At 42.2% G+C, this 144,179-nt stretch overlaps 1 protein-coding gene across 9 annotated transcripts; it reads left to right on the plus strand.

The window, feature by feature from the left end:
• The first annotated feature begins 4,710 nt into the window (after nt 1-4,710).
• Nucleotides 4,711-68,795, plus strand: GPAM (glycerol-3-phosphate acyltransferase, mitochondrial). Of its 9 annotated transcripts, none has more exons than XM_037903789.2 (22): nt 4,711-4,850; nt 10,248-10,396; nt 26,330-26,458; nt 28,395-28,517; nt 32,553-32,626; nt 35,635-35,748; nt 37,104-37,247; nt 37,875-37,971; nt 45,041-45,177; nt 46,108-46,207; nt 48,709-48,921; nt 49,331-49,444; nt 51,270-51,355; nt 52,486-52,601; nt 53,530-53,600; nt 55,219-55,483; nt 56,147-56,289; nt 57,822-57,899; nt 62,992-63,132; nt 64,136-64,325; nt 64,467-64,525; nt 66,424-68,795. In XM_037903789.2, exons 3-22 carry the CDS (start codon nt 26,333-26,335, stop codon nt 66,538-66,540), a joined length of 2,508 nt encoding a protein of 835 aa, XP_037759717.1. In that variant the 5' UTR covers nt 4,711-4,850; nt 10,248-10,396; nt 26,330-26,332; the 3' UTR covers nt 66,541-68,795. The 9 variants fall into 9 exon arrangements, with proteins under 9 accessions (XP_037759717.1, XP_043407198.1, XP_037759714.1 ...); XM_037903785.2 differs by lacking the exons at nt 4,711-4,850; nt 10,248-10,396 and adding exons at nt 23,593-23,657; nt 24,458-24,666; XM_043551263.1 differs by lacking the exon at nt 10,248-10,396 and having other exon boundaries at nt 4,829-4,850.
• Nucleotides 68,796-144,179: the final 75,384 nt, after the last annotated feature.

The raw sequence follows: 144,179 nt of genomic DNA on the forward strand, positions 1-144,179 counted from the left end.
CCCCAGCCCCTTAATCATTTTTGTTGCACTCTGCTGGACTCTTTCTAATTTGTCCACATGCTTTCTGTAATGGGGGAGGGAGGGACAGAACTGGACGCAATACTCCAGATGTGGCTTCACCAGTGGTGAATAGCGGGAAATAAGCACTTCCCTTGATCTGCTGGCAATGCTCCTGCTAAAATGCAGCCCAATATGCCGTTAGCCTTCTTGGCAACAAGGTCACACTGTTCACTCATATCCAGCTTCTCGTCCACTGTAATCCCCAGGTCCTTTTGTGCAGAACTGCTGCTTAGCCAGTCGGTCCCCAGCCTGTAGCAGTGCATGGGATTCTTCCGTCCTACACGCACTTGTCCTTGTTGAACCGCCAATTTCTTTTGGCCCAATCCTCCAATTTGTCTAGGTCACTCTGTGTTAGATCAGGCCTAACCTGTGGCAAAACCCCCATTTAGGAAAGCCCCCCCATCCAGTAAAAGCATGTGTTTAAGTGCTATATCCCACAGATATCAATAGATCTACAAGTGTGTTTAAGTCTGGGTGGATGTAGATGCCCAATTCAATGGGTGCACTACACTAAACTGCTGAAGGGGCACTGATCATTGGCAGCAGTGCCCTCCATTGCAACACTAAAACCTTAATTCCAACCTGGTGTGAAAAAGGGTGTTGCTGAAGAGTAAGTCGGCCCGGTACTCACCCCACAATGGTTGTTCCTTACTCCTGGGGCCAGGCCTGGATCCATGCTCCAGGCATTGCAGCCTGGCACACAGGGTCTCAGTGCCATTCAAACCAACCTGATAGCTTTCTTTGACAGGGTAACAAGCCTTGTGGATAGGGGGGAAGTGATAGATGTGGTATGTCTTGACTTTAGTCAAGCTTTTGATACTGTCCCACATGACCTTCTCGTAAACAAACTAGGGAAATGCAACCTAGATGGAGCTACTGTAAGGTAGGTGAAAAACTGGTTGGAAAACCGTTCCCAGAGAGCAGTTATCAGTTCCCAGAGAGCACGTTCACAGTCATGCAGGAAGGGCATAACGAGTGGGGTCCCGCAGGGATTAATTCTGGGTCCGGTTCTGTTCAATATCTTCATCTATGGTTTAGATAATGGCAGAGAGAGTACACTTCTAAAGTTTGCGGACAATAGCAAGCTAGGAGGGGTTGCAAGTGCTTTGGAGGATAGGATTAAAATTCGAAATAGTCTGAAGTAAATAGGATGAAATTCAATAAGGACAAATGCAAAGTACTCCATTTAGGAAGTAACAATCAGTTGCACACATACAAAATGGGAAATGACTGCCTAGGAAGGAGAACTGCGGAAAGCGATCTGGGGGTCATCATGGATCACAAGCTAAATATGAGTCAACAGTGTAACGCTGGTGAAAAAAAGCAAATATCCTTCTGGGATGTATTAGCAGGAATGTTGTAAGCAAGACAAGAGAAGTAATTCTTCTGCTCTACTCTGCACTGATTAGGCCCCAACTGGAGTATTGTGTCCAGTTCTGGACACCACATTTCAGGAAAGATGTGGACAAATTGGAGAGAGTCCAGATAAGAGCAACAAAAATGATTAAAAGTCTAGAAAACATGACCTATGAGGGAAGATTGAAGAAATTGGGTTTGTTTAGTCTGGAAAAGAGAACACTGAGAGGGGACATGATAACAGTTTTCAAGTATGTAAAAGTTTGTTACAAGGAGGAGGAAGAAAAATTGTTTTTCTTAACCTCTGAGGACAGGACAAGAAGCAATGGGCTTAAATTGCATCAAGGGCGGTTTAGGTTGGACATTAGGAAAAACTTCCTGTCAGGGTGGTTAAGCACTGGAATAAATTGCCTAGGGAGGCTGTGGAATCTCCATCATCAGATATTTTCAAGAGCAGGTTAGACAAACACCTGTCAGGGATGGTCTAGATAATACTTAGTCCTGCCATGAGTGCAGGGGACTGGACTAGATGACCTCTCGAGGTCCCTTCCAGTCCTATGATTCTGCAATTCTATGCTTGTCCTGGATGCAGGACAGGATCTGCCACTGCAGGGTGAATGAGAACGGGGCTTGTTCTCTACTCTCTGCCCTCCAGGGTCTCCTTCCCTACCAGGCTGGAAGAAGTGTATGTTTGCCTGGTTTTGCACCCTTTGTTTCCTGATTTCTGTGGAAGCCGTGAATCCAGGTACAAAAGCTGCCCCTAGTTTAAGTGCTTTCCTGAATTGAGGCCTAGATGCCAAATAAAACTTTAAAAAAGGTTAAGTAATGAATAGAATAATGCTTTTAAATTAAAGATGCCTGTGCACATCCTTAAAAAAAAATTCAGCCAGAGTTAATCTAGGAGTTTAAAACACATATGGTGTAGCACAGAATATTTTGACTACTTTAGTTAATGTCATATTCTCATCACTTATGAATAAGGCATATATAACGTGAAAAACTGCATGATCATATAAAGAGCCTATTTTTCGAAGTGTAGATTTGTGCTGTGTCTATTCTTTTTGGGATTTGAAACATCCATCACCACAAAGAATATTCTCCCTCAAACACAAAAACAAAAAAACCCACCACCACCCACCGTACAATTAAATTATGTAACCCAACACTGATCTTTGCAAGGTGAGCTTTCCTTATTATGTAAAAAAATGTAGGGTTGCCCAATAGGGTATGACTCTTAGGGTGTCTTGTAAGCTATGGTGATTACCATTTTGATGAAAAGAGACTTGCCTTTTTATCAGTTTCTTTTAAAGCATTAGTATGAGTATGTGTATAAAGCTATTTGCTCTGTTGGACAGGCTATGTGCAAGCAAGCCAGTGACATTGACTCCTCAATGCACTAGTTATGGGAGGTCTGAGAACTGGGCATAAGGAACAGAAGTGGAATACTTTTAAATGACAGCAATATTCACTCTTGCTTGATATTTTTTTCACCTTCGGAGAATAGAGCAATTGGGACATTTCATGATCAGCTTGTTATCTGGGAGGGAAGGAGGACAGAGCAGGAATGCTTTTTCTGTCTCTTGAGAGGGGGAAAAATGGGTGATTTGGGAGGGGTCAAGTTTTAAGGTAATTCTTAAAACTTATCTTTGTTTTGCTTAGGATCTTTTTAGTGATTTGATGGGTCTACTAAATCAGTGACTCAAGTGACTTCAGTGACTGAAGCTTGGGGGAGAGAAAGATTTCCTAAACATAGACAAGAGGATTAGAAGCAAAGTTGGATAGTCAGACTCTGATCAGGCTGTGAAAAAATCAGAGGCTTTCCTTTCCCAGTACTGCTGTTGCCTTGAAAAGGAGTGCAATGATTTGAAATAGCCACATTTGTCTTTGTACAGAATTTTGTTGCATTCCAAGCTTTTCTGCCTGCTTTCTTTCATCTAATACTACAACTTTGGCAGCTATTCTGGCTGTCACCCTTGCAATGGAATTGCCTCTAATATGTCTGAGTAAAAGAAAAGCTCTTTCCCAAAGAAGAAAAAATAATTTGATTTATTTTAAAATATGTTGTGTGACTTGAAAAAGCATAAATATAATTAAATGCTCACCAACCTGGTGTATTAACTGTGATGTTGAAATAATTGTCTCTCTTCTAAATGTGGTATATGATCTAACTGTAGTAATCTGAGCAACCTTCCAAAAGAAATACTTGTCTTATCCTGTATGGTGCAATATGTGATGTTAGACTTGAGTGTTTTTTCTTTTAAAGGCTGGAGGGCCAGGTTTTGATCTCACACACCTATAAACTTGAAATGATTCCATTGAAATCAGTGGAGCCATTCCAATTTATACTAGTATAAATGAGATCAGAATCTGACCCATAAAAACTATGTCACTGTGCAGTGTTTATAAATGATACAGACTTTTTTGAGAGGTATCTTATGTTACCCCATTTCATGTAAAATGAGTATTGTTTCTCTAGAAAAGAGGCCAAAATTTTCACTACTTTGAAGTTAATGGGAAATCTGAGTTTTCAACATCTCTGAAAATTAGGCCACTTTTTAAGGTCTATCCACATGGATATAGGTGCCTAAATTTAGGCACACAGATCTACGTTAATATTTGTGTTGGATGTAATGAATGAGTTAAGTTATAATTAATGACAATTTTTATCATTTCTTTAGTAATACCCAGTAAAGGGTGTCACGGGGCAAGGCCAGATGGCTGTAGAAAAGTAGTGGGAGATAGATATATTAGCTCCAGGCTAAACAAATCCCTGGTACCAGGATAAGTGAAATGGCAGCTGCTCCAGGTCAATTAAGACACCTGGGGCCAATTAAGAACTTTCCAGAAAGCAGGGAGAAGACTAGGTTGATTGGGACATCTGAAGCAAATCAGGGGCTGGCTGAAACTAGTTAAAAGCCTCCCAGTTAGTCAGGTGGGTGTGCGTGTCAGGAGCTGTGGGAGGAAGTTGCGCTGTTGGAGAGGCTGAGTAGTACACACCATATCAGGCACAAGGAAGGAGGCCATGAGGTAAGGGTGAAGTGGAGCTTGAGGAAGTGAGGGCTGCTGTAGGGGAAGTAGCCCAGGGAATTGTACATGTAATGTTTCTAAAAGGTCAGCTACCATAGCTGATACTATTAGGGTCCCTGGGCTGGAGCCTGGAGTAGAGGGTGGGCCCGGGCTTCCCCCATCCCCACCTTTGCCCCCTGATTAATCACTGAGACTGGGAGACAACAGAGACTGTGCAAGGAAGGATAACTTCTCCTCATCTCCCTCGCTGGCTTATGATGAAAATGGCTCAGTAGACTCTGACCCTTGTCTCTAGAGAAAGAAGGGTTACATGCATGGTCATGGTGAGCCTCTGAGGCTAGCAAAATCCGCCAGGAAACGCGGGACCCACGGAGGCAAGGACAGAGCTCTTTCACAAGGGATATAAGGTAAGTGAATTTTCCTGAGCTTTCCCTTCAGAGTAATAAAATACTTTATAAGTTCATATTAGTTTCAAGAAAGTTGCAATCCAAGACCCTAATCCTGTAAACACTTACACAATTGCATAATTTAAGAATGTAAGTATAGCAGGATTAGGTGTTAAATATACTTGTGTATCATGGATATTTATCTGAGTGTTAATGGTGATTATGTTTTAGATCAAAAGGTTGGAATTAGTCAGTACAGATATGCTGATGTATTGTGCATGTATGTTTTAGTAAAAAGTGTAATATCAAAATGCTGTTCAGGTCATAAAGTTTAAAATAAAAAGCTTCTGTCTGGGAGACTGTTTAATATTTTTGATCAAACTGAAAAGAGAATATGAAAGGGACTGATAGAGAAATTGTGTCATTGTAAATTTAATGGAGGAGGAGGATTTGCAAATTAAGAATTGTAAGGAGATAAGTTTCTCCTGCCAGTTTATGCATGTTCTCATTGAGGCATTGTCTCTGATAAGAAATATTTATTAATTTTGGAAGGATCAATCTGCACTGGCGTGATCGTCTATGGTACCACTGGCTGAAATCTGGAGCGTATCATAAAAGACATTTAGCACAAAACACCTTTTCTGTTTCTTGGTATTTGAAAGTCACTTCTTGCCAGGGGTGCTGATGATAGAAACCATATATTTGGTGTATGTTGTTACTACTTCAAGCCACAGGGTACGGCAGCACCCCTAGTTCCAGCACCACTGCTTGTTGTTGCTCCTTGCAGCTGTTACTCAAGATCCTGTCTAGTGGCTTGACTTTTCTGTTCATAGCAGAGTTTGTGTGATCTTGCGTATTTGATTCTTTATCCTGAATATCTATTACATAATGTTACATACTGCAGTTTCTTTGAGTTACCTTGTCCAGGTTACAAATGATAAATGGTTTATGTAATGACTTTAATTAAATACATTATATAAGACAAATGTTGCATAGCTATTAATTGAGAATAGATGTATGAATTCAAAATTGATCACAGAGGATTTATAGCTATTAGATTATCACTTATACATAGCCATTGAGGTTTATGGTGCTTTGCAGATGAATAAAACACCAAGGGTGAAATCTTGGCTCCATTGAAGTCAATGGGAGTTTTGCTATTGACTTTAATGGAGCCAGGATTTCATCCCACTGTTCTTAGCTTCGACTGGATAAAACCTGACAAGAACACAGGAGGAGATGATAAAATGAGAATAAGATTTGCACAGTAGAAGGTCATGCGGTTATTGGTTTTTGTACAGCACCCACAGTGCTAGCCTTCTTTGTAACATTTATTCTACATTCATTTTAAGTATGTTGGCATTGGAGCAGGATCAGTGCTGGGGGAGAGAGTCAAAGGATGGCCTGGAATTGGCTTTGAACGCAAGCTGTGATAGTCAGAGAGTATTTGAAGGTAGCAGGAGTATCTCTTTAAAGCCCCAGTCCAGAAAAACACTTACTGTACTGTAGCAGGTTTCAGCTGGAGGCCAGCAGGCCTAGTGGGCAGGCCGCAGCTCGACAGATCATCCACTCCTGAAAGTCCTGGGATGGGCTTGCCTGGCAGTCAGCAGGCCTAGTGGTCTGTCGTTCCCTGCTTCTCCAGAGTTCTCCCAGCTGCACCAGAGCTGGGGGGAGAGGATAGAAGAAAGTTGGGGGAACTGTGCCCTTTCTCTCCACTGGGTCCCAAGGGGGAGAGACATGGAGTGTCCCAGTCACCTCTTCCTGGTGCACCTGATCAGCCTCCTCTGGGACGCTTCCCACCTTCCCACTCTCTTCAGTTTGGGGGATGGTCACAGCCCCCATCCACCCCTAGCAGAGAGTTTCCAGTCACTCGTAGCAGCTCAGTTGGTCAAATAAGTATTCCCCAGCTCTCTTCCCAGTGTTCAGTTATTCTCCCTCAACAGGGAGTGGGGAAGGGAAAAGAGTCAGTCCCCTAGCCTGCCAGATGGCATCTTACCCACAGTCTAGACCCTTCTCCTGTGGATTGCTCTGTCCCCAGAATCTTCAAACTGACTTCCTCCCTTCAGACAGATTCTCCTCTATTCTTTCTCCAGGTTGGCTATCAAAGTCCCCTTTTGAGCAGATGCTCTGTTTGGAGCATGCACTGTAGCTGCTGAGAGGCAGAGCCCTCTTGGCCTACTACTGCTCCTTTACTCCTTTAGTCTCTGTCTGGGGACTGTAAGCCCCATCACACTTACCTAGGAACTTAACTTTAGGAACATGAGAAGTCACAATGAGCAGGACTGGGGACCAGAGTAATATAGAGACATACTTAGGAGAGTTCAAATGAAGTGTGACACTCAGATTGAAACCAAAATAGGAATAAAGGAAATATTTTAGGATAGCAAAACATTGCCGTTGTTGCTGAATGGGGCTGATTGTCAGAGAATCATTCTGAGATTAAAGGAACTTGTAACGGTTCCATTTAGTCCAACTCTCTTCATGAATATCAGAGTGATCTCAACCCCACGTCATTCCTAATAAGTGGGAGGCAAATCTAGTTTTGTATATCTCCAGTGAAATTAACTTCGCAATTTATTCCCTAAATATCTTTTCCTTTCCCTGACTACACTCGAGGACTTATAATTGTGTCTGAAAACATTTCTAACTGCTGTTGTAACAATAAGAACAAAGGAATCTTCATGCTGAATCAGAGCTGTGGTCTGTCTCTATTCCAGTACCCTGCCTCTGGTGGTGGCTGGTGCTTCAGAGGATAGTGCAAGGAAGCTTGAAATACACAGTTATAAAAAATCTGCCCATAGGGGAAGTTTCTTCCTAGCCCTCATTACCAACTTCCAGTTTCTACCGCTCTTACTAACATTGATTAGTACTTTATAGGAGTCTTATTGACTTCAATGGGGACCACATGTGGAATAAGGTACTTTTCAATGCAAGGATGCTACAATTTGGTTCTTAGTTGGTTGGCTAATGCCCTGGTACATCAGGGTTTATAGCCTTTCTTTAAAAAAAGCCTCGGTCATGTAATTGTGGATGTTTTCGTCATACAGATAAATATCTAATCCTTTTTTGAATTTTAAAATTCCTTTTCTCAGTTTTCAAGTTGTCATGGACTTTCAGTGATTGCCCTCTTGATTTCTGTACTGATAGCACCCAATTTACCTTTTCTTTTCTATTCATAGCTTTGTGTTTATATTTCAGTCAGTTCAAGGCATTAGCACTTGGCCTCTGCCACCCACTCAGTTAGGATCCATTAGCTGTTCTTACCTGTGACTCACTTCATAGACTCAAAGAGGCTGGTCTTGTGAATAAGGCACCCATGGGCTTGTCTACATTTGACATTTGTTGCAAGTTGAATGATTTTGCATTAAAATAACCTGTATCCACAAACACATTTTTTGTTGCAAATATTAACTCACTTTGAAAAAGGGCTTACTGAGCCTCAGGAGCTCTGAGTTCAATTCCTGGTTCTGCCACACACTTCTTGTGTGATCTTGGGCAAGTCACATAGCCTGCCCCACTTGCCCATGTGTAAAATGCTTCCCTTACTGACACAGGAGTTGAGCATAAATTCATTAATGTTCAAGTTGCTTAGATTCTATGGTAACTATTATCATATTGTGGTAGTCTCTAGGATCCCAAGCTACGAACCAGAACCCCATTGTGCTAGACGCTGTACAAACAGAACGAAAAGACAGTCCCTGCCCCCAAAGAGTTTATAATGGGGGCAACATATGTATCTAGGTAGAAAGGGACTACTTTAAAGAGTTTTCGTTGTTTACAAAAAGGACTAATTCAGAGTTTAAATTTATTAACTGCTCTTAACTCATCAGTTACTGACCTAGAAATTAGTTAATACCTTTCTGACTATGGTTGAAATATTAAAAATAACTGCTCAAATGAGGTGTAAAAGGTTAATACTAATGAAAAAACACTCACACACTGGAATTCCTTACGTCACATGAGTCATCTCTCTAGCACTATGGACAAATTCATTGTTCCTATTGAGTCTGTTCTAATTAGTCATCAACTGTGTTTCAGGCCTGGTCTACGCCGGGGGAGGAGCTGGATCTAAGTTACGCAACTTCAGCTACGTCAATAACATAGCTGAAGTCGACGTACTTGGGTCTACTTCACTGTGGTAAGTTGACAGCTGACGCTCCCCTGTCGACTCCGCCTGCGCCTCTCGCTCCGGTGGAGTACCGGAGTCGATGGGAGAGTGCTCGGCGGTCGATTTATCATGTCTAGACTAAACATGATAAATCAACCCCCGCTGGATCGATCGCTACCCATCAATCCAGCGGGTAATGTAGACAAGCCCTTAGTATTTCCCAAAAGAGCTGACTTAGAGGAACAGTTTCATTTTAGGGTCCAGCTGATTCCCCTCCTGCAGGGGAAAAAGTGTTTATAAATTCTCCATGCATTTAAATGCACATAGAATCCAATGCATTCTCCCCTCTGTGGGGAGGGTTTAGTATAGGAAGGGAAGGGAAGATTGAGTCAGGAGAGGCAAAGAGTGTGTGGTCCTCCTGTATTAGTCTAGATCAGTGGTTCCCAAACATGTTCCGCCGCTTGTGCAGGGAAAGCCAGTACGTCCCTTGGCCTGCGCTGCTTCCAGCAGCTCCCATTGGCCTGGAGCAGTGAATCGCAGCCACTGGGAGCCGCGATCGGCTGAACCTGCGGACGCGGCAGGTAAACAAACTGGCCTGGCCCGGCAGGGCTTTCCCTGCACAAGCCGCAGAACAAGTTTGAGAACCACTGGTCTAGATCTCAATGATCCATGCAGAAATCCAATTCCAACCACAAAGTTCTTAGGGCGCCCATGTGATGCACCTAGTTAACATTTTAAACTCTTTGTATCCCTTGGCTTTTGCAGGTGTCTCATGTCCTTTACACTACAGCACAGAAGATACAATATGGGATTGAGCAATTTGGGGGTTATAGCGCTCTGACTGGGACAGCTGAGGATTATAAAATGTAGAGTGGTCTGTGCAAGAATGATTATTCCTGAATCAGATCATTCAGCCTGCCTGAAGTTTTCATAAGTTTTACCAAATATTTCAAAAAAGCTAACCATCTCCTTTCGGAAAATTGACCACCAAAGCACCAGCAAGCAGACCCTAACTTTCAGGCGGCAGGCAATACTGTTTGAGTTATTGCAAAACACCAAACAAGAAAAGCAATCCCACATTAGCACAACACTGGAGAAGTAGAAAGCCCCCCTCACATTTGCTGAATGACTTGTTGAGTGTGTCTCTGTAACCAGGGGTTGTGCTATCCCACGCCATATGTTGAAATCAGTTGTAGATGAGGCCTGGCAAATTCTGATAAAATTTGTGACTCATCTGTGATTTTTTTGTTTCCAGAATGATCTGCACAGCTTCCATGTCTCATGCTTCCTCCTCTTCTGTTCCCAATAAGGGTATCCCCAGAGGGACGGAAAGCAGCTCTTCATTTCTTGGCAGGAGGCCAGGCAATTGGAACAGGAAGAAATGGATCTTTGTACTTCCCCCTGCAGGGGGCTTGGCAGCAAGTAGTAGGCAAGGGGCCCTGAAAACGAAAACAAAGAAGTAAGTGGAACCTGAGACATCTGTGAAAACTGACACAAACCCAGTTTTATCCATAATACACTACAGCCTCCTAATACATACTACTCTTTAACTGATTTACAAATTGACATATAAGGGAACAATGAACATGATTCTTTACCAACCCAAAGCTATCCAATGGCCAGTATGCAAGGAGTTAGTGTTCTGAGCTCACTCTCTTTTAAACAGTTTTTCAGATTTTTAAAAAAAAGTCACAAGTAACACTGACATCTTCTCTGGTGGTTTCAGCAAAGAAGGCCCAGGGCTGAATTAAATATACTAAATGCCCCCCTTCTTGCCCCTAGTAAGTTGCCTCTCCCGATCAGGGCAAAGGCATGAGGCAGGGAGGTTTTTTTTAGGGAATTTTGCATGTTTGCACTCAGTGCTCCATCTCGTCTGTTGGCTAGAAGAATGTTGTTTTAAGTGTTTTAAGATCACTGGCACTCATTTAAAACATACTAAGAAATTCATATGGAAAATGGAGGCATTTTAAATGCTTTTGCTGTAATTGCTTAATGTACAAATGATGCTGTGGTTGCAAGTTTAACAGCTTGTAATACTGTCATATCAGTTCTACTGGTTTTAATCCAGTAATGCTTTCGATTAGAACAAAAGCCTTATTGTGCTAAAGTAAAGTGAGTAACAAATAAAAGGGAAAAGCTAGAAGTAGATTTGATGGCTAAAATGACCTTTATTGTTTCAAGATTACAGTAACAAAGATGATAGCTGGAAGGGCAAAAAACCCACAGGAGAGAGTCACTGTACTTGCACTACATTTTGTATTAGTTTTCAGGATATGGGAGGTGACATAGATGCAAGGGAATATTCTGTCTTAAAATGAGACATAGGGGTAGCTGAACCATTACTGCCTACAGCCTTATCTGTCAATTTCATGGCCTCTTGACATCTTCAAATGTTCCTCATACATTATATACAAAAAGTAATAACATTGGCATGGAAGCTTCCCACTGCCAAATTGCATCTCCTTTATTGTTCATAGTCCTGTCAGGTCAAGTTGAGTCACTGAAAACAATGGCTCTTTGTATGTATCTTTACTCCCTAATCACACAGCTTTTGGTTTCCAAATTTTTGTAGCACTCCCTGGTTGGAAAGTATCTGTTTAAACAGGATACTTTCACTCTTTTGTAAACATGTTTCCGTTAGTGAAAGCGACATCATGGGAACTGGTAAAAGCCAGTCAGGAGCAGATAATGCGTATAGACTTTAAGAAAACAGTATTTCTCTCTCAATAAGATGATGTTTTGGAAGTTTTAATGCTCAATGTAATCTTAAAATTGTAAATTGGGGACTAATCAAAAATTGTTAAAAGGATTTAAAAATATACCCATCTTGCCAGCTTTAGTCTCCTTTGAAAACTGCTGTGTAACAAAGCATCTTGCAAAATATAGTATTCACATAAAGCAAGGGGATTGCCAGTTTGTCATCATATGTAAATTATCTCCCTGGACTCAGTGGCATAGAAAATACATTCATTTAAGAAGAAAAAAATTTGGCAAACCTTAGGCTTGCTCCTGCTCCCATTGAAATCAATGGCAAGACCGCCATTGATTTCAATAGAAGTGGGATAGAGTCTCTGTTTTATGGTGTCAAAAGACAACTGTATTTGAATTTTTGGAACTGATGCAGCCCTGAAAGTCCATGCCTTTAAGGGCATTCCAAGCCTTTCCGCATTTGTTCGAGACCCATAGCAACAACACATAAATGGCAAGTGTTGAATACTGAAGAGAGTTTACTATTCAGAAAATTGAGATTTTAAACAAGTGTATTCTGTTGTACAAAAAGTTTTTGCTCAGGCTTAATTTTTCCAAAGGACTGGTTCCAGCACCCTTTCAGATGAGTGACTGGATCACCTTTGGATTCCTTTTACAATGAACATATAATGCAGTAATGTTATCAAAAGTAGGAGAAATAGTTTTAAAATCATACCACAAATGCACCTTGAGTCTCTCTTTGGAATAAGAGCTATTGCACCGAATAAACTACACTTGAGTATTTTTTTTAAAAAAATTTCTGAGGCCCTGAAGCAAAGTTTCCATTTACTGTTCCTTCCAAATGGAACAATATAGATTAGCCATTTCCCCCATAAACTAGAATGTGAACACACACTAAATGGGGCATAAAAATGATGACAAAGCCACTAAAGCTGAGAGGACTGTGGTCCTGATTCTCCTGTAACTTATATTGTTGTAAATCAGGTGTAATTTTTTGAAGTCAGAGGAGTTCTACCTGGTCTAAAACATGTAAGCAAGAGAAGAATCATCTCCAGGGTCCAATGCATGATAGTTCTTCATATAAAAAACATTAATGTAATGCAAATTAGCACATTTGTAACACTTCATGAGTGAGATTGCAATCTCCAAGTAAATTTAGAATGACACTATTGAAGGCTATAAAGTTTCTCCAGGTTTACATGAGTGAAACTGAAAGCAGTCTCTGGCCTCATGTCATGTCAGCAAATGCTGTGTGAAATGAAAATAATAAGAAGAAAAGCAGTTATGTACTTGTAACTGGTGGAACTGTGTACTAAACTAAGAGTATGTCTACACTATGAAATTAGGTCAATTTTATAGAAGTCGATTTTTAGAAACTGATTTTATACAGTCGATTGCATATGTCCACACTAAGCGCATTAAGTTGGTGGAGTGCGTCCTCACTACCGTGGCTAGCATCGAGTTACAGAGCGGTGCACTGTGGGTAGCTATCCCACAGTTCCTGCAGTCTCTGCTGCCCATTGGAATTCTGGGTTAAGCTCCCAATGCCTGATGGGGCAAAAACATTGTCACGAGTGGTTTTGGGTACATGTCGTCAGAGCCCTCTCCCTCCCTCCCTCTGTGAAAGCAACGGCAGACAATTGTTTTGCACCTTTTTTCCTGGGTTTCCTGTGCAGACGCCATACCATGGCAAACATGGAACCCACTCAGCTCACCGTCACCGTACGTCTCCTGGGTGCTGCTGGCAGACGCGGTACTGCATTGCTACACAGCAGCAGCTCCTTGCCTTTGCGGCAGATGGTGCAGTAGGACTGATAGCCATCATACGTCTCCTGGGTGCTCCTGGCAGACCTCAGTGAGGTCCATCAGGAGCGCCTGGACAGACATGGCTGTTCTCCTCTTAGAGCACCGAATGGGAGCCAGAGACTTCAGGTCATTCTCTTCTTTAAGTTTTGTCTCATGGAGATTCAGTCCTGCCTGGAATATCATGTGAGCTGGAGGCTTCTGCCTCAGGCTGCTCTCCCAGCCGGCAGCACCGTGCGGTCGCACCTACCCTAGCCTACCCCTTGCTCCCATGGCCCATGAAGCCTAGACAGTAGTAAGGAGCAGTTCAACTATGGGCTGAGCAAGTGCAGAATGGTAGTAGAATGTGCCTTTGGACGTTTAAAAGCTCGCTGGCACTGTTTGCTGACTAGGTCAGAACTCAGTGCAACCAACATTCCCCTTGTTATTGCTGCTTGCTGTGTGCTCCATAATATCTGTGAGAGTAAGGGGGAGATGTTTATGGCGGGGTGGGAGGTTGAGACAAATCACCTGGCATCTGATTTTGAGCAGCCAGACACCAGGGCAATTAGAAGAGCACAGCAAGGCGCGCTGCGCATCAGAGAAGCTTTGAAAACCAGTTTCATGACTGGCCAGGCTTCAGTGTGACAGTTGTGTGTGACAGTTCTCCTTGATGCAAACCCACCCCCTTTGTTGATTTTAATTCCCTGTAAGCCAACCACCCTCCCCCCTTTGAAATAAAGTAATTATTGTTTTGAAACCATGCATTCTTTCTTTATTAATTAAAAAAAGAGGAGATAATTGACAAGGTAGCCTGGGTGGGGTGGGGGAGAAGGGAAGGATAAGGGAAGGCCACATTGCTTATTGTAGCCACACTACAAATCAAACTGTTTGAATGACAGCCTTCTGTTGCTTGGGCCATCCTCTGGAGTGGAGTGGCTGGGTGCCCGGAGCCTCCCCCTCCACGTTCTTGGGCATCTTGGTGAGGAGGCTATGGAACATGGGGAGGAGGGTAGGCAGTTATACAGTGGATGCAGCGAGGATTTGTGCTCTTGTTGGCTTTCCTCCAACAGATGCTTCATTATGTCCATTTGCTCCCCCCAACAGATGCTTCATCATGTCTGTTAGCCTCAGCATCGTGTCCTGCCTCCGCTCTTTGCGCTCACTTAATTCTTTCCTGGCCTTTGCCACTGAATGCCTCCATGCATTAAGCTGTGCCCTATCAGTGTGGAAGGCCAGCATGAGCTCGGAAAATATGTCATCGCGAGTGCGTTTTTTTCGCCTTCTAATCTGCAATAACCTCAGGGATGGAGATGATAGGGGGAGCATAGAAACATTCTACGATTCTCGGGGGACTGCATGGGCACTTGTGCTGCTGAGTTCTCTATGCTGACCAAACAGGAAATGAAATTCAAAAGTTCCTGGGGCTTTTCCTGTGTTCCTGGCTAGTGCATCGGAGTTCAAAGTGCTGTCCAGAGCAGTCACAATGGAGCACTCTGGGATAGCTCCTGGAGGCCAATACTGTTGATTTGTGTCTGCACTATCCCAAATTCGACCCAACAAGGTCGATTTTAGCACTACTGCCCTCGTCAGGGAGGAGTACAGAAGTTGATTTTAAGAGCCCTTTAGGTCAACGGAATGGGGTTGGTTGTGTGGACGCAGTCATTTTTAAATCAACATAATGCAGCTAAATTCGACCTAACCCCATAGTGTAGACCAGGCCTAAATTAAGACTGTTAGCTAGTGTAATCTACATACCAAGAAATTACAGTTAAAACACTTAAATGCTATGAAGTTTGGAAATGCTTAGGTAAGTTAATGTGGATAAAAAAATTAATTCCCTTACACGTACACATTTTCTTAGAAAATAGGATATTCAACTAGCTTAGATATTCAGAAATAAGATAAACTCTGATTCCTGCTTATTTGTTTCAACATAATCCAGTTGTTGAGCCATTTTTTTCTAACTCCCCTCTGATTTAGAGACCTATTCTGCTAGCTTTAGTCACATTTATGGATTCCCCACTCTGCATATAGTTCCATTAAAATCAGCAAGATTACTCGAGAAGCAAGTTACTATTCAACATGAGGAAAAGTGACAGAATAGGGCCCTTAGATTGTAAACTCTTTGAGGAGAGACCTTGGATGTCTGTACCTCCAACTATGTAAACTAAGGGCATTGTAGAAATAAATGATATAATGTGAGATGTCAGTCTTAGGAATTCTAAGTACAAGTTCTGCCCATTGGTTGCAGACAACTCCAATTGATTACAATGTGTCTTGCACGTATGTATGAGTTTGTCCCAATACGTCAGCCTTTTATAATTCTGGATTATTTTGCCAGAATCTCAATCTCTCTCTTTTTTTCCCCTTTACAATACCTGTATAGGTATCAATTCAGTCAGGCTATTTTTGACTAATACAGTACTACCTCTGAAACCTTTATTTGTATTCTTCCCTGGTTACTGCAAATACTAGCATTAAATAAAAGCAGTTTTAATTACAGCATTGTAATTTAAGACAGGTTGTAACTAATTAAAAATGATGATTGATTTCTGGCATTGGTTTAACAGAATTTAATTCTCCTGTTGTATTTCTCCTGCAATATCTGGTCACCACTAGGAAGAGCAAACTTCTATCTGTGTTTATCATTAAAATAAGGATTTAGGTATGAACATCACCTGGTCCTTATAAGAAGCCAGATAGTGAGAGGAGTCCAAGGGAATCTACGCTGGTGTAATTTACATGTCAAAGGGTTGGCAGAAAGGTGTGCAGCAGGAAAGTGGGGTGACCTTATTTCATAATCTACATTCTTAAAGTCCTCCCAGATATGTTGCTCTTCCTGCTACGCCCTCTCATCTAGCGTCTCAGTATATAAATTACAATTTAGACACCCTTGGAATTAGCCTTACTGGTCCAAATTCAAAGGTGATGTGTAAATTGGTAAATGCATGTGTGTATGTTAATCTAAAGGATTAGTTAGCATAGTCTGAATCTAGGAGAGATTAAGGGAGTTTAAAGTAGTGGAATACATTTTGGGTGCGCAGGGAGATGCTGCACATTACAGAATCATAAACTCCTTTAGATTCACTAAAACTCACCTCTGAATATGGCCCACAGAATCAAAGGGGAAATTCTTCTCTCACTTACCGTATGGCCTGTGCCATTCCACAGAAGTCAAGGAGGATGTAGTCGTATAAGGGTAACCTGGAGGACATTAACTTGTCTATGTAGCAATCAAAATCAAAACCAGAGTTTCTCATAATTAAGAGGGCCATATGGGCTAGATTCTGTTAGTTATATAAATGTAAGTCCATAGTAGTTTCATTCTTCTTAGCATATGCACAACGTACCTCAGGTGACATGTGATCAGGATTCATCACGGAATTTTGACTTAAGTGGTTATAAGTGAAAGCAAATTCAATCCATTGCCCCATTTTTGCTGAAATCCTCCCATCGAAAAGTTAGTATACAGCCAAGTTCAGTAGTCTTACGGGCCTGCATTTGCAAAGTGACTAATGATTTTGGGTGCCCTGATTTTTGGATGCCCAACTTTTGAACTATCTTCTAGGAACCTGGGCTTTATAGAGTGAGTGCTCAGCACTTCCTGAAAATTAGCTCCTTCAGAGTGTCTCAAGTGGGTCACCCAAAAACAGAGACACCCCAAATCACTAGTCACTCTTGAAAATATTGGCAGTTTGATAATGGAAGAACTGGCTGTAGGGGTAGATGGGGAAAAAAAATTCAATATGCTAATTCACTATGGGAAACATGAGTATCCTAATTAGGGCCGAGGAACTTCCACTCTCCATAATATTATTTTGATCTCTTCAAGGTCATAAACATGTCCTCCTACAGACTTATCCTTGGCTGAGATCCCATGTTTTTATGGACACAGACATTTTTTAATGTAACAAGTTTTGCCAGATTATGTCTTCATATTATGTATTTGCAACTTGAAAAACAGGTTTTCTTTTGCTTCAGTCTTCTGCATATACAACATTGCGATAGCATGAAAAAAACCCTCTGCTTGCTGAGCCTTAAATTAAGGGAAACTTGGATCCAAAAGTAGCATCTTTGTCACCTGAGCTAAAGGAGATTCTCCATTAGATATAAACTGTAACACAACACTGATATTCTCCAGCAGGCTTCCAGCTGTTGGAAGGCAAGGCTATTCAAGTATGCAGGTGCTGATATTATCCGTGGATATTTTTGCTAAAGTAAATCTGACAGAAATTTAGGACTATTTTTGGAAGCTATCAGAAACAACCAGGGTCTGGTTTTCTTGCACCGTGTAGTTTTTTAAATCTGTGCAAAGTGGGCGAAAAACACTGTTGTTCTGATTTGGTAGCACTTTATACCCATTTTTCACAGTGCAAGGCAGTGGAGACTCCGCCCTTCAGATGGTAATGTAGTAGCAATCCCATCCATGGATACTTAGCTCAGACTAGGACAAAGAGAGGCTGTCTCTCTAATCCAGGACCTACAAATCCAGGAAGAATTACCGGCACAGGGTCTATTTGTGCCTAGCAACCTCGATAAACATTCACCTGAGTTCTTTCTCCTTGCTGCCATTTGTCTTGAATTTCATGTGATTGTTCCATTTTCAGTATAAATCTAGCTTTCGGGACTATTAAGTCATTATACACAAATATAAACATCATACCACATACCTTTTCCATGCAATTCTGACTTGGAAGCAAAATTTCCATAAACCAGCCAATGTTTCAGCAATATTTGCTTTAGGGATTAAACAATTATATCACTGCCTCAAGTAAAAATTTATGATTAAAATTAGCACATGGGTGATATCACCCATCCAGGTGATGCCAGATTTCTCATGGTTCCACAAAAACATAAATGCATCAGTAAGCAGTTATGCCATTCTATTAAAAATATGACCATTCGCAGTGCATTTTTCTCTAAAATAATGAACACACTAAATGATTATTTTTAATTTGTTACCTCATCAATAATTGTCTATTATAGCTGGTGTGTCATGAATGGCCTTATTTTCAGAAGTGTTAAGCAAATCAGTGGGAGCTCTGCGTGCTCAACATCTGTGAAAATTGGGCTATAAATTGTCTCTTGCTATATATTTGTAACAAAACCAAGCATGATGAAGCTGGCCCTGATCTTGGTTAGACCTCAAACCAGTACTGTTCAACCACTAATAATAAACATACACTATTTATTTCTTGACTGCCATTAAATTTCTGTTTCCTTTTGGAAATCGCCTATTGACGAATCAGATATGGATTTAGTCTGGAAAAGAGAAGACTGAGGGGTCATGATAACAGTTTTCAAGTACACAGAAGGTTGTTACAAGGAGGAGAGAGAAAAAATGTTCTTCTTAACCTCTGAGGATAGGACAAGAAGCAATGGGTTTAAATTGCAGCAAGGGAGGTTTAGTTTGGATATTAGGAAAAACTTCCTAACTGTCAGGGTGGTTAAGCACTGGAATAAATTGCCTAGGGAGGTTGTGGAATCTCCATCATTAGAAGTTTTTAATACCAGGTTAGACAAACACCTGTCAGGGATGGTCTAATACTTAGTCCTGCCATGAGTGCAGGGGACAGGACTAGATGACCTCTCGAGGTCCCTTCCAGTCCTATGATCCTATGATTTCTAAGAAAGGGGGAATTGAAGTGGGGTGGGAGAAGCTACCTTATTTGGAAAGGACACACAAAAAACCATGTTCCAGTTTGGTGGTGTCTACTGTATATATGGTTAGTTACTGTAAATTAGGAGTGTTATTTTACATATACTGTAGAGCACAATGAAGAAACAGCTGACCATTTTGGAGCCAGCAATATTATAATTAGTATTACTGTTAATTATTATTATTTATTCTTATTACAGCGTCACCTAGAGGTCACAAATGAGATTAGGACCCTATTGTGGTAGGCACTGTACACACACAGAGTAAGAGGCAGTGCCTGCCACAAAGATCTTACAAACTAAATAGACAAGGTGGGAGCCTGTGGGTTTTAATGCTGAGCAGGAGAGGTTAGTGCTGGGCATTGGGATGCTGAGGAAGGGGGTTGGTGCTGGGTATGGAGTTTGGGGTGGTTGCTTTAAGGTAGTAGAGATGATGGAGGTTGGGGTTGGTGCTGGATTGTGATTAGGAGGATGGAGGGTTAGTGCTGAGCAGTTTGAATAACGGGATGGTGGATAGGCTGAGAAGTAGGTGGGGAGTCGATACTAAGTATGCAGGAGGAAATTGGTGTTAAGCAGCCTGAATGATGAGGTGGTGAGCAGCTGCCGGGACTGGAGATACTATGGTGTATGTGAGAAGGTGTTATGATAAAATATGGGAGTTAATGCTGGGGTAGCAGCAAGTTAAAGTAGTGTGGATTGGATGAATGGACTATAAGGGGGATAGAAAGCTGGCTAGATTGTCGGGCTCAACGGGTAGTGATCAATGGCTCGATGTCTCGTTGGCATCCGGTATCAAGCGGAGTGCCCCAGGGGTTGGTCCTGCGGCTGGTTTTGTTCAACTTCTTTATTAATGATCTGGATGATGGGATGAATTGCACCCTCAGCAAGTTCGCAGATGACACTAAGCTGAGGGGAGAGGTAAATACGCTGGAGGGTAGGGATAGGGTCCAGAGTGACCTAGAGTCTGGAGGACTGGGCCAAAAGAAATCTTATGAGGTTCGACAAGGACAAGTGCAGAGTCCTGCAGTTAGGAAGGAAGAATCTCATGCACCGCTACAGGCTGGGGACCAACTGGCTAAGCAGCAGTTCTGCAGAAAAGGACCTGGAGATTACAGTGGACGAGAAGCTAGATATGAGTCAGCAGTGTGCCCTTGTTGCCAAGAAGGCTAACGGCATATTGGGCTGTATTAGTAAGAGCATTGCCAGCAGATCGAGAGAAATGATTATTCCCCTCTATTCGGCACTGGTGAGGCCACACCTGGAGTATTGTGTCCAGTTTTGGTCCCCCACTGCAGAAGAGATGTGGACAAATTGGAGAGAGTCCAGTGGAGGGCAACGAAAATGATTAGGGGCCTGGGGCACATGACTTACAAGATGACGCTGAGGGAATTGGGGTTATTTAGTCTGCAGAAGGGAAGAGTGAGGGGGGATTTGATAGCAGCCTTCAACTACCTGAAAGGTGGTTCCAAAGGGGATGGAGCTAGGCTGTTCTCCGTGATAGCAGATGACAGAACGAGGAGTAATGGTCTCAAGTTGCAGTGGGGGAAGTCTAGGTTGGATATCAGGAAACACTATTTCCTCGGAGGGTGGTGAAGCACTGGAATGGGTTACCTAGGGAGGTGGTGGAATCTCCATCCTTAGAGGTTTTTAAGGCCCGGCTTGACAAAGCCTTGGCTGAGATGATTTAGTTGGGATTGGTCCTGCTTTGAGCAGGGGGTTGGACTAGATGACCTCCTGAGGTCTCTTCCAACCCTAATATTCTATGATTCTATGTTTCTAAGAGGGCTGGATATACTGTTGTGTGGGGGGATTGCTTGCTGATATGGTGCAGGATTGGAGGTGGTTTTTTTGCGGGGGGGGGGGGGGGGGGGGGGGGGAAGTTGGTATAGTTGGATGGAGATGCTTTGAAGGGGCTACAGGGGTGTGTGTGTGTGGGTGTATTAGTGCTGGAATGGGGTGTTGGAGATGCTGTTGTGTGTGTGTGTGAGATTGGAGGTGCAGTGATGGGTCAATGCGGGACTAGAGGATTGGAGGAGCTGAGGTGTGTATAGGGTGGTGGAAGTGCAGTGACAGGCGGGGGTGAGTGTGGAGCTGGGGGGTTTAAGGTGTTGGGGTGGGGAGGTTGGAGGTGCTAGTGTTTGGGGTGGGGTTGGAAGTGCAGTGACAGGTAGGGGTCAGTGCGGGGCTGGAGGGTGGAAGGTGTTGGGGTGAGGAGGGAGGTTGGAAGTGCAGTGACAGGCAGGGTCAATGCGGGGCTGGGGATGCACAGGGGGTGGGGTTAGAGGTCAGGTGTCACTGTGGGGGCGGCTTGGTGCTGGGGGGTGGAGGTGCTGGGGGGCGGGGTTAGAATGGGGCGTCACTGTGGGGGGGGTTGGTGCTCGGAGGGGGTGGGGGGGCGGGGTTAGAATGGGGCGTCACTGTGGGGGGGCTTGGTGCTCGGCGGGGGGTGGAGGTGCTGGGGGGGCGGGGTTAGAATGGGGCGTCACTGTGGGGGGGCTTGGTGCTCGGGGGGGTGAAGGGGGGCGGGGTTAGAATGGGGCATCACTGTGGGGGGGGTTGGTGCTCGGAGGGGGTGGGGGGGCGGGGTTAGAATGGGGCGTCACTGGGGGGCTTGGTGCTCGGCGGGGGGTGAAGGTGCTGGGGGGGGCGGGTTAGAATGGGGCATCACTGTGCGGGGGCTTGGTGCTCGGCGGGGGGTGAAGGTGCTGGGGGGGCGGGTTAGAATGGGGCGTCACTGGGGGGCTTGGTGCTCGGCGGGGGGTGGAGGTGCTGGAGGGGGCGGGGTTAGAATGGGGCGTCACTGGGGGGGGCTTGGTGCTCGGCGGGGGGTGAAGGTGCTGGGGAGGCGGGGTTGGAATGGGGCGTCACTGTGGGGGGCTTGGGGCTCGGCGGGGGGTGAAGGTGCTGGGGGGGTGGGTTAGAATGGGGCGTCACTGGGGGGCTTGGTGCTCGGCGGGGGGTGAAGGTGCTAGGGGGCAGGTTAGAATGGGGCGTCACTGTGGGGGGGCTTGGTGCTCGGGGGGTGAAGGTGCTGGAGGGGGCGGGGTTAGAATGGGGCGTCACTGGGGGGCTTGGTGCTCGGCGGGGGGTGGAGGTGCTGGGGGGTGGGGTTGGAATGGGGCGTCACTGTGGGAGGCTTGGTGGTCGGGGGGCGGGGTTAGAATGGGGTGTCACTGTGGGAGGGCTTGGTGCTCGGCGGGGGGTGAAGGTGCTGGGGGGCGGGGTTGGAATGGGGCGTCACTGTGGGGGGCTTGGTGCTCGGCGGGGGGTGAAGGTGCTGGGGGGGCGGGTTAGAATGGGGTGTCACTGTGGGAGGGCTTGGTGCTCGGCGGGGGGTGAAGGTGCTGGGGGGCGGGGTTGGAATGGGGCGTCACTGTGGGGGGCTTGGTGCTCGGCGGGGGGTGAAGGTGCTGGGGGGGCGGGTTAGAATGGGGCGTCACTGGGGGGCTTGGTGCTCGACGGGGGGTGGTGGTGCTGGGGGGGCAGGGTTGGAATGGGGTGTCACTGTGGGGGGGCTTGGTGGTCGGGGGGCGGGGTTAAAATGGGGTGTCACTGTGGGGGGCTTGGTGCTCGGCGGGGGGTGAAGCTGCTGGGGGGGCGGGGTTAGAATGGGGTGTCACTGTGGGGGGCTAGTTGCTCGGCGGGGGGTGAAGGTGCTGGGGGGGCGGGTTAGAATGGGGCGTCACTGGGGGGCTTGGTGCTCGACGGGGGGTGGTGGTGCTGGGGGGGCAGGGTTGGAATGGGGTGTCACTGTGGGGGGGCTTGGTGCTCGACGGGGGTGGTGGTGCTGGGGGGGCAGGGTTGGAATGGGGTGTCACTGTGGGGGGGCTTGGTGGTCGGGGGGCGGGGTTAAAATGGGGTGTCACTGTGGGGGGCTTGGTGCTCGGCGGGGGGTGAAGGTGCTGCGGGGGCGGGGTTAGAATGGGGTGTCACTGTGGGGGGCTAGTTGCTCGGCGGGGGGTGAAGCTGCTGGGGGGGCGGGGTTAGAATGGGGTGTCAGTGTGGGGGGGCTTGGTGCTCGGCGGGTGGTGAAGGTGCTGCGGGGCCGGGGTTAGAATGGGGTGTCAGTGTGGGGGGGCTTGGTGCTCGGCGGGTGGTGAAGGTGCTGGGGGGGCGGGGTTAGAATGGGGCGTCACTGTGGGGGGGCTTGGTGCTCGGCGGGGGGTGGAAGTGCTGGGGGGGCGGGGTTGGAATGGGGCGTCACTGTGGGGGGGCTTGGTGGTCGGGGGGGCGGGGTTAGAATGGGGCGTCACTGTGGGGGGGCTTGGTACTCGGCGGGGGGTGAAGGTGCTGGGGGGGCGGGGTTACAATGGGGTGTCACTGTGGGGGGCTTGGTGGTCGGGGGGCGGGGTTAGAATGGGGTGTCACTCTGAGTGTGGGTGTGGAGGGCTGGGGGCGCTTTCTGCGGGGGGGGGGGGGGCGGTTGCACAGCAGGAGGGGCGGCGTGCGCTCCGCACCATGGAGACGGGCGCGCACGATTCGCGTCAGGCCCGCGCCGCCGCGAGTCCTTGAGCCAGGCTCTGACAGAGTCTCTGGCGCGGCCGCCGCCGGGAGCGTGCGCGGGACCCGTGAGTAGCCGGGGTGCGGGGAGCCGCAGGGGCGGAGAGACGCGTCTGGGGCGGGCTTCCCGGTGCAGGGTGAGTGGGAGGGTTTCCTAACTGGCAGGAAGGAGCGGGAGGCTGCACACGGTAATAACGTGGGGGCCCAGGGCGAAGGGGGTACAGTGTGTGGGGATGGCGCACGGGTGGGTGGGGGCGGTACTAGTGTGGGGGTCCCAGGGCAGATGGCGGGCGGAGGTGAGGGGAGGGTGCAGAGGGATAGTGTGTGTGTGGGGGGGCGGGGGGGTTGCAGAGGTAGGTGGGGGTCGTGTGGCACAAGGGAATAGTGTGGGTAGGGGTGGTGCAGAGGAGGGTGGGGGCCCTGTGGCATAGGGGAATAGTGTGGGGGGGTTGCAGAGATGGGTGGGGGCGGTGTGGCGCAAGGGACTAGTGTGGGTGAGCCTGGTGCAGAGGTGAGTGGGGGCGGTGTGGCGCAAGGGACTAGCGTGGGTGGGGGCGGTGCAGAGGTGAGTGGGGGCGGTGTGGCGCAAGGGACTAGCGTGGGTGGGGGCGGTGCACAGGTGAGTGGGGGCGGTGTGGCGCAAGGGACTAGCGTGGGTGAGCCTGGTGCAGAGGTGAGTGGGGGCGGTGTGGCGCAAGGGACTAGCGTGGGTGGGGGCGGTGTGGCACAAGGGAATAGCGTGGGTGGGGTACGGGGGATAGTGTGTGCAGGGGGTAGAGGCATGGGGGTATAGTGTGGAGGGTGCAGGGGAAGATAGTGTGTGTTGGTGGGGGGGGTTGGTTATGGGTCGCTTCTGTCTTTTCTGTAGGCCTGGAATAGGATGAAGCATTCACTGAGCTGCAGAGATTCAGGCTGTACTCTGAATTTGAAGATTGGAATTAGAGGCTGGGAGCCCTATTAAGATTGTTTTTTCTTTGCCTTCTCATGCACCTTTATGCTCACTCCCTTCCAGACCAATGGAGCCACAAACCTTTATTGCACCTTGCTGATTTTGTCATATCCGTTCCTCAGTTCCACGTGAGCTTCAGTAGGACAGTGCAGTTTCATTGCCATTATGGTCTGCTCCTCCTCCAACATTGCCTCAGCGCAGTCTGCTTGGCAATATGCCCCTCTATTGCTCAGGGACATTCTACACCACATATTTGTGCTCAGTGTTTGTAGTTTTATTTTTAGCAGATCTTTTGTATTTTTACTCCATGCTGATTCACTTTAGATTGACATATTTATTGTAGCTGGTTTAGAGCATAAGCTGTTTAATGGGGTTTAGGTGCTGGAAGAATTTTTTTCTCTGTAGATTTATGTATGAAATTGCCATTGCTTAAATAGCTTTTTATTTCTAGTGTTTGTCTTCAAGTGATTGTGTATGCACACAGATGTGATCAAGGTGACCCAGAAGTGAATTAGGGGACATATCTTTCTGAATATGTATGAGCATCATATTTGTATTTATGGGTTACTTAGAGTATTAGTGTGTTTAAGACCCAGTAAAGCAAATAAAGGTCCTGACCCTGCAAAGATCTGTTCACGTGTACCTTTTTGTACTCACAATGTGTAAAGTTAAGCCAAAAGGCCTAATCCTGTAAAATGCCAGAATTTAAAATTTTAATTTAAGGTGAGAATTTTGTGCGTGGAGTGCTTGCAGGATGGATCCAGGGTTGACTGTTGTTTAGAATCATAGAAATGTAGGGTTTAAAGGGACCACCAGACTTCATCTAGTTCATTTCCCTGTGCTGAGTCTGGTTGATTGCCTGGGATTAAATGAAGTAAAATTTTGGGTTAGTGATTTTAGTCTCTGCAAACATTTATATACCAGAATATGCCCATTGAGTTCAGTGGAGAGTACTCCTACAGGTATTTGCATGATCTGGGCTTTGAAATATTTCTCTGTGGTAATAAATGAAAGAATTAGCATCCTCTCTTAATACTGTATACATATTGAATATAAATTGATATCTTATGAAATATAACTCACAATTTGTAGTGAATACTACTACTTGATTTCAGAATGTCCGAGTTGTGCAAATGCTCATTGTAACACTCTCTTAATGCTTTTGATTTATTGGCTTATTAATCTTTCATGGAGTGATATTAACTAAATTTATTAGATTTGATGATGAAATATTTTATTTAAAAAGGATTATCTTAATGCAGGCTTCTCCACATGCAATGTGGACTTGTGTTGGATTTTTAATATTTTTTACTGCGTGCCAGTAATGAGTTTGGAATTATACATGCACATATAGCATGAACCTTGCCCCAAGGAGTTTTAAGTCTAGTTTCAACACTTAGTCTAGCTGAGACACATGCAATACACTGGCTGGTGAGGGTGCAAGGAGAAAACATTTCTGAAAGACTTTATAGAAGAAAGATGTTCCCAGGAGACAATTTATAGAAGAGGAATGTTGTATAGTATAAGAGGAGTGTGAGTAACTTCTTGAGCAAAGGTATCCTTTGGGTCAGTACAAGGCAATGTGGGCAAGGTGTTAATAGGTCTCTTCATCAAGACATACTGAGTATGCTATTTTGTCCATTTACTGTGTTGGTACAGCTGCTTGTACCAAAACCTGAGAGAGTCAATCTGGAACTTTGCAGGATATGCATTGATACAGGAAACCAATTTATGATGAATTATTTAGAATTGTAAATGACCCTTCACAAAAATACGCATTTTGCCTTTTAGCCTATGGTCTTAAATTTGTCCTGTGTCATGGATGAGGCTGCTTTGTCCCTTGGAACAATAGATGTTTCCTATTTGGCCTCTTCAGCAGAATATGCTGTCACTAGATGTAAGCACTCCAGTGAAGAATGGGTAAGTAAAAATATGGATGTAAGTCCTCAAGATTCGCTTTATTTTTCCTTAAAGTATAAGATAGAATTTTCTTCTCTTTTCTTTTCTTTTCATGAGGAGTGAGGATAAGAATGTTATCTCCTATGTATATTACACAATTTCTTCCAGTACTTGGCTTAGAAATTGGTGATGAACCAAGAGTATAATGCTGTTGCAGAGACCGGTATTGCTAGGCAGTAGAATGCCTTCATTTTGTCAGGCATAGAAAGAAATGGTGTTAACGTCCTTAGAGCCTCATGGTATATTTATTAGTAGTTTTATATAGCTCTTGAAATGGTTTCTTAGAAGTGCTGGAGGGAGCTTGGTGGGCATTAATGGGGAGGCTTTTGCAGTTGTGCAGGCTGTTGTGGAAAAGGATTCAGGATTTGGAATATACAAAGTGGGCAGTGAACAGAGTAGGTTGGGAGGAGCATAAGGAGCAGCATGGGTGTAGGAGGAGATGATGTAGCAATGCAGGCAGGGTGGAATTGTGCAGTGCTCTAAAGATGAGAAGTTTGAACTTGGAACTTGATACGAAAGAAGAGTTGGAAACATGGTCAGAGTTGAGAGAAAGGATGTTGATTTTGGCAGCTGTGTGTTTAGTTTGGATCCAACTAGAGGCGGAGGAGATAGGGGGGAGCAGGCTGCAGTAAATGAGACAAGATTATGAGAGTGGGGATAATGGCACGCACAAGATGAGAAGGAAGAGATTTTGTAGTGAAAGTAGTAGCAGGTTTTAGCCAGGGCCTAAATGTGAGGGTTTTGACATCAAGGTTTTGAGCTTGGATGGTGACCGTTTGGTGGTGGTATTGGTAATAGATGGGGTTGGTGAAGGGACAGCATTTTGGTGCTTATTTCGTTTCTGAAAAAAACTCTTTAGGGTAGGAACATTAGCCAATTCAGGCTATTACCTGTTGAACATTTCAATTTTTAATATGAACTTCTGCCTTGCTTTTGACTTTCTGGTTGTTTCTGAATGATGTGGTTTTCTAGTTGAGTATATGATAACCCACATTTAGGATTTCTAACAGGTATGCCGCATTGAAGGTACTGGCTGCAATCTGCTTTGCTTCCCTTTTATGTGTCATTTTTAACATATTTGGGCTTAATTTTGTTTTCTCTCTTTTGGGTTATATGGTTGCTCTTTATATCAATATTATAACAGATGATTTTGTAATTCCATTGAGTACAATGGTCCTGAGCCAGCATCCACAGGCAAGTAATATTCCCATTGATTTCAGTGGGAATTATGCATGTTTAATTATGCATGCTACTGTAGTTAAGAATGGCATGGTATTGTTTTTCTAATTAATCAAATAAAAGAAAACTCCAGCTTTCTTGTTACTGACTCCCTGTACTTGGGAATCTTTAAAAATCAGCCTGAGGAATTAGGCTTTCGTACAGTAGTTATTTTTGCCTATTACTTTTCATATGGCTGTTGAAACATAACCTATAAGGACTGTAGAATTGGTGAAGTTCTTATATGTTCAGTCATCTTACAATTTTAAAAGGACATTGTCCGGCAATGAATTAAAATTCAGATTTCCTTGCTTACATTATGAACGACTCTAAATTATTAAAATGAAATCTGATTTACTGTTCACTATACTTTGTTAACTTTTTACACTTCTCTCATTTCTGAAAATGAAAATATACTGGTTAATTTCTCATCTGTTTCTAGTTAGCTTATGTCAATTTCATTTTCAGCTTTGCAGGCATCAGTACAATAATGCAGTGTTAAGGATGTAAATAGTGCAGCAGAATGTAGGGGTTTTTTTGGTATCAGTTGGAATTTTAGAAAAAAAAATTACGGAAACATTTCTATTGGCCTTAGATTTAAAAAAATAAGTTGGGCCTGGTAGTATCCCTAAAATCTTTAAATTCTCAGTAGTGGATAATTGTGTCATTTTTGTGCTAGGGAGAGTGCAATTCGAGGCCTACTGTCTTCCGATCTGCGACTTTAAAATGGAAAGAGACACTACTGAGCAGAAAAAGGCCATTTGTGGGACGCTGTTGCTACATGTGTACTCCTCAAAGCCGGGTAAGAAGATTATGAACTGGATTATGTTTGACAATAAGAAGTTGAAATGTGATTACAGTGTATTGGAGTTTCAGTTGTTTCCTCACTTTCAGAATTAAAATCACAGTGTTGTTAATCTATACAGGGAGGTTGATTGTTACTTCTCTTTTGTTTGCTTGGTAGTTAAGATTACGTTTCCTAAAACGTTGTCATAAAATTTGGAGATGGGAAAAGACCTTTTGTGATGTCTTGTCTGTCTGTCTTCCAGTGCAGAATTCCCTGCACTAAATTCTATTTGAGAACTATTATTTGAATTTTGTGAAAAACTCATTTGCTGTGCAAGATTATTTAAAATACATGTTACTGATGTAAATTTAATGCTCATGAAAGGTGTTAATCTCCAAAAATGAAATCTTAACGTCCACTCTGAATCCATAGAATAATTACAGTCTGACCATTGGTCTTGAAAGCTTCTTGTATTCTCCAATATGTTTCGCCACTGGCTTGAAGGAACCACAAGTAGGTTTGAGAAGACAATTGAGTTTTCAGACCCAGACAATTCTTGGCTTGTCTGCTGAGCCTGGCAACAACAAGTGCCAGTTGTAGTAGTTTTTGTGATGTTTTGTCCATTGAGAGCAGTATCAAGATGCTCAAGTAACCGATGATCTGCAAGATGACTTTAAAAAGTGTTTTGCCAAACTTTTAAACTATAGTGAATGAGCTTCCTTTGAAGGTGTGATTGTGTGAAATGGCACATTTTTACTTGTCAGATACGTACTCTCTCTTTTATTCAATTATATTTCATACATTCACAGAGTTTAAGGCCAGAAGGGACCATTAGATTATCTGATTCTACTCTGACCTCCTCTGTGTTACAGGTCCTTAAATTTTACCCAGTTACCCCTGTAGTGAGGCCAGTAACTTGTGTTTGGCTATAGTAAGTATTTGTTGAGTTCAGTGACAAAAGAACACTTTTTTGCTTCTGTTAACTCCTGCCACCAGAGTAGGAATGGTCAATAACGACAAATGGGTACAGGGGATAAAACCTCAAATGCATTGTAAAGAACTATCCTTGGTAGGATATGGGGAACAATATAAGGAGCTAGATAAATTGATTCCACCTCTTATGTACGCTTAAGGGTTTTGTGCCTCATATGCTTTTGCAATGCTTTTGTAACTTGCCATATCAAAAATATTTTTGGATTGTGTTTAGTCTGTGAAGCCAGTTTAGTTCTGAGAGTGAACTGATTTCTTTTCTGGCTCAAGCATCAAACTTGTTGTTGATGGTCCATTTGTAGGGCCACTTAATCCCATTTTCTCTGAATTATGCCCTTAACTATATCTGTGCTGCCCCACTAAAACCACTGCGCTTGCTTAGGTGTAAATGAGGGCAAAATTCAAGGACGCTGCCGGGGGGGTTACATAGCCATGATCTCCTTAGTCATACCTAATGTGATGGAATACATATGGAACACCTCAGTGCTGTTTTTATAGTCCCTTTTCTGATGAGAATCTCAGTTTAAAGTTAAATTTGAAAAGGAAGGGGAAAATACTAGATCTGTTGACACTAATCCAGTGAAAAAAGAAAAGGAGTACTTGTGGCACCTTAGAGACTAACCAGTTTATTTGAGCATGAGCTTTCGTGAGCTACAGCTCACTTCATCGGATGCATAGCATATCGTGGAAACTGCAGAAGACATTATATACACACAGAGACCATGAAACAAAACTTCCTCCCACCCCACTCTCCTGCTGGTAACAGCTTATCTAAAGTGATCATCAAGTAGGGCCATTTCCAGCACAAATCCAGGTTTTCTCACCCTCCCCCCCCCCCCCCCCACACACACATACAAACTCACTCTCCTGCTGGTAATAGCCCATCCCTCTTTGAAACCTCTCTTTATAATGCGCATGATAATCAAGGTGGGTCATTTCCAGCACTAATCCAGGTTTTCTCACCCCCCCCCCCCACCCTCCTCCAAAAACCACACACACAAACTCACTCTCCTGCTGTGTGTGTGGTTTTTGGAGGAGGGTGGGGCGGGGGGTGAGAAAACCTGGATTAGTGCTGGAAATGACCCACCTTGATTATCATGCGCATTATAAAGAGAGGTTTCAAAGAGGGATGGGCTATTACCAGCAGGAGAGTGAGTTTGTATGTGTGTGGGGGGGCGGGGGGGAAGGGTGAGAAAACCTGGATTTGTGCTGGAAATGGCTCTACTTGATGATCACTTTAGATAAGCTGTTACCAGCAGGAGAGTGGGGTGGGAGGAAGTTTTGTTTCATGGTCTCTGTGTGTATATAATGTCTTCTGCAGTTTCCACGATATGCTATGCATCCGATGAAGTGAGCTGTAGCTCACGAAAGCTCATGCTCAAATAAACTGGTTAGTCTCTAAGGTGCCACAAGTACTCCTTTTCCTTTTACGAATACAGACTAACACGGCTGTTACTCTGAAACTAATCCAGTGATTTTTTTTGAGGTTGGCTTTTCATGCTACATATGATTTGAGGGGAATACCTGCAGCAGAGTGTTTTATGTCCTTTGCAAATTGTATTGTAGCAATGCATTGAAAGGTGGCTGTGGTATCAGACACCCTTTTGTTAACCTCAGAGCATAATTGTACAATACACTTGTTGCTTAATGTTCTAGAAAGAAACTAAATAAATATTTTTATATTATCTTTTATAGCATTTTCATCAGTAGCTCTTAGTGCTTTACAAAGGAGGTCAGTATCATTATCCCCATTTTATAGATGAGCATAGAGAGGTGAAATGACGTGGCATAGAGAGGTGAAATGACTTCTCCAACAGGCCATTGGCACAGCTAGAAAGAGAACCCAGGTATCCTGAGTCCCAGGCCAGTGCTCTATCCAAAAAGCAACACTGCCACCCAAATACAATAACACTCCCTTCCCTGGTGGTGTTCCTCATTGAGTTCTTTCCCATCCCTGTGTCAGCTACATTCATGAATCTTTCTCTGAAGTCATAAATTGTTTGTCTGGGTTGGCAATACAACAACAACAAAAGGCAACTTGTTATCTGTGTGATGATTTGCTTTATTGGCATCTTCTGTTTAGGATGGGAGGTGATAAGTGACTTGAGTGGGCTGTGAGTCTCTTCTTGAATGAGTTCTCGTTTCCCAGGACCTGAATGATTCATATACACGTATTTATTTTTACATAGCAAATCACAGGAATGCAGGTTTTATACTTGTTACAGCAAATATCTAGATTTGAGAGAGGATCACCTTCAGTTCGTGGCTGTCAAAATGGGCTACAGTACTAACTATAAACCTTCTCATGCAGATGCTGTGCTTGAGCCAGATGGTTTGGCTGGGGTAAGGTTTATATGGTGTATCTCCTGCTTACACCAGGTGTGAATCTGACCTCAAGTTCCAGTCTGAAGCATCACTTCATTATTTGTCTTTGCACAAGTGCTGGTTTATGTAGTTTGCTCATAATACAATATTCTGGCTTTGTAGATGGACCCTGGGCCTAAACTGTGACTGTTTTTGAACAGCTCATGACCTGCATCTATCTTCTGGTATTCTATAACACCCATTGCTTTCCCATTTAAGTGATTAGACTGGTTAGACAAGTTTGGATTAAACTAACCTTTATTTTGTTTTTCTGTGGTTTTCACTGGCTGGCAGTGTTACCCATGCTAAAAAGTGAGGGTTACTTCCCTTCTGTATAGGAATGTGCATTTACTTATACCTCTGCTCATTACATATCCTGATCTTCATCCACTTCCAAGTGGGAGGCACTGTTGAGTTTTCTAGGTGCAGTAAAGTATCATGGATGAACTGAACGGGCGCTAAATGTGTCCTGAGTAAAGGTCTGGGAGATAGGGCCTCCTGAGTTTAAATCCCAGCTCTGGTACTGGTTTATTTTGTACTCATCAACAAGTCACATAACACTTCTGCCTCTGTTTCTTTATCTTCATATTTGAAGAGGAAAAAGAATTTACGTTATTGTTAATGTGAAGAAACGACCATTATTTTATAAGGAAAAAGTCTTCCAATTATTTCTTTTCTCTCATTTTGTTTTGGTAGGATAAACTTTTCAATGCTAGTATCCCTTCTTTGGGCCTACGCAATGTCATCTATATCAATGAAACGCACACAAGGTAAGTTAAACTATTTCCAGCATAATTAATGACATTTTCTTTGTTTTTCTAAGTTACTGGATCTCCTGGCAGAGAAACCACCAAGAAAGATTTAACAACCTCATGAGGGCTAGAATGCTTTCTTGGTACACTTGAATCTGTGCTGAATTTATAGCAGCAATAAAACCTATAGTCTGTCTTGGCACGCTGCTAACTACAGACAATGTGTGCAAACTGCTTGTATACTTCAGAGCAGTCCCAAGGTTGTCTAGTTACATTGACTGCATATAAGGAGTGTGAAGATGGCACCTAGTCTGCATAAAGTAAAGCAGATTTCAATCCCCATTGACTTTAATGCATTGGGGTGTGAGTCACAATGTGCATGTCCCACAGATATTGATTTGAATGGGTAAGCATATATCCCTGTATTAAAGATGAAAGCAGCAATAGATTAAAGATGAAAGTGGCCTCTGCATCCTTGGATTGACTGTGTGAGTGAAGGCTGCATTGTTGAATTTGTCAAACAGTTTGGCCCAGAGCCTACACTTTGGCCACTGTTGGTATACATAGGATAATAGCAGTTATAGGTTGAGCCTGTCCTTCCATGATAGCAAAGTACAGCTCTTTGATATGTGTGTTTAAGGTATTTAACTGGATAATGCATTTTTGTTCTGTTTTTATAGTTTTGTCCTGGGGTAATGATACTTTCATTTTGAAGTAAATGAAAATGTTTCTGTGTTCTGCCTGCCTGCAAAGTTGATTCTCCCGATATCATAATTAACATAAGATTTCTGTAGTATTCATTGTAGATTCAGAACAAACAGAGACAGCCTAATAGACTGGAGGAAACGAGCCAAAATGTCTGAGTGAAAGAAAGACAGTGTTCTGTTGTACTTGAGAGAGAGAGGGAAGGCCTGGAGGTTAATACTGGAGATTACTGTCTATTGATTTAATTGATTATTTTTTGTGTGTGTCATCAGTGGTCTAGAATACTGAAAACCTTTTGAAATGCTGTTTAAAATAAAATAAAAAATAAAATAAAAAAAATAGGTCAAATCCTTGAACGGTCTTGATAGCTCACGGTTCTGTAAAATAGGAATGTAAAACCAGTTGATTCATCGAACCATTTTTCCTTAAACCACAAAATGTGCTTAACTCACAGTGCAGTTGTAGTGAACGTGTAAATGATTTTTTGAAGTTCCATATTTAATCTCTCAGTAATTTTCATACCACATTTGGTCATTTTCAAAATCAAAAAAGTGATTTTTCTAACTGCTAGTGAACAGTGACTATATTCACAGATTTTAATGAATGCATATTTTGTTTGTAGTTTAGCCTACCACTTTAAGTTCCTTTGGAACTCTTGAATGAATACCATCCAGTAACAACTTATTTATTTATCATTTTGTTTCAGCCCCTCTTCCTTCTGACAGTGTAGCATTTCCCTTGAATTTAGTGTTGTACTGAAATGGAATTCTCAGCCAGTCTGATTCGAAGGGTGCTAGACAGTTATTGATTCCTAACTACAGTTTTTTCCCGCAGTAAATCCTTGTGCTCTGATTGATTGGTTGCAGATATCTAATTTACATAATATACAGTTTATCACTATGTATACAGTATGCAATTTTCTCTACTGTCTGACAGCCATTTAGAGAGTAGAGATTTGCATGATTATTTATTTCTAAGCCTCATAGTGAATGTGCTAATATTTGACAGGCTTTTGTGATATTTCTGTGCTGATCTGATGACTTACTCACAATAACCAAGCTGTTTGATAGCAACAAACGTCCCTTCTCAACTTTTCCCTTAAAATCAATTCGGATTGGGCATATGACTGGTCCAAAAATAATTGGTCAATTGACTGGTCGAATATTGTCAAATACGGTCAAATATTTTAAAGTACTAATTTATTAGAACAGTAAGACAAAAGAGTAAGACTTTATGGTCTACAGTAGGCATAGCATTTTATTTATATATATAATATATATATACACGCGCGCTCACTCTATGCCTAATTTAAAAAAAAAAAAAAAGTTACTTGTTTCACATTTTTCGGAGTGAAAATAACTCAATGAAATGAAGTTCTAAAAAATTAAAGAATGGCTCCATGATGCAATCAGAAATGTAGGCTGCTGATCAGGGCATTCTTGGGTGAATATTTGACCATATTTGACCATAGTGAAATATGTGGTCGGTTGACCATTTTGTCAAGCCTAATACGAATTTTTTAAAAAAAACCTCTCAAAGAATTTTTTTTTAAAAAAGGAAAAGCAATGAAAATGCGGTTGCCAAACAACTGAGAAAAAGTGCTTTAAAATATTAAAAAAACCTTTAACCTATTTTCTTTTCTTCCTTGTCCACAGTTTAGCAAGGCTTTTATCTCCAAAATAACTGTTTACATTGTAACAATTCTAGGAATTTGCAAACAGGCGTATATGTGCACTAAAACAAAACAAAATATCTTGTTAATAATTATAGGAGGAGGTGGCAGGAACCCCTGTCTTTAGGTTGAGGATTGACACCTGACTCAGGCAGCTTTGAAAAATGTCAGCCTTGATCTTTTTATAAAAAAGCTGACGAATGTTAGCTGGATTTATGCTGCTCACAGCAAGGTCACTGATTTGCTTAAAACTTGGCACTGGGTGAATTGTGTAGTCTGACCTGGCAGACAGCCGAAATGTATGTAAGTTCTGAGATGTAACCAAGGAAAATACCGCAGATATGTTCTTTTGTGGCAATTTTTTTATGATTGAGCGAAAATGTTATGACACCAGCCTCCCATAAGTTTGTTGCTTCAGTTTGGGTTTCTTCCCACGTATCTTGTGATATATATCTATTCTGTCTGTAACACTGTTAATTTTCTGATATATTAGAAAATACAGAAGCTATGAGGTAGCTGTTCAAAGAATTTTACCTATTTTTGTAACCTTTTATTGGATGTATGTGAATGTTTGACAATAAAATTATTCTTTTAAAAGCTGACAATGTTTTTGGGACATATTTTGATGATTATCTTTCTTATGATGTAGGTACAGAGGGTGGCTGGCAAGACGGCTCTGTTATGTTCTTTTTGTGCAAGAACGAGATGTGCATAAGAGTATGTTTGCCAACAATGTGACAGAAAATGTCTTGAACTGCAGCAGGTAAGATGTGCTAAATACGCCAACATTGTTTTTTTGTGTCTGTTTCCAATTTCATGCATAATATTACATTTAATCAAAGATTGTTACAGAATGACAACACAGCAAATTCTGAAAGCTAGAATATTTAGAATAATAGAAAGTACAGTGTCTGTATGACAGCTCATCCCTCAAATTTAAGCCACATAACTTTTATATAGAATAGTTATGGGCGGGTGGGGTTTTTACACATCAGCCTCCATACCTTTGGAGAGACTGCTGGTACAGATACAATAAACTTAATATTAAGGGCTTGTTTACATGGGACATTAGTGCATGGCAAGCAGGTGTGCTATAGGTTCACATTAACGTCCCATGTGGACAAGTCCTAAGTATAATAAACTACTATGGAGCCCTTTGCAGCTTTTGTTACCAAGTTCATAGTAGATCTATATAGCTAGGGCCCTACCAAATTCACGGTCCATTATGGTCAGTGTCATTTTACATTTTCAGATGTTTAAATCTGAAATTTCACGGTGTTATAATGGTGGGGGTGCAACCCAAAAGGGGATTGTGTAGGTATGTGTGGGGTCACAAACCTGTTGTAGAAGACTCGTGGGATTGCCACCCTCACTTCTGTGCTGCCTTCAGAGCTGGACTCTGAAGGCAGCAACCACGGAGCTTCCTGCAGCCGCAGAAGGTTCCCAGAGTGGAGATGGGTCTGATCTCCCCCATGCTGCTGGGAGCGCCCTAGCCAGGGGCAACTGTCATAGGCCCTACTCCTTCTAAGAGGTGGATCTATAGTCTATGCTCTCATTCTGTAGTAACTTTTTGAGCTAGTGCTTATAGTTGGATTCCTAATTCACTCAGTTTCTGAGCCGACTTTCATAATATCCGGGAATACTTGCACAAATTTAAGGAATGCTTTGAACATCAGCCATTGATCTGAGAGCTCTCAGACCCTTGCTTTTAAAATTTTATATTCTATAGATGTGTTCTTAGAAAGGAGAAACTTATTAAAGGCCAGCACTTGCCATACTCTGTCAAGGACTAACTTTGATAGCCAGTGAATGATATTTTTGCCTCTGTACTGTATTTATAATTTTCAATATGTTTCTGCAAATCATTGACCAGCTGATACCAGTTTACCCGTGGATTGGTCCATTTCATTTTACAAGTATTTAATCGAAACTTAGATGACCATTGAATTTCAGTTTATGGCAAATGAAACGCAAAGCATGTTGATGTGCATTTCTTTCATCTTCCAACTTACTGCAATAATTATACCATAGAACTGCCCTAGTTCATTCCTTCTAGAAACCGTCTATAGCTTAACTCATTTGTTACAGAACTGTCTTGTGTTTTATTTTTAAAATCAGAGTGCAGAAGGCCATTGTAGAGGAGGCTTCTGTATTAAGTGCTGCAGGTACTTGGACAGACCTCAAGGCCATCAGCAAAGTGAAGAAAAAAGCTAGAAGAATTCTCCAAGAAATGGTAGCAAACATCTCACCTGCTTTGATCAGGTAATAACCATAGTTTGGTGAACTATTTTTATGCTTGCCTAGCATCAGGGGAAGGATCCCCAGTCTTTGCCCTTGTACATGAGCACAACAGTCACTTCCTGCCTAAAAATTCCTATTTTAAAGCTAACCCTAATGCTACCCCAAAACATGAGGATTATAGGTTTTAGCCTTAAAAAATGAAGTGTAATCATACTCTCATATTGGAACACAAAGAATCTGTGGGCTTTCCAACTTACAAATAGTATGATAAAATTTAAATAAATACACTTTTCCCCCCTGAATTAAGCTCCTTGCTGTCAGCCCCAGGGAACCCTCTATTGTTGTTGCCTAAATCAGCTTAAGCATCTTGCTGCAGTAACTTATGATCAATAGTCCATTTAACAGTATTTTTCTTTAGTTGTGACTCTTAAGATAGGAATCAAATTTCATGCTTCAGTGTGCAAGCTGATCACGAGAGATGTTAGGAAGGAATTCTCCCTGATTATGCCCCCAACAACTCCACTGACCAGCTGGTGTTGCAAACTCTACATCTCTATGTGACCGTATTGGTTATAAAAGCAATACAGCAGGAAGGCCGCTTTGAATTAAACTTAAAATTCTCTTGGGTTTAACATTTTTCACCCTTAGGTTGACTGGTTGGGTGTTACTGAAATTATTTAACAGCTTCTTTTGGAACATTCAGATCCACAAAGGCCAATTGGAGATGGTCAAAGCAGCCACCAAGGTAAGAAAATTACATAAACTCTTAAAACATGGGGAAACTTCTGATGTTACTTTCACTGGTGTAAATCAGGAGTGACTCCATTGAAGTCAGTGAAGTTATACCAGTCTAAATGAGATCAGAATCAGGCCCCAGTTCAGATCCTGTGCTATCCAGTTCTGTGAACATACCATTCAGCAGACCCGTCTTTATTAGATAATGCTAGGTAATGTTACTGTGCTCTTTCATCTGTGTGTTCACAGCACCCTAAAAGACCAAGCCAAGTTCTTGTTTTGTCTCAAGTTTCAGGATCATTTTTGAGTGTAATGTCTAATGTGACCCACTGTAGAATGTTCCCCCCCCCCGCCCCCTATGCTGATACAGCTGCAGGCTAATAAATTACTAAACTTTTTAAAACTACTTATACATATATTTAGACTTCAAGGAGTAACCTGGTCTTCATACTTGTCTGCAAAGTGCCTCACCTACTGCTTGCTTATTTATTTAAATTTATTATAAGCATCCTTTCAAGTTCTACCAGTCCTTACCCCTCCCATTTCACAATATCAATATCCTGAATTTTCTTCGCCTTTTATGCAGAATTTACCACAGAAAGGTGCTGTATGACCCATACACTATCAAGGAATAAATAATTGCACTGAAATGAGAGAGAGAGGCACCATTGATTTCTAAGGAACTTTACCGGGAGTATTTGGAGACATTGTGCAATATTGCTTAGATAGATAGTATGCAGTGAGAATAAAATGGCAGGTTTTTTCCTTATGTAATCAGTTACCGTGTTAGCATTTTGGAGTACAATGCCTGGGAACATTGCTGTTGATAAAGTTAAGTTACTTTTTTACAAAACAAGTCAACAACCTGTTTACAGTGGAAAATTTTGGCACATCTCCAATAATTGTCGTCATCTTGCATTGATACTGTAAGTCTGAAAAACCTGCTAATGTCATTCTACTGCTCCCTGCAGTGCCTACAGAACAAACACTGCTAGTGCAATTGCCTAGTCTGTTCTCTGCTAAAGCAAATAAGTGGAGAAGAGTAAACTGAAATTCTGTCAGTTTTACTAATGTAAGGTGTTACTCGGTAAAGAAAATTTAGAAGACAAAATTCTTCTTCGAGATGTGTCCCTGTGAGTGCTCCACTCCAGATGTAGGTGCGTCTTTGCTCGGAGAGTTTTACCGCAGTGCCCATATGGGTTGTGCATGCACGTTGCCTGCCTCGTGCGCCGTTGTCTGTTCAAGTGTCGCGTGCGCAATCTGGACTCCTCAGTTCCTTCTCAACTGTCCCCGAGAAGTTGAGAAGGAGCGCTGAGACGGAGCGCTGCAGTGCCGTTCATACCTAGTTTTTAGTTTAGTAAATAGTTATTTAGTGTTAGCCAGTTTATACCATTCGTATTTTAGTGCCAAGTTTTTTTTTTTCTTTCAACCCATAGTTAGATACTAGCCCCTGTTATTCCAGGCTCACCGGGTTTCACATGGTGCACCTCCTGTAGAGAGATGATGCCAGTGTCAGATGGACACTCACAATGTGTCTGCTGTCTGCGTGAATCCCATGTTCCCCAGAAGTGTGCCCATTGCGGCAAACTGAAAGCTAGGGCACTAAGAGACAAGAAAATGAGGCTGAAACTCATACTCATGGAACTGAGACCAGCCTCCGACTCAGGACAACAGCCCCCTGGGTCACCGGCTCCTTCACTACCTAATCTCCAAAATAGAGGGGACCAGCAAAAAAAGACCTTTTACGTTGTCCCATAGAGTGTAGACCAGTAAAAACGGTCACCAACGAAATTGCTCTCATTGGTGCAGACGGTGCCGCGCCTCAGCATGTACGATACGTCGGGCACTTCTGGCACCGTCTGCAAGATGGCTGCCACCGGCACCGTCCACCCTGGTACTAGGCTAATGGCTCCAAGTTGCTGGCCTCCACCACAGCACTGCCGGCGCCTCCGATGGAGACGGCACCGGCGACTGCTCCTGCCTTGGCGCTGCAACCTAAGACCTCCGGAACCATGGTGCCAATATCAGTGTAACCGGCACCCACGCAGCCCTCCATACTGACAGTGCAGATAACAACACTACTTATGACACCCACACCATCGGTGCCACGCCCTTTTCTGCATCATAGGGATTTGTTTGTATCATCCACTCCACAGTATCCTCTCTGTAGTACCAACGTTTCCCTGAGACCATCAGTTCTACATCAGCACCTCTCTTCAACTCCGTTGCAATTCTCCAGTGACAAGGACGACGAGGCTGAAGGGGTATTCTCCCCTCACCACTGTTCCCCCATCAGAACACCTACGACTGCTGCACCACCCAGATCTCAATCATCCTATGACTGTGCCATCCCACCCTGGTATGGACACCCATGGATGGGACCTCCCATGCCCTATCCAGGCCACTAGCCTTATTGGAGCCCTTGGGGGTCACATAGAAGACGCCACAGCAGACACCCTGGCCCTCATAGAGAAGCGTCTAAATCCCCGCCTCCACCTTCGCACAGGGCAGAGAAGGACATACAGGAGGACTCTGTGTCAGAGCAGGCAGTAGATACTTCACCAGACACCTCGGCACCCACTAATTCCTCCTCCTCTCCTGATGAGGCTATAATGCTTCCACCACATATGACAGCGGATGATTTTTCCCAGTTTCAGTACTCGTTTAAAAGAGAGGCTGATGAACTTAAGATTGCCCTTGAGGAGGTGTTGGAAACTCAGCATGAGTTAACCGACATCTTACAAACTTCCTCCTCCTCCTCTAAGATATATCATGGACCTGGCAAAAACAGTTTGGCAAACACCAGCCACAGTCGTGCCTACCTGTAAAAGGGCTGATTGAAAATACTATGTCCCATCTAAGGGATCCGAATTTTTATTTACACATCCAGCTCCTAATTCGCTGGTGGTAGAGGTGACCAACCAAAGGGGCAAGCAACACCATTTCAGATCTACCCCTTCGGACAAGGACAGCAAGAGGCTAGACCTCTTTGGACAAAACATCTATGCTTCCTCTACACTCCAATTCAGAGTATTTAATTATTCAGCCCCATTGGCCAAGTATGACTGCAAGAACTGTACTAAGTTTAACGATTTTATTGATGACATTCTGGAGGCAAAGAGACAACAATTCAAATCACTAGTCTCTGAAGGCCAAACCATCGCTCACACGGTGCTGCAAGCTTCACTAGATGCCACCGACACTTTAGCTAGATCCACTGCCACAGCCATAGTCATGCGGAGGGCGTTGTGATTCACATCTTCCACATTCCCCCGCAAATTGCAGAATACAGTGGAGGACCTCCCATTCAATGGAGAGAAGCTGTTCACTGCTAAGACCAAGGAGGTTCTTCACACTATCGAGCCACACTCCAGTCCCTTGGCATCCATACCCCTGCCACAAGGAGAAGACAGTACAGGTATCAACCATACCAACGCCCCAGATACACTTCTTACACTCAGCAGAGACCATACAAGCAGCAGCAACAACAGAGGCAAAGACAAAGGCCACAACGTCGTCGCCCACCACCAGCAATGGCGTCTCAGCCTCCTTCCTCCAATAAATAAATTCGAAGCTTTGGTTGAGGGCCTTGAAGGCCTTTCATAGAATATCAGGGTTGGAAGGGACCTCAGGAGGTCATCTAGTCCAACCCCCTCCTCAAAGCAGGACCAATCCCCAATTTTTACCCCAGATCCCTAAATGGCCCCCTCAAGGATTGAACTTACAACCCTGGGTTTAGCAGGCCGATGCTCAAACCCCTGAGCTATCCTTCCCCCCAACCTTTCACCAGTTCCAACACATGGTACTATCATCCAACTCTTTGGAGACCGTTTACATCCCTTCTGCATCAAGTGGGCAGCTGTTACCACTGACAGGTGGGCCCTAGAAGTCATCCACTCGGGCTATATCATCCCTTTCCTTTCCATACTCCCTACCCACCCCTTCTTCAGGGGCCTGTCTCATAAACTACTGTTGTGCCGAGAGGTAGAACATCTCCAACTGGGGGCAGTGGAGTTGGTCCCAAACAACAGAGGGGAAAGGATTTTACTCCCACTACTTTTTAACACAAAATAAAAGGTGGGGATGGCGACCCATCTTTGACCTCAGGCGACTAAACAAGTTCGTAAGGAAGCAAAGATTTCGGATGGTCACTCTAACTACTATCATACCAGTGCTGGAACAGGGGGACTCAGACCTCGACCTCCAAGATGCCTATTTTCATGTGACGATGCACCCCGCTCACAGGCAGTTTCTCAGATTTACGTTAGGCATGGATCACTACCAATACAAGGTGCAGCCCTTTGGCCTGTCAGCAGCACCCCATGTCTTTTCCAAGATCCTCGCAGTGGCAACGGGGCATCTGAGGAAGCCAGGAATAATTATATTTCCTTATCTGGCCGATTGTCTCCTCAAGGTGTACACTCTATTGGAAGCTGTTCACTCCATGCAAACGGCAATAAGCTGTTTCCACAGCCTCGGCCTACAAAGAAATCAGTGATAGAACCTACCCAACAGTTGGTATTCAGCTTACGGCTCACGAATGCATACAACTTTTGGGCCACATGGCAGCATGCACATTTGTAGTCAGTCATACGTGTTTGCACATGCACTGCCTGCAGGGATGGCTATCAACAGTGTACAAACCAAAGAAGCACAACATGAACATCCGCTTAACAATGCCCCACAAGAGCAAGGAATCATTAACCTGGTGGACTCACCCAGCCAACCTGTGCTTGGGGATCCCGTTCACACAGATTTCCCCCCCGCCGTCACAATTGCTCACGACAGATGCCTTCCTCGTGGGGTAGGGGAGCAAACAAGGAACATTGCTCAGCACAGGGGCTATGGTCCACAACAGAGACCAGGTTACATATAAATCTCCTGGAACTTCGCGCTGTGCGCAATACCTGCCTCCACTTCCTACCGTTCATACAAAATTAACATGTACGAGTGATGACTGACAACATCATTTGTATGTTTTATATAAACAGGCAGGGGGGAGCCAGATCCCTTTCACTCTGCTCCGAGGCTATCAAGCTCTGGAATCTACGCATCCGTCACAACATCCACATTTCAGCTGCATTTCTACCTGGCTGCCAGAACACCACGACAGACGAACTCAGCAGATGGTTTCCTCAGGACCACAAATGGGAACAGAGCAACCCAGTACTTCAACATGTATTACGACAGTGGGATCACCCACGTATAGACCTTTTTGCCACAGTCCACAACAGCAAAAGTCCCCTATTCTGTTCCAGAGCAGCCCTGGGGAAACACTCTTGGAGAGATGCATTCTTAATCAGCTGGATCGTGGATCGCAGATCTCCTATATGTGTTTTCACTGATACCACTGCTCCTCAGGGTCATACAGAAAATAAGGACCGATAGAGCCAGAGTCATCCTAATAGCCCCTACGTGACCGAGACAGCAGTGGTACCCCTTCTTGAAACGCATGTCAGCACAGCCCCTGATCACTCTTCCCCTGCACCCAGACCTACTTACACAACAGGAGGGACAACTGCAGCACCCCAACTTGCAAATGCTACAGCCCAAGGCATGGCTGCTTTATGGCTCACTCATGATGAGCTAACCTGCTCAGAACAGGTTCAACAGTAGGAAGCTATCTACACGCTCCACTTACATACACAAGTGGAAGAGATTCATAACATGGTGTACCACAAAACAAGCATATGCTGTATCTGCTCCTCTCCTGATGATACGAGACTATCTCTTAGAACTTAAACAGTTGGGCCTTTCCATTAGCTCACTGAAGGTTCACTTAGCAGTGATCACTGCTTTCCACCAAAAGATTGATGACACCTCAATCTTTGCTCACCCTATCACCAAACAATTCCTCCGAGGCATCCACACCCTCTCTCTGGATGTGAGGCCACATAGTGTACCTTGGGACTTAAATCTCGGGCCAACCGTCCTGACTCATCAACCGTTCAAACCTTTGGCAATTTGCTCCTTGTTACACGTGTCCATGAAAGTATCCTTTTCGGTTGCCATCACGTCCATGAGACGTGGGAGAGATAGAGGCACTTATGGCCGACCCCCCCCCCCCCCATACTGTCTTTCGTAAGGATAAAGTTATGTTACGCACTCATCCCAAATTCTTAGCTGAGGTGCACTCATCCTTCCACATTAACGAACCTCTGCAGCTCCCAACTTTCTTCCCCAAGCCAAACGCAAATTAGTTAGAGGTGACCGTGCCCATGCTGGAAGTTAGAAGGGCTTTGACCTTTTATCTGGACAGAATTAAACCATTTCGGGCTTCTCCTAAACTCTTCCTATCCGTAGCAGAACTGTCCAAAGGAGCGCACATACCAAACCAGAGGCTCTCTAAATGGATATCTGGATGCATTCGACTATGCTATCGGCTAAAAGGCACTCAGCTTCCAGCAGCCATTAGTGCGCATTCCACGAGGTCCACATTGATGTCCACGGCATTTCTAAACAATGTCCCATAGATAGACATTTGCAAGGCTGCCATCTGGGCATCCAAACACACCTTTGCCAAACATTACGCTATCACGCAAGGCCCTAAAACAGATACTCAACTTGGCCGAGCCGTACTTTCCGCTGTTTTATTTCCTACTGCAAAGCCCCTACCATCCTAAAGGGCACTGCTGTACAATCACCTGGAGTGGAGCACCCACAGGGACACCTCTCGAAGAAGAAGAAGAAGAAGAAGGTTACTCACTTTGTGCAGTAACTGAGGCTCTTTCAGATGAGTGTCCCTGTGGGTGCTCCATTACGCACCCTCCTCCCTCTTCTTCAGAGCTGGATACAGGCTCTGAGTGGAGAAGGAACTGAGGAGTCCGGGTCGCACACGCAACACTTCAACAGACAACAGCGCGTGAGGCAGGCACCACCATGCATGCGCAACCTGTATGGGCACTGCTGTAAAACTCTCCGAGTGAAGGCATGGGGATGCACCTACACCTGGAGTGGAGCAACCACAGGGAGACTCATCTCGAAGAACCTCAGTTACTGCACAAGGTGAGTAACCTTCTTTTCACTCCACAGTATCCTATTAATTTTGTTTTATCTTTTTTTCTCCCTCCCCCAAATAGATGAATTTGCCTCTTATCTTCTTGCCTGTTCACAAATCTCACATCGACTATCTGCTCCTCACATTCATTCTTTTCTGCCATAACATCAAAGCACCGTACATTGCTGCAGGGAATAACCTCAACATCCCCATCTTCAGGTAAGGATAATATGCTGAGCTAAACTTTAACTTGCTCTCAATAAAGCCAAAGGGGCATATACTCAGTTGGTGTATATTGTCATAGCTCCACGCCAGCTGAGGATCTGCCCCAAATTGTTCAGGATTTGTGATAAGGGAATTTAGTCTTGTGGTCATACTTAGGACCAAAGTAAATTCCAATCTAGCTTATCTAGCTTTACTTTGGTCTAATTTGGTCTTATTCGAGAGAGAGTCTTGAAAGAGAGATTCTTTAAGGAAGTTGGAAAAGGAAGAAGACTTAGTTGGGACTTAGTTACTGAGTCGCTTTGAGAAAGGGGTGTATGAAGAAATCCTGATAAATGGGGGATAGCACAAGTTTAAGAGCATCTGTTCCTCTTCATCTTTGGAGACTCATTGGGATTTAGGGGAAATTAAGTGTATTCAGTTAGTGGCAGGCAACATAGAACTTTGAACACTGAGGGCTGTATAAGTCAAATACTGCAGCACTTATCTTTGTAAGTTATGTCAAGTGTTGAAGGATTGAGAACACTCACATAAGCTTTTGAAATTTGGCAGTAATGTAGGGACTAAAATTCTCCCAGAGCACTCCCTATCTATCTATCTTCAGTATTTATATGGCCCCCATCATTATAGAATTTGAGCACCTTAGAATTTGTAATGTATTTATCCTCCCAACATCTCTGTGACGGAGGGCAGTGCTCTTAGTCCCATTTTACAGGGTCACAAAGGGAGTCTGGCAGAGCAGGGTCCTAGACTAGTGCCCTAACCACTAGAACATTCTTCCTCTCTTTCATTTGAGGGAGAATGGCTGAGATATGCACATTGTTCTGCCTCATCTAATTTTTTCCTGAAGCTGTTGGCTGGTTTATACATTCCACTCTTTTCATATTTGACTAAAATTGGTGAATAAAATCATTTCTTGATTTGTAGCACATTGATCCGCAAGCTGGGAGGCTTTTTCATTCGGAGGAGGTTGGATGAGAATCCTCATGGGCGTAAAGATGTCCTTTATAGAGCTTTGCTGTATGTGGTATGTATCTTTTCTTAATTTGCAAATATAAAATTTGATTAGTCACAGAGAAGGGGGAAAGAGCACCCATGTATGTTAGGAAAATGTAGGTTGGTTCTCTTTAACTTCATTAATTTGAACAGCATTGCCTGATGAGAAAGTGAAATTGTTTATTATCTTGATTTTAGCGTGTGTGTGTGTTTTGGTACATTAGAGATAAACATCCGATGAAGTGAGCTGTAGCTCACGAAAGCTTATGCTCAAATAAATTGGTTAGTCTCTAAGGTGCCACAAGTACTCCTTTTCTTTTTGGGAATACAGACTAACACGGCTGTTACTCTGAAACTAGAGAAACTGTAAATTCTGTGCTGAGTGAGGTCCTGAATCTATGAAGTGCATGAGAGTCGAGGGTGTTCAGCACCTGTCAGGATCAAATTTTTCCCCTGTGTGAGTCTCTAACGGGGATATGGGATTGCCTTCAGTGTAAATTAACAGTAACATTAGGCCTACTGGGACAGCTTCTGATTTCACTTACACTAAGGTAAATCTAGAGCAGCAGTTCCCAAATTGTATGTGTTCATGTATTTAATTGGTGTTTGAAGTACCACATGCACACTTCTTTCTTTTGCACATTTATTTTAGGCCTCAGTAGGTTTAATTTAAGTATTTCTGGACTCTGTGGTAAAATATATCCCTAAAGAAGCCAAAAATGTTCAGTTATAATTAGGGCTGGCAGGAAAGCAAGAATTCCATTTTGTGAAAAATGTTGAGGTTTTGCCATTTTACATTCCGATGTGGCACGAAATCAAGACATTTCAAAAATGTGTAGTGAAAAAAGAGACCACTCTAGAATAGCCAATAGCCCTGCGGTTAGACCACACATCTGGGATATTGGACATCTAGGTTCAAGTTCCTAGCCTAAAAGGCAGAGTGCCCTAATACTGGATTATGCTGTTCTATGGTCTCTCATATTTATCAGAAACTTCATGATGGAAAACCTTCCTGGTGAAAGTTGAATTGAAACTGCTCTGTTTCCATGAAAAGTTTTGGTTTTGTCAAATCAGCATTTTCCATAAAAAGTTTAATTGAAAAGTTCCCAACCAGCTGTAATTATGACATCCTTTGTAAACATCTCAAGTTTTTAGACGGTCCATCAAAAAGAAACATAATGAGGCAGCCGTTATTTCTTTCATCTTACTCAAATTATAAGAAACAATTAAATGTCATAAATGCTGTCTTGATATGCTATGGTATGCCATTAACTACACTCAGTGGATTGTCTCTTTTTAACTTATCTAGGCTAAGTTTTAAATTCCTGCTAATTTTATCGGAATAATTACTGAACAGTAGCCAGAATTCATTTAGCTTCCTGTCTGACAAAAGTTAAATCAAGAAAATTATGAAATATTTTGAGAAAGCTCTGGGAGAGAATAAGAGAAGTGCCATTACCAAGAAGGGTGCACGTGTGCAGCAGGGCAGGGGCTCAGAGGGCAGATATAGAGAGATGGGGGGGGACGCTTGGCTGGAATTGGAGGGGCTTCAGCTCCACGAAGCATCTTGCTCCTCAGCAGAATGCTGGGCATGCTGCACGGTGGCTCCCCCTGCTGAGAAGAAGCTCAAATTATAGCCAGCTGGCTGCTGTCCTGGTGAACAGTCCTGTAGCCAGGCTTTTATCCACTGGTTCAGGCCAACAGTCCTTCCCTCTCTACCTCTTGCAGCAGCTCCCTGTTTGGGGGCCCTTTTATCTCATGCTCCCTGCAACTGTAGGTTTTGCAGTGGCTCTGAACTGGCCCTGAACTCGTGTCTCTTTTCAGATGAGAGAGGCTCTGGCACTGTGATATGGAACTTTGCAAAATCGCCCCAGTAGCTGGAGCTGTGTGATTTGGTGCAAGCTGAAGGCTAGGCCCAGCAAAAAGCTAGGCAACTGTGCACAACTTGAGAGTGCAGTTCCCACAGCATTCAACACACTGCTAAATAAAGCTACTATGATGACATGGTCGTACAGAGTTACTCATCGAAATTGCTGAAAGTGTCTAGGAGGGTGTTTTGCTTCTCAGGCATTGTAGGATGTACTGAAGTGCATGGAATAACTTTTTATTTGAAACCAAAATATTTTTAAAAGAATTTTGGTGCATCATTTCCAGCAAGCTGTCATGCCACCCTGCCATACATGTACAAAAATTTGGGAACTCCTACCCTACTGACTTTGTTGAAATCCAGAGAAGAGAATAATTTAGGTGTCTTTAAAATATTTAATTATTGCTAGGTTGCTTCTTTTTGGTTTTGCAGCTGAAGTGATGTTTTAAAGTCCATGGTATTACTTTGGATATAGATTAGTGTAACTGGGATCAGAATTTGGTTGTATAAAACTCTAATTTCCTCTTATTATTCTAGATTATTCTTGCAGATTTGTATTTATTTCAGCTCCAGTTTTGTAAAGAGGAATCTATTGCTGATATGGAATTTCTATGTCTGTATCATTAGTTTTTTTTTGTTTTTTCTTTTATTCACTGTCCCTTTAGCACATAGAGGAGTTGCTTAGACAGCAGCAGTTCTTAGAGATATTCCTGGAAGGGACGCGTTCTCGGAGTGGAAAAACATCCTGTGCCAGAGCAGGTCTCTTATCTGTGGTGGTAGATGCTCTCTTCACAAATGCCACCCCTGACATACTAATTATACCTGTGGGAATCTCCTATGATCGCATCATTGAAGGTCACTACAACAATGAACAGCTGGTAAGAAGCAACTGAAGACTTATTGTCTTGCCTAGGGGATTTTCTGCTTAAGTAAAAATGAATCTAATTTTTGTGCTAGCACTGCTATCCAATGAGTGCTTTAACTTTTTGTGTCAGAATTAAAAATGCAACGTAATGTGAATCATGAAAGCTTTCTAGGTCAAGTACTATCTTGATATTTGAGTCTTGTATATTACTAGATACAAATTCATCACTTAACAAATACAAATAATAATAAGGATAAAAGCCATATGATTCCCTAGGCTTTTGTCATGGCTCTACTCTTTGACTTTTAAAGCTGCATGTCAAAAGACTTGGATTTATTGTAACTGTGGTTATGCTTCCGTAAAATATCAATGAACTTTTAATTGTAAATGAACGTTGGTTTTTGCTTTTCAATGTTTTGCAGGGGAAGCCTAAGAAGAATGAAAGCCTTTGGAGCATAGCCAGAGGAGTCTTCAGAATGCTGCGGAAGAATTACGGTTGTGTCAGAGTAGACTTTGCACAACCATTTTCCTTAAAAGTAAGTTTCATATTCATAGAAACACTTAAGTTCTTATGAATTCTTAGCCGCTTTAAAATGCGGGAAACCACAAGCTAAGCTGTTGGCGCAGAAGTATTGTTTTCAGCCTATCAATGCAATGAAGCTGTTTTTCCAAAAATTCACTATTTGATACCCCTGAGAAGATTCATAGGGTGTTGGTCCATGGTATGAAGTCCAGTACAGGTACAAGTGTTATAACATAGTGTCAGATCAGACTGAGTCATTGGACATAAAGCCAGTATTTTTCTTCCATGAGTGATCAATAATAGAGGAAAGTAAAAATTCCCCATGATGCATCTGATCAATTGTGTATTGCTGTACAAAAAAATGGGGAAATATATTTCCTGTACAGTAGTTGACTGTCAAATAGTTTTTTATCTTTAGGTCTTACTCAGCAATATGTATTAAAATGTACAGAATTTCGGTTTGAAAAACAAAGCTAATTTTGGCATCCCAAACAAAATTAATGCCACTCAACCTGGGTTTATAGAAAGTAGACACAGTCAAATTAATTTAATATCTTTTAGCTGAGATTGAGTTTGATAATGGAAATAATGTTGATGTAATATACTGCTGTAAGGCATTTGTGAACAAGCGGTGCAAGCTGAGTAGAGAGCTGTCTTTGAAAATTTACCCCTAATTATTTAAGTAGCTTTGCTTGAAGGTAAATGTTTTCCTGACCAGCAGGCAGGGTGGGTATATGGACTGCCGAAACAGTCTTTATTATAGGAACCAGAAGAACATAATATCCTGAAGACAGAGTAACTTAAGTGGTAACCTTTAAAGACAGAAGTTTTAGTTGTTTGTTAAAAGCATAGAATTCTTGAGGTCCAGTCATGTGCTGTACCTCCTGAGAAACACAGCACAGAAGATACAGCTGAGAGGATGGGGGGCAAAGGTGGTTTTTAGACACCTTCCTGCTGCCTACGTTCTGGGAAGTGTAATTTACAACAGTCTCCCCATGGTTGCCTGTAGTTTGTCACTGCCAGAATTTCTGTAGTGGTGTTCATCTGTGGAGATGCCCTGAATGCTAGAGCCGGTGAGGAGGGCAGTATAAGACTGTTAATGTCATCCATATGCTGCTCCTCCACTGGGGACTTGATATTGCTCCCATTCAAATCAATGGGAAACCTCCCATTCACTTTAATGGTGCAGGATCTATCCCCAAGGGAGTTTCTGCCAAAGTGATGCAGGGGAATCTTTCCCTTGGGGTTTTTTTTTTAATTGCAGTATTTTCCCCAAACTAACAATTCTGTTCAGAGGTATCAGAGTAACAGCCGTGTTAGTCTGTATTCGCAAAAAGAAAAGGAGTACTTGTGGCACCTTAGAGACTAACCAATTTATTTGAGCATGATTGTGCTGGAAATGGCCCATCTTGATGATCACTTTAGATAAGCTATTACCAGCAGGAGAGTGGGATGGGAGGAGGTATTGTTTCATGGTGTCTGTGTATATAATAATGATATTCTGCAATTTCCACAGTATGCATCCGTTGAAGTGAGCTGTAGCTCACGAAAGCTCATGCTCAAATAAATTGGTTAGTCTCTAAGGTGCCACAAGTACTCCTTTTCTGTTCAGAGGGAAAGCTTCTCCTCTACCTGATGCTAACTCCAGACAGAACCACCAATGCACCAGTGAAGAAACTGTAGTGATCTTCACACAATCTCGCCTCTATTTTTTTGTACTTACTATTTCATGGTTGCTTTTTTTTTTTTTTTTTGGATTTGTACAAATAAGATTGCAAAATTTGCTGTTAGATGTTACAATTAATGGGAAAATGTACAAATAAGTATTATATTTACAGGAATACCTAGACAGCCAAAGTCAAAAACCTATGCCTGCCATGCTATCTTTGGAGCAAGCTCTCTTACCAGCTATACTTCCTTCACGGTAGGATGTTTTTCTGGAACCTTTTTGGTAGTATTTTTGGATTAATGTATATTTCAAGTAGTGCCTGGTAGTTATATCCTACGAATAATTAAACTGTTTCCCATGTAACCCTTATGGAAAAATCCTATAAAATAGAACACAAACATGAAAATTTTACTCTAGGATTTTTAAACTATCCTGTACAATTCTAATAAATTGAAGAATATATTCCTGCTGTAGAACTCCTGTTCAAATAAACTATAAGAATGCTATCATTCTCTGTTAAATTCTGTGTAGTTTTAGAATAATTTCAAGTGAGCTTTATTGGTTTAATAAATTTTAAATTCTATAGGAGTGTTGTACAAGGAAAGAAAATGACACATTTTGAAACATACCTTTTTTAAAATCTCCCACATAATCTAGATATTATTTCTAATTACTCTAAGATGAAAGGCATGTATTCAGTCACTCACTAATGATTTCTGATCCAGCACTATACAATGATTGCCAGGGCTGTTGTCAGTGAGCTCCCGTCTGTTAATAACTTTGCTCAAAATGTAAAACTGTGTTGTGGACATATTCCTGAATTTTAGACTATTTTATATTTAATTTTTTAGTAATTTTCATGGCTTGTTTAAGCCTGTGTGGTACTACTTGGCTACTCTGATACTTGGTTCCTGTAAAGAGAAGTTGAGTAAGTCATTTGTCTTTAAAGCATTCTCATGCCATGCCATACCCTTGTTTTGATATGCAAAACAGCTGGACTGAAAACTCTCTTCTGAAAAGGTTTGCATAATATGTTTTTTGTTGCTCAAATTCATTAAAGGAAGGGATTGTGGGACATGTCTGATGTAATGGAGAAGTCTGAATAGCCAAAGAACAAAGTGAATACTCTGTGTTGCTTTTCTTAGAAGGTCTAGGAATATGTGTTATAACATGAAGAAAGAGTCTGGAATATGTTGAGAAAAGTGGTTAATGAGAACTTTGTGGGACTTGTAATGCTTAAAGACATTTTTGTATCCTTGTTAGAATGTCTGATTTTATTTGTGCATTATAGTTCATTTAATGTTTGTAAATGATCATGATGTAGGTAAGAGTTTGACAAGACTTGGATGTTTTCACACCATAAATTATTTGTATGCTATCTTCAGGCCTAATGATGTTGTGGATGAAGGTACAGAGGCTGCGCTGGGTGATTCCAGGGATTTATCCAGTGAGCCCTTTAGAAGACAGTTGATAGCCAACTTGGCTGAGCATATATTGTTCAGTAAGTATAGAATCAATCATATGTATTGACTGTATATCTTGGTCCTCTGACTGCATTTACTGATTTACCATTTGATAGCATTTTTACTTGGCTGAGGGTGATTTCTTTTCAGGTAAGAATTTTGTTTACTTAAACACTTAAAATCTCATCCCTTTTTAAATGCAATTGTGTCTCTACGTCATTCTTATTTCATTTGCTCTGATACATTTACGTTCTTTAGGCCTGTATCCTGGGTTGCTGCTGACTTGCTATAAGTGTTTGAGTCAACTGTTGTGCATTTACATTCCTTTTGGCAAGAAGTAGGAAATTGCCCCCAGAGGTAGAGCTGTTGAAATCACCATGTCTTTAAAGAATTACTTGAGTTTGTGTATCTGCTTATCCAACCATTGTCCGGCTTTGTAGGTTCTATAATATGCAGTTTGGACACCAGATCAGATACGTGAACAAAGATATAGCTATAAATAATGGTACTTAGTTATATATTTTAGCAGATGTTTGAGACAGACTTCTTCACTCATGCTTATTAATTAAAACCACTTTGGTCAGTTAATGTTTTACATTTCTGAAGTACTACAAAAATGTTGAGTAATCATCTCAGCCCCTTTCCTAGCTAGGTATGTGTAATCACCCTATGTTACACATGAAGAAAATGAGGTTCTGAGAGTTGGGGTGATTTGCCAAAGGCTGCATGGCAAGTTAGTGACAGAGTAGGTTGGAACTCTAGAGTTCCTCTGGCTTCTTGCTCTTTGATTAGTCCCTTAAAGTACACTACAGCTTGTTGAAAATGTAAAGCCCTATAGAAATGTGTAAGGCCCATCTATAATTATTAGTTGATTCATGCTATCTGTCATTTTATGCCATACTAATGACTTGTTAAGCATTTCAGATGCTTAACAGGTCAGCATAGCTTTGTTTTGTTTGCTTCTAGCTGCTAACAAGTCATGTGCTGTGATGTCAACACACATAGTTGCCTGTTTGCTGCTCTACCGACATAGGAAGGTAAGGCTATATTGCTGCTGAAATAGCCATATGCTATCCAGTGGTGAGAAAAGTGTGCACTTTGATATTACATTAAAATAATTTCAAAGAGATTTCAGCTAGCTTATTATAATGGGTGTTCCAGTTAATGGTGGGTACTTAAAGATATTGTGCTACTTTGATTTCAGTTATCATTAGGCTTGGCAGAATTCAATTTTTATTTTTTTTATAATTTTGACAGATAATATTGATGGTTTTTAAAAGCATTTTGTAGGTTTTTATCAAAATTTTCATAGTTGTGGAAAATTATGACATGTTAATGGTGGAGGGGGGGAAGACTAATTATTTAATGACCGTAGATGCTGAGATTAAAAGTTAAAATGGTATAACCAGTAAAACTCAAAATGTCAACATTACATGTCAAAATATACAAAGTAAATATCCTTAAATCAAACTTAAATTTTGATTATCAGTGGAAATATATTTTTGTCAGCTTGCATATGTATGATGAAATCTGTTTACCGACTTTTCCTGATAGAAATCAAGTCTTTCCAATCCTAGTTATCATTGAAGAAAAAGGAACCTTTTCCTAAAAATTTAACAAAAAACCCTGTCATCCCATGTTAATTTTAGGATTTACCTGTGATTCTTAAAAGCAATAATTTTGTTCCTTTTAATTGTTAATGGGTGGTGGTGGTTTTTATTTTTTGTTTTGTTTTTTTGTTTAAAATCTGTTATTTCAAATCGTTGTTTCAAATCGTTGTAGCTGGACAAATTGCTGAACTATTGTTATGTTTGTTTTCAATTCATATTTTGTGATGGAATGATACTAATGTGTAACTGAATTTTAATGTGCGGCTCCTAAAGAAAGATACAATTATTCATTGCTACACTCTCTCTTTTCCATTTTCTTTAAAATTCCTCACCACCCCACCAATCCAGAGCTCTAGGTACATGTTCAGAAACTAAAATAAAACATACAAATTAGAAGAAAAGGTCAAAATATAGACTCCCCCCAAAACTAGGGTATTATCACTTTCCAGTTCAATCCAATCGTTCCCCTTTCCTATAGCGAGAATCTGGGAAAACAGATGTGCTTTGCAGCAGCATCTGAAGCTCAGCAAATATGGCTTTTGGTAAACTGAGAAAGGAAGTAAGTTCCAGAGTTGAGAAAATGTTCTTCCTCAAGCCTCCTATCAATTAAAAAAAAGGTCTGTTAGCAAAAATATCTCAGGTGATCATATGACACAATGGCAGGTGAGGGAGATGTGATCTCTAAGGAATACCGGTTCTGACCCTCCTAGGGCTTTATAGGCTGTGAGATGCACTACTAAACAAACAAAGCAATCACATCTTGCACTAGCTGTAGTTTCTGGGTGGTTTTAAGGTATAGCCCCATGTAAAGCATTTTGTAGCAATCCAATTGGAGCACAGTCATGGATTACTTTGGTAAAATCTGCTTTCGAAGAAAAGATTTGTTCATGTGATAAGTTGTGCTTTGGCTTATTACAAATTTATTATGCATTTGATTTATTTACTGTGTTTGGAGATTACAGATAAATTTAACCTGTCCTCTGAACATTTTGTCTTGGGTTAGGGTTAGAGTTTGTTATTTAATCTTGTGACTCTGGTTCTTCAGGGAATTGACCTTTCCAAGCTGGTGGAAGACTTCTTCTCTATGAAGGAGGAGGTCTTGGCCCGTGACTTTGACTTGGGATTTTCAGGAAATTCTGAAGATGTTGTCATGCATGCCATCCACCTGTTGGGGAACTGTGTAAATATCACAAACACCAGCCAAAACAATGAGTTCTTCATCACTCCCAGCACAACTATTCCTGCTGTCTTTGAACTCAACTTCTACAGCAATGGTGTACTGCATGTCTTCATCAAAGAGGCCATTATTGGTATGTACTGGTTTTTAGCAGAAGCTTTATTTGTATGAAGGCTTTATTTTTCTTTTAATCCTTCCCCCGCGGCCTCCCACTTCCCCCCCCCCCCCCCCAAAAAAAAAAAAAAAAGTAATACATGAAGTAAAACCATCTGCACAGAAATAACCAGTTTCCAAACAATTAAATTATCTGGGGTCAGAAAATTATTCCACCTGCCCTCTACCCCATATTCACCATTAAACATATAGCTGAATGAATGCACTGTGTTTTTTTCATTCTCCTTGGCAGTCTCCATGTATTGGCCACTGCCAGAAACAGGGACCTAACTTTATGGACCAGTAATCTGATCCAGCATGGTAGATGTTCCTATCTTGAATATTTTAATAAGATTTGTTAATGGTTGGATCTGAATCATTATTTAACTTTTACACACAGTGGTATAATCTTTTATTTTTTAGTAGCTTTGTTATCTTTTAAAATGTTTCCTTCAGTTGTGCACCATTGTAGTTCATGTATATAGGATGATTTTGCTTTAGTCAATTGATAGTTATCAGTTATATGTGTAATGGTTGTCAGTTTTTAAGCTTGTATAACTTTCCTGTTAATAAACCTAAGTCTCCCATATTAAAAAACTCTGTAGGAAAACTAACCACCCTTGTATTCACATTTCTACGCTAGCCTGCAGTCTTCATGCAGTGCAGAGTAAAAGGTATAGAAATGGCATCAATAGCGTTCCTCCCAACATGATTAGCCAAGAACAACTGGTCCGCAAAGCCGCCAGCTTGTGCCACCTGCTTTCCAATGAAGGCGCTATATCCTTGGTAAGCGAAGTTCATCATAGTGCTTGTCCATAACTCCAACTCCATTCTGTTAGTGTCTGTCTTCATTATTCTAAATAGAATGGATTTTTTTTAACTGCACTCTGTTTCTAATGTAGTTGTTTGGTCTGAATATATTTACTTTAAATAAAACATATATGATCCATTACATGGATGTCCCATCCCCAGCAATGCTAAGAGGGAAATACCGTTGTTTTAATTTGTTTCAGCAAAATGTCTCTACTTCTCAATTGTGTAGCTGAATTAGTCTAGCTCACTTGAAACCATTTCTAGACAAATAACATGAATGATGTGAGCTTGACAAGTCAATTCATTAGCTGAGATTTTCTGAGCCAGGGGAGACGACATCAATCAACATGGTGCTCATGATATGGTTTAGATGTTTGCTGTGTGTGTAGTGAATACCTGTTGGCCATGCAAGTGAGCAACTGATAGTACTGGCAATGAGCTTGGAATATTTCTGCTATTCTAGTACTAGGCCTCTCCTGCGAAGAGACTGCTTGTCAGACTATACAGTGACTTCGATCTAAACAAACTTAAACTGTGAAATCAAGACTACCAAACTCTTTGCACGTGTGACTGCAGTCAAACTGAAATCGGGTCTCCAGATTTTAAAGGCATTTTCCCAACTTATATATTACCTCAGTAGTCATATTGCACATCATCAAATATTTATCAGTGATTTTACCCATGACTTACGGTAAACCAATAAAGGAACAGTGGCAAATACCGCAGTTTTAACTTTATAAATACTGATTTTCTTTTAAAAACAATGTGTCTCCAGTTCTTTTTAATAAGTGTCCACCTAGAATCTTAGAAATACATGTTCTCCTCTTATAGATTTAGTTCTGATATTGGGAAACTTGCTGCAGTTTCCCAGCCCCCTCTTCTTTCTTGTTGTTTGAATGGAGCATAAATTATGTTTGATTTCTTGTCTGGGTGCAATGCAATTTAGGAAGAGAGCTGATTATTACATTTATACTCCTTATTCTACCTTTGAGGGTAATGATTGTTTGTTTTTCTTAATCTGGTGGACGTTGCCCTACTTTTCAGTGGTTATAATCTGGTGGGGAATTTTGATTCTAAGATTCTTCAAGGAGTTTCTTTAAACTGTAGGAGAATTTGTGGAATAGGTCTTGCAGCTTTTATATTTATGAAGATTTTGTTCCAAACTGCTCCATGATTAGCACTTACTCATTTTAACAAAATAATAGTAATAAGATGTAAAAGTCCTTTTATGTCACCTGGTCCAGCTCCTTGCCAGTGAAAGAGTCTCCATATCTCAAATGCTTTGTCCAGTCTAATTTTAAACATCCCATTCGTGGATTTTTTTGAAGTGTACGTGAGTGTAAGAGAAGAATAAAGCATGTACTAATGGAGTGGGAGCGTTGATAAAGAATTGAGGAACTTGCTTAAAAGGGACATTGCTGTATATAAAAAAATATGCTGGTTGACTAGGGAAAAAGAATCTATAAGAGATTAATTTTTTAACTTTTTTTTTTATTTTTGTTAAGCCTTGTCAGATGTTATACCAAGTTTGCCACGAGGCAGTCGAAAGGTTTATACAATATGGCATTCTTTTGGTGGCAGAGGTAAGATGATTAGTTTTGTTTTTTTTTTGTTCTCCGATTTGCCTGCAGTCATGGAATCCTTTGCTTCTCACTAACTATATGACTTATTCCAAGTATCTAAACTGGCACTTTTTCTCTTGAAGTGCATAACAACTAAGGCAATCCTAAACTGAAATGTCTTTATTCTTTTATTTTAAAGCACAAGGTATTCTGGCAGAATCACTTTTTGATGTTACGGATGACAACATATATGGGAGCAGGATCCTAATAAAGCTAGTGCTGCTTATGATGATGATTACACCAGCTCTTAGAGTGGGCTGTGGTGATATCTTTTAATATTGAAGTCCTTGTAAATTTCAATCACTGTGTAATACAGCTCATCCTTAGCTCCTGTATGGTCCCTTTGCTCTGGTACAGCAGCTCAAAGGGACATGGGGTAACTGGGGATTCCCAGATACGTGGGAATCCACAGGTGATGCAGCCCTAAGGCAGCTCTAGTTTGCACCAGGTTCTCCTAGTAGTCTCAGGGATCCGGGAATTGCAGAGTCAAGATATCTTTACTTCCCGCATTCTACAGCACTGCAGCAAATGCAGCATGGCTGGACTAAGAATGGAGGCAATAATTTCTGTCTTCCAGATGTGTGTCCTTCAGGGAATCTCATAACACAATTTTTTTTTTTATAAGTGAGTAAAAAGATTAATGTATCATGTTGCATTTTTTCCATGTCAGAATCATACCACAGCTCTGTGACAATTATAAATTAAAGTAGTGGAAAAAATAAGACAGTTACATATACTTGGCTGCTTCCTTCTTTCAGTTCTCCTGTTTGAAGGGAAACTAGATCTACATCCTGTGCTTTGAGGACCCTTGTTCAGCTCCACTCCGTTGCACCTCTTGTGGTATCCCAAGTTTCCCTTTTAATGTGTAGTTACAGAGGTAGAATTCACTTCACCTGTTCTCTGGAGACAGATTTTCCTGGCTCTAAAACTCTCTTGTTTTCTGGATGTGTTACCTACATTTATACATAAAATGTTGGCATATAATCATGTATTACAATGCAGTCTCTACATGAAGCATTTCTTATCCTCTGAATCCTATTCTTATTTACTTAATGTTCCAGGCTCCAGGAAAAAAATAGGTGTGTATAATGGCATAAATGTCTGTTATGTCTTTGCCTCTCAAAGCATGTATCTTGTCTTAGGGGCTTTGTTATGAACCTATATCGTCTGTCTCCCATCTGTCATTACCATCAATAAGTGGGATAGAAGTGGCTTACAGGTCATATATAAAGCTTGTCTGTCTTCTCTTGACTTGATTGTCTGATATCTGATTTCTCAGCATGTTTTTATCCATATCTATTTGCTGTGTAAAACTTTCTTACAGTCACGACACTCATAAGTACCAAGACATGATCTGTCTTGGTTCTTATATTAGGCCCCTCCAGTGTGGTATCTGAATGCCAGACAAACAGAACACCATCCTGTTCTCTGATACTAAGGAATCCAATGATACTGTTGCAGTTATTTCCTATTTCTTCTCCACAGGCTTGCATGATTCTGTTACTGCCTTGCTGAAATTCTAGATACCTTACTCATTTTCAAGTACTTTCCATGATCAGAATTATTAGGTTGGGTTGCTCTACCTTAGTCCATTTGCCCATTCAGTTCAGACTAACAGGAGTATTTCCTAATTTCTCAGATTCTCTGTACAGTTTTCCTAATACAATCTCACCATCAGTTTCTGCAAGATTTATTTCAAGTATTGTCTCCAGGCTGTACCACTGCTCTTGTCAGTTGTGTATATACTAATGTTTTCTCTTTTTTTTTTCTTTGATGCTGTCTATCCTATCAATCCCATTTGCTTCACCTTGCATCCTTCTAACTCATTTCTCTGTGTAATCCTGAGGACTATCTATCTAGTCTGTTTTTTACCTGAGAGACACAGCAAGTCCATTATATATATCTTCTATATACTAGGCGAAAGAGAAAAACTAGGGACTTCAAGTTTAATACAATTTAAAAGTATACATTATTAGTGGCAAACTGTTGGGAATAATCACCATTTCCCCGTTTAGGACAGTTGGAGTATATTTTCTGGGTACTTTTCCAACTTAACCTCTGAGAAACATATCTGTGATCAAAAGAAGCCTGTCAGTTGTCTGTGGCGTCTGCATCACCTTGTTTTTATTTTTTTTTCCAGTTTATTTCTTTACAGCTGATACCTGTACATTTAGGTCTATCTGACTGTCATATTAGTTTGAACTTTTGCCATCCGTAGCTTTTCATGGTTTCTCTTTTTCCCTTTGACTCCACTGTCCACTCTATTGAACGTTATGAGCTGAAACTCTCCTAACACCTCGCATCTCTTCAGTTAATTTTTCCTTTGTCATTGACTTTGTTACTTGGTTTAAAGTAAAACCCTCAATTACAGTAAGATTGGACAGATATTACTTCATTTTCTACAAAGACCCGTCTGTCTCTCTCATAGATGGCGTGAAGATGAACAGTCTGAACGCGGTCTCTGTTATGCTATTGTTTGAATCCTGCCAGGCAGGAACAGGATTAATCTAATTTTAATCACATCTCTCAGCATAAGAATTCTTGTAGCCTCTTAGTCCAGCTGCTTCACATTCATGAGATCTTGAAGCAATTCTCTACTATGTTTCTTACCTATGTGTGATTGTGAGTCAATGAGACTCAAGTCCCCTTTTACTTTTGAGCATCTACTTGAAATTTCTAGGGCTTCGTGCTTCTGAGAACATGTAAGTAATTTCTAATCTACTATATTACTACTACAGTGATTTTGTTCATCGGACTAATAAAGCTGATGTCAGAGGTCCATTTGTGTCTGTCCCCCTTTTTAATACTCTTTCCTAGTTAAGGGTGGGTCGTCTGAGTCAGTCATATTTTCACTTCATCTTGTCAGCCATGCTACCTGCCTGATTACTGAACAGGATTGCCACTTGACTTCTTTGTAAGTCCCTTCTTTGAATCTAACACAGCAATGTTCAGACTCCTAAGCAGTCACATCCTTGATTATTTTCACCAAGATCTGAGGGAGCTTTTGTAATATAAACCCTCTCTCTGACTGATTATAATCCTTCTGAAGATATATTTTTACCAACAGTTTGTCCATTTTGGAACATTTCTCCAAAATGGCTCCTACCTCCATACATTGATCTGTTAGGTGGAGCATTTCTGACACATCTCAGTCTCCATGTGATAATAGTAAATCACTGTCTAAGTAGTTATAGAGGCTTGTCACTTCTCTGTTGCAGGTTAGTCCCTTACGCACCTGCATAGGGAGTGTCAGCTTGGTAGAATTCCTTTTTGGTGAGATGGGTTCCTCGGCATACCAGATGAATTCCTCCTACAGATACTTCTACGCTATCTGATCCTGACCATCGCCAGTCTTGCCTTGAAACTCTTTAAGTACCCATTAACTTGGTCTGACCTTAACGCACTCTCATGCCTTTAATCCATTTCGTAAGACCATAGTCGTCTCCTTAATTATATTGATATTATAGTGATCCCACACAAGGCCCTAAGAATTTTCACAGGTCTTTGTAAAGTGCCAAGCCCAGTTGCAATAATAGACTCTTAGTGTCATGGTCAGGTTTTGTTGCTTCCTTCTCTCATTCTAGTCTGAAAAGAAACTGAATGCCCTTCCTGTTGTAGGTAGATATTTCCCTGTCTGTCACACACGAGTCAACCTCTAGCCAAACGCTGTCTATCCCCAACTAAGTAAAATTAGTTAAGGGTACAATATGTTGAAACCTCAGCCACTGCAGTTCAGTTCAGCTAAAAAGAGAACTTGAAAAAAAATAACAGGAATATAAAAATAAGCCCCCTTATTCAACTAGGATGACCTCCCCAGAGCAGATAAAATACTCATTGGAGAATGGTACATTCCTCTTACTGAAAATGTAAGACATTCAGAGTGATACAGGCCTGGAAATGAGAGCATGTAGAACACGGAATTTTCCAGATGAAACCTATGTTGTCAGAAATTAGCTACCTGTAAACTTCAGTGTCTTTCTTATGGTAGCTGATTTAGCATATATACAATTTTTGTGTGCGTTTTCTTCGTCACTTTTAGATTTCTAACCATGTCTCTATCCTTTCCCATGGACATATGCATATTGCAAACATTAACAGATTTTACAAGAAAATGAGCCAGAGACCAATGAACTCTCCTGAGCCATTCGTGATGGCGTAGTAAACAACACCTCACTGACACTCTTGCTAACACATGCCCCTCTCGAAAGCCTAAGGAAGCATATATTTTGCATCATGTTCTGATGGTCAGACTCAGAGCCTCTTACTGCAAATGGAGAAGTGAGTTTGAGTGAAGGACACTTCTCTGTAAATGCATTGCCAGCAGTCCCCTCCTAAATTAAACTGAGTGCTGTTAACTAAGGTAGCTCAGCTGATCTGATGCAACACTAGGAGAGAAGTGGTATCTCAGGGATTCAGAACAAATCATTTAGAGCGTTTTAGATTAAAACCAACTCTTTGAATTTTCAACCAGTGCAGGGAGTATGGAGACAAATGCAACAAGCACATGATTACAAGAGGTAAGTAGCACTTAACAAACTTGCTGCTGAATTCTGTACTAGCTTGAAATTTTCAATTGGTCTTCAAGTATAGCAGCATGTAAAGCAAATTCAGTAATCCATCCTTGGGTTGACAAAGTTATAGATCACTGTAGTGAAATCCACATCCAAAAAATAAAGTCCTACCTTCTAGTGAAACACAGGTGAAGAAAAAGTTCTCTTGACATCTGCTGCCTACTGAAGTGCCAGTCCCGAGAGAGGATCCAGCAAGACTCCCCAACTTGAGCCCCTCTCTTTCATGTGATGGGCAGCCTTTGCCAGTCAAGGGAGAAGAAACAACCTTTACCAATTCTTCTGATTTGTTTCTATCCACTTACTTCAGTGTGGATTGGGTCTCGGCCAGCACATCCTCATTGTGAGCCCCAGTGTGTGAAGTACTGGTAAATCACTAAGGGGTGATATCAGGTCACCTGAGATTAAAATATAGCGCTGGTTGTCACCTGGATTTGTTTTTCTGAATAGTTACCTTTTTCTCCCCTCCCCACTTCTGATTTAAGCAAGATGATCAGGAGGATATTAGCCCTAGCCTTACAGAGCAGCAATGGGGTAAAAAGCTTCCTGAACCCTTGTCTTGGAGAAGTGATGAGGAGGATGAAGACAGTGACTTTGGAGAAGAACAGAGGGATTGCTACCTGAAGGTACTGTATATAAAGCTAACAGCAATAGTCAGGCCTATTATGTTAAAGTTTAAGTAAATCTTAGTTTACAAGTTCAGTTGGGGAAAATAATAAGATTTCTTTTTCTGATCATTCCCAGCATTAAAGTCTGCAATAGTCTGCTACAATCAGTAAATCGTCCTTTCTCTCTCTTCACACACACCACCCCCTCCACCCCCCACCCCACCCCGAAAAAGACCAGCTCTGTGAGGAAACTTCAGATAGCCTGCTGGCAAAGTCTACATAACTGGGGTGGAGTGGCCATTATGGTGAAAACTACTACAGGCTTTAGTATCCTACAGGGTTCTAAAGTTTGTACTGTATTACTAATAACACAGTGTACCAAAGGTGGGCATATACTGCTCGTGCATATTTTTCTGACTCAAATGTGGTGTACTGTTTCTTATGTGTACAGTGTTTTATATTTGTGCATGTGTGTACATTTTTAATTTGTGACCCAAGACATGTCAGAAGATATGATTTCTTGATACAAAAAGCTACTACATAGTCCCCTTCTGTGGTCAGCCTATAGTTTCCTTGCTAGAAATTCAGTTATATTGTTTCTTCTTGGAAAGCAAATTGCGAGTTTGTTGCTGGTTTGTTTGGTTTCTTTGTTTTTATAGTGGTGACACTTGTTTTGGGTTTTTTTTTTTGATTCATTTGGAAACTGGTGCTCATCTCTGTGAAGGAATGAACTGTGATTGTGCTATTTATTGCAAAGCAACATGACCTTTTAAAGTGGTGAAAACAGATGCTTGACTAGTTTTTCCCCAGGACATTAACAGTGTAAGTGTGATTTCTGGAGCAGTTTTTCATACATCAGACCACTTTTGGCTTTGCTATAATAATGCACAGTTGTAATTTGTGCCCCTCCTCCTGTTCTCCTGAGTGATTGTCCATATCCAGTGTTTTGGCTTTTACTGTGTAGCTGGCCATCTTTCTTCTTCAAGCTTCATTCACTTTCGTTCCTGCTGCCTTAACTTAGGTGAACCAATCCCAAGAACACCAGCAGTACATCACCTTCCTGCAAAGGTTACTGGGACCTTTACTCGAGGCCTACAGCTCAGCTGCCATCTTTATGCACAACTTCAGCGGACCTGTGTCAGAAACAGAATACCTTCATAAGTTACACAAGTACCTAATAACCAGGACAGAGAAGAGTGTTGCAGTGTATGGTACGTCATGCAGCTTGGCTCTGGATAAAACAGAGCCAATATTTCAGTTATTGATGTATAACTCTCATTCTTCCTAGTACCAGTGTCTTATATTTGACCTGAAATGCGTGTGTGTTTGTTTTTTTTTCCCCCTCCTCGCAGCTGAGAGTGCCACCTATTGTCTTGTGAAAAATGCAGTGAAGGTCTTTAAAGATATTGGGGTAAGTGTTTTGCAATCAAAGCTTTCTCCTCTTCAGTTGAAACTGTTGGGGCTCTTTTAACTTGAGTGACTCAAAGGCAAACTTTGGGTAGTGCATGAATGCTGTGCAATATCAGCCTTTGCTAATGTTTTTCAAGCAAATGCTTCTGCATATATCTTCCTCTTGTGCTTTATAAGTGTGTACCTGTCTTTGAAGTTTAGGGCTGCAGAGGAAGTGTAACGTTGCACTTCTGCTTTTGCACTTCCTACTGCTAAGAGAAATTGACCAGGATGGCAGCCACTTTTTCTTTTTATAGGTTGTGTACTTCTGTATTGGACTGTGATGCTACCACTCCTCAGTGGGCTCCAGGGGAAGGAGGGAAGGCTAGATGTCTATTTGTATGTCTATTTACTGACCTACATAGCACAATAGTAATTAAGCACTTCCCCATAGTATTAAAAACTTACAGAAATATTAGTCATCAGATTTTGGCTCATTATTTTCCATCACTTTCCAAGGCCTCCAGCAGATTTTGGCTGCACTAACAGCCATAAAATTGACATTCCATCCAAATCCTGAATGCACAGAAAGACACTGCCAGATGCTGACCTCTCCAGGACCGTCACAGTGACTGAGAGAGCTCTTCTGCCATTCCTCTATTCAGGCAGTAATAGCAGCAGTGTCCCAGTGAACCTGAAATGTAAGGAGATACCATGAAGATAGATATGCTCCTTGACATAACTGGATGAAGCTGGACTTTCCATATTGTCACTAGCACCTTGACTGGTTGTTTTTTTTTTTAATTGTACCTCTCAGTTTTTTTTAAAGCTGGATGACATTAAGATCATACTGAATATTGCCTTTTTTATGTTGAAAGGTACAAAGCAAAGACTATTTCTGGATAGGGGTTACTGAATGCCTTTCAGTTCTTTGGCCATGACTTCCTAAGTACTAAGCTGACTATTAGAATGAAGGCAAATTTCTGCAGTTTGTTAAATGCACTTTGGGATGCTCCCTTATGAATGCATTTATCAAATACAGCATATTTATTCTAATATACCGTGCTGCTAGGGTAGTGGAACTAGCTGACATCTGTTACTTGCATCTGCTCATAATAATTAATTCTGATTCTTGTTTTTGAAACTAAACATTGCACGGTTTGAGTTTTGTTTTCTTGAATCACATTGTTTCCTCTTATTTGTCTGATTATCATACACAGCATACTTTTTCATGTAGTTTTTCATACATATGATGTATGCAGATGGATACAAGTAGTCCTGTTGTGTTAACTAAAAGCTGACCATTTGTCATTTTCTGTTGAATCATCTCATCATTTTGAATGCTTCTGTTTTCATTAACAAATGTTAATGTTTCTAAGCTAAAGAATAAGCTTGTAAAGAATCTCCCCCAAAAAGATTGGTCTTTTCAGACCTCTCTTCTAAATTACAGCTTGTATCTCTGGAATAATCACTCTTTCCTCCTCCATGCTACTTAAAATCCCAACAATACCTTGATTTTTAAGATATCTAAAAGATACTTAAGATTTCTGTCATCCATGGTGGTGCTAGAAAGAAAGAAAAAAATCTTTACAATCGGTTCTAGTAAGCAGTCTTTTGTTCTTTATCACACGCATGAAATCACAGCAAACAGAATTCTCTTCAGGGTTTGTATGGAATAATATCCTTATGGTGTATGGTGTACTAAAGTGAAGAAGGGATTCTAGAGATGACTAACTCTAGCCTTTTGTCTCCCACCTGTTATAATTTTCAACAACCACATGATTTCAATGCTTGAATGTTTATGCTAGGCCCAGGGTCTTAATTAGAATAGATCATAAACTGCTGTACATTATTCATTACAAATAAGTAACTCTGCTTGAAATTGTTAATGAAGAGGCATGTCTTCATCCTTCCCTTTAGGTTTTCAAGGAGACAAAACAAAAGAGAGAGACTTTTTTGGAACTGAGCAGTACTTTTCTACCTCACCGCAACCGGCAAAAACTACTGGAATTCATCCTGAGTTTCATTGTACTGTAGACCACGTTTAGTACCTTTTGCCAGGGAGATGAAACCAGGTTCTGAGATTGTGTCAAAACCTGAGGGCATTTGCTAGTCCTTCAGAGTATAAGGTGCCCTTGTTTGTTTGGTAAGGTCTTATCTGACTTGAACCACTGGAAGACAGTGCCTTCTTATGTATGCATTTATGGATTTCTGATGGTCCCAATGCTGTGATAATACAGTAATACAACAGATAACACTTTGGATGCAAGCGATCAGTCGTGTTTGCAGCAAAAAAAAAAAATATTAAAACTAGAATTAAAATGAAAACTGACATTTTATCAGAGTTACATTTTACATAATTACTTTTAAAGACTAATGACTGTGACAGGTGCACAAATGCAGATATTAGTGATTTATAGCTAGCCCTGAGATCTTGAATTTAGAGGAAAAACACTGCTTGTGACGAAAAAAGTAACGTGAAGGCTGTTACTTCAGAAAATTTGTCATCTCATTCCTATCCGGTTTATTGTTTAAAATAAATGGTTTATAAAGATATGCATGGACAGTGCATACTTTATGGAAAAAGCCATAGCTTTTCATAATTATTAGCATCTAGAATGAATGCCAAAATCTTAATGAGAATAACAATCAATTGAGTAGCAAACTAGTGCTATCGGGACTGCATAATGCAATGGTAAATTGCACTAAACACTGTTGTCAAGGTAGTATGTGATAGCACAGTTTTACTAGGGCTTGCTATCCCTTACCCCTAATAGAAATAGGGAATTAATTTGCCTAAAAGATGAATGTATTCTAACCACTTACATTTTGTATCTAATAAAAAAGAGTTGTTTAGCTAATACAGTGACAGTCTTTTATTTTAAACATATAATTTAAGGGTAGCTGGCAAACCAGAACGTTTTTTCCCCCAGTGCTGTTACCTGTTGGTTGGCATTTTATTTTGTGAAGTTACTTTAATTTTGTCTCTGAAATTTTCCGCAATAACACTGCAATCTTGTAGAACTGAACTCTCTAATTCCTTTTAAACTGAAGAAAAGTATGTTCCCATTCTGTTTTCTCCTGCTGAGTTATAAAGTGAGCAGTTTTAAATTGCTTTGACCTCTGGAAACAGAAAAATGTCGTAATGTTTTATTTTTGGTTTTGTTCCAATTGGGAGTTTTAAATTAATATTGGGGGTTCTATCTTAACAAAAAAAAAAAAAAAGGGTGGCGGGCCCTGATTTTGCAACCTTATCCTTAGGATTGGCCCTCTGTGTCCATGTGGGGCCCCGCGGACTTCAGTTTGATTCCCCATGGGTGCAGATCGGACTACAAGCCCTAATCCTGTAGTGCAGTCTCACTCAGCTGATACTAGCTGAAGCAATAAATCTATGGGAGGTGGAGCTGGTTTGTTGGTGAAATGTGTGTTCTCGTTTGGATTGCTTTTTTTTCACGTGAGAAATCAAACATTTCAATCAGTGTAGTGTTTCACTTAACTCCTCCATCCTGTCCTTGCAGGTAAAACAAGCACTATGGTTACAAAATTTGTGATTTAATGTAATCGTTTGTAATAATGGGAAAAGCTCACTTGAATGACAGAAGCATTGCACAGTACTCCAGCATAGAACTGCTGCATGCAGTTTGAGTCTGCTTTAGGAGTAATTTGTTTTTACTGCACATTTGTTAATAAAAAAGTTCTATACATCTACTGATTAAATGCTATTAATAGTGAAAATTTCAGAGTATGGTTTGTTAGTATTATCGCTTCTTTTTTGTGACAGGAACTATTATGCATGTTTTCTGTCACTAAACAGTGCTTTAAAACATTTAAAAGAAGAAATTCTGAACCAAAGTTACATTGATTTAGAGATAAAAGCTGACCATAAAATTGCTTTTGGTTTTATGTACGTCTACTTTGTTCGTCAGGATAGTGGCTGAAATATACGCCATCTTAGGAAAGTTGACCAGCTGCTCAAAGTACAGGCTCATCTCACCCTAGTTAATATGCACTATTTGTTAACTAGATATAGTCTCTGCTTAGCAAGTGTTAAGATTGCTGTTGGCTTCCATTTAAGGTCAAACAGACGAGGTGCTTATAAATAAATAACTTCTCACAGTTTACTGCACTTCAGTAAATCTGAAGTATATTCTATACTGAAGACTGTGTGCTAACTAAATGAAAAAAAAAAGCAATATGAAGCAGTTGAAACTTGACTAATTTTAATGAAAATGTTCTGCTTAATTTAGATAGATATGGAGTGTAGCGACCACCAGAATGTAACTGCTAGGTGTCACAATTAAAGATGATTTCTGCATTAGATTATTAAAATTCCAGTTCGTATAAAGTGCTGAGTGCGTTAGATAACATGCCTGTGAATAAACATTAATACCTACAGTAAACAGAGAGGGAAATATGCTTTTAAAACCTGTAAAAAGCTGCAATTTGAAAACCTCAGCATATGTATTATGAATTTGCTGACACAGGAAGTTTTTGCTTTCTGCAGCGTACATGTATACGTATGTCTATAGGCATGTGTAGTTAGGGTATGCAGTGGTTATGCTTTTCCCTGAATATAGTGCATAGATTAAAAACTTGACTGATCGTAACACTGCAAAATTTTTACACTGGATTTGGGCCTCTAGAGTCTTTAAACTCTCAAGCCTCCTTGGCTGATGTATAGAACAGATTCAGAGTTCATCATTTTTTATCAATATAAATAAGCATTTGGACCTGAAATGGCACAATACTTTAAAGACTTACTCACATGATCATAGTTACTCAGGTGCTTAAGTCTTTGCAGGATTAGGGTCTGTCAATAAAGTATAAACATGATAAGAAATCTTCCCACATAATGTCCTGTGAACTTTATTTGTTGGGTGTAGAGCTCCCCCCTGGCCTCCCCCCCCTTTTTTTTTTCAGGAGCTGTATGTTTATTAGCATATTGAATCCTACCAGTGACTGCATATTAAGCCTACATCCCTTATCTTTGATTGTATGGGCATTATTCTAATATCTTTAGCTCAAAAGTGCATTTGAGCATTAACTAACTGCCTGCTCTGTAAAGGAGTGTCAGAATCATGCCATTTAAAACTAAAATGATCTTCGAAGATGCTATGCAGTGTCGGTTCCGGGATCTTAGAGAAATTGGGTGAGGTAATTTCTTTTACTGGACCAAATTCTGTTGGTGTAGTGTAGACACTACAAATCACTGTCTTAATAAATATACTAGATTTATGGTTAATTACAACAACCCGTAACCCAATAACCCCCCCTTTTTGTCTTATGACTAGAGGGGTGTTAACTGGCCACTTTACCTTGAATGATTAGAATGTGCTAACTGCTTGTGCTAACCTGTTTGTTCAATCTTGTATTTAGCTGTGACACTGAGTACCTTTCCCAGACTGAAGAAGAGCTCCGTATAGCTCGAAAGCGTGTCTCTCTCACCAACAGAAGTTGGTCCAATAAAAGATATTACCTCACCCACCTTGTTTCTCTTGTAAGATGCTGTAAAATATAGCTACGGTGTGTCTGTATTTGTGAGTCCTGCCTGTAGTACTTTGAAACTGCTAATGTTACATGTAACATTGTGTCTGTCGTAAGAAGCACAGAGACATACTGTAGTTTTATTTTAATAAACGAATTAAAATATTTTTTGTGCTAGTATGACACTGAACAACTTTTTGTAGATTTAAAAAAGTGGTAAAATAAACAATTCTCTATATAACTTCTTCCCCCACCAAATATTTTCTTAAGTTAAACATATGGAAGTCTGCTCTTATAAGTATTGTGAGTTAATGGAAACGAATGTACTTAGCACTTTATTTGGATGGGGGACTGGGGAGATTCCGAATATAAATTACTAATCCTCATCCTGGGCACTGATTATTCCCTAACTGCCTACTGCAGGATTTCTTCCTCTGAAACAGCAGGTACTAGCAATCATCTGAATGGGGTACTAGGCTAGATAGACCAACGTCTGATCCAGGGTAGCCATTCCTTTATTTGTATGACGAGGAGAATAATGTAGGATGGTACAAGGAATTATCAGAAACCAATAAGAAAAGATATATTTAGGCTGAGAGCATCAAGAAAAATCTCTTCTTTGGATTAATTTTGCAAAGAAAATGGTGCAAGTCTTATCACTAGAGATATGTAAAACTAGGCTGGGCCAAAGCACTGTGTTCTTTGGGAGCAACCCAACGCTGGCAGAGAGAGAGACTAAATGACCCTTTACGCAAATTCCATGAATAATCTGTATTATCAAATGTTGAGGCACTGTGCAATAGACCCAACGGCCATTCTGTTACTCTTGCATGGGCCTTGCGGACTTCGGAGTTTTATGGTCAGCCTGTTTTCATCTGAGTGCTGGGCATACACCTGCACATTTTGTCATACCCAGAAATAAGGCTAAGATTTTGTCATGGTTATTTTTAGTAAAAGTCACGGTCAGGTTATGGGCAATAAACAAAAATTAACAGAAGCTGTGACCTGTCTGTGACTTTTTTGCTGCTGCAGCTCCATGGTTTCTCCTGCCACCATAGTGCCTGGGACCTGTGGGGTTCCCCTAGCCCCCATGAGGCTGTCACCCATTGCTGGAACCCTGAGGAGGCTGTTACCTGTCGCTGGAACCCTGCTGGGGCCCCGCTAGCTGCCAGCTCCAGACCCGCAGCCCCAAGGGCTGAAGCAGAAAATGTCATGGGGGGGTCCTCTGAAAGTCACGGATTCCATGACCTCTGGGACCTAAATGTAGGCTTACCCACAAATAACCTCTGTTCAAACATCAGAGCCATCTGAGGTGTCTTCCGATATACAGGCAGCTCACCTTGGGTTTTTGCTGTAAATGTATTTACATCATAATATGTTGAAGGTAGCCAGTTGCTCTGTAGGGATGGATGAAGCAGCTTTAAAATAAGAATAAAACTTTTACCTAAAGCTAAAGGTTCAGGTATGGAGGGTCTACTTTTTTTTTTTTGGTTGGTTGGTTGGTCCATGACCCATAAAAGTCAATCATCCCATAACCCACCATTTTCTACAAACGATTGTGGATTGTGTGTTAGAACAAGAGACCTCAGGTGGGTTGGGGTTGGTGGTGGGACTCATGCTGAAGCAGTGGGAGAACGGTTGATGGTTAGTTGCTGAATTGGATCATAGATGAGGGGGCCTCTTCTGTAGTGGGGGTGTTTACAGGAGCTGAATGGTTTCAGAGGCTTCAGAGTTGGCTACACATCCTCTTGAGTTTCTGCTGCATATCGTGTCCCAGAGCAGAGTGCTTCCATTTTCTCTTTCTCCCCTGTGCACAAAGGCTCTGTTTCACAGTTCTGTTGCTCCCTTTTGGAGGCTGTAAGTTCTGCTTGCTTGACCAAAACTGGCCACTACACTTCTTTACAGTTTGAGTCTGTTGCTTTCCCCTGCCACACTCCAAACTGGTCTGAGAGTATGTCTACATAGTAAAAGCTCTGCATGGGCTAGCTTACTCAAACTGGCTTTAATGCAGCGAATGCGGATAACAATAGCAGTGAAGACACAGCAGCAGGGGTAGTATAAGCTTGGTGTGGTCCCTGGATATGTATTCAGCTTGGTAGCCTGCCCTCAAGTGCTCATGGTCCCATTTTTATTGCTATTGTTACCCATGTTAACTGGATTCAAGCTAGCTTGGGTAAGCTAGCCAAGGTAGACATACTTGTGTTTAGACTCACATTTCTGATCCTTCTGATCAGCTTTTTATATAGGGATAATTGCAAACTGTTTTACAAATTAATATTTTATGTTGTGTTTTCTGGTAATACTGCCAGCACCCAGCCAATACATGAATAAGCCTGAGTAGGACTTTAATGTAATATACCTACCAAGCAAATTTTTACCCAAAGGGTATTTCTTTCACTCTGAGTGCAAAACAATTGAACTTTTATCCACAACTGATTTTGTAAGAGGCCTCTAGCTACATTCACATGCAGGCAAGGTGCAAAAGCCTATTATTTGTGAACAATAGGCTTAGATGGGAAACTAAAATGCAATTATTGTTAATGGCTTGTGTAAAACATAATGTTTATCAGTGATAACCTTATATAGAGGCTATTTTCTGTTTAAATGTCTTGCATCTTCCCAATCTTTTAAAACCCAAGATGTTAGATTAAACCCTTTATTTCTGAATTAAGCAAAAATTCAGTTTTGCTTGTAATAAAATCTTGTCATGCTGATTTAAAAGGATCTTTTGATTTGAGTCCTGTGGTGTTCTCTTGTATACAAGACCTTGTTTCAGTAGCCCTTGGCTTTTAATAGATTAAAGATCCTACCTCACGCATTGACCTGGATGATACTTAGAAAGGACTTCAAATTGCTTTACAAACATTAATTAGGCCTCTCACTTGCTAGGCAAAGTACTATTCCTATTTCATGCATGGGGCAGCTGACCAGAAAACATATGTAACTTGCCCAAGAAGAGAGAAATTTCTGTCTTGAAGAAGAATCCTCTCCCTTGCAAGAATTAGTGGGTGACATTCTGTGGCCTCTATTATGCAGGCAGTTGGACTAGATGGTCCGCTAAGTCCTTTCTGGTTTTAAATTCATCTGTGTTTTTTTTTCCTGAAAGTTACAGAAAGAAAAGCAGAGTGTAGATAATTATACAATGCATGATTTCAAGCAAATGCGAATGGTATAATTGCTACAAGTAGTTTGCATAAATAATTATAGCACTTATACCGTTAGCATATTTTTACCTGTAGGTCTAAATGCATTAAAAAGCAGTAGCATTTTGCAGATGGGGATACCTGCCAAGGTTAATGATAGCTAGCCCAGCGCCTTACCCTTCCATATGGTCTCCTATGTGACATAGGAGCGAAGAGCAATAACTCAGATGATCTTGCTACTTGGGTGTCAGATTCTGTAAGAGAAGTAGCTGAGTGTCCAGATATTTGATCACTTTTTTCATGTGTTTTCCATCACCTGGTACCCAGACTGGGAATAGGAAGGTTATACAATTGGGCTGCAATGATAAGCCTGTGGGTGAGCAGTTTTAAGTATATGAAAGGGTTCACCTTTCTGCAAGGATGCTTGTTGGCTACATCCAGTAAAGCAATATACAGATGGATTTGTACGAGAGAGCCTAGGAGGGTTAGGCTGCTTTGTTTGGCTGTTTGTTCCAACAAGATCTGAACTGAACAGCCCTACCATATATTGAAGGGGGCCAACTGCTCAGTTACATTTCTGGCATAAATCATAGAATCATAAAATCTGTAGCATTGATTTCCATTCTATATTGTTTTTATAAGACAAGTTCTTTGCTATCCCATATTAAGATGGTTGATAGAGTAGTTTATTATTTGTACAGAGGTAGCACCTAGAGGTCAGGGCTCCCTTATTCTCTAGGCACTGTACAAAACCATGACAGAGACAGCCCCTTACCCAAAGACCTTGCAATCTGTCTGTCCCTATACATAAAATATTTGTCAGTCTGCGGTGTTTCCAAATTGCCAATGAGGTATTTTTTTAACGCAAGATGAACTTTTTTGCAAGTCTGCCGTTGCTTTCATGATTGTTTTGTCTCAAGACTTCAGCCTCTTTGTCTTTGCACCCAGGTGTCATTGATAAGAAAATCACAAAGTTGGAAGTGGGCTATTTCACCATCAGACATTTTGTTTCCTAGGTTCAAGTTGGATCCGCCCCTCCCACTTAGCCAGGAATTCATATGAACTGCATGGAGGCCAAAGGTATCCCAATTCTCAAACAAGGAAATATATCCACCTGCAGGAAACAAAGGAGTGTGGCAGAAGGGAGAAAATAGGAGCATATTTGAGAATTTTAGCGGCTTTCAGCCTGATAGTGTAATGCACATGTGGATTTGTAAATTTAGATCTAATATAATTAAACTATGGTAAATAAGGAATATATTCTAACAGTGTAGACCTGATCCATAATGATCCAGTGTTGTTTATCATTCAGTCAAACAAATAAGTCAGGAAGGTTAAAACTCTCACTAGCTTTTTTTTTGTTTGTTTTGATGTAACAGTTCCACTGTTGTTTTTTTTTCTCCCTTCTCTTCCCATGCCAATTGAGATAAGTTATTTTGCAATCTCTTAAGATTGCTCAAAAGCCATTCCTGGAACAAGATCATTTAAACAGGGGAGGACATTCATTTTTAAATGATCCCAAGTCTAGAATATCAGGATAAGATGAGATTGTTCAATAAGCTTCTTGTAGATGTTTCGCCAGAGAAGGGTGGTTTATGAAGGTTTGAGGGTTGCCTGGACATGTACTCCAAAATATTTGCTAGAAGTTGAATAGTCTGTCATGTCCTCTTTAGAAAAACCTTTAGGCAGTCCCTTTTTTAGAATGAAGCCACAGAGGTGTTCCAAAAAGCTGACGATTAAAACTATAAGGCGCAATGTATTCGTTACTTGGATCATCTGCATACAGTGATAAGTATTTTCCTATCTAATACTATTTATTTACCGATTAGCATAAATTCTTTGAGCCAGGCATTCTGTAGCAAGCATAAAGAATGAAAGAAAAGGAATGACCTCATGGCACCTGTGAAACTCCAGGGCTCCATTCCATCGATAAGAATTCTCGCTGCTGGAAGGTGAATAACATCCCTCAATCCAGGCATAAATATAGGAAAAAAATCCCAGTTTCGGGACCTGAAAACAATATCACCCTCTTCCACACCACATAAGACTTTTTATACTCCCAGGTACTTAATCATATTTAGCACTTTCCACCTGTAGAGAGAAGAATGCTTTAAGAGGTGGGGGAAATACCAGTAATGCCATTTAATTTATTAACAGCACCCAGAAGTCTTGTAGGTAATTTACAGATCATAGAAAGACAATGGGTGCGATTTTCAAACCCAATGAATGAGTGGATTTAGCTATGGAAATCTCATCAAAATTAGTGGGAGTTGTATGGCTAAATTCCGTAGCCAGCTTTGTCCCTGCTTTGAAGAATTTACAGTCTATTAATAGACAGGTAATAGACATTTTTCAGTGAATTATTAAATTCATCCTTGGAGGTGGAAGGGGTTGAACCTCTCTTAATTGTTCAGAAAAGAGGGAAGGATGAAAATGAAACAAATAGCTGTATTTATAAAGTGCAAGAATAAGGAGAGAAACCATTTCAAGGCACAGCTGGAGATCGGGACATGACATTTAAAGGTGCACACACTTTCTCTGATGCATGTGTGAAGTTTAAAGATATTTTTAAATGATCTTTGCTTCCTAATTTAGAAATAAACATAGTTTCAGCTGGCTTGTTAATGCGGTATATGCCCGGTGTAGCGGGTGTGAGTGCTTTGAAATGTTCTTCCTCCTATTCTTGGATTTGAGGCCTGGACTACACTAGCAGTTTACACGGTTATAGCTATGTCTCCACGGGTGTGAAAAAGCCTCACCTCTGAGAGATGTATCAATGCTAATCTACCAGCTGGTGTAGATAGTGCCAGGTTGATGCAGATTCTTCCATCGACCTAGCTACTGCTTCTCGGGGAGATGGATTACCTATTCCAACGGGAGAACATCTCCTGTCCCAATGCTGCTGCAGTGGTGCAGCTGTGGCATTTAAGATATAGGTGTATCCTGAGTCTTAATCAGAGGAGTGCTAGTGTATATTGCTCTAGTATCTAACGGTCAGGTCTTTGGAGGCAGGGACTGCCTTTGCGTTTGTATCAGAGGGGTAGCCGTGTTAGTCTGTATCCACAAAAACGACGAGGAGTCCGGTGGCATCTTAAAGACATTTATTTGGGCATAAGCTTTTGTGGGTAAAAAACCCACTTCTTCAGATACATGGAGTGAAAAGTACAGATACAGGCATAAAACATATATTGGCACATGTAGAGAAGGGAGTTACCTCACAAGTGGAGAGCCAGTGTTGACAGGGCCAATTCAGTCAGGGTGGATGTGGTCCTCTCCCAATAACTGATAAGGAGGTGTCAATACCAAGAAAGGGAAAATTGCTTTTGTAGTGAGCCAGCCACTCCCAGTCCCTATTCAAGCCCAAATTAATGGTGTTAAATTTGCAAATGAATTGTAGCTCTGCAGTTTCTCTTTGAATTCTGTTTTTGAAGTTTTTTTGTTGAAGGATGGCTACTTTTAAATCTGTTATTGAATGTCCAGGGAGATTGAAGGGTTCTCCTACTGGCTTTTGTATGTTACCATTCCTGATGTCTGATTTGTGTCCATTTATTCTTTTACATAGACACTGTCTAGTTTGGCCAATGCACATGGCAAAGGGGCATTGCTGGCGCATGATGGCATATATAACATTAGTAGATGTGCAGGTGAATGAGCCCCTGATGGTGTGGCTGATGTTGTTGGGTCCTATGATGGATGTGTTCATAGTGGTTGTGTTTGTAGTGTGTTGGGTCTTGTGATGGTTGTGTTCGTAGTGTGCTTAGAACAATGGGGCCCCAAGGCCAGATTTCTAAAGGTATTTAGGTAGTTAAAGATGCAGATAGGTGCCTAGTGGGATTTTCAAAATTACCTAGGGCACCTAACTCCCATTAGGAGTTAGGAGTATTTAAAAGTCCAACCTGGCATCTGTCAGCATCTTTAGGCATCTAATTACCTTTGAAAATCTGGTCCATGGCTGGGGCTCACTGCAATACAAATAGTATTCAGCAAAAAATTGTTAAGCAACAGTTGAGCCTCAACTGCATCAATTTTATTGGTGATTGACCCGTCTCTATCATGCTTGTCAGGTTCAAATTAGTTTTTCTAACTAACAGGACCCACCTTATTCCCCTCAGATTCTCCTCATCCCTTTTCTAGTCACCCAAACAGAAGAAGAGTAGTGCTAGCCGTACCCGAGCTAACTTTCCTGTCTTTGTGTGTGCAGGATTCATATGGGAATGAGAAAGGGCTGCTAAGCCATTGGGTGTGAGTTTTTTCTTTCAGCTAAGCAGTTTGCTTGTGGTACTTTGTGGAAAGTTTTTGCAGCCTCATCTTCTGGATATATTAGTATGTGTTTCCCTAAATTTAGCTGATGCCTAATTAGGGTAGCAATGTCCTTGGGCACCTTCTGGAATCAGGCTTCCTATCTTAGCTCTGCAGGATGGGGAAGACCAATTAAACTACCAGTCAGAAGTCTTTAAAAGCCTTTTTAATGTTTATATTCCCTCTTAATTACAGTTAATCCTCAGGAACTCTGCTGTTCTCATTCTGTCCTGCCATTTATAGCCTCCAGTTCCCACAGCTAAATCTTCTCTTCCTTCTTGCCATAGGGTTAGTCCCTCAGCATTGTCACGATGATTTATCCAACTGCTCCTCATTTTCGTTACATACTTGTCTCTCTGTTGTAGCTCTTTGCTTTAGTTACCCAACAATTTAGCATTGCAATTTGGGGACCTAAACGCACTTCAAAATCCAGACACTGAGATTCGAGCTGGTTGATTTATTTTTTTTAAATCTAAATATTTTTCTGTCAACAATGCAGTTTCAGGAAATTGGGTGAAATAACATTTTTATTTCATTTCTGGCAAATATTTTTGAAAGGAAAATAACATTTTTGTTTCGGGTTTTAAAACTCCAAATTTCACGATTGAGGGTTTAGTCAGGTCTAAAGAGACTAAATTAATGGTTATTTTTTAAAACTAAACCAAAAAAAAAAATTTCAATCTGAAGCAAATGTTTATTTCATTTTGAATTTTTCATTTAAAAAATCAGTATGTTCCTTGAAAAATTTATACAAAATGATTTCATTCAAAATTATTTCCAAAAATAAAATTGGATTTTTTTGGACCAATTCTAAGTGAAATGGTATTCATACCCCAAGTATATGTTTTTGTTTTGTGGAAGGATCCAGACTAATCTAGTAATATTTTTTTTCTGAATAAAATGTTAAGTTTTAAAATATAACAAATGGATAGAGGAAAGGAGTCTGAAAACTACATCGGTGTTTATCAGGCAGATAACAGTAAGTAATGCCGACTGCGTTGCTTGGGGAAGCAATGATACATTGCACGGTACGTACTTGCATGACACCTTTGGAATATCTCAAAAAACTGATGGCTATTAATAGCACATGGTGAATTAAATATTCTACGGATGGGGAAGTTGAGGCACAGGGAGATGAAGTGACTTCCCCGAACTTTATAGTCATTGATAGATGATCTGGCACATTCACTAATGTTTCAAAATGCAGTTCTGTTGTTGTGAATATCGCATAATGGCTCTTGACTATTGAGAGCACTTTGGCAGCTGATCTTCGCAATCTCTATTACTTTTTCCCTCTTCATTCCACCCCATACTTGTTAGTTTATTCACGTGTTGTGTACTGTCTAAATCTTACATTGAGTGCTTTCTGTGTTGTTCATACAGTGCCCAGTACAATGGGGTCCTAATCTCTGGTGTCCTCAGGTGGCTAATGCAATAGAAATACTAAATCATACTTCTAAGGAATGGATTCAGAATGCCAGGGTACAGAATGCTTTCTAGTCCACATCTCACAGTTCAGCTGCACTTGATAGTATTCACTCACATAATAGGGAATGGAGCCTTGCAATCCAACAGGACTGGACTACAGGTGTTGGATTTGGGTCAGGTCTGAAATCAGCCCAACCCTCTCAAGCTTGGGTAAAGTTGTCTCTGATCAAGTCCTCTTGCCCGCAGGGTCGGTGCAGCAGCAGCTGAGTGCCCACTGCAATGTTGCGCGCTCTGCGTACTGTACAGTGAGTGTGCTGACCAGTTGCAACGCCTTTCACTTCACCACGCGCACAGTGCAGCCAGCAAGCGTGGGGCACGTAGCTGCTTCCCCATCGACCCCATGGGCAGAACACGACGGGGATGGATTGTGGGAAACCCCTACGAGGCTGAGTCTGAAGGACTAGGTAGTTGTGACAGTGCTAATACTGGGGAAGTGTCAGGTCTGGGTTGGGTCTGAAAAGGACTCAATACTCTTGGGTCAGATTTGAGTCAGCTGTGCACTGGTTGGGTTCAGGTCCAGCTTTAAAACTAGGACCAAGCAGACCTATAGTAGGGCGACTAATTTCCTCCACCATAAGACGCACTGGATGAAATTCTGTGGCCTGTGTCATGCAGGAGGTTGGGCTAAATTATCATCATGGTCTGTCTGGCTTTAAAATCTGTGGCTTCCCAGAGTCCTGGGGTGAAGTCGTGGCCTCACTGATGTCAATGGGAGATTTGCCATTCACTTCAATGGGTATAGAATTTCAACCTTGATTCACAGTCCTATTATTTAACTATCAGATACGTCCCTGCTTAAATAACAGAAGAGGCATGGGGTAAAATTTTCAGAACCAGCTAAGTGACCGATGAACCTAAGTCCCATTTTCAGAAGTGACCATAGGCACTTAGGACCTTAAGGGTAACATTTTTAGAAGCATTTTAGAACCCTTTTTGGAAGTGGGACTTAAGCTCTTCAGTAGAGCTGATTGGAAAAAAAAATTGATAGGATAGTTTTTCCTGGGAAAATGCAGTTTCATCGGAATGAAAACATTTCATGGGAATGTGTCAGTTTTGCAACATTTTCTACAGGAAAAAGTCTAAATGAATCATTGCAAGTTTCCTATTTTGATAATGTTGAAACATTTTGTTTTAGCGAGGTAAATGTTTCATTGTGACTTTTTATATTAAAATATTTGAACATATTAAAATATTTATTTTAGCATCTATATATAGTCTAATATTACATGAAAGTATAGCTAATATTTTATATTACATTTTGATAGTTCCTAATTGAAATTTTTGAGAATTGTGGTTTCATGGAAAATTTCCAGTTTTGGCTTTTCGTTCCAAATAAAAATAAATTTTAGAACATTGGAATTTTCCACAGATCAGAAATTCTTGTTTCTGACCTGCTCTAGTCCTAAATCACTTTGGCATTTTTAAAATTTTACCCTCATTCATCTATAAAAAGTAACCCAAATATTAGGTAAATAAATCTGAAACAAAGAAGTATAGCTAGATTACAGGCTAAACTACTGTTTCTGGATACACCCATCTACTCAGAATTTGAAGAGTTAATGCTGAGTTGATTTTGCATTGATTATATAAAATGTTCCCTTTGCTGGTTCAGTAGGCAATATAATTGAACAATGTTGAACTCTTCATCCATGACACATGTAGTTCATCTCCTGTACTAAGTAAATTAAGTACAAATTGGCTATTAATATTTAAGAGCAAAAGATAAATGCTAGCTAGAAATTGGAGCAATTTGTACATCCATTCCAACCATTAAAAGATTAGTCTCAGCAATGCACTCTGTGGTTCCTGTATCTTTTATTAATGCCTTGCTTCTTTATTTTATTAAGGAATTTGATCAAAACTATGCAACAGGGTTTGGACATTGCTGTTCCAATAACCCTAGTGCATTCTGCAGTACTGAAAACTCAGGATAAACTAGAAAGCGGGTCAATGCTATACATTTGGAATGAGTTGAAATGCTGAGGTACAGCATGGGTATCGGGGATCAGAACACAGAGGCTTTTGCAGTTAGGTACATGGTTGAAATCTAGCTCAAGTTGATAACTGCCAAAGTAGTTGTTGTTGTTATAGTGTGTGGTGCCAAGAATGCTGGCACTTTCTGGACGTGTAAAAAGATAGTCCCTATCTCTGGGGTTTATTACCTATGTAGGCCACCCACAAATGCAGGGGTGCAACAAAAAGCAGTATGCATGGCAGTGATACATAGCACATGTCTTGTTAGTGCCATGATTTTTGCTGCTGTTATTAAATGGATATTGGATGTGCCTCCCTGAGGGGAAATCTAGAGTTCATAGGCTTGTTGGAAGAAGGGGCTGAAAGGATGGTCCTGTAGCTGAGGCACTCACCTGGGACTCAGAGGATATGGGATTCAATTTTTGGCTCTACCGCAGACTCCTTGTGTGAGCTAGGGCAAGTCACCTGATCTCTCGTTGCCTTGATTTCCCATCTATAAAATGGAGATGGTGGGTACAAGACTGTAAAGCACCTAAGTGTCAAAAGTGTCAGGCAGTTAGGAGCCTTTGACTCATTGTAAGCCAATGGGATTTAGTTCTTAAGTGCCTTAGTATCATTTTCAAAAGGTACTTAAGGGCCAGATTTTCAAATGTATTTAGGCACCTAAAGATGTAGATAGGGATTTTTCAAATGCTTCTACGCAAGTGAGACACCTACCCTGCTGAGGCACTTTTGAAAATGCTACTATTCTGTATAGGTTACCATGCTGCCTTTTAGTAGTGCGTTAAGCAACGTGACTAACACATGTCATGTGTCTGTCCCCTTGCATCCTCTCTACAGCGGGAGAATGTGTGCATCTTTAGGCACCAAAATACTTTTGAGAGCCTGGTCCTTAGGTTCCTTTGTCACTCAGGTTTTAAATTTCTACTCGGTAATCCTTGCTTTCGCCCACACTTTGTCCGTTCTGTCTATTTAGACTGTGAGCTCTTCAGGGCAGGGACCCTCCCTCGCTACTACAAGGGGACACCAATCTCCGCTGCGGCCTATAGGTGCTACCGTAACACACGCAATAATTGAAGAGAGCACGGCAGCGCTTGTACGGGTGGCACTCAGGTTCTATCAGCTGGCAGCCCCAATTCCCCGCTGCGTTGTACACAGCCCCTCCCTACACAATCTAAAACACAGGCAAGAGCCAAATCTTGATGCCATTTTAGTCCCTGGAAAAATTCATATTGACTGAAATGGGATGAAGAGTCAGCCCGTGCGGTTTTTAAATGGTTTTCGTCTCTATTAACTAGTTCTCAAAGGGAAAGTTTTATTTCTTTTTCATGATTAAATTAATTCCAAATAACACCACTCAATTTTGCTCCATCCACTAGGTGGCATTGCAGTTTCATCTACAGTTGCAGTCATATCAGCTGGAAGGACAATAGCAGTACATGTCAGGCTGAAGGCCACTCATTTAAAAAAATAAAAATCCCCTCAATTTATTATATTCTTGACAACCAGATACGTTTGCTTAACATGGAAAGCGTTTCGTTTGGGGCTGATTTTATCTGTAGCCATTATTGATTTTTAGAAGCACAACAACCAGGCTGCCTTATGGAAACTGCTTGAGCAATGGCACCTTGAAATACCAACTTCCAGGAAAGGAAGAGACCATAACTTCAGCTCCTGCAAATGTGGATTTGCATTCTGACTGCTCCACGAGGTAAGAAATAAGTGATACAAACAGAAACTGGCTCTCTTAGGGACATTTCTTCTCTTCCTCTTCCCATGCCCCCATATACATACATGTTTCAGAGATTAATCCCACACCCACAGCCTGGATCATAGCACCCACAAACTGCAAGGTGTTTGAGATCCAAGATCTGAATTTTGTAGCTTAGACCCATTTTGGTCCTTTGCTTTTCCTTTGCATCACATGAAAGCTGTGCCATCGAAACCACACGCAGAGTCACATCGGTTAAATCCTTGCACGTTCTTTTGCAGCATGGGTGAAAGTGTCATAGTGTTGCTGTCTGCCCTATGGTAGACTGACAGCCTTACAGAGGCTGTCAACTCAGGACAAAATCCCCTGGCGTATTCTTTTCAGATGAAACCTCCTCACCCAAACATTACCACATTGTAGGAAATGGCAGGGGCTCTGGACGTATGGATTCAGGGACTTCCCCATGGAGTTTTGGGATCTCCAAAGTTTTCTGTAAATTATAAGACTTCACTGGGGAAAAAAAACCTCTTTATATTAGTGTAGTGCCTAGGGGCACCAGTTACAGACAAGGACTTCCTCGTGCTAGCCCTCTCATTGTGAAGGAACTTTCCAAATGTGAACTATATTCTTCAGGCAGCCTGGAGCATCCCACTGTGCTGTTTCTTCTGACACTTACTAATGCAAGCGTGCATAGCAGACTGAGATCAGCAACGAGATCCCCTTGAGGTGGGGAATCCTCCGGTGCAGTAGAATCAGCATCAAGGGCTCTATCTTATCTCTCTTTGCAGTCAGTAGGTGTGGGAAGTGGGAATGGCCAGAGTGCTGCTGAGTTCTGGTAATAGACAGGGGCTGCTGAGTTCTGGTAATAGACAGGCAGCCAGGCATAACTTAAAGCAGCTTTACATAGCACTGGGGCCTCAACCAGTCTCAAGCTGGCCCCAGATTCAGGAGGTGGGATATAGAGGTGATATAGGTCAGAATCTTTCAGAGCTGGTCCCTGTATATTACAGACAGTGGTGTAGCGGTAAAAAAAAGATAAGAAAGTGATTAAACTAATCTCCATATTCCCCAAGTGAGAAGTGGGTTAACTCTATTTACCTATGACTATACAACTTGTATTAGAAAAGCCTTGACAGAGAGCGCATGAAACCTTAGCTTCTGCTTCCAGGGTCCATAAACCCAGATATGATTACTGAGCTGGGAAGGGACCACATTAGCCCTCTTGGTGATTGTCTTGTCTAACCCGACCACATGCATATTTATGACCAAATAGGGCTTTTTCCCCTACTGTAAATTGTGTGGGATCAGAATTTTTGTTCCTTTTCAATAAATAATGGGCAATCAGTGATTTGACAATTACATTGATTGTGGAAGAGAAATAATAGTTTTAATACAAGAATAACCGTAAAAGGATTTGAACTTCGTCTGCATCTGAAGTATAAAGCCACTTTGCACTAAGCTAATTTTCCTCTGGGGGAAATTTAGGGCTATTAAGTTAGCCACTAGAGGGCACCTTTTTCAATCGAGAGGAGCTCTGTGTAAGCTCAAAGCTTGTCTCTCTCACTAACAGAAGTTGGTCTAATAAAAAAGACATTACCTCACCCACTTTGTCTCTCTAATACCCTGGGACGGGGTGGCTACAATAATAATGCACTCAAATTAACTTTGTAATAGCTAATTCCTCCTAGAATTATTCCTGCAGTTCTATTCCTGTTGCAACAAACATTCCCTTTTGATATCTCAGGTTTCCCCCCTCTTGTTTCCAGTATTCTCAATGACAACAGCCCTTTGCGTGTCAGGGAATCAGAGCCTTCTCAACTCCATTCAACCCCGCAGTGGTGCAACTGACCCTACTTTTAGTGAATGTGCTGCCCCAGCTTTCAACGCATAGCTCCACCAAATGTGCTTGGCTTGCTGTGCTTTTCTCCAGCAATACAGACAGAGCTCTGCGTGCTGCAAACCAAACGGTGGCATTAAACCCAACCGGCTATTTGTATTTACAACAAAGGTGCTTCAAATCCGAACCCAGAGTGAGGGGGAAAGAAAAGATTCTTCCTGTGAAACCAATAAAATGATTAACCAAAGGCAAGTAGAACTGAATGACTCAGCATGACAAGTGCTTCATTGACTACCCACTGCCACTTACTGAAGAGATTCAGAGGAGTGGAGAAAGAGAATAGCACTTGGACAGCGATATTTCCAACGGTGGCTGAATGGGCTGCCTGCTTATAGAAGGCACAACAGCCTTAGCTAATGTGTCCATGCAGTGGTTGGGCAAAAATTAGTGAAAGGGAGTTCCCTGGAATCTTTTGTGTTCAAGATGATTAGAGATATATCATGCTGCAAGAGTTCCAATCTCATCCCAGGGCCTGGCCTGCAATGATCTCTGCGTGGGCAGGCCCTGGTACATGCTCACAACTACAGTGAAATTGGCTGACTTAAAATCTATTCTATGCCATTCATTCCATGGCACCAACTTCAGTGGGGTTCTGTGCAGGGACAGGAGGCTGCCCATGTGGGGTTCATTGGAGGATCAGGGCTTTAGGCTGTACACATTTGGGGCAAGGACTCTGTCTTCATCCTCATTTGAAAAGCATCTAGTGCACTGTGGGAGTTACCGCGATAAGGAGTAGTCAGTATTTTGCTGGGAAGGAGAAAACTTGTGTCTTGTTGTTGGTAAAGTTGCTAGGAGAGCAGTTTGAAAGAAGTCCAGAGAATAAACAGTGGCAGGATACAAGCATCATTTTTATTTGCATTAGATCAAATTATAAAACAAAGACCTTTTGATTTCCAAAGCTGCTTTCGTGGTCTTGTGCTTTAAGTCTCTACAAGAAAACACTAGTCTCACAAAAACAGGGAGCTGGATAAAGAAAGGGGCGGGGCGGGGGAGGATTCAGTTTCTCTGCCCTCTACCAAGCTTTCTTCCAGTCTTCTACAAGTAGCTGTTAAACCTAAGAAACTTGAAAAGGCTTTCTCGTAGTTCAGAAGAACATGGCTAATAAATCTCCACTGTCAGGGACCTTATGGATTTTTCTTGCTCTGTAGTATTATGCAGCGGTGGCAGGATATATGAGAATGCTCTTGTGGTTAAGGCATAGGAAATGTGTGTTCAATTCCCAGCTGCGCCACGGCCTTCCACCGTGACCCTTGGGCAAGTCACTTAAGGTGAGGCTGTCACTACCAGCATCTTGGATTTAATGAGCATGAGCCTCTACTGCCTGAGTTAAAGGCCGCAATCAGCAATAGACTTGTAAAGCTTTCCACATGCGCTAGCCACTGGAGCGGAACAGGTTACATTTGCATCAGCCTTAATGCTAAAAGAAAAATCAGGTCTGAACCTGAATGACCTGGATTAAAATTCGGTGGGCTCAACTCTAACTCAAACCCTTGCTCTCAGCTACTGTGTGGGCAGTGCATTAACACCACAGCTGCTGATTCTGTTGCTCTTGTGGGCACTGGCATGCTACAGTATTTCAGGACTTGGGAGAATAACTAGCAGAAGCATGGGTGCCAGCTGCTAGGCAGTAGCCACGCTTAGATGATTGAGAAGCTTGGCCTGTGGTGTTCAAAGGTCAGTGCTGTAAACAAAACCAAGGCTAGCTCTCTCTGTGCCAGTCAGCGAGAACTCTGGAAACCAATTCTCCCTCTCTCCCTGTGAGAAGCAGCCAAGGCAGAGGCTGTAAAACAAGACTTGGAAATTATGAGCTGTAAATCAAGTCCTGTTAACAAAGCTGATGGCAATGCTGAATGCCACCTGCATCCAGTTTAGCAGGTAACCAGGCATGGCTGATAGTAAAGGCTTAAAGTAATTCATCCCGGAAACCAGAAAGGCATGAATGAGTGGACGAGACAATGCATCCTCTGCAGAAAGGCTCCTGCTCTGACTAGCAGAGGTTTGGGAGGTAACTGGAGTTTTTCTAATGAAGTGCTGGAAGAGCAGATGGCTGGACTGTGTGGCCAGATTCTACTATTTCATTAAACAGCATCCTAATAATAATTTTGCAAGCAACAGTATCTCTTTGCTGTGATAATGTGTGACCGCTTTACACTTTACTTCCTTGTTTTCTAAACAGCCACAGCCTGTTTCTTCTGTTGAATCTCCATGGGGAAAAAAAAGGCTATTCTCAATAGAATGATACTTTAAACATGCATAATTCCTTTCATTTAAGGAACTTGGATCCCCTTTCAAACAGCAGGTAAGTTTCCCAGCACTTCTACTCTCTATATGACTGATAGGTATTGTTGGACGCAGCTTAGAGTGGCTAGCCAAGTTGAAGACCGAGTAAGGCTAATGCTTCCAAATGTGGATACCTAAAATTAGGCATCCATAGTTAAATTCACTCCTATGCAGAGGGCAGGCAAAGCCTTTCCACCATAAGAAAGATATTTGCGATGCTGACAACCTCCTTCTACACCTGACTCATGACCAACGCAAACCCTGCCCCCCAAAGAATTTTGATCCCAGAAAGGGAGAAGTCTCAGAGACTCAAGAAGTCTAGGGACTTTGCAGTTGCCATTGATTGTACATGGAAGGAACTCAGATACTACCATGATGAATGGCAGACTAAAACGCTCCGATAGGTAGCTATAGCCTATGCACCACTTAAGTTCTCAGAATAGGGCTTAAGTCAGAGGTCGGCAACCTTTGGCACGTGGTCCATCAAGGTAATCCACTGGTGGTCCGCAAGACATTTTGTTTACGTTGACCGCCCACAGGCATGGCCCCCCGCAGCTCCCAGTGGTCGCGGTTCGCCGTTCCCAGCCAATGAGAGCTGTGGGAAGCGGCGACCAGCACATCCCTGCAGCCGCAGCCTATGCCGCTTCCTACAGCTCCTATTGGCCATGGGGCCTGATTCATCACTTTGTTTCTCCAGCATAAACCCCTTGGAGTTGCATCTACTTGTCACTGGAGTATCTGAGTGTCTCACATCCTTTAATTTATTTATCCTCAACACCTCTGTGCTATTATCCCCATTTTACAGATGCGGAGCTGAGACCTAGGTACTTATCCCCACCACTTTAGGCCACTGAGTCCACCAGTTAGGTACCAGTACCATTTTCAAAACCACCACTCAGCTGCTGCCTAACCTCTTCAGTTGTTTAAGTTTCCACTCATGACAGTCAAAAAGCTGCCTTAACTTTGATGCCATTCCACGATTAACCAGCAGATTGGAGCCCTCACTCAAACCGAAGGGGGATTCTCAAAATAGGCGGTGGAACGCCGATATCATCAGTGGGGCCCAGTCCCAGTCCATGCTCTGAGCACCCCTAATGCCTGACACTTGTCAAACCCTGCAGCAGAATTACCAGACCAGATCCAGGTTACTGATAGCTGATGATGGTGGGGGTAGGGAGCAGCACAGCAGCCGTACAAAAGACAGCTGGAGGCACAAGGAAATGGAGGCATGTGTTAGAGAGCTACCGGGCAGGAGCAGGAGACAGAGATGCTTTCATCTCCAAGGGTGCAGGCTGCCTAAGTCAGGTCAGCTCTTAGGTGCCAATCTCCAGGAAGGATTTGTGATTGAGGATCCTGAACGAAGGGAAGTGCCTATCAGCCAGGCACATCAGGTCAGCCACCTAGGTGCCTAAACCCCTTTCTTCTCCCTACCCCTCTCGCTGCCCTTCTTGGCATTTCACTGCTGGCTAGCTTGGGCTGCTTTGCATTCTGCTAGCTGACTTCTGAGGATCCTTTCCTTAGACGTCTAACTCTCCCCATGCATTGTAGCAGGAACCTGGGTGCCCAGCTCAGGGCTGTGGATTCCCTGTGGTGGCGGGTGACTTCAGTGGGCTTTGGAGCAGGCTCCTAATCTTTTCCCCTTCTTCTGGAAACAAGAGCAAAGAATCTGTGGCAGGGGTGTTAGGCCACTTCCTAAGGAATTATGTTAATGAACCTCCAAACTCCAAGTAAAATATTTTTGAGAAAGGCGGGGGTACCAAAGGAGCGGGGAAGTGGAAGACTGAAAAAATTAATCTTGCAGTCATTCTCTGTAGATGCTGGAATATCTTTTTAGCACCAGCATTCAGCTGAAACATTGGCATTTCAGTAGGGATGTCAGGGGAAGCATCAGGTGTGTATTTTTTCCCTAGTGCAAGTAGCCAATTTGTTTATGTAAATGTTTAGTAAGTGTCTACTGGAGCACTGGCTCCTCTAAAGTCATCCATAAATGCATAGAAAACAAACTAGATCTAAATGAACTCCCAAGGCATCAAAATCAACCTTTCCATTCCAACATGCTATTCACTCTCCTCCCTGGCCTATCCCATCCCCAAGAAACAGGCAAAGACCTAGAAGAGCCTTGCAGCATGTCCTAATCATCACTATACCTGGGATCTGGCAGACCAAGACATGAAGCTCATCTGAGTACAGAGTTGTTAACCGACAGCGTCCTGCCACCAGGCCCCTCCCATTCAATGCGGGAGCTGGCATTTTATGAAGCTGAGTTGATCACATCTGCAGAGGCATTGCACACAGGAAGAACAGATTTTAAGGTTATCAGTTGGCAGCCGCAGGTTCAATGTGCTCCTTATGAGGGATGCCATCTAGTCAGTGGGCAGCCAGCTGCTGTACTAATTTCATATCCCAAATGACTTTCAGGTGTAGTCTTCAGCAAGGCAGCACTGAACCAGTTAATGTTAGAGCAGCACACATGCCCTTTTGTCTTCTCTACCTTCCTGGGTTCGAGCTGCTTGTCTTTCTGCCAGGATTCTGATCTGATCTGGATGCACAAGCTGTCACATGGACACTTCTTCCTTTGAGGCTGTCTCTTGCTGGTTTCAATATTGAGCTGCGGGTGGTTATTTCAAATCAATACGAGTGAGAGTTAGACTAAAAACAAGTCATTGTGACCTCTGACATGACTTTAGCTCTCCACAGACAGCAGGAGGGAGAAAAGTCTGTTTTACAAACAGATTTTCCTGATAATGAATTACGGAGCCTTTAACTTCTAGGGTCCCCATTTCAATGGGGCTGCTACAGGAGTAAAGCTAAGGGTGTGTATCTGTGTTTGCAGGATTGCGGGCTAGGTCACTGGCTCCCTGAAAGCTTAGCAGCCTGTTCTTATTTGGACAGGTGTCCACATCACCAAGGGCCTGATCCAAAGCTTGCTGAAGTAAATAGGAGTTCTCAAAAGCATTAGTCCTAATGGCACTGTTATTGGTCATCCCAGGAGAGTGACCCAGTACTGAATGACCCTTGAGAATGATGAGTTCTCTCCCAGTGATCCTCTGAGGCACTCTGACAGCTCAGTGTGGAGCAGCCTGTGCTGAGCCTTGTTTGGGACTTTAGAGACTAACAAATTTATTTGGGTATAAGCTTTCGTGGGCTAAAACCCGTTGTTTTTGCTGATACAGACTAACCCGGCTACCACTCTGAAACTTGTTTGGGACTAACTCGGGTACACTGAGACTGTAGGAATACTTGAAGTGGCACTTACTATCGAATGGGACCAGCTTTCTTATCATTTCCCAAATGCACTTAGAAAATAACTGTAAAAAATAGCGAGGTAGAATATTGTTTTACAAGCAGCTTCTCCAGACCCTTGACTCCACGTGGTGGGTAGAAGATTCATTATAGCCATGCAACAGGGAGCTGGCTGCCGTGGGAAGCTCTGCATCACACTTGAAAAACCTTGTCTTTACGGAACATGATGGAGGTATGATGATAAAGCAATGCCATGCTTCTGTGCTCAGTGTTTGCCTCTGGCTGTTTGCTGAATTATATCATATGCCACTAGATCATTGCACATTAATCAGATCTACCCTCTGAAGGATTTCTTCTTTTTCCCAGCATGGATGAATGGACACAACACACACACAAACACATACACACACACACACTCTTTTTCTGTGTTTTCTTTCTGTGTTGTAGATGAGACTTGAAAAATATACACATGCTAGTTCCCATGTTTCCCCACTGTGTAAAATACTGTTCTTTTAAATACTGCTTTTATTTCCCAATTGTTACAAATCTGTGACCACTAAAGGTCTTTGTTATTGTTGCTGTGATGCATAACATGGCCATCTGGGACTTCCCAGGATCAATTCTCCAGGCTTTAGAAGCACAGGCCTGATCCACATCAGCTGAGCAGCGCTTGACCACCTTGCTAGCATCCAGTGTTGTTAGAAGAGATGTGAAGGGGGGGGAGGGTGTGCGCAATTAAATTCCATGCAGTTTATTATGTAGGTGTCATTCAGATTCCTTAAAAAATCCACTGTTTGTAAGAGTAGGAGGTGTCCCCTGTAGGCCTTAGTTGGCATTTCCCCACTCCGTACTAATGTGTATGGTGCTAGTAGTATGAAGCCATTGGTTACTGTCCTATACCCCACAGGTGGCAGAATTATTGTGGAAAAAATAAGGGAAGGACATGGGTCCTGGACTCACTTGAAACATCATTGACCCTTAAGATTTTGCACTTGTGTTGTGGAGGCTTTATAACAGCATCCATTTGAACTGAGAATCTTAAAATGCTGTATAAATATTAATTAAAATCTCACGAGGTTCCTGTGAATTAGGCCAATATAGAATCACTTCACTGTTGTGGAACCAGACGCTGTTTAGCACTTCACTTCACATCAATTCCATCACTGGTGTGGAACCAGAAGCTATTAACACTGCACAGCGGGACTAAACAACTCTAGCTCAGTGAATGAGGGTACAGCATCGAATTGAAACTTAAGGGAAGGAATTTAAGTGGTCAGATGATACTTGGGTTGGAAGGGCACCAGAATTTACTCCCTTAGCCTTACAAAAAGTAGAATGGGACCTTTAAGACCCATACGTTGTGCAGGACTCTGTCTCCCTATATCTTGTGTGTGTATATATTCTCTTGCTGTGTGTATACTTCACTAGGGGCAGTGGATTGCCTCCCAAAGGTGAGGGGGAAATGCTTTCAAAATCCTATACTTCTAGCCTGCTTCCAATGGATTCTTGAAGAAGAGCTTGGCAACACTTTCTGAGCCAGGGAGCTGGAGGGATAGAGGACCTGGAATGAAAGGCCTGTGATTCCAGGGAAGAAAGTAAATTCCCTGTAAAGAAACGGGTAGAACTAAGGTGAATGAATGAGCCTAATGGTGGTTAGAGCTGGGTACAAGCAGGGAGAGAGGCTGGAACTTGAATTGTGAAGTCAGGCAAAACACCTTATTGGACAACAGTGTAGAGAGGATTGGGTTTTTCAGTGGGGTGGTGGCAAAATTCTGATGCCATCATCTGACTTGGATGTTCTTTCAGGGCCAGTCACTAGACGCCCCTGAGGGTCAGAGTGTCACTCGGAGCCATGGAGGGGGGCAGCCAGCAGCCCCTGCTTCCCCTGCTGTATCACTGTTGATAGACCGTGATAGAACAGGTCAATGGGGACCACTAGGGAAGCAAATGATCCACAATGTAAGTGCAGGGAGAGTCTTCTGAGTGGACTTAGAAGTGGTTAATGGAGGGGACTGTCCATTCTCCAGCTCTTCTGGACTCACTCTCTTTCTGTCTGGGGGAAAAGAAAAGAAGAGACTTGAAGACCCCTCTGATTTGATGGGTCATTATCATATAAGGCCAAGGTGCAGAATTCAGATCTGGATTCAGATTGTTGACTCCCCAAATGGAAAAGCGGGTGGCTGTGGGGCTTTGGTTCAGCTCTTTATTAAGTTGGAGTCTGTGGGGAAATCTGGAAGCAGATCCAGTTCAGATTCAAAACTACTGTTAAATTCAGGGGAGTTAAGGCCCAGGAGTGTTGATGACCAGCTGGTCTCTTGAGAGCGAGGTTAGAAAGCTGGAGGAAAAAAAAGAGACGTAGGGAAGTCTGAGGGAGCTAAACCTAGAAAATGAGACAAAGATGAACGTGAGGGGGTGAAGGAGACCTTGTTCTACCACCCCTTGGTTCAGGAGCCACTTTTCCCTTTTCAGTAACTGTGTCTTGGCCCAAAGCTTTTCTGTAAAGAATAAATTCCTGGCCCAAGTGACTCTTTCTGGCCCCACTGCCTGTGATACTAAGAAGTTCCCCCGAAGAGAATAACAGGGCACTGGGTGTAAAGGGAATAAAAGCACTCTGTTCTGATGAGAGAGAGAGAGAGAGAGAGACTGCTGAAAAGATGAAACCATTGGCTTAGGGTGAGAGAGCAGGTGAAATGTAGTAATGTCCTTGAGCAGGAGCCATTTTAAAAGCTGCTGCCATGGTGATGGCCAGGCTGGGATAACCCATTGGGCGTGGCACCACCTTGCCATTATGTATTCACACAGAGAGAAGGGGAAGACAGAGAGAATGACGGGAGCCCATTCGCCAAACTCAGCAGCCCCCACAGGGACAGTGCAGGGAGTGTTGAGCTCTTGCACAATGGAGAGAAGATCAGATGGAATTTTTCAGCCTGCTTCTCTTGTCTTCTTCTGTCTGTGAGTTCTTTGGGGGCAGGAATGGGATGTATTTGTGTTGTGTAAGGACAGAGTATGTTCAAGGCACTATCCCCATGATTTATACTAACCCCAGCCCTGTCCCTGCAACATTGGCTTTAGCACCAGGGAAAGATGACTACCACATCCCTCCCTTCTAGGCCATGGAGACAACAGGAAGCGTTGCATTGCCCTCACCAAGCTAACGCAATAACTATAATCAAATCTCATGCTTCACGGCTTCAGACGGTTGCCTCCAGAGGTCAGGAATGACTTTTTTCCTTCTGCTGCATAAATGCTAGATATATTCTGGTTTTATCCAGCTTCCTCTGAAGTAGCAGACGTTGTCCACACCTGGAGGCTGGATGCCAGATGTAATGGAGTTATGGTTGGAGGTGCTATAGCTTATTCTCTGCTCCTAGATTCTTAGCTGGGGAATCTTGCTCACATGCTCAAAGTGATAACCAGATCTGGGGGAGGGAAGGAAGTCTCCCTCAGGACCGATTGGCAGGGACCTTGGGGGTTTTTCATTTTCTCTTGCAGCATCAAGCGGGGTCACTTGCGAGGATCATCTGGGCACATCTCACTTATTCAATTCCCTGCCATGCCCATCTCTGCCAATGACACAGGGTAAAAGCACTGACCCCCTCTGAGCCCCACTATAGGAGTAACTAAAGCTAACAGGCAACTCACTTCCAAATGGATTTCATTGGACCAAATCACAGCCAGCTAGCTTGTGCACTTTTCAGTGCTCAGGACTCTGAACCGTTGTGTGCCACAGAGAGAGAACAGGAGAGCCTGAGGTGTCACCAGCGACAGAGGTCTCTGTCATGTTGGCCAGCCACTGGGGTGAGATACACACCTTGCCACTGGGCTTCCCCGCTATTTGCCGAGGGGAGGAATGTTGAGATCAGTTCCAGGTTCTGGAAGAGAGTGTTTTCTAGTGGTTTCCTGCTCAGCTTGTCTGATACCCTCTGTTGTTGATCCCTGTTGGCCCTGGCCGACTCTGCTCCCCCCGACCATGCCCCACCTGCTGTCAGTTGCATACAGTAAACAGGGAGAGAAGCACAAATTCTTTACTCCTCTTCTTCATCTCTTAAATGTGTCTTTTTGTTTCCTATTTTAAATCTTGGGCAGCGTGTATAAGAGGCCATGGCAGGCTAAACCTCCCCAAACAACCCGCCCACTGCCTTTGGAGAATGTGGCAGCTGAAAAGGCATCCCGGCTGTGGTCCTGCTCACCCTCCTACCCGAGGCCCCACTCCTGCTCATCCTCTTTCCCCTAAGGCCCCACTCTCCCTTTGCCTCTTCCCATCCCTGCTTCACCCGCACGGGGGCCTAGGAGAAGGCTGCAAAGAGGCGTGGACAAGTGGTGAGCAGCTGGACAGGCGGCGGGAAGGTGGGTGGGCGGGCAGGGGGGCTGGGGCGGGCGAGAAGGGGGTGAAGAGGTACGCGGGAGCCGTCAGCCAGTGGGCACATGCATGATGGGGGGGGCATCAGGGGAAGAGGTGCGAGTAGTGGGTGTGGAGGCCTTGGGGGTAAGAGGTGGGCGGGGAGGGCCAAGAGAGGGTTGGGATTTGGGAGGAGGAGGCTGACCAGGGGCGGGCCTCAGGGCAGGCTCATGGTCAGGGCAGGCCCATGGTCGGGGCATGCCCAGCCTCCCCAAATGGAGGAGTCACGCGCCACCCATGAAGTCTGTGCTCATGATTGATCACCCTTCCAGCTGGCCTGCCCTATGTAAGTCTCTGTGAGAGCGTCTAGTGTGTGTCCTCCATTATGTGCTGCATCTATGGTGTCTCACAAAATGACAGCTACAAAGACAGTCTACTTAGAAATTTAAAGGTACAGTACAGACAAAAGTTTTTGTATTTACATACACCAGATTTTTAATGTTGTGGACACTGTTAATAGCTAAGCACAGAGAATTCATTTGCAACATACCCAAATTTTTATCAATGATATAAGTTACAGGAACTACACTGCTTCTCATGCAAGGGAAATAAATCATGGCACATCACCCAGTTACTTAATATTGCTCATTCTATTCTGTTCATCCTTTCCCAGTTGGTTTCCAGGGTTTCACTCCATGTGCAGTAACAATTATTAGTTATAGCTATATCTCACTTTTCACACTCAGGTGTAAACATGCTTTACACAGTGGATAAATATTAGTACCCTTGTTTAACAGAAGGGGGAAACTGAGGCACATTTCTCTCACATTTTGTAATATGATGCACTTTCCCAGGGTAGACAGCCCAAAACATCTTCTGCCATCTGCAGACTGGTAGAAAGATGAATGATTATGTTTTGTGTGTGTCCCGCCTTTATATGTCACAATGTGTACTTTGATACTTGTATGTAATTGTGATGATTTTATGAAAGTGCCACTGTTGAGCCACTTGTTTTACTGATCTTCTAAAGAAATACCAAGATTTGTTTACTGCTGGGAATTGGAACAGGCTCCACCTATGACAGAATGGGAACCAATGTATAATTATGCTTCTTTTCGGTAATGTTAGTTAACTGGAACAAATCAACAGAAGTAAATATGTGAGCCATCAAAAGAAGCATTGTCAAAGTATGTTTATAGGCCATTTTAAATTCATTGTTGTCTTCCCCTTTGTGAGCTCGAAACTGAAATCTGTTTTCTTGTTTTAAATCTTTTCTCCTCTATCACATACACACCTGTTAAGCTTTAATTTAATGAGTTCGCTGGCTTTGTTTTGAAGAATCTGTTTTTGAACATCCCTTGTAAAGAACTGCATGGACTCTGGAAAACATCTAAAGAAAATGAAAGGTAGTTCAAAGCCTGGACCTGTTAAACCTGGAGAGTCAAATTGCTGGCCAGGTGCATAATGATGGCTTGGCTTTCCTCTGAAGTGCCTGATACTTCCTCCTGCTCGCTCACTGGAATTTTGGGACAGCCTCTTTCTGCATGTGAGAATAAGAGGTAATGGGGAAAGGGTTAATATTAACAACACTTAGAAACCTTAATATTTTTTCGTGTTCCATTTGAGGGTTGGATGCTGGAGTGTTGTCTTGTCAGAAGCAGCTTACCCATAACTAGCTGATGTGCTCCTGCCAAAATGATCAAGGTGGGAAGGATGGAGCGCCATATTCTACTCTAATTTCCCAAATGCTGGAGCTCCTGATTGTGATCTAGCCCCATTCTATTGTGCACTGAACACTAGCCAAATCAGTGAGGCATTATTAATTGAACCTTTCTTACATGCGAACATGCCTTTGTTTTCTGTGAAGTACAACTTTTAAAAAACTAAGGAGCCAGCAGTGATTTTTTTTATCATGAGTTTTGTGGTAACTGGTGTGTTTTCTTAAAGCCCCAGCTGCTGGAATCAAGAGATCATATGAGAATTTCAACTTTCTTTTGAAATATAGCTGCCTGGTTGTGGAGAAGTTCATGGTTGAAACCATGAAGAGAGTACACTGTAAAGGCTCAGAAACCCAGAGGCAAAGAAAAAGAACCCAAAATTTATTATATAAAATTCACTGATTTTTAAACTAATTTCATGATGGTGGGGGGATAGCGGGGGGTGACAGGGACCTGCCTTATGTTGTTTTTCAGTGCTTGGGATGGCAATACTGAGTCTTCCTGTAGCCATTTTGTTCTCCGTTTCTGTAGTCTGTTACACTGCTCTTTCTACTTTTGATTTTCCTTAAAATGAAAACTATTGGACTTATCTATATATAAGGAAACCCTTACCAGATACTGATCCAAATAGATGAAAATGAAGCTAGCTATTTGTGAGGCCCCTATATGTTCATTTTTCAGATGTCTTGGGAAGATACCTTTTTATATCATATGTTCTATAGTAGAAAATAAAGGACCAGGTCTTATATTTCATGTGTGCTCTCAACTCTCATCACAGCTCAAGAGACTTTGAGGAATGCAAGGAACACGGGGATGGGTTCCATAGAACTTTATTTCTATTTCAATAGCTAAACCCCCCCCCCACCCTTTCTTATAATCAGCAGTTGGGCCAAATGCCATAAGTGGGCAGTTTTGCAACTGATTTCAATGGAACCATGGCGTGGCTCTTATTGTATAGGCTTATTGAAAAGTAACATTGATTCCCAAGTGGTACCATGAACTAAGATTTCAGTAGTGATTTTAGCTGTCTACTGTCTGATTCCCAAGTAATAGTTCAAAAGTTGAATAAAATAGCAGAAAACTGTTCATCTTCAGCATCTATCAAACCTTTTTCAATTATACCAGTCATAGACTATCAGGGTTGGAAGGGACCTCAGAAGGTCATCTAGTCCAACCCCCTGCTCAAGGCAGGACCAATCCCCAATTTTTGCCCCAGATCCCGAATGGCCCCCTCAAGGATTGAACTCACAACCCTGGGTTTAGCAGACCAATGCTCAAACTACTGAGCTATCCCTCCCCACGTAGTCCTCCTATAGTTTAAATTTGTATCAGTGTTTCTATTACAAACCTATGGTTTTGAAGGTTTTTTTAATTGAACCATAAAAAAATATGCACCAGGTTTGAGTTTTGGTTTCTAGAGTCTTTACACAAGACTTTGGGTTACTTTTTTTTTTTTTTTGTAAAATGTTTTACAGATTCTTAAAATATGTTAGGCATTTTTATTTCTTTAAAGTTAAATCAACTGATTCTCCACCGCAAACCTTTAAATGCTTTTATTTGCTTTAGTGTAAATCAAATGTATTAAATCATCTTTTTGTTGTCCGACATTCAGAAGTGAATATAGTGCTTACAAAAGACAGGGTCTTCTACATAATGCCCGGTATTACACATTAAGAAGCCAAGCAAGATTCCCCTGCTTCTCTGCTCATTCATCTAAGGCTATGTCTACACTAGGGGCGAGGGGTGTGAAATGCATACTCACACTAGCTTTCACCGAGCAAGCACGAGTACAAATAGTAGCATAGCTGTGAGCAACCATGCTGAGTAAAGACCCACTGGGATCAGGTGCATTTGTCCTTAGCTAGCGCAGTCACGCTACTATTTATACCGGCACTAGCTGGAGGAGAGCTGAGAATCACACAGCGAACTTGTGTAGGTGCAGCCTAAGTCTTGGTCTACAAACTCTTGTTATCCTAGCCCTGAGTAGGACTGGCCAGAAAAGAAGAACTCCATTTCATGAAAAATCTGCCGTTTGACGTTAGTTTTTTGATCCAATACGGGATGAAAGCTGGACTCTTTGAAATTTTCTGTGCGTGCACACTTGTGCGCACACGCCCTCCTAGAATAGCCCATACTCCAGCAGCTGGTGCACTCACCTGGGTTGTAGGAGACCCAGGGTTAAGTCCTTATTCTGATTTGGAGCAGGGACTTGTACTTGGGTCTCCCTCATCCCAGATGAGAGCCCCAACTGCTGGGCTATTGGCTATTCTGAAGATCTCTCTTTCTAGGTTTATCAGAAATTCCATCCTGGACCTGAGAAACCTTCCTAATGAAACTTTCATCAAAACTGATGTTCCAGTGACATTTACATAATATAGACATGGACTCCCGGAAAGGTTAGCATGTTAATTGATCACCAGTGTGTGCCAATGCCTCTCTCACATTTCTCTGGTGTATCTGTCTTAAATATTTACTGTTGCGTGTTTAGGCTGCGTTAACATACTACCAAGTGGCAGGAAACTGTTTAAAAGATATCAGTGCACAAACACAACCTCACTGGAGAATATTTAGTCACATTTTATACAGCAGAATAAATTGAGGGAATAAGGTTTGGATTGCAGGAGATGAGAGAAATGCCAACATTTTCATTTGGATACAACGTTAGAAAACAAAGTGTGAGTGTACTTAGCAGTTCAAGGTTAGCAAATAAAAATCCTTATGTTCCTCATAAAAACTATAACAACATAGTAATTGCCAGATTGAATCAGACTTGAGGTCTATGCAGTCCCATATCCTTTCTCTGAGAATGGTCACTAGTGAATGTTTCAAAGAAAGATGCAAGGAAATCCTGTAATAGAATAACTTGTCCATAGGGGGAATGTATTCCTAACCTCTCAGTTAGTGTTTGGCTTATGCCTTGAAGCATAATTTTATTCCTTACAATTTTTTGTATTCTACTAAGGACTTGGCCTCAATGACACCTTGTGACAGAGTTTCATGGGTTAACGATGTGGGGTTTTTAAAGTATTTCTTTGTATCAACTTTGAATGTGTTTGCTGATGTCGTATGCTAATCCTGTGATGGCTGGGGTTAATGAGAGCCTGTGGGCTCAGTCAACCCCACTCCTTGACACCTTGTCAAATCTGGAGGGGAGGAATTACAAAAAGAAAAGTCCAGCTCATTAGTGGCTGATTAGGAGAAGGAATGGATCTCTTGTGCTAGTCCCTTGAAGGATGGCCAGACTAGGGCTGACCCAAGGACTGGTTGGGGCCAGGGGAAACCTAGAGACTGCAAGGAAGATGCTTGAACTAGAGCCAGGGGCTTCAAAGGGGATGAACAGAACAGGGTGACCATCGTGATCCATGCCGTTTTCTGGTCCCAGTGTCCGGCAGTCAGAGGCTTAGGGACACCCAGAACATGGGATTGCATAGGATTTACATTTGCTGTGTTCCCTGTAACTAATCTATCTCCTTTTTGGGATCTGCAGAGGAGTGAGCTTGGAAAGGGTCTGTGAGAAAGGCCAAGAGACAGGCTGGGGTAGAAGTCAGTCCAGAGAGACGGCACTAGGTCTGATTAGACAGCTGCTTACTGTGGCATCCCTGGATTGGAACCCTAAGCAGGGGCTGCGCCTGGGTTCCCCTTAGATCCCACCGAGGACAATGGCGTGAAGACCCTGGAGACAAGGGCTGGAAGGCTAATAAAGCTTGCAGTCAGCTTGAAGAGCCTGTGTGCTGGACTATTGATGTGTTTCACGCAGGTTACCCCAGAAGGACCTGGCCAGAGTGCTGGGTCATCTGATGAAACAAGCCACCTCAGGACTACAGCAGCTGGTGGCAGGGGTGCCGGAGAGGATCCTACTACTCTATACCTACCTGCCAGGGGGCATTCTGACAATGAGTTTCCTTTCTGTGGTCCCCTTTCGATTTAATTGGATGTCTCCTAGCTCTTCCATAATGAGGGGTAAATAGGAGTGTCTGGTTTGAATTTGTCCTACTCATTATTTAAATACCGTACCTCTGTCACATCCACAGCTTTTTTGTCTCCCTGGTAACCTAAACAGCCCATATTTTTTCAATCTCTCCTCATATTATGCTCTCTCTGATCTCTTTATCCAGTGTCATCGTCAGTTAGAGGAGGCTCAGGGGCTGCTCTAACTTATACCTGGACTGCAACAGTCCCCAAGGGGCCACCTCAGCAGCCCGGAACAGCCAGAATACTCTGTCCCTACCCTCAGGCCTGCCCTGGCACATCCCTAGGCCGGCGGCTGCTAGGACAGGTGGTTTTCGGCCACTACACCAGCCCTGTTCCACTCAGGGAATTTCCCTGCGTCAGCCTATTTTGCTGCTAGCTCTATACAGGTTTTAGGCTCTTCTGGCTGGGTTGGAGGACTTCCTTGTCTGTTTTCCTTTCCTGGGTGTTCTGCTGTTCATTTGTATGATTCTGTTCTTACACCGCATAGAGATTAGAGACCTAGGACACGGGGTCAGGGTAAATGTAAGAATGCCTTTCTTTCCTATTTACCCAGACCCTTATTCCTTCGTAGTGACCACCTAAAATAGTGGATCCAAACATTCAGAATTAATTTACAGAGCAGAGTGGTATATAGGCATTGGAATGGAGCCCAGAAAGGGGGCCTGTATGTTTCACTGGATACATACTATAACATAACTAGATGCCTTAGGTTTCGTGATGATGCCTGTTTTCAGAGCAGTGCTCTCATCTTCATGAAATAAGCCAGTTGCACCAACGTTATAAACAAACTAGCGAAATGCAACCTAGATGGAGCTACTATAAGGTGGGTGAAAAACTGGTTGGAAAACCCTTCCTAGAGAGTAGTTATCAGTGGTTCACAGTCATGCTGGAAGGGCATAACGAGTGGGGTCCTGCAAGGATTAGTTCTGGGTCTGGTTGTGTTCAATATCTTCATCAATGATTTAGATAATAGCAGAGAGAGTACACTTATAAAGTTTGCAGACGATACCAAGCTGGGACGGGTTGTAAGTGATCTGGAGGACAGGATTATAATTCAAAATGATCTGGACAAACTGGAGAAATGGTCTGAAATAAATAAGATGAAATTCAATAAGGACAAATGCAAAGTACTCCATTTAGGAAGAACAAGCAGTTGCACACATAAAAAATGGGAAATGACTGCCTAGGAAGGAGTACCATGGAAAGGGATCTGGGGGTCATAGTGGACCACAAGATAAATATGAGTCAACAGTATAACGCTGGTGCAAAAAAAGTGAACATCATTTTGGGATATATTAGCAGGAGTGTTGTAAGCAAGACATGAAAAGTAATTCTTCCGCTCTACTCCACAGTGATTAGGCCTCAACTGGAGTATTGTGTCCAGTTCTAGACTCCACATTTCAGGAAAGATGTGGACAAATTGGAGAGAGTCCAGAGAAGAGCAATAAAAATGATTAAAGGTCTAGAAAACATGACCTATGAGGGAAGATTGAACAAATTGTGTTTGTTTAGTCTGGAAAAGAGAAGACTGAGAGGGGACATGATAAGTTTTCAAGTACGTAAAAGGTTCTTACAAGGAGGAGGGAGAAAAATTGTTTTTCTTAACCTCTGAGGATAGGACAAGAAGCAATGGGCTTAAATTGCACCCAGGGAGGTTTAGGTTGGATAGTAGGAAAAACTTCCTAACTGTCAGGGTGGTTAAGCGGTGGAATAAATTGCCTAGGGAGGTTGTGGAATCTCCATCACTGGAGATTTTTAAGAGCAGGTTAGACAGACACCTGTCAGGGATGGTCTATATAATACTTAGTCCTGCCATGAGTGCAGGGAACTGGACTAGATGACCTCTTGAGGTCCCTTCCAGTCCTATGATTCTATGTTCTTTATGCCATAAGCTAGCGCAGGCGTGCTTGATCAATTATATAGCAGAGTAATTGAGGGGATTAAGGGCTTGAAGGGAAACTGTTTGGTGGTCTATGTGGGATAAGTAAACAATCTCAGTCCTTGCAGATGGGTGATCACATCGCAAAAAACGCCACCAATTGACCTTCCATCCAAGACTGCCAACGAGGATATCAAAAATGGAATGAGAATACAGTCTGAACTAGTCTTACCCATTAATGGTCCCCCAATGAAACAGGCTGAGGAACAATGGCAGGGCAGCATGGAGGGGAGCTCATGCTGCCTGACCTGGGGATAAATAGAAAATGGTTGAATTCATTATAAAGCTGAAAGTAAAACAAAAAGTGAGTGCCTAAGCCTGATCTGACTTCACTTCTGTTTCTCTACTCTGATTTATTTCCTCTCCTGGTATGATACCTACTGTATAATCCCACAAATGAGATGGATGAAGTGCCTTGCTATAGAGCATGTAAAGTGTGCTTGGTCAGACACATTCATTTGCTCTAGGCAGGTAATAAAACACAGGAGAAAATGGCAACATATATCTTATACAATCTAGCTCTTCCTCAAGCAGATGTCTTCGAAGAGCTGAACACTATGCGGCCAGCTGAAAAATACTCTGAGCAGATGCTGGTGCACAAAGGCCTATCTATCCTTTCAGAGCACCACGCATGCATTTCTAGGTGGAGGAGTAGAGTCTCTGCCAGCTTATGCCATTGTAACTTCAGGTGCATTTCTCATTGCTGAGGAATGTGCGTGGGACATGTGTTCCCCTGAAACATGCGGTAGGGAAACAGTGAGCTAGTTCTTTAAAAGATATGCTGAAAGATGCAGCTTTTCTGAAAGATCTGCTAGGAATTTATCTAGGGAAGTTCTCTGGCCTTTGCTACACAGGAGATGATCACAATGGTCCCTTCTGGCCTTGGAATCTATGAATCTGTCTGAGTCTCTCGGCATACAGCTGGGATGTCTATGTAACACTAATACCGCCAGGCAGAAGAAAAATATTTGAGCGCTGTTGTTGGGGATAGAGGTGGAGGAGTATTTAAAAAAAAGAAGTTGTATAGAATTGATATCTATAGATTTTTGAAGTATTTTATACATCTGAGAGAACTTCATCCTTTCTAAAATTCTATGGAATAGTTTTAAAAAAACCCAACAAAATCCCAGAGGACATAAATTCATCTATTAACTTCTATACGGTTTCAGAGTAACTTCCAGAGAAATTTCTATGGAACCCTGTTGGTTTTATTGCTGTTATAGTTGACAGGTCAATGGCAGTGTTACAGGCATTGTGAAGGTAGAGTACTACCAGGTTGTGACGTTCCCCTCTGGTGTTGTCTGGACCAGTGATCTGCTAGGCCACTCCAATCCTTGACTCTGGGAGCCAGCCTGACCCTGCTCTGCTGTGAGAACCCCCATTCCAGGGCTTTTCACACACAGCCTCTGGCATGTAAGCTGCTCCCAGCTACTTGCAACCAAATGACACTAGCCAATATCTCCGGTCCCAGACACAACCCTGGGAACCTCCATCTTGCAGTGTCCAGTTATGCCCGCTGGACATTGCAAGGTTATATAAGTTTGTCATGCTAGGCAAGAGTTAAAATTCAGTTAGCAGTGAAACAGAAATCCACGTAACTAACAAGCAGAAGCACTGGAAGCCCAAAGACACTAACAACTATAAACGCTTGATAAACTTATATGGTCAAATGTCCACCCCGTAACTCGGCTCTTAGAACAGAACAAACCTTCCCTTCACAGCCCTCTGGATATCTGTAAATACTCACCTCTGCCCCACCCCTTCACCTTAAGGTAGTCATGAATAATTGATGTAATCAAAACAGTTTGATGCGTATGTTCTGCTCCTGTCACTGTCGTGTTAAGTGTGTTCTCTGTCTCTGAAATAATGTTTGTCTCTGTAAGAACAAGATAAATGCAAATAAAGTGATAAAAGAAAGGCATATAATTGGTCACTGTAACCCCACACCTTTGAAGCTGCTTGTCAGTCTTCCCAGCACCATAAATAAACCCCCTTCAGTATTGTCTGTGCCTGCCTGATTCTTGGGGAAAAGAATCTCTTTGCTTCACAGTCAATTTAACAAAGAAATTGATATGTACCAGGCTTGTTCTCCCAAGGGGAGTCTCTGACATGCTGCAAACCAAATGCACTGCTTCAGGTAGAATAAACAGATTTATTAACTATAAAGGTAGATTTAAGTGATTATAAATCAAAGCATAACAAGTCAGATTTGGTCAAATGAAACAAAAGCAAAACTCATTCTAAAGTGATCTTAACACTTTCAATGTCCTTACAGACTTAGATGCTTCTCACCTCAGGCTGGCTGCTGTTCAGCCAGGTTCTCCCCTTTGATCAGCGCTTCAGTCACCTAGTAGTGGTGGTGTCTGTAGAAGTAGGTGGAAGAGAGAGAGCAAGCATGGCAAACATCTCTCCCTTTTATCATGTCCTTTCTTTCCTCTTGGCTTTGCCCTCCCCCGCTTCAGAGTCAGGTGAGCATTACCTCATCACAGTTTCAGACTGCCCAAAGGAAGGGGGTGACTCCCTCAAGGGTCTGATTCTTTTGTTGCTGCCTAAGCCATTGTTCCTGTGAGGCTGGGCTGGGTTTGTCCCATCCATGCCCTGATGGGGTATGAACTGCCTCTCTGTTCTTGGAGAGTTTTTGCATGGGCTTGCTTTAAGCCATGAGGATACATTTTCAACCTCATAACTGTATACATGAAATTATAACCTATAACCTTACTATAACATTACTGTAACAATTACTATAACATCACTATAACAACCATGCTCAGTGCATTATGAGCCTTCTGAAGACACCCAACATGACAAACTTTGCATTGGATACCACACAATCATTTTATAAAGATGAATATTGGGGTGTAGGGTGTTCCCCTGAGCTACAGAGCATCACACAGGTGTGCTGTGGGAATGCATAAAGGAGCAGAATTTTCTGCACGCTTTAAGAAGATGTCGAGTGGGCTCCCTTAAATGCTGGCTCCTATCACCAGCCACCGTGTAAAGCGGATGGAGCTATGAATCTCGTCTACGCAAACATTTAGTTCATGGTAAGCAGGGATATGAATCTACCCGGCTCTAGTCTCCCATGGTGTAACTGTCCTTGTGGACCCTATTAATGCAGATTAACAGTTCATTAATGTGCTTTGAGCTCGTCCTGTTTCAGACAGGCCTAGCTCAAAGTGCGTTAATGAACTGTTAATGTACATCAGCAGGGTTCACAAGGACAGCTACAGTGCAGCAGGCTGATGCAGGATAGATTCACGCTGGAGCTAGCTTTGAACTAAGGGTATGTCTACACTGGCACTTCATTGGCAAGACTTTTGTCATTCAGGGGTGTTAAAAAACACCTCCCTGAATGACAAAAGTTTTACCGACAAAAAGTGCGGGTGTGAACAGTACTTTGTTGGCAGGAGCGCTCTCCTGCCGACAAAGCCGCTGTCACTCATGCAGGGTGGAAGTTTTTTCGTCAGCAGAAGAGCTGTTTTTAGCAGCATGGCTGTTGTGGTACAGCCGTATCGCTAAGAATTGCGCAGTGTAGCCATAGCCTAAATGTTCATGTAAACAAGCCCTTAGCTTTGTGGCTCCTAGTGCTGCTAAAACTGCAAGGTGCAGGTGTGCAAAGTGAGAAGGACTCAGTCATGCCTGTGCAAGCGAAGCCAACTATAATCCTCTAACAGGGGACCTGGTAATTAGGATGGAGAGATCAATTTGTTTCTTCTGTTCTGTAAGTTGTTACATGGGATATTTTATCATAACACTTTATGTACATGTATACACAGAGAGGCCATCAACCACCTCTTTGAACACCAGGGTAGTGGAGTCTTGCCATGTAAGACCTGTAGTCTGAAGCTCTAGAGAGTAAGGGGTTCCCTATTCCATCTACTGGAGAAGTATGGCTACAGAGAGAGATTATGCAAATGAACTTTCTGTCCAGAATTCCTCCTGTAACACTTCAGGAGTCATAGCTGTTCACCAACTCAGAATTGGTTGGGTAGTGCAAACGAACTGAGAGAGGGGGAAAGAACTGCATTTTAGCAAGGAGTATAGGTCTGGTGGCAAGGCCACTTTACAAAGGTCCTATAAGCTACTGGTTCCCTTCCACTAAGGGTCATTTGGAGGAGTGGGAGAAGGTGCAGAGGTGGCCCCTAAATGAGGTACAATGCATAGAGGGCTCTCAGTTGAAGTTGAACGAACTCCAGGGAGGCCCTTCCTACCCTGCTGCTAAATAAAGCTGAAATCACTGTAGCTGGGCTAGGTGGTGGAGCCTTAGGACAGGACCAGGTAGCATTTCTAAGGAGCTGGAGATAAGCCTGTCCTTGTGCACCTCAGGATTCTGGGTCTGTGCTACCCACTGACAGCAAATCTACGTGTGTAGCAGATGGGGAAGGAGGAAGTGACATGGTACAGGACATTTTGCCGATGGAATGTTCACACTAGTGGGTGGGGAAGTGAGTTAACAGACTACAGCCAAAGCTACGGTGGAGGAATGTTTTACTTGTTGCTGTTTTTTCCCACGTTGATGCTTTGTTCCATTTCCCCCAGTAACATTTTCCCTGTTTCATACTCCGTCTCAGAGCTTGCAAATGGGGAAGTATTGTCTATCCACGGTGCCACGGAGAAGATATTTACTGATCACAGAAATTACAGGTGGGGACTTAAGCCTGTGGCAATTTCTAGTTTTAAGAAGGACTCCTAGCTATTGAACCTGGCCCCAGTTGCTGCTGACAACACCTGGCAAAAGAGTAACCTTTATAAAGACTTCCATTAAGATTTCAGGATTGGTAGAAAACGTACCTGGTTTCATTTCACGGTTTCTCTAACTTTGGGCAAACCCAAATTTTCAAAAGTGGCCTCTACATTTTGAAGTTGCCCACCTTTAGACATTTAGACTTTATTTTCAGAAGTGCTCACCATCCACAACTCCTGCTGAAGTCAACAGGAGCTATAGTTGCTAAACACCTTTGAATATCGGGCCCCTAAGTTGTCTCATGTTTGGCTCTCAAAAATGGAGGACATAAATTAGTGGGCACTTCTGAATAGTTAACCCTTAATTTTTCTGTTTGCAAAATAAACTTGATAATATTACTTTGGCCTGACCTATTTTCAGCAGTGCTGACATCCCTCAGCTTCAACTGAGGTCAGTGCTGAAACTCAAGCTGCTTGTGTGTATGGTTTGCAGCATTTTCAATAATAAACAGCACCTCTGTAAGCCGGACTCCATAGATCATGGCATCTTAGATGCTATAAAAATTCTTCTGTTATCAAGAAAAATTTCTAATGTACTCTCTAAACAAAAGCATCGATTCATCCTTTTTATTTCCAAGTGAGGAGATATTGTAAAGTGAGTGGCACGTTTTCAAAGTAATTTAAAAGGCCTGTGTATTATATTTGAAACTAACTGCATTAGTTATATAAGTGTGGAAAACAGATTTTTTGTAATGAGTGCTTCTTGGTAATGGCATCAACACTCCGGATTATATGCACTTTTGCTTTGACAGTACTTGGAAAGAAAAAAACACTGTAGTGAAAGGCATATTAGAAATACCTTAAAATACAGACTGTAGATAGTAACTGAATGGCGTCAGAAGCTGCAGATGAATGCATCTGTCTTGCATAATTCCTTGGCTTCCTAGCCAAGTCCCACAATAGCTCCCAAGTTGATTGCAGTGGAATATTTCCTCCAAGTCTCCAAGCTTTATTTATGGAGGGTAAGATTGTAGGCTTTGTTCTCCCTGACACAGATGGGCCACACAAATTTGTATATTTCAAGTTTTTTTTAACTGTTATGGGCTCTCTCATGGACCTTGAGCAATGGGCAGTGAGTTGATACATAGCCCTTGGAGCAGCTTTGCTCTGAGAGTCAAAAATCTAACTTTTGGTTTTCTATGGCTGTACAGGAGAAGTATCCTGCACCAGGCCTATAATTGGCACAGCATACTGTCTTCCTCCCCCAGTTATAAGCACTTGGGACTATGAGGGTGCTAGGCTTCTGACACCTCTGACTTAGGCTAGGTGTCCCTTGGAGGACACTGTGATGCTAGGCTTGGCAGGAAGGACCACCCAGGAGGGCCTGAGTAGCGGGCCCTCATAGCTGACTGATTAGTCAGTACCCATATATAAACCAGGAAGCCATGATGGGGAGCTGTCTGAGCAACAGAACAGACAGACAGCCTGCTTCTGCTCCAGACCCTAGATTCTGGCTTCTGACCCTGGTTCGTCCTTAACTTTGTTATTTGACTGCTGTCTGTAACCTGGGGCCTAACCGTGACTTCCTGGTATCCTGACCCAGCTCACTCCTGACCCTGCTACTCACCCCCTGATCGCAACCTAGAAGCTTACCAGGGCCAGCAAGTTAGGGTACAAAGCTCCTCCAACTCTCCACCTCTTTCTAGTCCCTTACAGACTCTTTCCCCAGTGCTTCTACAGATCATCAGGCAGCCAGCTTCAGGAAGGAAAGGGTTGGCTTACATTTCCATTGTACAGCCATGTAAGCTGGCCCACAATCTGGCCCTATGTGTATTTATTTTTAATGTCTGTGGACTCCCCCAGAGTGCCAGGCATCAGTCTGGTTTCTTGGAGCATCTAATGATCTTCAGATATGAAAGAGAACCAAGGGATAGAATAAGAACTGACCCCAAAAATGTCCAAAATGTGACTTAGCCTCCAACGGTCAGTTTGAAAATACTCAAATTAATGTAAGAATTATTTTTCCTTTTCAGGCCCCCTCTGACCCAGCCTTTATCTGGCCCCGGAAGCAGAAGAGCTGATACGTGTGAGACAGACACAGATACACGCACAGGATGTTCTTGCCGGACTTCTCGCCCGGTTCTGAAGAGGTGTGGTTCAGAGGCTGCAGTACAGAAAGTTCAAATGAATTGTACAGGTGCTGTAATTTTTTGCCAGTTTACAGTCAGTTGAGGATCTGGCCCCTGGTGATCAGATAATGGCTGAATCTTGGTGCACCACGTCTGCATTACAGGCCCAATCATATGAGGTAAATAGCACAGGGGAATTCACCCTGTATGGAAAGTACAAAGGGTGACTGACCATAGGGTCATATACAATGTATAGTGTCTAATATGTTTCAGGAATAATTTTAAAGCTAGTATAAGCTTTTGAGTCCCATGCTTGAACTCGATTCTTAGAAACAGGAGGGTTTTGTTTAAGGCTAAGAAGTGGTTCCTAGTGAGAATCTTTTACTTAAAAGCCCTTTAGAAATCAATAGAAAGCTTGTGCTGAGTGACAATATTCCACAGTATGGTTGTGCCCTGCATTCAAACCAGAGAAACATGGTGCCTTTATGTGTACAAAGGAACAGACAATCCTACATAATCCCCTTTTGGCACATTGTACAGTGCCCCCTTCGGACCTGTTGATACTCTAGCTTTCGTAAAGCAGCATGATCACCCGCTGTTGGCTTTAGGAAAGATTTAAGTCTTCTTTTAAAACCTCAGAAATACGCTGTTCTTGTACCCCTTTATTGCTGTTTAGCTTCAGTTCTTCTCTGCCGCCAGAGCCACCTCAGCTGTTTCATAATTTTAAAATTAAAATTATGCATAAATACATATAACACTTCATATTAATAGTAATAGCCTTTGAGGAGAAACTCAGTGGGCCAAATTTATCCCTAGTGTAAGACCATTGCAGCCCATGATGGTATACCAGGGATGAATTTGGCCCATTGACTTTAACGCTGATCTAAAATCAAAAGTCTTAGAAGTGCTTATCTTATTTCAGTGGCTCATGCGACATCAAAGTTAGGAGACGACTTCCTATTCAGGGAGGGCCCGTGATCCATCGCACAGGACAGAGAGTCAAGCACATGGGTTTTATATCTGACCTGAGCTGCTGGATTGATGTGTCTTTAGTTAAATCCCTTAACCTCCCTGAGTTTTTCTCTGTAAAATGCCTACCACTGAGAGATGTCTGAGGCTAGTCAAGCACTTCTGAGCTGCTGTAGAAGTGGACAGGTGTATCATTATGGTCTGTTTCCAGAATAAGTCTGTAGTCAAGAATTTTTTAAGGGTGGGGATTTCTTTTCTTGCAATATTGCTTAAATATTAGAGAATCTCCAAACCCATGCATGAATCCAGGGACAGGATAGGAGTCGAGACAGATCTTTTTCTATGGGTGCATGAGACAGAGAATGGGGTACGAGTCTAGTCCTGTGTTAATGCCATTCCTTAAATACTGTGCTCTTTGGAAAGTTCTACATTAACAAAGGAAAATGAATTCTCTGTCTCTTTAGTGGGATCCCTAGACGTATCACCATTCTCGTGAGCTCCCACCACATCTCAAAGTACTGGTGATCCAGCCCTTCTCTCCTTTTCCCAAACAAACATTCCTGAAGTTCTGGATCTTGATGCAAACTTTGTGGCTAATCCCTGCCCCTACAATAGGCCAAAATGAAATCCCACACCCAAACCCTGCATTCTTGAATCATTTGGATTAACATCTGAAGGCAGCAGCTTGGGCCCATCTCTGAGAAGCACATTTGTGATCTATGTTTGTGCTATCAGTTGCTTCATTTCTAGAGACATTTTATCTGTTAAAATGAAACAGAGAGAAATGAAGATTCAGGGACATAAATTGTTTTGTTCACGATTTAGTGAACCTCAGCAACAAACGGAGCCCTCCTATTTGTCATAGTCTCATTGTTTTTAAACTCCTTAGCCTTGTAGAGTTTGTCTCACTCCTGCAGTCTTTGAATCCCCCCTCTCGTGATTAGCCCAGCTATGCAATCGAGCCACAGAGGGCTTATTTAAAATAAACTCCAGTTTGCTGTCACAACAAATGTATGGCTATTCCACCAAACCATTTCAATGCCATGGGCAGTATCTGAGCTCCTGTAAAGGGTGGCAAATCTAGTTCAAGCCAGTAGAGCCAGGGCGCAGTGTGCATAGAGCACTTCTTGTCTGTCGCTAATGATGCTTTCTGGCCATTTCAAAGCCTGGAGTTTTGCTTAGAAATTGGACCTGAAACTGTGAGCACATGTCCCTTCTGGCTCTGACTGGCAACCTGTAAAGTGACAAGTCCATGGAACCTCAGTGCTCAAATGCTATCAAGGGGATAAGCCTGGGACCAAAAACATGAGTTCTAATCCAATGCTGGTGTGGTGTGTGTAGCCCTGGACTACTGTGTGCCTCAGTTTCCCCTCCTGGAAAATATGGATAAAACCAGTTGCTACCTGATGAGCACTAATGATTAGCTAAGGCTTGTACAGTGCTTTGAAAAATCTTTTATGATTTGTACTATTGTAATCCCTCAGAGCCCCAGTCATGGACCTGGACCCCAGTGTGCTAGGCTCTGAATAAACGTAGAACAAAACTGTTCTCCCTGCCCCAAGGGGCTTACAATCATCAAACCAGCGGCAACAGATGGATACAGCCAGATGTGGGAGTGCAAGCAAACAACGAGGCAATGCCGGCCACCATGATAGGCCGTGCTCTCTGTGAATGAGCAACCTAACCAGTTTTTTTGTCCCATTTTTCACAGGCATCATGGCAAAGGGGAGTTTTGAGGACGGATTTAAATGTGGGAATGAGGTATCTGTGTAGATGTTTTAGGGAGCTCCTCCCAAGCAAGCAGGGCAGCATGGAGAAAGCATGAAGATGCTTGTTTGAAAACCTGACACGTGGACAGCGGAAGCTGGCATCACAGGCTGATTAGAGGCAGTAATCGGCTTCTCAGTAATAAAGGAGAGACGCTAGGGAGGGTGGGGATTGACAGTGAAGGGCCGTGAAAGTGAACACAAGCAGCTTATGTTTGAAGGGGGAGCCGGTGGAAGGATTCATGAGAGGGGTGATGGACGAAGCTACACGTTACGAAAATGATCTTTTGTAGCATTCTGAATGGCTAGCATGGGGCAAGCCAGCCCTTAGCAAGTCCAGAGAAAAGGAGGTTGCAGTAATAAACACATGAGATGAGAGCTTGGCTGAGAGTTTTAGCTGTGTGGATGGGTAAGACAGGCTGTATCTTAGAGATGTTAAAGCACAATCGTAGTATTATGTGTTGCTATTGAATTGATTGCTATAGGGATTGTTCTTTTTAACGGGACCTTCCTGTGTTTGTTTCCCTCTAAGTTGTTCTGGGACTAGCACTCAGGAAAAGCAGGATCTTCTTAAGGCAGCATGAAAGCGGGACCTTAGCAGAGGTACAGCAGTGGGTGGAAGTGAATGCACTTTGTAATGTCCTCTAGAGTAGACTTTCTCAACCTGGGGTCCGGGGTCCCTGGGGGGCCGCAAGTAGGTTTCAGGGGGTCTGCCAAACAGTGCTGACATTACACTTACTGGGGTCCAGGTCTGAAAACTGAAGTTGAAGTCCGGGGCCCTGAGTCCCACCACCTAGGGCTGAAACCGAAGTCTGAGCAACTTAGCTTTTCGGGGCCCCCTGTGGCATGGGGCCGCTGGCAATTATCCTGCTTGCTATCCCCTAACACTGGCCCTGGCTTTTATATGCAGAAAAACAATTGTTGTGGCACAGGTGGGCCGTGGAGTTTTTATAGCATGTAGGGAGAGGGAGGGGCTCAAAAAGGAAAAGGTTGAGAACCCCTGCTCTCGCCATGGGTGGGGAAAAGTTCTCCTGTTTCTTGGAAATTTTTCAAGGTTTCAAAAACTTTCCCAAATTGGGATGAATTTGAGACTTTTTGAAAATTTTCATGAAAAATTAGAGAGAGATGGGGGGAGGGCACCTCCCACCCCCCAAGAATAGCCAATTGTTTAGTGCACTTACCTGGGATGTGGGAGATAGAGGTCGAAGTCCCTTGTGGAAATCAGGCAAAAACTCCATCCTGGGCCTGAGAAACCTTCCTGACAAAAGTGTCATCAAAGTGAGATGTTTCTATGGAAACTTTTTGTTCTGACAAATCACCAGTGGAAAAACCATTTTGTTAAAAAATCAAACCATGATCAGCTCTGGTATCCTCAGGGTTAAGGGCCTGATCCAAAGCCTATGGACATCAACCCTGTTGACTTTAGTGGACTTTGAATCAAGCCCTAAATGTGCACGAGGGGGTTCTCCTGTTTCCAGCATCTCTCACGCAGCCTGAAAGCCAGTAGCACCACAAAATAGTTTATTTGGATTCCAACCCTTTGCTCTAAACACTACACAATAAATCTTTGACTTCAAGGCACTCTGGACTGCAGTTTCATTATTAAAACTCATTTTATATACTTTCTGGGTAGCACTGCTTGAGAGAGCCCATGGGCCAGATCCTCCTCGGGTGTAAATGGGTGCAGGTCCAGTGGACTCAATAGTGCTGGGCCCACATACACCAGCTGAGGATCTGTCCCTGTATTTTTTTTCTCCTCACTGGTGGCCGTCGCTGAAATCACATTGTGATGAACGGCACAAAGGGAAGGGTACAGTTCTGATGAATGTTTGGGTTTTATTACTCTTGTGGCTGTGCAGTTTCTGCACCCGCTTTATTAAAGACACTATATGGAGGAGCAATTTATATTTAAATAAAACTACCCAGGATGTGCACAAAGTCCTCAGGCTGTTCTCTGCCTGGAAAATTCCAGACTTACTGCATGAGAATTTGGGAATTAGTGACGCAGGGAGGGTGCAGGGACATGTGTTTCCTTTAAATTATCCTTTTTTCCCCATCTGGAAGGTGCAGAATTAAAGCAGGAGAGATGCTGTAGTAATCAGGCTTAACGATAGGTCCTTCCTTGCCCTCAATTGTACAATGAACAAACCTAATAGAAAAGCTAGCTAGATGAGATTTTAAATTAGAATATAATCACCCCCCTTAATCATAAATACACTCTGTTCAACAGCAAATAGTACTGTACCATAAACTCCATTGATTTACCGCCTCTGCAATCCCTGGTCTTTGTGCTGTATGCCTTACCTTCCCAGACAAAAATTACTGCTGTTCCTTGCATAATGCAAACAGATGCATTCAGCTGACTTAGAATCATAGAAGATTAAGGTTGGAAGAGACCTCAGGAGGTCATCTCGTCCAATCCCCTGCTTAAAGCAGGACCAGCCCCAACTAAATCATCCCAGGGTCAAGCTGGGCCTTAAAAACCTCTAAGGATGGAGATTCCACCACCTCCCTAGGTAACCCATTCCAGTGCTTCACCACCCTGCTAGTGAAATAGTTTGACTTCAAGGAAGTCACATTGTTTAATTGCTCAGATAAAAGACCAGGTCCTGCCTTGTGCTACGTGAGTGCATTAAGGTGGGCAGTGAGTACAGGGGGCTTTCCCACTCACTTCCGCACAAGCAGCAGGGCAGCATTCTACTTAGAGGGCTAGGAAGATGGATCGCTCACTTGCTATCATGTAGGCCGGTACATCATGGACCCAAAGGAGCATGGAGTACTGTCAAGTCGGTCGGCATGGAAAGTCTGTTTTCTATGGCAAATAGTGATGCATTTGTTTCCATTCTGGATCAGAGGGAAAAGTTTAAACTTTGAAATGTCCTATGATATGGAAATTCTGAAAATTAGCTATAATAACGCTGACATTTTAATACCACAGAAGTCTAAATAAAACAAGTCAAAACTAAATGAGAAAACCCAAACAATTATTTTTGACCTTTTCTCATCCAATTTTATCAGACCAGACCTGGTATGATGCATTTTGATTTTGACAAGACTGTGTTTTCCAATGGAAAATTTTTCCATCAAATACATTTTTTTTTGGACCAGCTCTATTCTGCTGAATGGGTAGTGGGGCCTGTCCCAGCACGCTTACACACCTGCTGGCACATGATATTTGAGAGAGGAAGATGTCAGGGAGCATGAACTGCTGCTGCTTTGCAAAGGAGCAGAAATACGAATGTGCCCTCGTTCTGAGCCATGCCATCCTGGTCCATCCCTGAGAAGTGTCCATCTCTCTCGCTCTCCCTATCACACACAGCTGGCTCCTGCCTTTAGGGGCAGTGTCACAGGGTGACTGGACCCTTTAAGGGGAGTTGGGGCCAGCCACACCTGTGCCACAATTAAGTCATTGCTTCCCAGATTGAGGTGGTGGGGTTGAGGCCGGTGATAGATTCATGGATGTCTGGGCCTTATAAAAGGACTGAGAGTAAAATCAGTCGGGAGTGGAACCACAGGCAGGTAGGTTCTCTGAGCTAGGGTCTGAAGGAGGCTGGATACTTCAGAGGAACCAGCCTGGGGGCCCAGTGGTCTGTACCAGAACAGGGAATAGAGCCTAGAAGGGGCTGAGAATGGTATTCCAGGGGAACCAGCCTGGGGGCCTAGTGCCCTATCCTTGAGGCGGAAAGACTTATGCAGGTGGCCTGGAAATGGGATGGGCCCAGGGACCAGAAGGTGCGCTGGACAGAAGCCCTTGAAAGGCAGAAGGACCTCTTTGTTTGTTTTTAGTTTGGACTTTTTTGCTACCTTGGAAGGGGTTAAATTTTGTGTGACTTGATTGTAGGGCGGAGCCATACCTCCCATACAGACTGGCATGTGGAGAGCTGAGGAGATGCACCTAGGGGAAGGAAATTCAGCCAGGGAGCACCACTGGCAATGGCATGCTGGGGCAGTGGCAGTGCTGTGGGCTGGAATGAGACTTTTACACATCGCTCTTAAGAGAACTTGTGAAAAACCCAACAACAGAACTTCTGTTGCCCCCTGCTCCCTTTCTTTGCTCCAGCTATGCCATGTCTTCAGTGAGCTGGCAGCATGTGAATTTCAGGAAAAATAAACAAAGCGTCCTGGAGTTGTCTGTGTCAGTACAGCCAGTCCCATTAGAACGTCTTTAATCATGTCCTAGAAGCTTATAATGAACTCCAAAGCCCATTCTCTGTGTGTGTCATCTGGCTGTTTTTTTGTTTTCTTTACTTGTCAGTCTGAACTAGTGTGACGACATCCTTGTGCTATCAGGAGACTTATATTGTTGCTGAAGCCCCATACTGATGAGGGCTTTGGAAAGATAAAGATGCCACATATCTAACACATCATCCCTAATGACAAGAATGGGAATATTACGCCATGTTCAAAGACAGCTTGTTGCTCGCATAGTGTTTTCTCCTTCCCCTTGCTGTCTGCAGCTACCAAATATCATTTAAAGGGAGTTAAATACACACAAAGTACTTTCTATTCTTCATGTCCATTTTAGTGAGTGTGGTAGATGCAATGGGGCTATTAAGTGATAGGGAAAGCGAGGGGAAGAGGTCTAGAAGATCCTGAGTGGTGGTGGGGTGAAGGAGCTCATTAGACTCTATTGAATATGAACTACTCTTTGAAAAAGTTTGAGGAGCCCTGTGCCAGACAGCCCCTGGCAATTGGTAATAGGGTACAGAGTCTTTCACCTTCCAGTAGCCTATGTAAGAACAACTTGTGGTGTCTGTACAGTTCCTGATGAGCATGTGTCCATTACAACTGTCTATTACAAACATCACCTTCAACAGAGAGCCTACACTGGCACACTCACTTCTGCTGATAGACCCACTGAGTCAAGACTGAGGCACATTAACTAGGTAGCTTGCACAGCTTCTGCCTGTGATGTGTCATCTCTCCGGAGAGATGACAGCAGTGTTCAGCCAGCTACTCTTATCAATAACTATCCTTTAAAAGAGACACTTTAAGAACAGAAACAAAGGCTAAAACATTCAAGCAACCAAAGGTATTTGGACATTCAATTGCCAATTAATTATCCCTTAGATGGCTTTGAAAATCCCATCCCAATTGTTTAAACTGCTCAAAATTTGTCACAAAGGCCCAGGTCTGGCATGGCTTGGTTAAGCGCTGGCAGGAGCTATCGGGTTTCAAGATCTCTGAGTCAGGTGGCAGGAAGGAAGATGATAGATGGAGGTGTTTCACTTTTTTTTTTTTTTAAATGAGTGTGTGTGTGTGTGTGTGTGTGTGTGTGTGTGAGGCTGAATTTTCAGAGCTGCTGAGCCACTGAAATCAAGAGGAGTTTCAGGTGGAGTTATGGGAATGCAACACCTCTGAGAATCTGACCCAAAGTGTCCGTTCATGTGTTACTAACAACTTTGATTAATACACTAGAAAAATTTGAAAAATATTTTTCTTTTCATTCGTAAAACTCCCCCTTCTACCCCAATACATTCATGGGAGGTGGGGGGAGAGCGTATTCTAACTACTTTCCTCCCTCTGGCTATATTTCCTTTGGTGAACTTGTGTCATGAGTAAAGTCCATTAATAGTGTTGTGGTCATAGCTGAAGGCCCCAATCACATTTGTGACACGGTTATGCTAGACACTGTTCACTCACGTCAAAAAATACCTTCTTTGCCCCAAAGAGATTATAATCTAAGTATGAGATGAGAGATAACTGGTGACTATAACACAGATGAGGGAGCAGAAGCAACAATGAGACAATTGAAAAGTGTGATAAGCAGTGGCTATAATTTAATGCCAAACTTTGAATGATAGCTGCAAGATGGAATACCTGGATATCCTATTACAATTTTCTTGTTGCTGTTGCATAATCAACTAAAATACTCTAGCAATTAATATTAAATACTCCAAGCTCTCTAATGTAGTAATGGTCATGCTCGTTAATTTAAAATGACTACTTTATTGGAATAACTGAATAAATTGTCTCTAATCTGACTTCCTATTGCTGGAGAAAGCAGGAAAAGTAAACATGTTCAAAAACACTCAGCCTAACACAGAGATAAAAGTGGAGAACAAATCTTGGGAAACTTCCTATAGGAATTATGGGTTTTCCCTTCTAGTTTGAAACACAATTTTGTAGGTGCTTCGAAAGGTATATTTTGCATTCATTCTTGAAAGACTTTTATTTCTCTTATGAAAAATTGTTTCTGCAGATTTCAAACTGATCTTCTCTCAGACAAAGTTTAAAAACTGAAATTGTTTCCATTATTGTATTTGACAAATCTGACGGGCTGTTAGTAAAAACCGAAGAATAAGCCAGCACTTAAATAAGATTGTGCCATGACTGACAGGCCCTAGATATTAAGACCTTGTCTTTAAAAACCAGCACACTTTCATGTACACTGACCTCTTGATCCTGAAAAGTCTAAATATCACCCATCCTACAATTGGAACATATTCAATGTTCAAACTGCAGTACTCCTTTGTGGAACTTTATAATAACAATCCTAGAATGCTAGATTTTCCTCCTTCAAAACATTATGTGAGATGACTAACCACACTGTAAGGAACTGTACAACAATTCCTCTCTGATAAAAATACCCAGCTGCATATAGCACTTTTCCTCTGTAGATCTCAAAACATTGGCTTTCTTGTGTATTTCAGAGTAGAGCAGAATGAATAGCATAATAATACTTCTGTTGCACCATTCATTTCAGGATAGCAAGTGATCTATAAACCTTTGTTGGGCCTCACAACACAGCTTTAAGTGTTTCTATCCCTGTGTTGTTGTTGGGGAAACTGAGGCACAGATAAGTCAAGTGTCTTGCCTGAGGCTGCTCATCAAGTTAGTGGCAGAGAAAGGACTCACCCAGGTGTTCTGACTTCTAGTCCCCTAGCTATATATCCTCACTAACTATAGGTCTACCAGCTCTGATAATGTTTTTGTACCTGACAAGTGATGACTACACATTAGAATGGACATAACCAATTGGCAACATCTCCCAGCTGAAAGCTGGATGTGTTGTCTTAAAATAGCCAAGTCTTTACAGTCCGTCGGCATCCTCCCAACTAAGCTAGTAGTCACTTTGTTGTGCTTGGCTCAAGTGGTGTTGCACTTTGCAAACCTTCCTGAGGACAACACTTTGGTTTAAAGGTTACTGAAGTCTACAGCCTAAGAGAAAAAGGGTGGGATTGCGGTTATGTCACTGCAACGGGTCTTGGGTTCAGCTGATAGCTCTGGGACAAACTTCCTGTTTAACAATATCCATGTCTCAGCTCGTCATCTGCATGATCGGATAATACTTAGCAGGTGTTAGGTGGATAAATCCACAAAAACCTGGGAGATACTTTGATACCCAGATAGGGGTTTCTTGAAGTACCCAGAAAAATATTAGAATGAGCCTACAATATATTACAAAGAGGGTCTCCAAGAATCTACCTATTGTGTACATACTATTCTATGATGTCTTTATGTTAAAGATCTTGTAATTAATGCACATTGATTCAAGCAGCTCAGAATATAGTGCAAGAGCTAATCAATCCAAATACCCTCATGAACAATAATTCAGTCAACTGGCAAGCTAATTGAGTGTAGACAATGAAAAATGAAGACTCCCTACTTTTGTGAACTATTAGCTGGGTTATCTAATTTGCTTTTAATTATCTTTCTCTGCTGATATATTTTAAAAACCAGCATATGATGAAATTTCAGCACATCAAGCATTTATTTATATTAGCGAGGTCTCGGAGTTGCTGTGTTCCTAAAGTTTAAGATAATTTCTCTTCAGCTTTTCAGCTACGTTATCATCCTTAACATTCCCTTTGTCAAGCAAATGGTAGAGTCACACTGTATTGTTATGTCTGGCAACACCTTGGGAACCTTGGGACTATCACTGAGTCGGTTAGAAAATAATAGTTCCAGACACAACTTTCTATTGTTTGGCTAGGGCCAGGTTATCCCTGCATCAGATACAGTCCCTTGAGCAGCTTTCTTGGACTTTAAAGAACTTCTGCTCTGTTTCTAGCCCATCCTGTGGCTTTTGATCATGAGTCGGGCTTGTGGGGAGAAACAAAAGTTAGCTTGGTGCCCCTCTGCAACTGGAAAAAGCTATTATAATTCTGAGTTGACTTCCCATTTATTTTTCATCTAGGGGAAAGCTATGGGCATGGAAGAGATCTGAACTGTGCTGTGTATCTTTATAACCACAGGCCATATATTGTTTCATAACCAAGAAAGATAATCTCTGCCTTAAACTTAATTACAGTCTGCTCATATATATGATTAATTACTTGATTCACCGCTCATTTAATTGGTGTACTCTGCTGTAGGCTTCATCATCCATTTTGGCACAATCCATTTTAATGTCTTATGCGGGTAGTTTCACAAACAAATCCTATAACTAATTGTTAAGGCTTGTTTTGTGGAACAGAGATGTGTGTGTGGTACAAATTGCTCTGATACAGATACCAGCTAATCTCTACTTTATGCACAATGTGATAATACCCCTGAAAATAATTTCACATTTTATTGAAAGAGACACAAAGAATTGGTTTTAGATTGCATTAAAAAAAACTATTGGGTGGGGAAGGGAGAAGAGAAATGAGTAATTGGCTAGTAGATACAAATGAGCCAAATTCATCCCTGGTGTTGTTTCAATGACATCAATGGAAATTGATTCCATTGGCATTAGGAAGCTGAATTAGGTAACCTAAAGATGGAGAAAAGCTTCTTAACTTCTGTGATTCTTGCACCAGGGACTAATCTGGTCCAAACTCTTCATTTAGAACCTTTAGACAGCGTTAACTACAGCACATCCTCCTAATTAGAGCACATTATTATAGTTAATAATTTGCATTAAAGCAATGCTGAGACCTTACCAAGATTGAGGTCCCTTTGTGGTAGGCACTTTATAAACACATAGTATACCCTGCCCACAGGAGCTTACAGTGTAATGAAATGAGATGTGAGAAGGGGGCAAAAAAGGGAAAGGGAGTTGCCCAAAGTCACCTAGCAGATCAGTGGCAAAGCCAGAAGTAAAACTAAGGTCTCCTGACACCCAGTCAGGTGCCCTGTCCTCTAGACCACACTGTGTTCTGTGAACTTAAATGGGATTTTTAATAATCCTAATATATATTTTAGAACAAGACAAGGCTAGTTAATTCCTGTGTCAGGTTCAAGGAAATATAAATTTCATTATAAACACAGTCACAAGTAGAGCCGGTAGAAATTTTTGTTGACCAAGACATTTTCCCTGCTGAAATATCAGGTTTAGTTTAACTAGAATTTTTTTGTATGTGTGGAAAAATGAAAATTAAACTTTTTGATTTTTTTTTAAAATGGGAAAATTGTAAAGGAAAGATGAAATGCTGAAAGGCTTTGTTTTGACATTACCAACTTGAATGTCTTTGAACTTCTTATTCTGGAATTTTTTCTGTATCTCAGTTTGTCCCATTTTGGGATGAAAACAAATGTCAAAACAACAGATTTTTCCCATTAGATGGAAATTCCATTCTCCAGATAAGTCTAGTCATCAGAGTCAGAAAGTTGACTTGGGATACATCTTTAAATCTAGTGATGTCTGAACTGTTTGGATTTATCCAAGATGTCCCACACCTCTGAACATGAAAGCATTTGGACAGCTGTGTCCCTGAATCAAACTAAGCCTGGTTTTGGGTTTTCAAAACCTGAACTATCAGTGGACTCTCCCCTTCCATTTCGGTGGCTTATCTGCAGTTCTGAATGACTGAGAGGTTCACAAACCTTCCAGCAAAACTGGGCTGAGTTGCAGGTTTGTTAGCCTCATTTGCTGTACAAATTGATTAGTTTAACATATGAGTATCTGTGAGTTTCAACATATGGATGTGCACAGTCAGTTCCGGTGTCCATGATATACATAGCTGTTGTGGCAGATAGTGATCCCCAAGAGGTAGCCTGAGATGTTATGTGCGATCAGGACTACACCAGGGCCAGGTTCTCCACTGGTGTAAATCAGTATCATTCCATTAAAATCAATGGAGCTAGGGAGACCAGGTGAGAAGCTGGTCTCCCGAGCTGGCGTGATTAACGGAGCACAGAGATACATTCCCATTGCCTTGGCTTGTTTAAAAGGACTATTGTGTGCTGTGTCTTTTAGAGCTGCTGCTTTATGTGTCCCAGCAGACAGGCCATTGCAGTAGTCAAGTTTAGAGATGACAAATCGGTGAATCACGGCAGCCAATCTGCCTGTGACAGGAAAAAGGTGGCCAAAGATGATGCTAGGCATTTCTTTGTGAAAACAGTGGGGCAAATGGAACCATAGTAATTCCCTACTGTTCTGTGATTGATTATGTACTATGGTTTGAGAAGCCTTTATGAGAAATGGGCTCACTCTGCAAAATTCAAGTCTTCATCTGGATATCAGATGCCCCGAAGTCCAGGTGTATTTGGATCCATTGTTTACAGTATGACCCATTGTACAAACAGGGACCAAATGCAACATTCTGGGGTGTCTGAGTTTGTATTTCCAATGTTGCCTCTCCTACCTCAACCCCTAAAATTTGAGGGCAATCAGATGCATTTATGTATTTTGAAACATTCAGTTTTATTTAAAACTTAAACAATAAAAACTAAAATATATATGTATATATATTATATATATATATATATATATATATAAAGAAGAAACAGGAAATGCGAAAAATCCCAGGTCAGTACATAAGATGTAAAGCTTTTATTTATAAGTCACTGTACTGGTGTTAGAGTTTTGTTAGAGCTTTAGCCAGTTCACTTTAATTCTCAGATTTGTTTTACAATTATTAAGTGAAGCACACCTTTGCCAAGTAATAGAATACAGAAAGCTATTTAGCTGAAAACAGCAATAAAAATGTACAGTTGAGCTTCTGTTTTTTAATTAGGCAAAGAAAGAACTGGGCAGAACATAAACTATGAATTCTGGCTGGAAAAGACAGCTGAAACATTCAAAAGGAAGAAGCATGTGGTGCAAAGAGTGGGCTACGGGGGAAAGCCCCGCAGCAAGTGTAGGGAGAACTTATTCATGTTAATAGGGAAAATAATTTTAAAAAAGGGATGGGGGCAGCATTAGAAACCAGAGGAGGAGGGTGTGTCTGGAGGGGAAGAGACTGGTAGAAGCAGTGAAAAGAAATGCCATGTTTTATTTCGTTGTAGACTTTCTAATACTATGGATCAGATTCTTCTTCTGCACTATAAAGTAGACAAACTAACCTTAGCTGGGAGTACCCCTGGCATGGAGTTCCACAGTCTTTGGTGGATTGTAGCCAGCTGCTGCAAACTAGAGCAGCCCCCAGGCTTCTCTAACTTGCATTCAAGCCAGGGCTGAGGCAGATAATGAGAGCTATAATGAGCTCCCTGATGTCCCTCTTTGTGTAAACAGCCTGAAGTCTGGCCCTGTATCCCTTCTCCCACCTTTCCCCATGGAGAACTATGTGGAATGTGGTGTACTGAGAAACAAGATGAGCAGTAGCACATTTGACTCAAGGGCATTTGATATTGTACTTACTAGTGAAGCAGAAGGAACCCGATGGGTTTTTGTTTGGTGTTGCGGGAAAAAACACATGCAATAGGAAGAGAGCTTTGTGTTGGCTGAACTCACTTTGCCTTACCACTGCTACATTTGTAGCATAGAGTCTCTTTCTGCCCACTCCCAGGGCTCAGGAGTTCAAAAAACTCACTGGAGTAGGTCAGAAAACATTCTGCAGAAAATTTTGAGTTGTTGGCACTTAAATGTTTGATTTTAGGTTTCTAAAGTGGCAGGTAAGCACCTAAGTCCCTCTTGTGAGTCGAGCCCAAATTATATTTGTACTTGTGCATTGTAGAACACATTCACACACACTTGGGGAAAAAGTAACTCTAACCCTGATCTGCTGTTGGAGTTAGAGGCTCGGGAGAGTTTAAGTGAAGCACTTCTGCAAAAACAGCAAAATCCACAGGGCTGCAAATTCTCTAGCTTGGAAATTCTTTCATAAGGGACCAAAGCAAAGGAAATATCTAACTCCAATGATGGAGATTCCACAACCTCCCTATGCACTTTGTTCCAGTGCTTAACTACCCTGACAGTTAGGGATATTACCTGAGCTCTTGGTCCAGATATGTGGGATGGGGATAGAAACTTGTTCATAACTCATGGAGTGGCTGGTAGAGTAGCCTACCTGGACCTTTATGCTCCAGCAGTGGAAGGGAGTACTGGAGTATCTATATAACACTAGGCTCTCTGGGTTTGTCCCATTGTTCCTTTAGTTCATCCATGCCAACTCCCACCTATCTCCAGGGGTTCCATGCTGGACAAGAGCTATTTAACACTTTGTGCAGCTTATCCAGATCTTGTAGTAGCAGAATCCCTGGGCTGCCAGAGGGACTTTCCATGGTTGTGGACGAAAGGGTTAAATTTGCCTCTAAGTTACGTTTCCACTGCATGTGTCTCCCATTTCTCAGTCACAATTAAATTACCTTTACCACATTTCAAGCAAAATATGTGTATGAGAGGGAGTGTGATGGGGTGGTGTCCACTCCCCACAAGGCCTGGAAGGGTTAAGATGGCTATGTGAGCTGCACCTGGAGAAGGAGACAGGGAGCAGGGATTTAATTAGAAGAGGCTCAGCTGGATGGGAACAGGCAGGGCCTATATAAGCCTGGGAGCTGGCAACAGAAAGGGCTGCAGGGAAGGAGTCTGCAGTCACTCCCTGGGAGAAGGGAGGTGTGTCTGGGGCTAGAGGCAAGTAGCTTACAGTTACTCTCTGGGAGGAAGGAGCTTGGGCTGGCAAACCCAGAGAAGAGGGAGAGCCAGAGAGGTGGGCAAGTCTCAGAGGCAAAATCAGCAAGGTATGGGATGGGTAAAACCTTGGCTGTCAACAGCAAGGCCCCTGAGCTGGGACCTCGAGTCAAGGGCAGGCCTGGGTCCGCACACCAGCCACTGACAAACTAGTACTGGCGGGGCAGTGAGCAGGAAGACTGCCGGAGCACCTTTGCCAGGAGGGACTTTGATACCCTGGAAGGGGGACACATGTATGGTGACCCAGCTGAAGGGCCGGGTCACGAAGAGGAGACTGCAGTTCCTGGAGTGAGACTGTTCTGCGGGGCGAGACAGGATGGGTAAAGACGCAGCCAGAGAGGATGCAATGCCTGGCCGGAGCTAATCCCCACAGCGACCAGGAGGAGGTGCCATCAGTGGTGAGGGAACCCCATGACAGGGAGACAGTATCAAAGAAAAGAAACGAAGTTTCAAATGTCTGTGTTTATAGTGACAAAGTGGGTGTTGTTGGACCAACTTCTGCTGGTGAAAGAGACAAGCCTTTGAGCTATACAGCGCATACTATAAACACCCAAAGAAAAGCGCTATCTTAAAGCCCTGCATTTGTGGAGCTGCAAGGAGAGGGTGGGAGAAGGCTTCTGTGAGTTTGAGTGGGCAAAAAGTCACCGTTGTCTTTGGAAAGTCTGCTTCCACGGACGGGGGTGGGGTTCACTTCTTGCCTTGGCAGCTGATTGGGATGAGACCTCTAGAGCAGAGACTAGTCTTCAGTGGAAACCTGAGTCTCTCACGAGTGATACTAAATATCCTGGGTGGAATCCTGGTCCCATTGGAGTCCATGGGATGTTGCCATTTCCCTTCCATAGGGCCAGGACTTCAGCATCTCACAAAAATTGGGGACAGAGCCTCAGGTGGTGTAAATCGTGATAGCTGCTCACTTAAAATCAGGGGAGCACTGACCTTTTATATCAGTTGAAGATGTGACTTCATATTTTAAAGTACTGTGTAAGGTGCCTATAACAACCACCAGATGGGGAAACCTTGCTACAGTGTGATTCCCCAGCACTGTTCTGTCCTGCTTTTGTCTTATCCGAAACAGATGTGTGTTCCTGAGCTCAGGTGCGGAAGCGAGGGGCACGAAAGAAGAACCTAAGTAGAATAGCTCTTCTCTTTCTGAAGCTGTACAATTAGTCTGTATCTTGCATAAGTGTGTGTGGACATTGGGAACAATAGAATCTGGAAGTTTAGAGCCCAACTTTCTGAAACGCTCAGCATCCACTGCTCCCAATGACATTCTCAGCCTCTCTGCAAATCAGATCCTTATGGAGAACACGTCATTTACATTTGAAAAGGAGAACTTACAGGGATGCTGGAACAACTTGTATAGTGGGGGTGCTGAGAGCCATTGAACTAAACTGGAAACCCGCTGTATGATGGAGACCACCTCAAGCCAGGGGGTGCAGCAGCACCCCTAGTTCCAGCATCTATGGAAAATTATGTTTTCAGGATCACTCCCTGGGTTAGCAGACCTGGAAATCTAAACTCGCTCAGACCAGCCTCCACACAGAATTTCTGCTGCGTAATATCCTTTAAATATTAATAAAACAAACCCTTTAAACATCTTATTGGCAATATGCAGAGTCTCAGCAATGATTATGCTATTAAGCTATAATTGCAGTTAAAACTCTACATCCAGATTGCTCATTACTTAGCAAAGCAAGCCTGTGCTGATGGTAGACAAAGTATTTCTGCTTATATAACTGCAAAGATTTCAAGCATATGTAATTTTGCATGCTGAACTGAATGGGAAGATATCAGCATGGGCTGAAGAAGCCAAATTACTAGCATCAGATGACATAAAACAATATTACAAAAAAAGATAACTGGGAAAGTTACTAACAGCTGTGAATCATTATCACCTTAATCATTCTGATGCGGTGTGTATGTGTATAGGATGGGACATAAAGGTACTCCCTGGGTACCTGCCTGGTTTTCAGCTAGCACAGAGGCCTGGGTGCACAAAGGTACTTAGGTGCCTAAGTCCCATTGTTTGGCACCACTGCGATCCACCAAACTCTTGCTCGACTGCTGCCTAACCCTGTGGATGCGCAAACTCAATACCTGAGGTTTTGCAGTAGAAGTTCCCTATGTGTCTGTTTCTGCCTCTGGGGGTGTGCATTGTTACCTCCCTCTAGGCATCCAGATGCCCCGAGCAATCCACGAACCGGGGGAAGATAGGTGTAGGTGTTCCTCTGCCTATCTTGAGTGCCAGGCCTGATCTGATGGGCGTGCTCAGAGGCCGCCCAACTCCACACAAAATAACAGGCGTTGGGGAAGAGGAAGCCCTCCCTTATAACCTTTAGCCCAGTGGTATGGGAGATCCCAGGTTCAAGTTCCCCTTCTGTCCAATGAGAAGGAATTTGGATAGGGATCTGCTATGTCTTAGGTGAGTGCCTAAATCACTTGGCTAAGGGTTATAAGGTAGTGTGACCCAGGGACCCCTTGGTGTCAGCTGGCAGAGGTCACAGGGGGTTCATAAGGCTTTACAAGAATCACCTGGGTTGGATATATGTATAATAGTTCACTGAAGGGTGGCATGTGAGGTCTCTACTGAGATCCAGTATCCCACTGGTCCTCGTAATCATTGTGAGATGTATGTACAGGTAATATTTAAGGAGGTATGTATTATTCTGAAAATGATGTTGTTAAAGTCTTGGAGTTAAGACAGGTCACCAGGAGGTGACCTATCTCAGAGGCTAGAGGTAAGACAGCTATTTCCCTGCCTGGTTGTTTGAGAACCGCTGTGCTATACAAACTGTGGGTCGGGACCCCAAAGTGTGTCAGGGCTGGCATTAGACTGCCCGGGGCCAAAGCCGAAGCCTGAGGCTCACCGACTGGGATCAAACTTAGACTTCAACCTGTGGAAGTGGGGCTCAGGCTTTGGCATTTCCTATTGGCTAGTTTAGGCAAGGAGCTGCCGAGCATGCTGGCTTTTGTGGCTCGTACTCCAAAACTCCTGTGTCTCCCCATTCATTGTATAGGAGGCCTAGGTGCCTAACTCAGGCTTTGTGGATCATAGTGTTGTTCTGGTGACTTTTTTTTTTTTTAAGACACCTAAAAGTTAGCCATTGCCATACTCAGCATTTCAATACCCATGTTCCTATGTGGATCTAGGCCAGAATGACTTGCTGGACCCTCTTTGAGGGTTGAATATAAAAACTGAACCATTCATTCTGATTGTATTAGTAAAAAGTTAGGGAGAGGTTGGGAGGATCTCTATTGGCCAATTCTCTCTCTTGTGCCTAATCTTGCTTTGCATCTTCCTCTGTATGAGTATGAATGTTAACTCAGGAGGTTAGGGCCTAACTTTCAGCAATAAACACCTGGGTCTTGTCTGAAACATAAAAATAGTAAATGTTATTAGTTGAGCATCAACAGTAATGCTTGGTGCTTTGCAAACACGTGAGAGATGCAGTGGATGTCCATGTTACAGGCAGTGTTGTATAGAGTCTAGACTATTCAGGTGCACTGGGTTAGTTTATTCCTGGTGTCAGCCACAATGGATGAAATGGACTCATTGGGACGTGTTCCATCCTTATGTCAATGTACATTACAATGTCGCCTGGAAATACTTCACTCAGTTCTGGTCAACCAACCTTAAAAATGAAAGAGCAGAAATAGATGGGGTTTTTGAAAACAGTCGGGGAAGAGGATTAGTGACGGGGAAAGACTGAATAGCTTGGAACAGCTCAGTTTATAGAGAGACTTATAAGATGGAACAGGATAGAGGTACATAAAACAATGAAAGGAAGAGAGACTGTAAATCCGGCACTTCCATTTACCTTCTCCGTAGTACAGCAATGAGGGATCACTTGTTGAAATTGAAAGGCAACCAATTTAAAAGCAATAAAAGAAAACACTACTTTGCACCATGGATGATTGGCTGTGGAAGTCATTTCCATAATATTTCATTGGGAATTCAAAAAGATTAGACATTTCCATGATTATATGTTCACAATGGATAATTACAAATTAAATCTTCACCATTTAGAGCACAAACTGATCACTAATTAATGAGAATTAGGACGATTGTCCACTAGTGTTTCTTGCATCTTCTTTTGAAGCATCTGGTTCAGAGGGGACAAGATGAGTGCCCTGGTCTGATAACCATTATGGTGTTCCCCTGTATTGTATTAAATCAGCAGGTTACTGGCAAATGCCCATTCATGTCAATGGCGGGATGAATCTAGCCCAGTGGCTCACCGGGGGGAGGGTATATGTGGGAAGGATTAAATCCTGTTAGAACAAGAGGAACAATTGTGAGTTTGAGGTGGCGAAAGTATCCTGTAAATATTGTTCTTGAAACGATGTCCATGATGATTACATGCACAAGTTAGCGTCTGCATATGCAATGACATATTCTTGCCTACCCGTGCATATTTTATAGATTGAATTTAGGCATCTGTTTTGCAAATGTGGCCCTGATTAGATTTACAGGTGGTTTCAGGTGTCATGTACTCCTTTAAAGGGAATACATGACCAGTCTGGATTTGCTATCATTTTTACATATCAATTTTTGAACTACAATTCAGCGCTACACCTGAGGCACAAGGGCCATTACTTCCTACAGCTGCATGGAGCAATTAACAAAAATGAGATACCAGTATTGTATTGCAACTGTGAGATGATATCTACAGCAGCATAAAGGCATCTAATTAACATTCACTCCTTTTAATGTACAAATTCATCAAGCTCTTCAAAAACAATTCAATTGGGTAAATATTTAAGGCACCTCAGATGTAGATTGCCCTTCCCACCCCCACTATAATGGCATTGATAAATAATTGACACGCATTTCTTTTCAGTCCTTACAACCATCAGTTTTCTTTGAGACTCTCCCACTTTGAAGTGGCAGTTTTCATGCAGAAGAATGTTCAATATCTATTTTTAATTAACTCATTCATATTTCTACCTCTAATTTTTAACGTACAGCTTTAGCTTAAAAATATTCTATTCTCCCACTTTTGGCCCTGAGTCACCAAGCCATGCCTATTCAGGAAAGCACTGAAGCAAATGCTTAAGCCCTGCTGATTTTAATGGCACTTAAGCATGTGCTCAGCTTTAAGGGTGTCCTTAAGTGCCTTTCTAAATTGGGCCATTGCAGTACTGCACAGTTAGTGCAGCAAAAGCTCAGCAAGGTAATGATTTGTAAAGGGTTAAAAAAAAAACTGCAGAAGTCCTGATCCTGCCAGCTGCTTTGCATGGGCAAACTCCTGCAACTAATGAAGTCATTGGCACAGGGGTCCATCAGCATCGAACAACTTGCAGAAGTAGGGCCTTCCATAGCATTGTCATGCTTTACAAAAGTGGGTCATTATCCCTCTGATCGTTTCTTTGGGCGTCCAGTACAGTAAACTACCTTGTTATCCATATCTGCCTCAGTGAGAGAGATTTGCTGCTGCTAAACTGTGGGTCAGCTCCTTGGCACTTCACTTAGGGTGACCGGATGTCCCCGTCTTATAGGGACAGTCCTGATTTTGGGGTCTTTTTCTTATATTAGCTATTTCCCCCCACCCCATCCCAATTTTTCACACTTGCTGTCTGGTCACCCTACTGCACTCCGTTAGCCAGGCCAATAAAGTCCTCAGGACTCTGCCAGTCCTTTCCTTTCCTTGCAGGTAACACATGGTGCCCCCGGTTCCAGAGCTCCCTGGAAGTGGGTTGAGCTGCAGCATACAGTTCCGGTCACAAGATACTTACAGAAATTAACAAGTGTGCTGTCTCCAAAGAGATAGAATACATAGCAGCCTGCTGGCTCAGCTGGGGATGCCCACCTCACTTAATATAGCAGCACGGAGAAGAATTTAAAATAAAAAAGAATGTTTATTAATAAAGAACAGAGATTTAAGTGATACTGAGCAGAGATAGTAGAAATAGAAAATGGTTACAAATAAAACAAAAATGTAACATGTTCCTAAGCGACTACACATAAGTTTAGTAAGCTTCAATCTTTGTCTAAAGCAGTTTTTTTTCCACCTACAGCTACTTCTCAGTATCTCCAACTCAGATGGCTGGGGATCCACTGTTCATAGATGCAAAGAGCACGGACCTCTTTGTTCACTCAGTGATGGATAATCAGATGCCCTTTTGTTTCTCTTTTACTCCCGAGAGTTCATTGTTTCTGTCTCCAGAGTCTGGAGGACCCCCTGTGTTGGGATTGTGGTGGGTCCTCCTGTGTGCTGAAAGCCATGCTGTTTCCTGATCCTCCAGATAACTGGTGTTTATCTCAGATGCAAATGAACTGCCCATTGTCTCTGGCATCACCTTTTTCAATTTATATTAAAGACAGGCAAATAAACATTCCTTTGTTTGGGACAAATTTGTTTATCAAGTCTTTCCCCAAAACTTAGTTTAGGAACATATTTCCAGCATGCACAACTCTTTAGACATCATCTGCACACATAATTACACACTGTTATTAATGACCGGTGTGTCACCAGCAGAGGTTAATGTCTTGTTCAAAGTCACACACCAAGCTGGAGCAGTCCAGAAGACGTGGGTCGCTCTACTTAGTTCATTACTGAGACTATTATACCATGCTACCTTCCTAAAATGGTTAATCAGTGCAAAATTAGCACTTTGGGAATCTGTAATTGTTTACTTTAAAGAAACCATCATTTGGGTGCTAGGTCTGGACAAAGAGACTGATAAAATGAAATCCACTCACTTTCAATGAATATTCAACCACAACATGAACCAAACCTCAGGTTAAAAAGAAAACAATCGTGGTGCTGCTTTGTTTGTTTTGTTTTCTTCTGGTTGAAGCTGGAAGTGGCAGCACTGGGATACATGGGTCTTTCCATGGTGTTTCAGCTCAGCCAGAACAGGAAATAGTGTAAGTCGCATGAGTAAATCTGCTTTTGGATGGATCAGCCAAATTTTGCAGATCTGAGGCCTTTGGGTATTTCAGATGAGGTTCATATAAAGCATTCAAACATTTGGATGCTTATCTGAATGGAACCTCTGAAGTCTGCCCATCACTAATACACTTTAAGCTACCACTAATACACTTGAAGCATGGTCATAAATTTTGACACTATCTCTTAAGAGCCATATTCCAGATTCTACAAATGATGTTCAAAAATTCTGACCCACACTATTCCGCCCCCCCCTTACCATTAAATTAGCCAACCCTAGCTTACATGTAATAAGTAGAGTTTGTCAAAAGGGCAGAAAAATTAAATCTTTTTGAAAATTTTCATGACCATATTTTGTCAAATTTTGACTTCTCAGAAGATGCTCACTACTCCATAAGCTGGTTGCAAAACACCAAACATTATCTGCCAAAATACTTTTGAAAATGTTGCACCATTTTTTTGTTATGTTTGAAATTTTCCACCAGCTCTAGTAATAAGTAATAATAATACCTAGCTCTTAGAGAGCTAGGTCTTTATGTGCTGGCCAACATGAGGAGCTTACCAAGGAAGAAAATGATATCTTTAGTTTATGTGCAGCATACGCTTTCCTTAGTTTAGATCATTCTCTTCATAGTTGAAGGGTTAACTCAATTTGAGGGGCAGAAATCCTGTGTGGGTAATAATAATACCTGACTCTTACATAGCACTTCTCATCAGTACATCACAAAGTGCTTCACGATCTTTAATATATATATAACTAAAGTGTTTCTGAATAACACAGAACTATTACATCACCTTTTTCATAAAAGCTATCAAGTCCCTTTGGTAGCCAAACACTGTGTATGTATGGAAATAATGGGTAAAATCTTTGCCTTGTTGAAATCAATGGAAGTTTTGCCAGGATTTCATCCAATATTTATTGAGTACTGTTTGCATATGTGGCAAAGGAAAACACGACCATAAAGGCAGACCTGTTTTCTGCCCCAGGTTGCTTATGTGCTGGCCGCCATGTTGCTCCACAGCAGGGATCGAATCAGCGACTCGAGAGCTAGAAGCATAAGTCTTTACCAGTTGGGAGTTAAAGAACCAACCAGTGAGTTATAACAGACTCCTATCTGGGGAGCGTGGGCACAGAGAGGGATACACACATGCGGACCAGTTTGTGATGCTGGAAGTTCAGGCTGAACTTCTGAGTCCCATAGTCCCTCAAATCACAGATGAATCTGTGACACTTTGAATTACAGAGACCCCCTCTACTGTGAAGTGCCACACACACAGGGCACTGTATAAATATTAAACAATAATCACAACTTCCTGACTGTTCCTGTGTTGAGCTGTAAATTATTTTATTCACACTGTGGGGGCAAATTGAGAGGTCACATTGAGGTTCATCGGAAAAATTCCCAGAGGAAGGCTTCAGGCTTTTATCAGCTGTGGTGATGAAACATACAAGAGGTATAAGGCACAGCATGGATGTTTAGCTATAAGGCTCTTCTCCTCCACTGGGACTTGGGTGGGCACAGTGATCCATGCTGGTGGATCTGATTGCAGGACTGAGGCTATATCTTGAGTAATGATGCCCAGAAGTGAAATATAAAAGCATCTGAAAGATTCAGGTTAAGTGAATTAGCAATTAAAAAGAAAGCAACCCCCGCCCCCAACCTTTTAGGCAGCACATAGGATAAAACGTTAGATTAAATATAGCTCTCTTTCTTAGAGCTCCAAAGCAAGGGGTCAACTTGACCTGCTTTTTGAAAGAAGACATCTGCTCAGTAATCTCATGGCATGGGCAATGTGCTGTCATCCACTTGTGTTTACTGTCATAGCTCTGTTCATGTCATGAGAATGAAAGTGTGTTTAGTAGAATCCTTGGCTATTGATAACTAAGTGTACGGAGACTCTGTTAAATGCCCCTTTATGAGGGGAGCCCAGTCCAAGTTTTAAGGTCACTGCAGTATTTGTATCTGGATCTTAGCTGTATATCCTTTAACATAGGCTACATATGAATCCGTGAACTATATGTATGCCATGGGGATAGCTATGAAAAGACCTCAATCGTATGTGCTCTGCAAAAGGTGTTGAGTGACATCTGTGGCAAAATGGAAAGAGGGTTAATTAGGATGCTCGTAAAGGATTTCTTTTACTGTTTTTGCAGTTCCCTGCTGTTGTGTTTAAACAGGTGAGTTCAAAGGACAATGAAAAGAAGCAAGATATCTTACCTGAAAGGAGTCACTTGAGATGAAAGTCAGTATATGTTGAGAAACAGTAACTTTTTTTTTTTTTTAGGGCACTGTACTTTAAATCTTTATGGTCTCTGCTCTCTGTAGAGGTAACTATTCTATGTTCAGGTGAATACAGAGAGTCACAAGCCGTGGGAGTTTGGAGCTGAGCCAATCCTTAACTGCTGTGGTTTTGCCAGATCTAAACTATACCTATGATTTTGCTATGTGGTTTTTGTTTGTTTGTTTGTTTGTTTTGGAGGGGGGAAGTGCAGCAGTTTAAAATATAAGCATCCAAAGTCAGCTGTGATGTAACTCTCTTGACTTTGAGTCACACCAGGGATGATGTTTAAGATAACGTATGCTATCCATTATCTGATAGACACTTTGAGACAGTAGAATATTAGTGAAGAGTAATATAATACTTCTCTGCTACATTTCCTTCTGTCAGTAGCTATCTAGCTATTTTAGCCTTTTGAAGTTGTGTAATGTAACCATCTTTATGAGCTCATGAAGTGGTGAGCTGGACGAAGCATCCATATCATGTGTCTGCCAGGCACTTCATCCAACCTATCTGTGGGATCCCTAACTAACTTTTCCAGGATCTGCTTAGACTAAGCTTTTAATTCTTGATGACCTCTCCCTCTATACATCTATGTCCAAGGATTGCAAGCATTCAGTTCTGTAACCATTCATTGAAGTCTGTATGTAATAATGTTATGAAACTAACAATAATGTGATCCTATATGTTACTTCTCTAAGGTAATTAAGTCTTATTTAAAGCAAAAATTAAGCATAGATTTTTTTTCCAGGAGGTATAATTAAAAAATGAAGCTTACTTTCAATCCTTATAGCCATCTATTTTTCTTTTACTGCTTCCGTTCATTAAAAAAGAAAACATGCCCAGAAGAACTTGTAAATTACACTGAAGACAGATATTGGATCTCATAAATATTTTCTTTGCATTAACAATTGTGATGTGTTTAAATGCATTTTCCTTAAGAAAATTCCTTTCTTCATTAACTCAATTATTGCAGTCCTGAGGGTTCTCAAACTTTTCTGGTTTACACCCAAATGTATGTACGGCTTTTCACTAAAGTATGTTATCCTCTGAAAAGTGACACCATCCAGAATAGTACTGTGGAGTTCTACATTTACCATCTCTATGGTTTTGTACCAGTATGGAAGTAAAAGGATGGTCCTTTTTTAAATAGCTGGCAATCCTTCAAATTCTGGCTCGGCTGTGAGAGTCGCACTAGGCTCTTTCCCTCTTGTGCATCACCATCAGTAAATTAAATTAGTCCTAACTTCTCTCTCTAATAATATTTGGCACTTCTAACCCTTCCCTCCCTCAGACGGAAGTTTTACATATTCCTGTTACTGGAGTATTCTGTTTTTATCATGGTACTTTTAAATTGTGGCAAGAAGTGCTGAGAGCTGACTCTAACTCATTATTATTTTAGGTTTCTTGGCCATTCTGAAAAATAACTTCAGTGCAACCCAAATTTAAAAAAAAAATTGGCAACCTGAAAAACATTGGAAAAATGTTGTTTTGACTCAGTTCAAATGTTTTGTTTTGGGTACGTTTAATAAAAGCAAAAGTAATAGAGGGCTCGAGTCTCAGAAAAGGAGCTGATGCTGCTGCTACTCCCCTTCCATCTCACAGCCCAGCAGGTGGGGAACTCACCTGGGATATGGGAGGCCCAGATTCAATTCCTCCTCCCACTTCACAGCAGGGAATTGACCCCAGGTATCCCAGGCGAGTACCCTAACCATCAGGCAATAGCATACGCTGGGCAAGGGCGCGCTCAGTCTCTCTTGTTAAAGCAATTCCACTTGCATAGTCATTGAGCAGAGAGAGAGAGGATGTCTACACAGCGAAGAAAAACCCATCTCTGACCCGTGCCAGCCCACTCAGGAGCAAGCTGCAGGGCTGTTGCATTGCTGTGTAGACGTCTGGCCTCAGGCTGCAGCCTGAATTCTGGGAACCCTCCCACCCTGCAGGGTCCTAGAACCAGAAGGAGAGATTGAGACCCACCACAGAGCCGAGTGTTTGGGCACTCACTTGGGAGGCAGGAAGCATGGGTTCAAGTCCTTACTCCACAGTGGGGATTCAAACTGGGGTCTCCCACATCCCAAGTGAGTGCCCTAATGACTGCACTAAATAGTGGGAAGGGGGGTCCCTCTTCATTCTCCTCTTCCTCAATCCCTTTGTGAATCTAGCCCAAAAAATTAAAATGTGTTTTAATGTTGTCCAAATGGTACATTGCGATTCTTTCAAAACGTTCTTTCTTTGTTTTGGCCAAAACAATTAGCTGAAAATGACACAAACTTGTTACATGTTTCGGTCAACCAGAATCTGCCTCTTTTTTTTTTTTAATGAAAACCTAGTTTCATCCAAAATTAATTTCATTCTATTTGAAGCAAAGGAATTAGTGTACAAATCAAAATGCACACATTCAGTTTTTCGTGTCAGATGTGACATGGAAACGCTAAGGCATTTGTTCTGGGTCACACAGAAGTCAGTCGTGGAGCTAGGAAAAAGAAATTGGATCTCTGCATTAGCCATAAAACCATCTTACCCCATTTTCTACTTTCCCTTGCTGGATCCCATCACACTATCTCCTGTCTACTCCGACATTGTCTCTCTCTTTGGAAATGGAAATGCTTGCTATCTTATTTATTTATCTTTTCATACCACCTGGAGCCTTAGTCATAGACCAGGACCACATTGTGATACGGTGGTTCTCAATCTTTTGTACTGGTGACCCCTTTCACATAGCAAGCCTGTGTGTGCAACCCCCCTTTTAAATTAAAAACACTTCTTTACATATTTAATACCATTATAAATGCTGGAGGCAAAGTGGGGCTTGGGATGGAGGTTGACAGCTCGCGACCCACCATGTAATAACCTTGTGACCCCTGAGGGGTCCCGACCCCCAGTTTGAGAACCCCGGTAATAGGTGCTGTATGAGCATGTCTCCAGATTTAGTTATGGGCTTTACAAATACATGCTCAATTTTTTTGTTCTCTCCTGGCCTTTAAGGTTTGGGCTCGTTTTCGTGATATGCTTTTACTAGACTTGAAATGTTTGTACGTACTTGTGCATGAGGAGTCTGTTCCAATTCAAGCTTGCAGAAAGAGTGTGAGTCTCTATGTTTGCAGTGAAGTTTGCTCTGTGCTCTGTTGGGGGTTTTGTTTGATGTATGCTTCTCTTATATTCCTCTGTTGGCAATGGGCTTTGTTCTCCATGTTCTTTCTTCTGTGAGTGTGCAGTCAAGACAAATACAAGGAGAGTTTTTGCTTTTCTCATTAGTTTCTTTCATCTGTATCACAAATATTATATGATTATGTAGATACTCATTTGCCAGAGCCTGGGTAGATACACTTTTGTGTAGAATGCAGAGTTGAGGGAGCTTTTTACATGGCTCCAAAAAAATAAAGCATCTCAGGCTGAAAGAAAAGAGCTAAAGTGCTGGATATGTGAAGAGAGAGTGAGTCAGGGAGAACCTGGTTTATACAAAATACTTCAAAAAGGGTGGAACTGGACCATGACTCACCATGTGGTCACTGCCCTGGTAACGATAAAGCCATTTGACCATCAGACTGCTGTGGTCAGAGAAGGAGATATTTTCCATGTCTGAGTATTTGCATTTCAGAGTGTAAAATGTCAGTGATGGTGTTTAGAATCATGGGCCTTTCACAGTGAAGTGCTTTATTGAGTTGTTAAGTTGCTTATCTGTCTCCTGGATATATACCCATGACTCATAGATCTTGTCCGGTGCTTTCCGTTATTTTCTATGCTTAGCCAAAGCCAAGGAAATACTGGAAAAGGTATTTAAAAATCCTGATATAATGAGATGTTCAAATCAAAGATGAGCTTTGAATTTTAATATTTCTCCAAAATCAACCTCTGGATTCTGAACTTTGGCCATCACTGCCTGTCAGGGCTGATTCCCCATTCTGGCACTTCGAGCGCAGAAGATGGGGGCCTGCAAGGATTCTAAAAATTAATACTGGCCACTCCAGGCTTGTATTAAATTCCCAAGGTTACGACTTTTCTCTGACCTTGGATGGGTAGATGCTGCCACCACCCATGTTCAAAAACCCTCTTTTGAGAACCCAGGAAGACATACTTGGGAATTCCTTCCTGTGGGGTTCCCTCAAGCCCTTTCAACGCCCCCCCCCCCGCCCCGGGGAAGAGCTGAGAAAGAAAAACAAAAGTAATCAGCTGTTCCCACCAGCTAATTAAACTACACATGCACAAACCTCTTAGGACACAAAAATCCAATCCTGTTCTTATAAAAGGTACATTTTATTAAAAACAAAAAGAAAGAAAATATATTTGGAACTTAGGCTTTCGGCTAGATTAAAAAAAAAACAATTACAAAAATTAAGCATCAAGAGTAGCTCTCTTGGGGTCCAGCTTAAAGGTTACAAGCAAAACAAAAGCACCTGGGTTTAGCACAGAGGAGTCCACAAGCCATAAAGAAATAACAGAGATTAACCTAATCATGTCTTCCTAGACATTCCATGATCTATTTACATATCTGGGGTTTCAAATGAGTAGTTTCTAGGTGTGATCTGATGATTTTCCATACCTGGCTCAAAACTTCTCACAGCATTTCTGTTCTGTGTCTCCTCTCTGGGAGACAACCACAGACAGACAAAAGGGGAATCTTGTTTCAATTTTAAAAAAGTTCTAGCCTTCCCATCGGCTCTTTTGGCCAGGTGCCCACTCACTTCCTTTTACGTATGCATGCGGTCAGACTTTTTAACCCTTTACAGGTAAAGCAAGTAGAGAACAGCTACCAAGAGGGATTTTATAGCTAACTGGCTGTCTGGGTGTCCATAAAAGGGAGCTACCCACACCCCTTTCATTTATCACACGGCCATAAGTAGTTATATACTCCATGGCACAGAATTTTTAGTTTAGTAGGGAAAACACTTTTTATGATGACTAGATGTGTTTTGATGGTGTTAATCAAGCCCTTTTAAAATTAAAACACAGCTCAATACGGTGCGCCAGATGTTTATGAGGAATAGCAACAGATTTGTGTCAGTGTAACAGAGCAGACTTTTGCCTGTGTATCTGTTTCTGTTGAATCTATTCGTGATTTACATTTTTATAATGATGCGTGGGAAAAATTATAGGTCTACTGCAGATCGAGGCCAGTGAATCACCGAGTATAGGTACATGGTTCAGATGACCAATAAAAACTTGGGATCGTGTCCTAGGCATTACATGTGTGGATTTTCAAAAGAGCTGAGTTTTAACCTGATTCAAACCAATGGTAAACCTTCATCACTTTTAGTGGGAGCAAATTAACCAACACTGAATATTTTTTGAAAATCCCACCCAATGTTTTTCTTTTCCTTTTCTGTTCTGGTTGGGTTCCTATTCCACACCTGTTAATGTGCTATTTGAGCCCCTTCCAGTGATGTATTAAGCAACATGACCATGAATTAAGCAACCTGGTAATGCACATAATTGTACGTGAGTAATCTAAACTACACTGGGCAGACAACTGATCTGAGTCATCCGTTTTAAAAAAAAATTCCCATCAAGCGTCACTCTTGTTTTCTAACCAAGGAATTTGCCTTCAATGCTTCTATCAAAGCACTCGGTCCTTCTTCTGACTAGCATCCTGAAGGAAATGTTCCTTCGCAAAAGGGTCCTTAAGCACATCCTATTGCATATTTGTTCTATGTCTCAATCCCCACAGCAAATAAGGAGCAGTATTACGTGCACGGTGGTGCGAGCTGCCTTCTGGCTTGCTCTTTAGAGACTCCTGTGTAGAGTTATTGTTGACATTAAATTTGTTGCAGCAATCATGAACTGAAAACATAGAAAGCAAAGAAGAGCGTCTTGCAATTATCTTTGGAGCACAGACACATGGCAACACCTAATTCACTTGTAAATTAGAAAGGAGCCATTCCACCGATCAGAAACATACCCGCATATTTCAGTGATATGATGAATTGCTAAGAAGTCCTCGCTGTAGTGTCATTTGTAGTGTCAACTCAAACTGCACAAGGTACTTTAATTAGCACAAAACAATTATTAAATGGCAACTATGAAAACTTTATCTAACAAGCATAAATCTGTATATAATTATATGCCTTACTATTTTCCTCCATGGGAAATGGTGCAAAAAAATATCTTACTCACTGCTTCAGAAAAAATACTCTGTTTATATTTCTAAGCAAGCTTGTCCATCTCTATAGGGGGACGTATATCAGTGCCCCCTACTGGATGGAATATATCAGACAGGCTCGAACTTAGTAGATTGATAGATGCAATCAGCCAGATTGTTCACCAACCTAGCTGTGCATTTGGAATAGAAGGTAGTGTCTCTTCCCAAATGCGGCATATGTACAATTAACAGGCACCTGTTCACGAATGCAGCTGCAGACTGTCGTGATGCAAGTATAATAACTGTGCTGCCTCTTCTGTGGTGAGAGACTGTGTTCCCTAGCAGTGATGGTTTAGTTGCTTAACACATTTACAGTTCAAGCCCAGCATCTGACATGTATGTCATCCCCAGGTCTCTCCTTTTTAAAATGGTGAAATGTCATTTTTCAGTTTTTGGGGCAATAGTGCATCTGGGTAAAATGGGGGGGGGGGGTTGGGTAGAGAAGGGAAAAGAAAAGAATGAGGGAGGGGAGAAGGGAAATTTATCTCAAACACAGATAATGCATGTGCATGAATAGCCTCTCTCTGCTGTGTTCTCCCTCATCCTCTCCGCGGTTACAACTCCTATTCAGATACGGCTGAAGCTGAGAGATGCTGAGCACCTGCACCTCTCAGGGCTCAAACCCCACCAGCTATTCATCACAAAGCCCTTTAGAAGTCACTTCATCCGCATCTTGAGGGAGATAAACCAACTGCTCAACACAACACAACAAGGATTTAGGTAGGTAGTTTGCAGTTTGGCCAGGACGCTCCTGTTAATAACCTTACTTTTTTGAAAACTCCTATGGGGTCTTTAATGACCACAAAGAGTTGTTCCCTGTTTGCTATCTCACCAGAAAGGCAGCTCCTTTTAATAGCGTGGTGCCCCTTCATTACACGTGAGGACCCTGGTTCTGGACTGACTCCGAAGAGTCACTAACACCATTTCTTGCAGGAAACAATTTTTGTTCGAAGTCTCCCAGGCAAGAACTGGACCAGCCCAATATTGCTTAGTTTGTGAGGCAAGCCAGGTTGATAGTACAGATGCTCAATTCAGGTTTACACTAAACCATCTCACCATCAGTTCTTGAAATGTTGTAAGCTCTGTTTCTGATTATCTCCTGTACATTTTACCTCTACATGAATCTGAGATTCCTTTTGGAATAATTTGTTTGAAACCAGCATGGTCAATACTTTAGTTATTGTGATCAAAGAACATTAGAAGGCATTATGTGCAGTCCAGAACATGTTTATCCAGTGATTAGGGACACTTTAGGAGATGGATTGGCTTAGGGAATAATTTATAGAATTGACAAATTAGTGCACTTGCAGATAACACTGCAGTTTAGAAACGCAAATGGTTTTGCAGGAAACTACAGATTTGCCTCTTCAAGAAAAGGCACCAGAGAAATACAGTAGTTACTTATCCCCTGTGGAGACAGTTAATTCGAAGGTTGAATTTGAATGACCAAGAAACAATACCTGAGCATAAATAAATAGACTTTTAATATAAAGCCACTTCTTGAGCAATTTAAAATAAAAGATCTCATACTTCGTTCCCAGTTTCAAAATGTTATACAAACCTTAGCTAATTTTCTTTCTCCTCATGAACTTAATACTGAAGCATTTTTTTCATATCCACCTCTGTCATTGTGTGTTTAGAATTTCAATTATGTTCACAAGCAATACTTAAGCACTTAAATTGTACGTAGAGTACTGAGATTAATTGTTTGGAACAAGTGGCTTAGGGTAAATAATTTTGTAAACCCAAACCAAACACATACATAGTCTTTCTGTAAAATAAACCATCTGGAATACAGGGATATATGCTCCAACAATTTCACAACATCTTTGTGTTTTAATATTCATGATTCTACACATTTTCCAGCTAAAAATTCAGACTTTGTTTCACACTATGTTCTTACCACTGTAGATTTAAAAACATAGAGCCTGAGTCTCCTCTTAGAGCAATTTTACACCAGTGTAACTCATTAATGGGCTAGATTCTCAGCTGGTGGAAACCGACACAGCTCCACCAAAATCTGCTGAGTGTCTGAGCTGTCTGAGTGCCTGAGCTATCAGTTTCAATGGAGTTACTCTTGCCACTGTGAGAAGGGATTGGGCCTATCCAGTGCTTCTGTCAGCAAAACATATGTCTGTCCCTCTGAGCCACACAGGATGCCAAAGGCCGGGGATACCAGCTCCACAGCTGACTGATCTATTCAGGAGAAAGAAACATGGAGCTACTCTGCAAAGTGACACATGCCAGGAAGTATTGTAGCTGTCCTAATGGGCAGAGGAGGGACATGAGCCCTTCACATTTCGTGCCCCACTAATACCGGTTCTGAGGTTGCCTCTTTTACCTTGTTCCCTAGCAGCCTGCAAGAGCTCTCGGATGAGTGAGGTTGAGTGGTCTGAGCCGAGGCCCAATTTCTCAAAGAAAATTTCTCTTATTACAGGAGTAGGAGGCCTTTCTCCCCTTCAGGTTGCTGAAAATGAGTGGTTAGGCTGCCTCTTATCACTCCTTTGGAGAGAGAAACGGATAGGAACATCTTTGGTTTGACATATATCTTTGGACTGACTTCTGGACTTGTTTCTCCCTGGTTACAGTTCACAAACTGTCAAACAGGGGTACGCAGGGTTGTTGTAGCTCTTTTAATCCCAGGATACTTGAGATATAAGGTGAGTGAAGTAATATCTTTTACTGGATGAACTTCTGTTGTCTCTCCCACCAACAGAAGTTGGTCCAATAAAAGATATTACCACACCCACCTTGTCTCTCTAAACAAGGGTATGATAAGCATTTGGGTCACATTATCTGAAAATCTTACCCTGCCAGTTCTGGTGTTAGTGGGTCTCTGTGTGTGATATCCACAGAAGTTAATCAACATTCAGGAGTTTCTCAGTATGATGAGCCAATGAGATCACATAGGACCTGCTCCACAGCCCACTGAAGTCAATGGGAACCTTTCCACTGATTTCACTGGGTTGCATCAGGCCCATAATGATTCTACCTTGTGTTTCACCAGACAAAAAAAATCATTCCCTTTTCAATTTGCATATGTAGCCGCATTAATTTAACCAAATAAGTATACCTTCCCTTCCCTACACCCTAATATCCCTCTGGATTCTTATATATATATATATGGGCTTTGGCAGCCGGCATGTATTTCGTGGTGTCAACAGGATCCTTGGAAAGAGGCTGGATGTTGTACTGTTGGTGGATATGTGGCTCGCGAGGAGCTGGAAAATGTAGTAAGAGCTAAGTGACAACTAGTCTATGGTTTGAGTTTGATGCTGCTTCTGTGCAGACAAAGACCCAGTAAGATTTCCACTGTGAAGAAATTTCTGAGGAGGATGTGGTCAACTTCTTTCATGGCTTGTCTATTGTTTGGAATCCAGGTCCAACAATGGTTGTTGAGGTGCCTAAAATAGGAGCCCATGATAGACAAACCCTCAGCGGTGCAGAGTGTCAAAAGCTGAGTGGTATTGCCATTTGGGGAACCTGGACTAAAGGAATCTATCATGGTTTCATCCCCAGTTTGATCCCAGCCAGTTACAACATCTGAAATCTTGGAGCACTAGCAGTGTATCATGTAGTGGAGATGACGGGATTTTTCCTGCTAGCTCATGGTAGAATGCGTCCTTTTCCTCAGGTAATGTGTCTTCTGTTAGCATGTAGGCCACTGTGACACTACACCCCATATTCATCATAGTAATATTATAAGATTATGGCATAGTTATAATGCACTCTGTACAATATGGGTCATGTGATGTGTCATTGGAAAAGTTATGATTTGCTGAATATGATTATCCTATTTGTGTGCATGTATCCTTTTTGGATCTGAAGTTATGAATATTGACTATGTGTCTGGATTTCAAATGTGGTTACATCTGGGTAACACCCACTAGGCAAAATGCTTCCAGACTGGACAGCTGGTTGTGAGGGGCCTATTCAAAGTAATGGGCCATTAGGGGAAACAATAGGCCTTAGGAGAAGCTTATCCCCCACCTGGTGAGCCTTCCTGAGAATGCTCCAGCCAGCCTATGAATAATGGCTGCTATGATTCAGCAGGGCATGTGACCAGACTACGACACTGATCTCCATTTTGGGTACCTGTATTTTTCTACAAACTGGGCTGGGAACTATTTTTGGAACAAAGGGTTCCCACCATATGGTAAAGCTATATAATGTGGGGTGTGACATCATCGAGGGGTCTCATTTCCCACACAAGAACACTCTTGGAAACACTTAAGGAACAAAGACTGAACTGGGGGAAGTGTTGGTCCCAGGCTAAAGGGATTTCCAGGCTGTCTATGGAAACCTGGTGGTCTGCTTGTATCATCAGCCAGGGTGAGAAATTGCTAATTCATATCCAATCTTTCTAGTATTTTAGGCTTAGTTTGTAGTTTTGTTTATTTACTAGGTAATTTGCTTTAATAGGTTTGCTCTCATTTATAATCACTTAAAATCTATCTTTTTGTAGTTAGTAAACTTGTTTTATGTTTTAATCAAAACCAGTGTGTCTTTAAGTGAAATGTCTGGGGAAAAATCTCAACTTGGTTAACACAAGTTTGTT

Source organism: Chelonia mydas, chromosome 7, assembly GCF_015237465.2.
Source record: "Chelonia mydas isolate rCheMyd1 chromosome 7, rCheMyd1.pri.v2, whole genome shotgun sequence".
Classification (NCBI taxonomy): domain Eukaryota; kingdom Metazoa; phylum Chordata; order Testudines; family Cheloniidae; genus Chelonia; species Chelonia mydas.

Bases quoted from the DNA above. Each gene is read 5' to 3' on its own strand.
- GPAM (XM_037903785.2), top strand. From the start codon at position 24,574: ATGCACCTTTATGCTCACTCCCTTCCAGACCAATGGAGCCACAAACCT. The intron at 28,518-32,552 runs GTAAGAAGATTA...TTGTTTTGGTAG, and splicing joins TGTGTACTCCTCAAAGCCGG to GATAAACTTTTCAATGCTAG. The intron at 55,484-56,146 runs GTATGTACTGGT...TTTCTACGCTAG, and splicing joins CATCAAAGAGGCCATTATTG to CCTGCAGTCTTCATGCAGTG.